This window comes from Vipera ursinii, assembly GCF_947247035.1.
Source record: "Vipera ursinii genome assembly, chromosome: 6".
Lineage (NCBI taxonomy): Eukaryota > Metazoa > Chordata > Lepidosauria > Squamata > Viperidae > Vipera > Vipera ursinii.
Window position 1 is genome coordinate 56,557,588 of NC_139515.1, and position 125,865 is coordinate 56,683,452.

Here is a 125,865-nt window from a genome sequence, read left to right on the forward strand (position 1 = left end):
ATATGTTGGTACTTATTCAGTTCATTTTTTGCAAAGACCAAAGATCTATATCGATTCAGCAATGGATCTGAACAATATGCATTGTTTTACTTTCTATTTTGCATAGTGATAATTCAATCTCATATCAATGTTCTGGCAGAGCAGATGTATTCCCTATAACAATGCTGTCTAGCAGGTCCCCCAAAACATGCCTTCTTTTTATGACACCTGCCCTGTGAATTAGCCTCCATCCTGAAATATGGGTGGCTCCTACTCTATTGGCCTTTTGCAAGGCCATGAAGATCTGGCTTTTCCACCAGGCATTGATGGTGAGATGTTAGTTGTATGAGGGGAGTGTCTAATGGTTTATGTTTTTACTGAGCCTTGATGTGGTTTTAGTTAATATTTGCTTTAATTCTTTGTTTTTAATTTGTTTGCCTCCCAGAGTTTAACCCTAAGAGGATTAAAATAAAAATGTATAAATAAAAACTTTTAACAGTAATCATACCAAGGCATTGTTCTCTGCTTTATATCATTTGTATCATTCAACAAAGCCACAGTCAAGAACCACTTAAAAAGCTGTAAGTTTCACAGAAGTATGGTCTGAAATTATAATAACATATACATCTAAGAGTTAACTTTAAATATCAATGAATTAGCAGAGTGGGGGAAAGCTAGCTTAGAACAATTCTTATGTGTGGAAAAAGCAAGCTATATTCTCATTAAAAAGATTAGTAGATTGCCAAATATTCACTAAGTTAGGTTTGGACAAGTATTCTATCAATACCATGAATCCAGGAATATCATTTGGATTGTAAAATGTTTCCATAAAAATGTTAGTATGTAAAATTGCTACTTTATATAAACCTCATCAAAATCTTTCAGTAAAAATTTTACCTTTGACAAGACCGAGTCTCTTCCGAAAAAACATTTTCAATGTTTTCATTCCCATCCTCTCTTCTAAATGAATGTCCATTGTGTTGAGAAATAAACTTGAGAAGTTGTATAATAATAGTTTATTTATTTCATTTCTCTGAAGCTTTTATTTTTCTCTGTGGTTCGATGGTTTATAATCTTTGCCCGTGGGAAATGTCTTATCTCATGAAGAAGAGCTAGCCAAATAAATTGGACCAACATAATGCACAGAATTGTTATACACAAAATGAAGATAGGGAGGGCTAGCATGGGATCGGGCTACTTGCAGGATATGCCTGAGGATATCTGCCCATTCCACGAGCTCAGACAGGATGGGCAAACTCCAGGTCTCTTCCCTTAAATTAGGTTACCTAGCGGGACCTAGGAAGTGCACCTTTCCTGTAGCTGCCCCTGCCCTGCGGAGCATCCTTCCGCAAGAAACCTGGCAAGCCCCCACCCTCATCCCTTCTGAAAGAACTGTTTCTTTCTTCCCACAAAGGCTGAAGTAGGATGTGGTTGGAGCCCAATAAGATGGTGCGTGGATGTATGGGAGAGTGCTGCCCCAGGTGCCGTGGTTGTTTTTTTTTTGTTGATCCCATTTATATCCCGCCCTTCTCCGAAGACTCAGGGCGGCTTACAATTTAAAGCACAAATCAATGTGCTTAGCAATAGCCTTCATTCTATGTATATGTCTGCTTATTAGGGCTTTCAACCCCCCCCCAGTGGCATTATTACAAAGTCAGCTTATTGCCCCCAACAATCTGGGTCCTCATTTTACCTACCTGGGAAGGATGGAAGGCTGAGTCAACCTTGAGCCTGGTGGGATGCGAACCTGCACTAATTGTAGGCAGCTGGTGTTACTTAAGGAGGCATTAGCCCACTGCTCCACTAAGGCTCTTTTTGTTGAGTTTTATATTGATGGTTTGGATTTTTACTGTTTGATGTGCCACAAAGGGTTGTTTCAAAATAGGTGGCTATAGATGTCAAATAAAAAAGTCACATTTCTACTTAAGAGAATTACCTACCAGCCCACACAGGTCAGAATATCAGTCTTGCACTGCACGATTACAAAAGCGGACTACTGAATAATTCAAGCATTAGACCAATCTCAAAATTTAGAACAATCCATAGTTATTAAAGATACAATTGATTATCAATGTTCTCTTAAACTTCACACACTATCATATAGCAGAATAATTCTTCCCTTAGATTACTGAGCATTTTGCCCATGGTTAGAGTGTACGTGACCTCAAGTGCTTCAGCTGTAGATGTGTACAGACCTTCAATTGTTGTTTGTATCTGTATTCTCAAGCTTTTCTGGGTGTCACTCAGCTTAGCTCATCCTGGGACTTATCCTCCTCCACCTTTTGCAAATTCTTTAGCTCAGGCTATATGCCCATTTTCTTAGAGGCTTCAGTATTCAGTTATGTGTTAATCACCTTCTAGGCAGCTTGAAGTCGTATTTTCAGCCTTCTAACTGACCCCATTTTTTCATACAGTTCAGTACAGTTCAGTTTGCTTGCAGCTTTGACTTCAATTAGCACCCTTCTCCCTCATGCAAATTTTTCCTATTCATTCTCCATTCATGCTCTAAAATGTTTATATTTTAAGCTATCAGTGAATACAGGTTACAGTAATAATATAAATGAATAATTAAAGGTAAAGGTTCCCCTGCACATGCGTGCTAGTCGTTTCCGACTCTAGGGGTCAGTGCTCATCTCTGTTTCAAAGCTGGAGAGCCAGCGCTTGACTAGACGCCAAAGGCGCACGAAATGCTGTTACCTTCCCACCGTAGTGGTCCCTATTTTTCTACTTGCATTTTTACTTGCTTTAGAACTGCTAGGTTGGCAGAAGCTGGGATGAGTAACAGGCGCTCACTCTGTTATGCGGCACTTGGGATTCAACCCACCAAACTGCCGACCTTCTGATGGACAAGCTCAGCGTCCTAACCCACTGAGCCACCACGTCCCTAAATGAATAATTATGTTTGCAAAAATTAGAAAAATAAAACAAAGTAGAACTATAAAGCTAGAGAACACATCCCATCTAGTGGTGAGGATGTATTAATGTACCATTATTTGCATGGTAATTGTAAGAAACCCTCTGTGAAGAAACAGGGCTGTGCTTTGCATTAAGACACATTTATTTAACTATGGTTTTACTGAAGTATCTTAACTGATCCAGTTGCCTCAGAATACACATTATGGCACTGGTGGAACAGGACATCAGACAGCAGTTTTGCCTTCTGTTCAGTGTAAGTTTTCTTTAAAGCAGTTGCATCTCATGAGCTGCATCTACAGCTAAGAAAAAAATGAATCAGAGCTATACAAATCCCAAGTTATAGCTTGCTGTATCCTTATTGCAACACATCCCAAATTCTTGCATCTGATCTGTACTGTCTTACTGGATATAGATTGAAAGTTCTCCAAAATTTGATATCACACCCTATTTGAGGACATAGACTTCAAATTTATCAGGGAACTACATAGATGGAAAGACCTTTGAATGAAGTATGTATTTGTATGCATTTGTTGGCCTCAGTTGCTTCTCTGATTATTATTTCTATTGTTCCATTCTCCCATTGTTTTTAAATTCTGTGGATTATTTTATTATGTTATTTTATATTGTATTTTATTTTAATTCATTATTCCAGATATCTTCAAATTATAGGTGATCCACTGTCACTCTTGCTAATTGGACAACCATAGTAATCTGCTGATTCTAACATTAACAGGAATAGCCTCAAAGCCATGATATGACACAGTGGTTAGAAACCACAGTGTGATGACTTTGTTGGTCATTGCTGTCCATAGCTTGTTTATGCTGCGGCTCAGTGGGTTAGGACGCTGAGATTGTCGATTGGAATGTTGGCAGTTTGGCGGGTCGAATCCCGAGTGCCGCGTAACAGAGTGAGCGCCTGTTACTCGTCCCAGCTTCTGCCAACCTAGCAGTTTGAAAGCACGTAAAAATGCAAGTAGAAAAATAGGGACACTACGGTGGGAAGGTAACAGCGTTCCGTGCGCCTTTGGCGTCTAGTCATGCTGGCCACATGACCACAGAGACGTCCTTGGACAAGCACTGGCTCTTCGGCTTTGAAACGGAGATGAGCACTGGCCCCTAGAGTCGGAAACGACTAGCACGCATGTGCGGGGGAACCTTTACCTTTACCTTATACTATAGTTCTTGCACAACATGGAAGGAAGCAGATTCTGTACATGAAAAGGATGAGACTATTGGATTATCTGTCAGATGCTCCTCCATATGGCATAGAAGTCAGTTTTGGGTTCAATGATTTTTCCAAAGAAATTGCCTGCTCAACTCAACAAGTTATTTTAAAATATAGTAAATGCTTCAAAAAGCCACAATAAACATTAATTAGTTAATAACTTGATGAGTGCACTGGTTACTAGTGAATTTACAGACAAAACGTATATAGATAGTACTCGACTTACAACAGTTCATTTAATGACCAAAGTTACAACAGCACTGAAAAAGTGACTTTGACCATTTTTCACACTTACGACCATTGCAGCATCCCCATGGTCCTGTGATCAAAATTCAAATGCTTGGCAACTGGTTCATACTTATGATGGCTACAGTGTCCCAGGGTCCTGTGATCACCTTTTGCAACCTTTGGACAAGCAAAGTCAATGGGGAAGCCAGATTCACTTAACAACTGTGTTGCTAACTTAACAAGTGCAATCATTTACTTAGCCACTATTGCAAGAAAGGTTGTGAAATTTGGCAAACTCACTTAACAAATGTTTCACTGAGCAACATAAATGTTGGGCTCAATTGTGGTTGTAACTTGAGGACTACCTGTATATATGTATGTATGTGTGGCTACAGAGATACAGATATAGATAGATATAGATACCTTTTTCCTGTTTATGTGTGTGTTTGTATGTGTGTTAAACCTCTGTTGCCAGGGCCAGGATATTTATCTCCAATTATCATAGCTCATCTAACAAAAACAGGCAGAGATTGGCATATTCTGAATTATATCAGTTAATGGTTTTTTTCATTTCTATTGTTCTGCTTTCCTGAAGTTGTACAAACCTCAAACATACTTCTATGATTGCAAAGTTAGGTATTATTTCCAGAATAGCCACTGCCATCTAGCATTTGATAGGTGGATCATCAATAATTCTTATCTCAAGTCCCCTGATTTAATTTCAATATCACTTTTTATCTATTTTTTTTTAATTGCAGCGATTAAAATTTTTCATATTTGCATGAGAAAATATGAGTAAAGATGTAACAAAAGCTTGTGTTCCTTTTTTGAGACTTGGAGTACAATCAGCAAAATGAGGCCCTTTGCCTTTTTGGTACAGTTGTTTCCTAATTATCAGCTTATCCTGACCCCAGTTTAAATATTTAATATGAATATTTAATTGAAATTAATTCTCTTTTTTAGTTTTATTTATTTCCAGACTTGACAACCATTATTATTAGTAGTAGTGACAGCTATTTAAAAGTTGACAATCTTGCATTTTTAATAGATTTACCTAGGGTATTAATAATAAATGGTATAATTTCTGCACTTTGCTTCTCTGCCCTTTTGGCCTATCTACTGTTATGTTACAGTTATTTACTATTTAAATTTAAATTTACTATTAAAATTAAGATTTTTTTAAAAAAAGTCTCTAAGCCCCTTTTTGTGCTACCATCTTGACTGAAGATAAATTCTTAGGAATGCGAAAGTGTGCATTCAAAAATCCTTTAGTTGGTGTAATGCAGATATTGCCATAGAAAGGTCGAGGCACCCTTCACTTATCCATACTCTGTGTTGCTTGCTTCGGATTCACTGAGTGGATTATATGCTTCCATGTGGTCAGTGCACTACATTTTAATTTAGCATGTGAGCATAAACTTGCAATTTGAAAGACTTAAAGTTGCAGAAATATTTTCATAGCTTATCTTCTTCATTTCTACACACCCCATAACATATTGCTTAAACTTTCAGATACTACCTAAATAATAAAGGGAACATTGCAAAATTAGTAAAGAGCTCCGCTGTCATCTGTTTCACTTTTTTGCTCATTAAATATCCAATTTGTTTACTTGATGTGCTAGAATTTTTTTTCTAAGTAAAATGACAACTTCTTGATAGTCTGAGGACCTCTAGTGGACAATACTAGAATGATGAAACAATTGGGAAGAATTCTAGAAGTCGTATTTTGCATGCTTTCCTTATTTCTTTTAACAGAAGTTACATGTTGTTGGTCATGTGAAGGCTAGTACACCAAAGCTCTTTATTAAGAAGTCTATCTTCACCTGCAATTCTTACTTTTACTGTTGCAATTATTATTCATAATAATAAAAATAATATATAGAAACACCCTGACATTGCTTAGTAAAAACAAGTAGTAGTTCATGAGCCACTCTTTCTGCTCTCTTCTCTTATCCCTATTTAAAAGTAGATGTAGGAAAAGTTACGTTTTCTAACAACTGCATAGTACATGTGATACCTGTCTTATGACCACAATTGAGCCCCAAATTTCTGTTGTTAAGTGAGACAGTTGTTAAGTGAGTTTTAACCCACTTTACAACCTTTCTTGCCACAGTTGTTGCAGTTGTTAAGTTAGTACCACAGTTTTTAAGTAAATATGTCTTACTCATTGACTGCTTGTCAGAAGGTCACAAAAGATGATCACATGACCCCAGGTCACTGAAACAGTCAAAAATACATGCCAGTTGCCAAGCATCTGAATTTTGATCATGTGACGATGGGGATGCTGCAATGGTCTTAAGTGTAAAAAATGCTCGTAAGCCATTTTTTTCAGTGCGGTTGTAACTTTGAATGGTCACTAAATGAACTGTTGTAAGTTGGACAATCTATAGACTTTGAATTGTTGAATTCCTTGCAGTTCCAGTATAGCCACTGAGGAAAAATGCTCGGAGCTGTAATTTAGCAACCCTTTGAGGCCTTATCTAATCCCACCTTGAAGAATACAGTTATCTAAGAAAATAAAATGAAATACAGTAAAACAAATTTAAATAATTTAAACATGATTTATTTGAATGAAGAGAAACTGGAACCCTTTTCTGCCCCAAAGCATCTACTTTGTAAGCAGAGCAGCCCTTTGAGAGGCCTCTTCTGAACAAAGCAACATGTCTGACCATTTGGCCAGAGTCATCAACATTCTCTTTAGGAATTCTACACTGAAGTTATTTCAGTAAATTCCAGGTTTACACCCTATATAATGAATCCACTTTATATTATTTGTACATTTTCTAGGTATTGATGTTTTGCAAACTACCTAGGAGATTTTAAAAAGCAGGTATTTTAATATTGTAATAATTTAATAAACAAAGATCGATCTCATTTTATCTTCCCATATAATGTTTTATTACAAATCAGTCAATTTGATAGGATAGGAAAAGACACTTGCTTTCTTTCAAGTTGTTCCTACCAATTTAGCCAGAATGATGCAATAATCTTTCTGTACAAAACACACTATGAGTCATTCTGTATTGACCTCTGTGATGGCCACTGGAAAAATATAATTACTACCACGTGTTATTCTGATGAATAGTATGTCCAATGGAGCTCTGTTCTGCTGAGTCTAGCATTGAAATAAGAGCATCATAAATTATGTGTACACATTACAGAACTGAACCTTTATAATACCTGAAAAGTACTTATTACTGGTGTCAAAACAGTGTTGCACCTGCAGCATTTTAAAAAATAAATTATCAGCAGTTTTGCTACTTCAAAGACTCCTTGTATTAACTTTGAGAGTGCCATGTAAAAATCAGTGTGAATGTTGCATTAACTTTGCTGGGATGCAGACTAGAATTTCCATAAATAAATTATTTGGTGTCAGGAATGTAAGGTTAATGTTTTGATTCATTACAATTTTACTAACAATGGCAATTTAATAACTGATCTTAAAATATGAGAGAAAATGAAAAGTCTTTAGTAGAGACTGATCTGTCCCCTCAGATAAGAATGATAATGTAGCGTGGTTAAGCATGCAGCTCATCAGGGAAAGGTGAACCAAGGATATATATTAAGAACAAGTATTCAGCATACATGTCAGTCTAGGTGAGCACTTTTTATTACAGATTGCTTTGTCTTAGCAACTAATAGGTTTAGTTCAGCTTCAAAGAAAATAAGCATACTACTGAGGAAAAGATTCAGGGCTTTTATTAAATGAAACAGAATAGTAACAGTCCCTTGATGTGCTTTTATATCGATCAGAATAATAATAATAAGGAATGTAATATTATAAATTATATAACTCAAATATATCTATTATAAACCTAAGCAATGTTTGCTGCATGATTTCTGTAAGTTCATTCTGCTATTTATCAATAACTTGTTCGCTAGTGTTGCATGAAACCCCTAATGTTTTACATTTAGAAATTTTGGCTACTATACCCAATGAGTTCTTCTTTTCCCCCAAAACTGGTAAAAGGTAAGTAGGAATATTTCAGGACTAAGATCCCTGGAGTCAGTTAAATTTCCTCTTGAGTGGAGGAGCAAAGGGGCAAAAGGACAAGATGCAAGTAGTGAAGATTTTCTTCCCTCTGATTGTTATTGTACGCTCCATGTGTGTATTTCTGCTCATGGAAGTTCCATATGCAGATCATTGTTTATTTTATTTTTATTCTATCGTTCCTCTTCCATATTTGAGGCAATATGTTTGATTGAACCATGCCATCTTATCTATATAACAATTCTGTGAGAGAGTAAATTGTAAAAGGTGACCTACAGTATTGAACTAATTGGACAAGAAGGGAATGCTGGTTCTCTAAGCCAAGTATAAAGGTTGATTTTCCTTGGTTTGTCTCTTACACTGGCTTTCCAGGCTCTAATTCAAGATCAGTCATTCTCAGGTGGCTTGCTCTGATAGCAACAGGCTGCTCCTTGAGGGAAAAGGAATCATACCAATTAATATGATTGTACGGAGAACCAAAGGAGGAACTATGGAATAAATATTTTTTTTATTTAGAAAATTAGACTATTGGACAATTGCTTTAAAAAAGAAGTAATATAGTATCCTCCATGAATGCCCATTGTAGATATGCACAGCGACAGTGTACATGAGAAGGATATGTTTTGGTATTTTTTATTATATTAAATGTATCTAAGTGGACTTGGATATTTTTCATCCCTTTTCTATTCCACAGCAGAATGCATGTCTGTGTGGAGTGTTGAAACATCTGTGACCTATTTATTCACCCAAAATGAAGAAGATGTATTGGGGAGGGTGGGGAAAGAAAATTAATCTTGTTGACTTGCTTCCAAAATTTTCTGGGATTATTTTTTTTCTGTGCAGTTCATTAGACAGGCACTTCTTCATGCCCCAGGTTTTTTTTAAAGCTTTCCAGGGTTTTGTTTTTTTAATTAAAGCAAACTACACCAAACAAACATGTACTATGTTTTGCTAAGTCCCAGTTTGGGGCTGAAATATTCATAGTTACTTTTCCCCAATTCTTGGAGGAAAAGAGTACTCCCTGGATACAGCTGCCCAAACAGTTGAGATAGGCTCAAAACAGACAGCACCACTTAGCCAGCTTTAGCTGAACATAGCTGATCCAAGTAAGATAAAAATTAGATGCTGCTTCTGTTTTCTCACAAGAGAGCAACATATCCAAATAGTGGGTTTCAGATGTGAGTTGCAGAAGACTATAGCTTTATCCAGTGGCATCCATAGGTTGGTCAAGAGTGTCAAACTAACAAGGATAAGCAGAAGATCAAATGTCTGCCCCCTTTTAAAATACATCACACATATGCAAAAGAGAATGAGCTTTTGATCATTTGGTCATGCCCACAGTTGGCACATACTGTTGACCACACACCCCACATGGATGTTTCAGCCTTTATGTTAACATAATAAAAGTGAAACATTTCCTTCATGCTCATGGCAATGTCTGTTTTGATGTATAATAACACAGAAGTTTAAAAGAATACTAGATAAGATTGAGGTCTGATGTTTGGCCAATGAAAAATCTCCTTTACCAAAAAATACACAAATAAGCATTTATGATTAGAAATCTCATTATTTAGTTAGGAACCACTCTAGGAAAATATTTTACTGTATTTGAAAGTAAGCATGTATGATTACGTCAGATGTGATTGGAATGGTTGACTGAAATGAATAATCATAGTTCCAAGTATATTAACCTTGCCCAAGGTATAATACAGAGTTTCAGGGATCTGTGGAATCTTCTGTCATAAAATTGCTTGAAATAGTAGCCATGTAGGGATGAGTACTTTTTTCCAAGTACATATGCTAACAATATTGAAATATTGCAGTTTATACACAGCCACATGGGATACACTTGCTACTGCTTAGCTCATTCAGCATTCTATTTAGGACAGTATCATTATTCATATCATTATATTGTAGAAGGCTATAATATTACTAGGATTCTGAAAAGCCTTCTGTAAATATTGTAACAGAGCTGTTAATAATAGTCATATATGTTGCCATTTTTATTTTTTATTTTTCCAGTGGGATTTTTTTCTTATTTGAATAATAATAATAATAATAATAATAATAATAATAATAATAATAATAATAATAATAATAATAATAATAATTTGAAACTGTTTCACATTTAATATGTGAGTGCAGCAAAATCATGCAAACTAATTATAAAGCTAGACATGACCAAGTTGCTAAACTAATCCACTGGGCATTATGTGGAAAATAAGACTTGCCTGTGTCTGAAAAGTCATGGGAACATAGGGTGAAAAAGTTGTCAAGAATGAGAGGGTGAAGATCTTGTGGGACTTCCGAATACAGATAGATTGCCATTTGGAACATAACACCCCAGATATTGCAGTCGTAGAGAACCAAAGCGTACAGTTGATTGATATCACTGAACTGGAAAAAATTACGAAATACCGTGACCTGGCCATCGAAACTGTGTGATTATGGATGAAACATGTAACAGTGATACCCATTGTCATTGGGGCACTGGGAACTACGTCCAAAAACTTTGCAAAATACATCAAGAAATTGCAGCTTCCTGCAATAACTCCAGCAAAGCTACAAAAAACTGCACTCCTCAGAACATCTTACATTTTAAGCAATACCTGTTTGATACCTAGGATGCTGGCAGCAACCCATGTCAACCATTAGTGCCAGTCAATTTGAATGTTCAGTTGACTGAGGTTCATGTTTAATAAATAAATGTTTAATAATAATAATAATAATAATAATGATGATGATGATGATGATGATGATGATGATGATGATGATGTTGGAAGGGACCTTGGAGGTCATCTAGTCCAACCCTCTGCTCAGGCAGGAAACCCTATACCATTTCAGACAAATGGCTATCCAGTCTCTTCTTAAAAATTTCCAGTGTTGCATTCAGCACTTCTGGAGGCAGGTTGTTCCACTGGTTAATTGTTCTAACTGTCAGGAAGTTTCTCCTTAGTTCTAGGTTGCTTCTCTCCTTTATTAATTTCTATCCATTGCTTCTTGTCCTGCCTTCAGGCGCTTTGGAGAATAGTTTGACTCCCTCTTCTTTGTGGCAGCCCCTGAGATATTGGAACATTGCTATCATGTCCCCCCTTGTCCTTCTCTTCATTAAACTACACATACCCAATTCCAGCAACGTTCCTTATATGTTTTAGCCTCCAGTCCCCTAATCATCTTTGTTGCTTGAGCTTGTACTTTGATATTTTCTTTTAAAGCTGTAAATGGAAACTCTGAATGCTGAATTCACTACATGGAAACTCCGTAGTGACCAGCTTGCAGAGAAATCTTGTTTCTAATCCACAGCATCACCATTTTTCTTTTTGCATAAGAAAAAAAATGGATACAGTAATACTATGCTGAATTTACACTTTATGCTAAATCAGAGTATACTGCAGGTTGTTCAGTTTTGGCTTAGTGTGTTATGTGACCTTACTAATTGTGATTTTATAAACCATGGTAAATCTAGGCTGGATTTATTGTTTACATTTGTGTTTATTCTGTCTATAAAAATGGTCTAAGGGGGAATTTTATATTGGGAATATTGCTTAAGGATTACATTTCTTTCCTAATTGTCCTTTATATATCTATGCAGCTGAAGCAGCTAAAAGCCTGCTATTTCTGTTTCCCCTAGGTAGAAATGAGCATTCCGAAGAACTTTACAAAAATGAATCCACCCTAGTGTCAGTTTCAGAATAGCACCAGCAGAAGCAGCGGCATGTGGAAGAGAATCAGCCCGTGCGTTAGCTAACATGCTGGAGGAAGAACACCTTCCAGTTGTTTCAACAGTGAGGGGGGTCTTGGCTTAGAATGTGGGCCCTCTGTACATTGCCACTTTCAGAAGCAGAGGGGAACTTGCGGAGAAGACTTCAACCAAGCAGATGCACAAGGAATCAGATCTGCTGCAAAATGGGAGCTATTCAGAAAGCAGAACTGCAAACATCACTGAAAGATTTGACTATATTATGTACCCCTGTCAATAACACCATCGAGAAAGGCAGCAGAATGGGCTCTCTTCCTGAATACGGTAAAACATCTCTTACTAATATATATATATATATATCATTAGCAGTGTATAAAAATATGGGATCATTATGGTATCTTACTCTGTATACAACAAAGTATTAGGTGTCCAGTTGCCTTGCTTCTGTAGGAGGAAGAAGCATTATGGAAACTCACCTTGCTTTTTATTTACTCAGTCCAAAGGCTATATGGATATATTCATATGAAACATGGTATTACTATATAGCCAGTCACATTTTAACCTAGGGACGCGGTGGCTCAGTGGGTTAGGACGCTGAGCTTGTCGATCAGAAGATCGGCAGTTTGGCGGGTCAAATCCCGAGTGCCGCGTAACAGAGTGAGCGCCTGTTACTCGTCCCAGCTTCTGCCAACCTAGCAGTTCGAAAGCACGTAAAAATGCAAGTAGAAAAATAGGGACCACTACGGTGGGAAGGTAACAGCATTCCGTGCGCCTTTGGCGTCTAGTCATGCCGGCCACATGACCACGGAGACGTCCTTGGACAAGCGCTGGCTCTTCGGCTTTGAAACGGAGATGAGCACCGGCCCCTAGAGTCGGAAACGACTAGCATGCACGTGCGGGGGAACCTTTACCTTTATTTTAACCTAGCATGTTTATGCACCCAGTTTACTGTGAGTTCACTGTGTAGAGCAACCACAGAAAATTAGGTTAAAATAGGAAATTAAATGACGTTAACTATGAGGTAAGTGTGTTGTTGCCATTGAATGTCTAAGATAGACCCACTTTTGTTGGTGAAGAGAAAATGCTTCATTGTACTTTTAAAGACAGTTTTTATAGAATTTTGGTTTCAGATGCAGTGAAATGCTAGAACTGAATGTGAGCATTCCAGAAAGAATAATTTAGGCTGAATTTTTATACATATTAACACAGTAGTTTTAGATGGAATTGAATTTATTTCAGAGTAAATACAGGTAGGCACATTTTGCAAATATGAATTTGGGGCTCATACTGCTATTTTGGTCTCTCTACTAGTACTGTTAAAGGTTAATCTTAAAATTCAGAGCAAACATCTATCATATTTTATCTACTGCTGTTTAAAACTTTGGGGTATCACCTGAACTTTCATTTGCAAAGAAGGCATACTTTTTTAAAAAGTCAAAACCATTAATTTAGAAACATTAGTGCCACTAATAAACTAAACATACCATCCATTTGGAAGAATTGAGAAGTATGTATGTATACTGCATAGTAAAGGAAGAGTAGCTTTTTCACAAATCAAGGTTTTATTAATTGTTTTTTTCTGGCATATAAATGTTGGCACACTATTTTATAAGTGCTAGATTAATGAGATGCTATTTAAGATGAGATTCTCATCAGTAGAAAAACAAATAGTTAATAATCATTAAAAGCAAATAGAGACTAATTATAGCAAAAGTTGAGTTTGATCCCTACATTTTAAAGTATTTTCCTTTCACAAATGGATTTCTGAACAAATTACTCAGTAATATAATTAATTACAGAAATGGTTGAAATGCATTAGTCCAAATCAGAACCTTCATTCCAAAGCAAATACCATACATATCCACAAGCATACTATCTAAGTTGGATTGTCATCATAATTCCATTATTTAAAGGGGAAAGTACTCATGTAAGCATACAAATGGTCATAAGGATGGCCAAGGATCCAAAACAGTCTTTTTAAAGAGCTGTTATAGAGTAGAGTAGCCCACTATGCTGAGATTAACTATATTAACTACAGAAAAAATATATATTTGCATATACATATTTCCATTAGCATACATGCATTTCAACCAATAGGTTTGTCCATCTTTGTCCTTTTTTTGGTCATGCATTTCCTCTTTATTGTAGTGTCTAAATGTCCAGTCCAAAGAGGATTTGTAGCAAAGCTTAAGACTCAAATACTCACAAAGTTTTAGTTACAATCATTGTATTGTATCTATATGCATATTTATGTGTGTGTGTGTGTTTATGTATATATGAATACATTCTCCTGCATTTTTATTTTAGATAATAATATTTCTCATGGCAGCAGCAGTCTTTCTGTTGGAACCAGCTACCATAGTTGCATCAGCCAAATTACAGTAGGTAAGAAACTGAATACACTTTGTTTTCCCTTTAGTTTATAAAAAAATTAATGTTGACACTTGTGATTCCACTAATTTACAGTAGATATTGTAACAACTTTATGCACAAGTTTTGCAACAAAATTATATCTATTTATAGTCTATAAAAATTGTATAAAGAACATAAATAGGTAAATGAATTTGAAGAGCTGCTATACTGTAATTTTTCTTCCAAAGCTTGGATTTGATTTCCCATATTAAGCCTAAAACAGTTGCAATTCTTATAGTTAAGATTTGTTATGAGAGGGTGACTGTAGTTCAAGGAAAATCATTAATCAGCTGAATTAGATCTTTTGGGTTTAGATAGGAACCAGATACATAATATATTACAATTCAGGTTGATTATGAGATCAATAGTTCTGACTGATGATGAGTTTTATGTAGATCAGCAATGGGTAACTCCTACCTAATTCAGACCATGTTGTCCATTGTGGTGATTCAGAAATCCTTTCTCATAATTCAGTGATTTAATATCAAGTTTAAGATCTTTGGCACCATTGGTCAAATGTCTTATATGACCAATACCTGTAAATAGGAATCAGCCAAACACTGAGGCATGCTTGCTTTGTCTAGAAAACCAGCAAAAGACTGTTAATTGATAAAGAAAATGCAAACATTCCAGTGTGATATAAAAAGACCCTTAAGAAAGAAAAGATGGGTGGTTTAGGTGGTTGGGACAAACAGTAGGAAGCTAACAAACATTTCTTTTAATTAACTAGTTCGAAGAAGAACTTCTAGAAGAACCTGAGGCAGAAGGTTGCTTTATATGGTGAATATTTGCAACAATAAAGCTTGGGGGAGAATTTAATCAAGACTCTATAAATACGCATATTTAATCTCAAATCTTTAAGAACTGGATGCTTATATCATCTTAGCCTATTTTCTCTTTTATCAGGAGTTTTATTCTGTTCGTTTTACAACTTTAATGATAACTGCTCCTGCCTGTGTTTGCACTATAGTTAGTCCTCAACTTATGACTATAGTTGAAGCTGGAATTCTGGTCTTAAGTTGTGTTGGTCATTAAGTGAGTCACCATGTGATTGTGCCCAACTTTATTATCTTGTCTGTTGTGCTCCTTAAGCAAATGTGGCAGTTGTAAAGTGAACACAGTGGTTGTTAAGAAAATCCACCTTCAACAATGGGTGTTTTTTTTGCTGGAAATTAAAAGTAAATGCCAGTTTATGGCATAAAAAACCCATCTTAAATCACAGTCATGTGACCCCAGGATGTTACAAACAAACATAAATGTGGGCTGGTTGCTCAGCATCCAAAATGTAATCAAATGACTGCGGGAGGGACCTGGTTGTCAAAACTTCAAATCTCGGTTGTAAGTAGCTCTGTGGCGGTCTGTTGGAACATTGAATGGTCACTAGGAAACCAGTTATAAGTTGAGGACCATCTATATAGGAGCCAAATAAGCAAGTTTCTATATACTGCTAAAGATTTATTTTAGTGACAATGTCATGATTAGATTGTTAGAACTATTGAAAAAAAATATTTACACGTTCGAAAAGAAATTCCAAAACCTAATCTTCAGGGTTGTAGGAAACAAGATTCTATTGTTTCTTAGACTCTGTACACATATTTGCATAACTTGGTCATAAGTTTATACATTCTGCTTTGTATAACTGGTTTCAAACGGAATTATTGTAAACATGACTGGCTTTAAAAAAAAATTAGTTACTAGGCACACTTATAAAGATGCTCCAGGCTGGATTTAATCTTGTATGCAGACTTAGGTTCACTTAGCAAGAATATATCTCACTTTCTTTTACCCTGGAGCAAATCTGGAAGTGAACATAGAAAAGGGGACATATTCACTATGCACGTTCTAAGGACAAATAAACAATTTTAAATAAGACCAAATAGTTATTTTATTAGAGCCAGTTTGGTCTTGTGGTTAAGCAGGAGACCAGGAGTTCTAAAGTTGCTTTAACCATGAAAGCCAGCTGGGTGACCTTGGCCCAGGCACTTTCTCTCAGTCCAACTCACTTCACGGGCCTGTTGTGGGGAAAATAGGAAAAGGAAGGAATATTAGATATGTTTGTCACCTTGACTTATTTGTAAAAATAATAAAGGCTATAAATCTCCAAATGTCTTTTGAAACAGCAGAGAGTGGTGAATTCTTCCCTATCCCCAAATCTGTTAGTCTTTCAAAGATAATATTCTGTCAAAAGGCCTGTCTATCCAGTAAGGCTCTTCTAATATTAGTGCCTACTTTGCTTGTTTTCAGGTTTTGATGCTTCTGGTCATTTCTCAGTTGGACTTTCTCATTGGAAAAATCCCTGCTCTCAAGCTTTCCATCCTCTGCCTTTGCCTTTCTATGAAGAGGCTGGCACATGTCGGTATTATGTCCCACAGACCAACTTATCTGCTCCTTTGTCCTGCCCATCTTCACTTTCTGTCACTCCATTGCCTTCTTGCAGTGACAGCAGCAGTCAGGATTCGCTTAATGAAAACCTCACAGGTAAAAGGATTTGGGGAAAGGAATCATAGCTTTTGTGTTGAAATTGGGGTTCGTGGTTTAAAGTATATAGAATAAGTATATAATCTGATGCCTCATGTATGAACTTTAAAATTTTGAGCATAGTTTCCTAGGTCTCTCCAAAAATAGAGAGAATTGTTATATTACGGAAGAAAATTATTAAATAACCAGATATAATTAGTGATATTTAATTGCACTCAATTTGAATTAAATCAAACTTACCTTTTCTCCTATCCCATCCGTTGTTTAGAGCACCATTGCTAACATGCTTCTAAAGGACAAGCAAGGTCCTTGACCCACAAAAGATTGCAGATCATTGATCAGAGCCACTTCCTAAATTGTATCCTGCATGAAAATTGGCCAGTAAATTGTAGGGTAATCATTATTGGAAAATGAGTTTTGCAAGGAATGGACAATGGTTAAGTTCATTTTGAGGCATTGTCAATATCAAAGAGAAAGGAAAAGCAAGGGGAATAATAGAGAATGAAAGTCATCAAGCAGGAAGCGCTTCATGATTTGGATACAAAAGCAAAGCAGGCCAGATTAGTCTGTGATCAAGGCAGTGCATAATGGAGAAAAGGGATAAAAATATTTTTCTAGACACTTTTCTCTCTTGGAATTCTGCTATCAGCATTTAGTTGTTGGGATTTGCAACAAACTTTTTTTAAGATAAGGAAATGAAATTTGTAAGTATTGCAGAGTGCTCTTATACTGGTACATGTGTCTAAAGAAAAAGTATATTATAAAATGTGAAAATACAGCCCACTGAAGTAGAAGAATAACTGATTCTAAACAGACACTTGTTTATACCAAGCTTCTTTTATTCATGAATTTTCATTTAAAGAAACAATTATCCTAAACCAAAAGGAACCAGATGTTGGAAAACTCCCAGCCAGGCAAGCAGGGGAGATTAAGTGGGGAAGTAGCCTTGAGACCTTGTGTGGCCAAAAGAAGCATAAGCCTGACCCCCCTGGTATTTTCTGTCTTTAAGGGCAAAAAGGGATGCAAAACTATGGACAGATTTCATCTTACCAAATAAGTTTTCTGAAGGTGCTAAGATTTGTTGAGTCATGTTCTGAGTTTGATGATTATAGTATTCAATCTGTTAGCTTATTATTTCTTATTAGAACAACTAATGAAAACATGAAATGGCTAGATAACTATGGTAAATGTAAAAATTCCAAAATAAATGTTTTAATTTTGAATAAATGGCTGAACATTTTCTTGTTCCATGCACAAGAATCCAAATTAAAATTTCTAAGACAGAAGACTGTTCACCTACACTTGAATACTTGCTGGAAAGGGGAGGTCATCACCTCTGTGGTCAAACGCCGCTTACTATTAGGTATTCTTTCTGAAATTAAATTAGAATCTACCTTCCTGTAATATAGATCCATTACTATATAAAGTCCACTTTGCAATGACAGAAAATCAGCCTTGAATTCTGGGTGACATCTTTTCAGTTGAAGAGCATTATTGCCAGAGTTATAAGAACATTAAGGTTAATATTCTTTCCTTTTCATATCTCATAGTGTAGGAATGAGTGCATCTTGTCCCTTTCATTTAGCTGGTACTTTTACAAATACTTACAAGTATTTAGTAGAGTTTATTATTCTCAACTGTAAAGGAGCAAAAATAACAGGCTTTCTCCTATGAACTTCATTAAAGGTAAAGGTAAAGGTTCCCCCGCACATGCGTGCTAGTCGTTTCCGACTCTAGGGGCCGGTGCTCATCTCCGTTTCAAAGCCGAAGAGCCAGCACTTGTCCAAGGACGTCTCCGTGGTCATGTGGCCGGCATGACTAGACGCCAAAGGCACACGGAACGCTGTTACCTTCCCACCGTAGTGGTCCCTATTTTTCTACTTGCATTTTTTACGTGCTTTCGAACTGCTAGGTTGGCAGAAGCTGGGACGAGTAACAGGCGCTCACTCTGTTACGCAGCACTTGGGATTCGACCCGCCAAACTGCCAACCTTCTGATCGACAGGCTCAGCATCCTAACCCACTGAGCCACTTCATTAGGGAAGAAAAAACAATATTGGAAGGAGGCCTACAATTCAAGGCTCTTTGCAACTTTTTCTCCCTCTTTGCCCAGTCCTAATGAGAAGCTTAACTGCAAAAAGTTTCTGGAATGTACCATCTTTGTTCTTACCAGCTAGTCCTCTTGTAAATCCCCTAGGTAGAAAAATCAATTGCTAGCACCGATCCAGTTTCCTTCAGTTTCAATTTCTTTCTTCTCCCAAACTACCATTTTTAATTTTCCTCCAATTCTCCCTTTTAGGGATTGTTTTTCAGACCTACTCTTTCTTCCTCCTTTTCAGATCTAGCTGCTAAATCATCAAGGTAATGCTGTAAAAAAAGCAATCATACATTGCCATTGCTGATTTTCTTTCCTGCATATTGTAGTTATCATATTTCCCCCATCTCTTTTCAAACTAAATATTTTTCAAGCACTATACCTAGGATATAACTCCTAGACCATTGATCATCTTCATTGCCCTTCCCTGACATTCATTTTTCATGCCATTAATAATAAAGGAAAAGAATCCATTTATTAAAAAAAGTACTAGAAATGCTACTTATCTATGCTCAGTCAGGACTTTTTCTATTTGTATTAGTTGCTGCACTGTACTAAAATAGCTTTCAAATGCAATTATTCAGTCTTCACCCAGCCAATATTTGGGCTCATTTTCTATATGTACTTATGGAACAAGCAGTTTTCACTTGATTTCAATAATATGAACAATATTAAGGAGAAAAACCATTAATGGATTCATTGATTTTCCTATTTTAACTTTCCTTTAATAACTTTTATACTGGTTTAGATCCTCAGATGCTTGTAGAATAGTTCTGTACCTGAATTGACCCCAGTAGGCCCGTCCAGTTCCTTATCCTATGATGAAGCTGATGCAAATCTAGAAAAACTTCATGGATTAAAAGGGATGCCTGTTCTGTTTACAAGCCTTTTGTAGGTTCTGTATAATCCATATAAACCATAAAACTGAGCTATATTATTTTCTTTTCTAATTTACTTCATATACAAATTAATTGATGCAATTTATCACTAAAATAGTATGAAATGATGATGTAGTTTATGACAGAACTATCTGGCCATTACAATGTTAATGCAAGAGAATTTCTAGAAGTCTGGTGTTCTGATAGATCAATCATCAACAGATATATACTTGATTATAAATTATTCAAAAAAAATCAAGCAAAGGCCAAGACAGAATAAAACATTCTGGGACACATCTTTCCTTTTTACATACCCAGAAAACAATACATATATAAGTGAAACCCAACACAACAGGCAGAAACAGTCTTAGATTAACCAATACAACTAATTGATTCTGGTAGATGAATCATGAACAAGTACCATATACTGCAATCCCTATCAAGATGGGTAGAACAATCTGTCACATAAAAGGCAACAAACCCCATTCTTGCCTATCAGAGCACTGACAATCTTAACTAGTTCTCAAGAAGAAAACCCAAGTTCAGCGAATACCAAGATCTCAATGTTTCAACCCTGAGCTTCTCTTTTCTGTTTTGAATATTTACAGTGTCAGCTACTACCTCCTAGCCCACCCCTACTCCAAACTGTTCCCTTTGCAATATCACAATACATAGCAATTAATGTCTAATGTCTCTCAGTCATCCAGGTCATAGTTATCCCAAAGATGCTTTTTCACAAGGCAACTGGACTTTCTTGTTTTTTCTATGAAGATGTTTCGCTTCTCATCCAAAAAGCTTCTTCAGCTTTTTTTCAGCTCAGAGCTGAAGAAGCTTCTTGAATGAGAAGTGAAATGTCTTCAAAGAAAAAGCAAGAAAGTCCAGGTGCCTTGTAAAAAATCACCTTTGGCACAGCAATTGATGTTGTCAAGATTTTTTCCCAGTGCTCTGAAGCTGTTGAATCTGAATGGGGAAGAATATGCTATCACTCATTTCAAGCAGAACTGAATGGCTATGAGTTTTAGTTCCAGGACTGGGAGGGCCTGCCCCTGATCTCTCATTTTTGGTGCACCTGCTAAACAGACCATTGCAATTATTCTATATGAGGTTACCTTTGAAGACCATCTGGAATGGAATGCAGTGATACAAGTCGATAAGACATTTTAACATAGTTTTGGTTACTATCACTCTTACAGGTCTTTTCAAATGCAATGAATCCCTTAGTGATTAACCTCAGGCACATCAACATTTCTGTGCTTGAGCACTGCACAAAATAATTTTATTTCCAATTTCTTAATTGCCAAATTATTACTAGTCTGAAAAAATCTGCCTCTTGCTTTAAAATGCATTTATGTAATTAAGACTGAGAAGGCAGCACATTTAAAGTAAGCATTGCATTAAACTTTTTAAAAGATTATTAGTCTATATAGTCTACTACAAAGGGATGAGTTTATACCAGAGATAATTACACACACACACACATCGCATATATATTGTATGGGATCTTTCTTAACTTGTTTCTGATCTATACTGCTCAAAAAATAAAGGGAACACTTAAACAACACAATGTACTGAATTTAATAGTAGGATGTCTTATCTTGTGTTCCCTTTATTTTTTTGAGCAGTATATATATGTGCAGATATAACAATCAATTATACATTTGCTCGTGATTTGCGTGGCATAAAAATTATTCTAAGATAAGAAACTCCAACATTATTTATAAAATGATATAGTGGCATTGAATCATTATTTTTTTCTATCACTGTTTCTATCAAGAGCCTGATAACACCATTTCCAACTAACAAATTTTCTTAAAAGGTACATGCTTTTGCGACATTTGCAATCATGTGCCAGGAATGCTCCTCTGCATTATATATAGAACAAACCTTCTATGATATAATTAAGGGAAATAAGTTTGATATCAGGACATAAAACAAGGATAAAGTAATATCACAGCATTTCAACCTCCCAGGACACTTAAAGCAGACCCCAAAGTGACTCGAAAAGTGGCACTTTAACAGTATCATTAAGTGAGAAACTGTTTATTAGTTTTATTCTTTTATAATATAAAATGTGAAAATACAAAAGCAAATTGTAGGAGGCAACAGTAAAAAAAAGAGAAAACTAAAAAGGTGTAAAGAAAGGGAGGGGAAGAAACAAAAGGCATTGATTTCCGACTCTCTGTTGTAGTAAAATCAGACATTACAATCAACTTTTTATATTTCTATAGTAGTATGCACTAGCCATTTCTGTATTGGCAAATCAGTCTAATCAGTAAAACTCAAAATCATAATATTTTTTCCACCTCAAGCACAAAATCCAGAAGCGGTTTCTAAGTAGAAACAAAAGTACTTATGTTGTTTTCTTTTATCAGCAGTCAATTTGATCATCTCTGCTAATTCCATCAGCTTTTGTAACAATTCATCCATGGTAGGAATCGAGGCATCCTTCCACTTTTGTGCATAGAGCAATCTTGCTGGCATCACCATATATAAAATCAGAGTTCCAATTTTTTCTCAGTTCTCTTTCCATTAGACCCAGAGGGAAAGTTTCTGGTTTAATCTTTATGTTCACTTTAAGAATTTTTTGCATTAATATATGAATCCTACTCCAATATTTCTTTGCCAAGTGAGAAACTGTTAAACTCTTTTACTAGCAATCTCAGAAGGTCTCAACAAACACAATAGATTGGAAGAGGTGCAGAAATTAGGTTTTATTAGATATTATGATGTTTGCATTCAGTATTTTTTCTAGGAGTGCTAATATGAAAACAAACACAAAACAAACACTGATTATAAATGTGGTTTAGAAAGGATTTATAGTACCAGTGGTGTCCATGCTGCCCATCCTGGTCTGCATTTTTTATTTTGTAATCTACTACTTATCAAAGTAAAAACATTGTCCTCATAGATTTGTATTTATGAAAGTTTCTGTAAGTTTTCAACACTGAAATAGGACTTCTACATTATGGGCATCTAAGAGAGCTAGCACATGGCATGGGTCCGGAGTACCTCGGGGACCACCTGCTGCCGGCGTCAACTTCCCTCCGCCCTGTGCGTTCCCACAGAGAGGGCCTCCTCAGGGTGCCTCCGGTCAGAGAATGTCGGCTGGTGGCCCCCAGGGGGAGGGCCTTCTCTGTGGGCGCTCCGGCTTTATGGAATCAGCTACCGGTCGAGCTCCGGATGGCACCTGACCTTTGCTCCTTCCGACGCAGTCTGAAGACCCATCTATTTGAACAAGCCGGCCTGGCCTGATGGGGATATGTTGGGGTTTTAATGGGGATTTTTATATTGTTATCGATTGTTTTAGCTGGGCTACTATTTAATTCTTTTTAATTTTTGTATCCTGTACTTTTTATATGTGCCCTGTTCACCGCCCTGAGTCCTTCGGGAGAAGGGCGGTATACAAATATAATAAAAGTAAACTAAACTAAACTATTAATCTAAATTTTTACCCTGAAATCTTGCAGTAATGCATATAAGTGATTTTTAAAAGTAGGATTATTACTTAAAGGCCAACACAAACAGCTAAATTGATTCTAGCAAAGGCCAAGAATATGTTTTTATATTTGCAGAATACAAACAGAATGTGCATGCACATTCATGTGTATTATGAATATTGATCTATCTTAGCTTTTCCTGCATGCATTTATTTATAAATTCTGCATATTTTAATTACTTTTGTATGTGAATGTGATGGAATATACACCTGAAGGAGCAGAGAGGGAGACTTTTGGCAACACAAGAGCTTTTCCTAGAGAGAGGTCCAAATTTAGAGATTGCAATGCCAGTCTGGAGGTGGGACAGGGGAAGAAGTTCAGTATAGACAAATCTAGAATCTCTCAGGATATACTGTATCTAGTAGCTTAGAAAGTTATTGCTTTTATTTGGCAAGGTTTTGTCCAGATGTAAGCAAACAATGGACTGAACTGAATTAGATTTTGCTGTGTCGTCTCTAGGCTTCAACCTGACAGTAAGAATAATTTCAGTTTTTTAACTGAAATATTACAAATATATTTTCTTGAGTGTCAGATCTCTGCAAAATTATTCCATTAGTCTTCAAAACTGATGAATCACTATTTTAGAAATTTGCACCTGCAGCAATATGGAAACTATTTTCCATGTGTCAAAACATTGCATTTTGGATTTAAATCCAGGTACTTTTGCTAATATTATTAAGTTTATTTTTAAGTGAGTGAAACATGCTACTATATTGTAAAGTTATTTGGAATCTGAAATTTTAATCTTTTACCCAACATTTGAGAAGCAAGATTCTAGTTATAGTTACATATATTTTTGAAAGTATCAGGTAAGAGAACTTTTTTTAAAAAAAGTTTTTAATGGTACCAATATATAGTACTTCCATCCCTGAGATTGACACAACACTTATACACTTTTCTTATTTCTCCAGTTAAAAAAAATTGCATTTAAATATGTAAGCCGTATTCTCACTTGTTTCCATGGCATACAAAATAAGAATGAAACCTAATCGAGGCTTTCTGGAGGAATTCAGTTGGAAATACATGCATACATATCATATCAGTTTGTTATGACGCTGGATCTCTGGTTGTGACGCGATTGCATAACTTTTATACAGTATTTGCACCGGATAAAAGAAAAACAATTCCTAATGTCCGTACTGTAAGACGTGTATTTATTTTCTGTAAGATATATAAGCCTGGTCATTCTGCTTTTCTTCCTGTAACACTTTTGTCCTCTCCGTGCGTGGCTTTGGGATGACTGAGGCGTGGGGGAGAAATAGTGCGGTTGACTCCAAATCATTCGGATCTTGGGGACTTCGGATCCCCTCCTCAAATACCAGGGTCAGCGGGCAGCTCGTAGCGAAACGCTTCCGGGAGCCCGGGAAAGCGGCGCCTCAGCAGTCTGCCGATCCCAGCCTGGGGAAAGGGTGCGCGGGGCTTGTTCGCCTCAGTGCCCGGCTGCCAGGGCTCCAATCCTGCTAGTTCTTGGCAACGGCTGACCGAGCAAGAAGCCTGAGGCTGGCGGGGTCGCTCCCGCCACTTTTTTCCCGCTCCTCTCCCCCTCCACAGAGGGGCGCGCCCCCCCACCCCCACATAGAGAAACGCACGCGCGCGCAAATAGGAAGGCAGCGGGGCAGAGCGAAGAATCCCCGCTGCGGAGCTTCCGTGTGTGTGTGTGTGTGTGTGTGTGTGTGTGTGTGTGTGTGTGTGTGTGTGTGTGTGTGTGTGTTTTTCCCGGCGAGGGAGGACCCAATTGCCTGCATTTAGCTGCAGTGCTCCAGGGGCTGCCCTGCGCCCCACGTTTGGCTGCTGCGGCACAGCGAATCGCCGCTTACAGGTTTGGTAGATCGTGGAAAGACTTCCCTGTGGCCGTGCGGTGTTTGTGTGTGTGCGCGCGCGCGTGTGTGTGCTGAGTCTCGCGTCTTGCCTCCTTCCCTTTGCCTACGTCCTCCAGATGACTATTTGCCGGAGCTTTGCTTGAATCGCGTCCCGTTTAGGATCGCCTTTCTAAAGGACGCCTCCCTTTCCTAAGCTGCTTTTCCTCAGCGGTTCCGATTCGTGTGGTAAGTGGCGGGTGTGCATAGAATGGTGGTGTATTTGCTGCAGTGCTGTCTCTGGCTCTGCCTCCCCTTCCTCCTCCTCGCTGCCACCCCTCCGGATCACTTAAGCCTCGCGCCCTGGCCCATTTAATTCGGGTGCTTGATGAAGTCAATGCAGTTTCCTTCTGATTTTGTTCCTCGGAAACCCCGCCGAAGTCCCTCGCCCGAAATCCCTTTTTGCCCTTGACGGCGGAGACATGGAACAAGCTCCGGTTTGCTGTGCTAGAACAATACAGAGAAATCCCGGGGAAAGAAAATGGTGTGTTTGGGGGTTGCTGCTGGTTCCTCTATGCCAGATTAGAGCCTATTCCACAGAGCAAAATAGCCTCGAGCTGCAAAGAAAAGGGAAGGAAAGCAACTCGCGTAATTCCAGGACATTAAGAAGCGGGGAGGGTGGGACAAATATGCACACACAGACAGACACACGCAAATACAAGGGTTCTCCTCGGCACTTGGTCTCTGCCATTAAAGATAGATCCTTAACGCGGTTGCAGTACTAAGTGCAAATATCTGAGAAAATTATCCGACGTTCTGTAATCGTGTGTGTGTGTGTCAAAGTCAGTGTTAGGAAGCAAAGGTATTTGATCCAATAGATTTTGTAGATTTGTAATCCCGTGGTTGTTTTGTTTTTAATCTGAAAAGTTGAAAATTGTTGCAGCTCTTCAAGAAGAAAGAAAAGGGTTACATAATGTAATTGTAATGGAGATTGTAATTGCTTTGACCCTACTTTGTCAGTTAGTACAACTTTAACTTGACTATGAGGGGTGCTTAGTAAAAAGCAGAACTGAATTATACAGGACAAAACAGCAGCTTTGTAGAATATTAAGTCCTTGCATTTTCCTTCTTACTTCCTGTTTAAAAAAATAAAAACTTGTACAAATTTTAATGTGAAATAATATATCACAATATTTTTTCACTATATTAAAACTTTCAGTGAGATCATTTTATCATAAACAATAATAAATCCTCAAAGTGCCACAAAATAAAAACCAGGACTTTTATTTCAGATATTATGAGTTTAATGTTCAGTACTTGGATCAAAGATATGTTGATAGGAATCCATGTGCTTCCTATCAAAAATGTTTGCTGTGTTTCATATCAATCATTTTTCCACCAGCATAATTGGCTCCAGGGCAATTGAGGGTCACATTGTACTAGCTGCTCAACAGAAGACCACAGCTGACAGCTTGGATAGCATGCATCACATCTTAGGAAATGAAATGCTTGCCCATATTTATCTATATTTGATTCCCTTCCTTCTCTGGAGGCTTGAAGGCAGAGTTGCAAGGTTTGGGTTGCAGACATTCAGACAATCACTAAATGGCATCAAAGGGACAGAAAACACCAACCTTTTGCTGCCATTTAGTGATCTCTTGGATTTGTGCTGTGGAGACTCAGTAACTACACTCTACTATATGGTAAAAGTAAATATTTCCCCTAGTCAGCATCAGTTTGTGATTACCATACTCATACTCCAGGTCATGTTCTTGGCTAAACTATAAAATGGGTTTGCCCTTGCCTTCTTCCAGATTTTTTTTGTTGTTCACACAGCCATGGGATGTCTTCATGATCTCCTATCAAAATAATAAATATTAAATCTGATTCTGTTTTGTGGGTTCAAGCAAGATTAGCTAGGTGCTGCCATCAGCTATAGACTGCAGCCCTATGCATTTGTGATTTGGTATCTATTAGTGGATTATAATGCAACAGCAGTGAGATAATGCATTTTACAATCATATGTGCTCCTGCTTGAGAGTAAACCTTCAGCTTAATGGTACTTTGAGTAAATGAACATGGAAAATAAAAGGAACAAAACAGACATCTCTGGAGACTTTTTAAGTACTGTGCAGAAATGTAATGCAGGTGATGTTGTTTGCAGAATAATGTTTATTTTCCTGCATATAATAGAAGTCCCTAATTCTGATGACTGTCACATGTAGGCCATTTTATCTGCCTAGAGAAATTACTGTGGTAATTATTATAGCTGTTTACATTCCACCTGATGCCAATGTCAGTGCGGCACTTTCCAAGCTATATGACGTCATCTCCAGGTAGCAACAAACTCATCCAGAGGGTGCTCTTGTCATGGCTGGGGACTTCAATCAAGCCTGTCTTAAGACAGTTCTCCCCAAGTTTGTGCAGTATGTGCAATTTTCCACCAGAGGGAAGAACACTAGACCGTTTGTACTCTAATCTGAAACAGGCATACAGAACACTCCCGCTCCCCCACCTGGGTACATCCGACCATCTCTCACTCCTGTTGTGCCCGAAGTATGTCCCTCTCAGGAAAAGAACTCAGTCACAAAAAGGGTTAAAATCTGGCCAGCGGGCGCTCTCAGTCAGTTGCAGGACTGCTTTGAAACCACTGACCGGAGTGAATTTGAAGATCAAGACCTGAATGTATATACAGATGCCATACTCTTATATCAAAGCATACACCGACAGCGTGACAACAGAAAAGTGCATTAGAGTTTACGGGAATTGCAAACCCTGGATGACTGCAGAGGTATGAACACTCCTGAGAGCCTGGGATTCTGCCTTTAAGGCAAGAGACAGGGACACATATAGAGGGGCCAGGGCAAATCTCAGAAGAGGCATTAGGATGGCGAAACAACAGTATAAACATAAGGTGGAGAAGCACCTAGCAGAAAACAACCTGAAGCAAGTGTGGCAGGGACTGCAGCACCTAACCAACCATAAGGGCAACACAAGGATCACGGTCTATACTGATTCCTCGTTGGCAGAGGAGCTGAATATCTTCTTTGCTCACTACGAGGTGAAAAAAACAGACCCCATAGCCTCTGCTGGCCGGCCTTCTGATTCTCAGCCACTCACCTTGTATGAACATCAAGTGAAAGCTGTATTGAATGCTGTGAATTCCTGCAAAGCTGCAGGCCCAGATGGGGTGCTGAGGATAGTGGTTAAGAATTATCAGGGGTAATTATCAGGGGTCCTGGCAAGGATTTTTAACATCTACTTGCAATCGGCCTGTGTACCATCATGCTTGAAAGCAGCTACCATTGTCCCAGTCCCGAAGAAAACAGCAATTGAGTGCCTGAATGACTACAGACCTGCTGCATTAACGTCTGTAGTGATGAAATGCTTCGAAAGACTGGTTCTCCAACATCTTAGGACATGCCTCCCACCGGACTTCGACAAACATCAGTTTGCCTACAGGGGGAACAGATCAACAGACAATGCCATAGCTACTGCTCTATATTCTGTAGCAAGCCACCTGGAGAAACCTGGAAGCTATGTCAGGATGCTTTTCATTGATTATAGCTCAGCTTTCAACACTATTCTGCCAAGCATCCTTATTGAAAAGCTGACTGACTTGAATTTTCCCCCCTCCATCTGCGATTGGATTAAAGACTTTCTAAGGGACCGGCTACAAACAGTGAGGGTTGGGTCTGTTTCACCCCCCCCTGAAGCTTTGCACGGGCTCGCCACAGGGCTGCATGCTTAGTCCCTATCTGTACTCACTGTACACATACAATTGTGTATCGTCTGACCCATCCACTGCGATCATTAAGTTCGCAGATGATACCACCATAGTGAGTCTTATTACAGGTGGAGATGAAACAGCGTACAGGGGGGAGGTACAAAAACTATTCCTATGGTGTTTAGAGCAGGACTTTTCAGCCAGTGGTACGGGTACCACCTGTGGTACATTGGTACGTGGCAGGTGGTACGCAACCATCCAAGAAAAGTAGCGGGGGAGGGGAATGAGCTGAACCGGTGGCAGCACCACACAAGCCTGAGCGAGAGACAGCTGGAGCTGCAGGGCTGTCAGGGCTCAGCGGAAGTGCCAGGATCAGCGCCTGGCTCCAGCTGGAGCTTGGCACTGATCCTGGTGCTTCTGAGTCCAAAAGAAGCGCCGATCAGCTAGAATGTTGCAGCATCTCCAGGGTCTTGTGATTTACATTCAGATGCTTGGCAACTGATTCATATTTATGACGGTCACAGTCTCCCAGGGTCATGTGAAGTGACCAAAACCTGCTGCAACCACCCAGCAGGGGGGGAAATAAAACCCAAACACCCCCACCCCACCCCCGCTGCCAATCCTCAACAGAAACACTCACAACAATGAAAACCTCGGACAGGAGGAAGAGCGCTTCATCACTTTTTTCCTTTTTTTTTTGGTCATCAAGGTTTTGACACCTTGCTAGGCGAGTGGTGGTACTCGGACGTTGCCATATCCTAAAAGTGGTACAATGGGTGAAAAGGTTGAAAAGCCCTGGTTTAGAGAACAACTTGCACCTGAACATCGGCAAGACGAAGGAGATGGTGCTAGACTTCCAGAGGAAAAGAGAGGAACCTGCCCCACTTTACATCAGAGGGAGCTGTGTGGAGAGAGTTTCCTCCTTTAAATTCCTGGGAGTCTACCTCTGTGAAGATCTTACCTAGAAAGGCAATACAACCCAGGTGGCCAGAAAGGCCCAACAGAGACTCCACTTCCTCAGGGTCTTGCAGAAGAACAAGGTAGAACAATGGCTAATGACCTTCTTTTACTGGTCTACTATAGAGAGCGTCCTCTCATACTGTATTGCAGTTTGGTATGCTGGCCTGACAGCCGCAGATAGGAAGATATTACAGAGGGTGGTGAGCACAGCACAAAACATCGTGGGCTGTCCCCTGACACCACTGGATGACATCACTAGGGCTCGCTGCCTTGGAAGAGTGAGGAAAATTCTCAGAGACGACTCACACCTTGGTTGGTACCTCTTTACTCTCCTACCATCGGGTAGGAGATACAGGAGTATAGCCAGCCGTACCAACAGGCTGCAGCTTCTATCCATGGGCTGTCAGACTCTTGAACGGGAAATAACTTTATGTATGATTGACTTGTGAGGCCGGTGTGTTGTGTCCTGCAGTGGTATTGTAGCTTTATTTTTATGTTGGAAATGTAAAAAGCAAAAAGACAATATCCTTTACAGAGTTTAATGTTGTCTTTGACAATGGCAGCCAAACACTTAGTCCAGTCCCTAAACTCAGGAAGACGACCATTCATGCTGATAACAGATACCAGATCTGTAGCAGAGCTCACTGAGAGATAAGCCTTCATAAAATATGAAAGCAAAAGCAAAAAATGGGGGTTACTATAATAGTATTATTTAAATATTTATTGGTATCAGGGCCTTTAATTGACAGATAGCTTCAGAGGAACCTACAGTAGGTTTTAGCTCTCGCAGCATGTAAGGTAGTACTTTGCTGCACAGCATGGTGTTAATTCTTTCTGCAAGTTGCCTAAAGACTGCACAGATTGCTGCTACAGAAATAATGAAAAGCGTATGTTTTACATTCAGTGAGCAAATTGAAGTCACTAAATAAATAGCATGATGTCAAGTTTTACTTTAAAAATCAATTGATATTGGTTCATAGTTTGGAATCAGAATTCTAAAGACTCTTATTCTGAGGAACAATCAATTGATCCTTGTGGGACTTGCTTTTAAGTGAACACGCTTAAAATGCCCTTGTAATAATTGTGGGATTTGTGTTGATGTTGTCTTCATAGATAAAGCTTTAGTTGTATTTTAGTATAAGCATTTTTGTGCACTTTAACAGCATTATGCATTTTCAAACTAAAATGTTTGCTTTTTTTAACTGACATGACATTATAAATAATCAGACTTCATATCCTAAGGCTCTGTCAGATCAGTCCAATTCAGCTTGACTCAACCGTACATCCAAAGTAAGATTTGGAAATGAAAGTTTTCATCTCCTGTTGACCATAATAATACATTCATTAAAGACTGGTGTTTATTTGAACCTAATGACATTTGATGCATGGGTATTTGGGTGACAGGCTTTTCCACATCTGGACTTATTTTTAAGAGAAAAAAATTCTAACTTGTGTCCAACTCTATATTTTTTGTATATTATATATTTCTTAATTGGGTCTGGTTTTCAGAGACTGCCCTGCAGTTTTCTTGGCAAGGTTTTTAAAAGTGGTTTGCCATTGGCTCCTACCAAGGGCTAAGAGAAAGTGACTGGCCCAAGGTCATCCAGCTGGCTTTGTGCCTTGGGTGTGATTAGACCTTCTTAGCTGTTCTGGATTGTATCCTGAAGTCTTGACCACTACACCAAACTGGCTTCTTTTATATTATGTTATGTTACGTTACATTTGTTATTTTACATTACACTACGTGCACAATTCTTAGGCTAGTGAGTATTTTGACCATATCATCATTTTTAATGTATATTTTCCACCTCCAAGCTGTATAAACTTGAATGTTTAGTGGACGTAAGCATATCAGGTGATGTGTATTTGTGTAATGAAGGAGGGTGTGGCTTAAGGAGATCAACAACCTATATGAAGGTATGCAAAATTATTAGGCAGTTTCTTTTCCTCAGGCAAAATAGGCCAAAAAAGAGATTTAACTGACTCTGAAAAGTCAAACATTACAAAAAGTCTTTCAGAGGGATGCAGCACTCTTGAAATTGCTAAGGTATTATACTTATTAATCACAGAACTATCAAATACTTTGTTGCAAATAGTCAACAGGGTTGCAAGAAACGTGTTGAGAAATAAAGACGCACATTAACCGCCAAAGATTTGAGAAGAATCCAAAGTGAAGCTACAGGAACCCATTGTCACCCATTGCTGTCATATTCCAAAACTGCAACCTACCTGGAGTGCCCAGAAGTACAAGGTGTTTAGCGCTCAGAGACATGGCCAAGGTAAGGAAGGCTGAAATGCGACCAATAAGACACATAAGTTGAAACGGCAAGACGTCCAAGAAATATCTCAAGACAGATTTTTCAAAGGTTTTATGGACTGATGAGAGTGATTCTTGATGGACCAGAGGGATGGACCCATGGCTGGATCAGTAATGGGCACAGAGCATCACTTCGACTCAGAGGCCAGCAAGGTGGAGGTGGGGTACTAGTATGGGCTGGTATTATTAAAGATGAGCTAGTTGGACCTTTTTGGGTTGAAGATGGATTAGAAAATCAACTTCCAGACCTACTGCCAGTTTTTAGAAGACACTTTCTTCAAGCAGTGGTACAGGAAGAAGTCTGCATCTTTCAGGAAGACTATGATTTTTATCCAGGACAATGCTCCATCACATGCATCAAAGTACTCCATTTAAAGATGGATTTAAAAATGAAAGAATAATGAAATGGCCCCCTTCTTCACCTGACTTAAACCCTACTGAGAACTTGTGGATCCTTCTTAAATGGGAGATTTACATTGAAGGAAAACAGTACACCTCTCTGAACAATGTCTGGGAGGCTGTGGTTACTGCTTCACAAAATGTTGATCATCAACAGATAAAGAAAGAGACTCCATGAATGGAAGGCTTATGACTGTTATTGAAAAGAAGGGTGGCTATATTGGCCAAAACATCACTTTTACTTTCTTAAATATTCAGGTTTGAGGTTTATTTTGGATTGACTGAGAGCACTTTAGTTGTTCAATAAGAAAATTAATCCTCCAAAATACAACTTGATTAATAATTGTGCCCACAGTGTATATTATGATGTGATATGATATATTATCAATACTAATGCTATAGTATACTATGCTATACTATATTATTTTCCCTTTATTGGAAGATACAGTAAAATTTAGCAAAGACTTTGCAGAAAATATTGCAATCCTGGTATTTCTTACGTTAAAGAGCATATATTGTGAGCTGACAAATTATAGAAGGAAATGTGGATAGGTGATTCAAAGCTGATCTTGGATGTGGAAAATAGAATTAACTCTAAGAGCACTTAATACTGAGTGCTATTATTTATATTAGTAGTGAAGACCAGCATGCTTAAATTAGTTGCAACTGAACACAAATGTAAGGCCAACTTTTAGATTGTAGACAAATAATTTTTTAAAACAGGAAGACCGGAATCCGAAATCTAATTGAACTTGTGATAAGTTTATGAAATAATCTTTTTACAATTAAGTGGCATGACTGATACAGCTGTTGTTGTTCACAAAAGATATCAGCATGAAAAACTCCTTTTTGAATTCACAAAGAGTGCTGGATTTTTCAAAGCAATAAATTTATAAGGAAAAGTGCAGCAAAATACAATATTTATTTTCTTGGTTAGTATTGCAACAGTATTGAGGATGAAAAATAGACGAGGAACTTAAGCCCATGCCTATGAAATAAGAAAAAGATAGCAGTTATAAGAGGATTTTTTCACCCTAGGCCAGGAGTAGGCAACCTCGGCTTTTAATGACTCATGGACTTTAATTCTCAGAATTCCTGAGTCAGCTATGCTGACTCAAGAATTCTGGAATTTGAAGTCTTTGAGTCATAAAAGAGCCGAGGTTGCCTACCCCTGCCCTAGGCTATGTATATTTTGAACCATTCTACAAAGATCTTTTTGAGGACAAGTTGAGTGCATGATCTCACTTAAGGAGTGGAAAATATAACCCAAAAAGATAGCTAATCAAAACAAGAAACCATCTTGCCAATTTTAGGCATATATTTTCTTTGCATTATTAGGACACAGCATTGTGACTTGTGGAAAAATACTATAGACGTGGGAGTATCAGGATCCTTCTGTTTATCCTGAAAAGCTTGCTCCATTTTATCTCATTCACAGTACACGTGATTCCCTACATCAGAATTACAGCTCTGTCTCTGGAATTATCAAATGTTTTCGTCAGTTCTGATAGAGTCCAGTATGCCGAAAAGATATATCGATATACTAAATGAACAACAAAATACTAAAAATGTTATTTTCTAGCAGAAGAAATTCATCTGCAGAATTTGATGCTTTTGTCAAAGTATTGATAGCAGTATTTGTATAACACAAACGCCATTCCTTTCATACATTTTTATGAAGCCGCATATACACAATATATGTGTAGACCATGTATTTTAATAGATCAATGCAGCTTCTGTGATATACTTCCCCCAAGTGCAAACACCTCTCCTTACTAACAAGGACCATATTCCTCAGTATTGGCCTAGAGCAGGGCTTTTCGACCGATGGTACGTGTACCACTGGTGGTATGTCAGCACTTGGCAGGTGGTATGAGTATGATGGGTTGAAAAGCACTGTAAAAAAAGTGTTAAAGTATAAAAGTGGATGAGGTGAAGCAGCAGCAGCGCTGCACAGGCATGTTGGAAAGTCAGATGAAGCTGCACGATGGGTTGCCTGGGTCCTGCTGAGAGCCCAGGATCAGCACACAAAGCTCCAATTGATTGGGGGTGGCAGACAGCCCCATGGAGTCTTCAGACAGAGATTCAGCTGGAGCTGTGCGAAACATTGCCTGCTGAGAGCTCAGGATCAGCGGGCGCAGTTATAGCTGATCGGCACTTCCAGTGCACCCAGAAGATAAAAGGAGATGGGGAAGAAAGAGGAGAGGCTGTAAAAGGAGCAGGTTTTGGCGGGAGAGAGAGACAACAGGCAAGGGGGAAGAGAAGGGGATGGCGAAAGAGAGATGGAGAAGCATAGTCTTGAGGAGAGCAGTCAGCTGGAGATGCACCGAAGAGAAATGGGGGGGGGAGAGGAGAGGATATAAAAGAAGGGAGGAAAGAAGAGAGGATACAAAGAAGGAGTAGAGAAGAGAGGATATAAAAGTGGGGAGACGAGAGGATATAAAGGGGAAGAGGAGGATATAAAGGAGAGAAGAGAGGATATAAAAGGGAGAGAAGAGGATATAAAAGAAGGGAGGAGAGAAGATAGAAGGGGAGAGAAGAGACGATATAGGGGGAGAGAAGAGGATGTTAGATGTTTTGTGCCAGCCATGGCAGTTACCCAAAAAGGTCATCAGATGGGAGGCTTCTTTGCTTCCACTGATGAGTCAGGGGTCCCAGGCCCCTGCAGCCCCATTGGCGAGAGAGTTTTATGGTTAGGGAGGGGCTGAGACCCCCCATAAATACCTCTGCTCAAGGGGCTGCTCTTTGTTCTTGTTCAGCTTCTGCTTCTTGTTCTGTTCCAGTTATGCTATGCTAGCTTTCTATCTAATCTATCGTTAAATAAAGCTTCATATGATTGCATCTCTGCGTGATGCCTTTTCACTTGGAAGCACCTTAACGATCCATCGACCTCGTGAGACCATCTCACAGAGGATATAAAGGGGAGAGGAGAGGATATAAAAGGGGGAGAGAAAAGATATAAAGGGGAGAGAAGAGGATATAAAGGGGAAGAGGATATAAAAGGAGGGGAGAGAAGAGGATATAAGGGGGACAGAAGGATATAAAAAGGGGAGGAGGATATAAAGAGGAGAGGAGAAGATGTAAAGGAGAGAGGACATAAAGGGAAAGAAGAGGATATAAAGGGGGGAGAGAAGAGATATAAAGGGGGAGAGAAGAGGATAGAAAAGAGAGAGTAGAGGATAGAAAAGGAGGGGGTGAGAAATTTGTTAAATGAGTTTTGCCTCATTTTATGACTTCTTGCCGCATTTGTTAAGTGAATTACTGCAGCTGTTAAATTAGTAACGTGGTTGTTCAGTGAATCTGGTTTTCCCGCTGACTTTGTCAGAAGGTTGCAAAAAGGGATCACATGACCCTGGGACAATGTGACCATCATAAATATGAATCGGTTGCCAGGCATCTGAATGTAAATCACATGACCCTAGGGCTGCTGCAACGGTCATAAGTGTGAAAAATGGTCATAAGTCACTTTTTCAGTGCCATTGCAACTTTGAACAGTCAATAAGCGAACTGTTGTAAGTCAAGGACTACCTGTTCTTTATCACTTTTTCCCATTTTTTTTCTTTGGTCATCAAGTTTTTGACACCTTGCTAGGCGACTGGTGGTACTCCAATATTGCCATATTCTAAAAGTGGTACAATCGGTGAAAAGGTTGAAAAGCCCTGGCCTGGAGGATATAGTTTTGTATTTTAAAGACAACAAATTTACAAAGTTATTATTTTGATATTACAGTTAGCAGTTTTTTGCTTATATTCTATAATATGTTGTCCTCTGAAATTGTCCACAAAAAAGTACAAAACCTGGAAGATAGTTAAATTCTGACCTGCTGTTTTGTTTTGGAAATGTAGATTGGATAAAATTATAGCTGAAAATACTAGCATTGAATTTCTCAGTTCAATAGTTCCATAAGAAACTAGTAATAATTTAAAGGTTGGAAGTGCAGATTTCTAAACAAATCTCAAAATAGGCCTTTGAGGATATGGTCAGTCATTTTCTCTTTCTGCCCTAGAGTTAAAAAAAAAACTTACTCTTCATGTTCTCAGTTGTTCAGTAATTATATGTGGCGTGGCTGATGGCTCATATTTTTATTTTAAACGTTCATTTACACATACACATAGTAAAATGATAGAATGTCAGAAGAAAGTAATCCATCTGTAATAAAATCTTATTTGGTTGAGATCTCAAGTTAGCCGTAGCCTCAAATTAATTCCCTCCAGAGTTTGACTTGAGGTAATTTGAAAGCTTAGATTCAATTCCAATATAATTATTTAAATCTCTGTGTCAGACAGTTTAAAGCAGGGGTGTCAAACTGCCGGCCTGTGGGCTGGATGCATCACGCCAAAAGCGTGCCCATCCCATTGCCGCACTGGGGGAAAAGTCATGATACGTCACGACACGTTCCATGACGTTGTGAGTTTGACACCCCTGGTTTAAAGCATTCATTCTTCAGTGTAGAATTTTGGTTCCTATAATGCAGTTTAATTTCTAATATACCTCCAAGAAATTTATCTAAATATTTATGAAAGAATTTTGAGTTTGGGATAGTTGGTAAATGGATTCTTTGGATTCACAATTCCCATTAAATCATAATCTGCCTTTCTGTTTATAAATTATGATAGTACATAGCACATTTTATGGCTAAACATGAGCCCATCTAAACATACCTTGACCCAAGCAAACTCCATTTCACTAAATTCAAAAATGTTTTCCAGTAGTGCGCCTTTGTCTACAAAGGGACTTTACATAAAATGAATATTCTTTATTCCAGGGCTAGTGTGCATTTTACCCGTCAAGAATATTATAAAACCTTTATTTCAATGATGTTTCATTAAAATGATGGGCCATCTGGAAATTATGGACAACAAAGGAGAAATTTTTTTAAAAGTATTGTTATTATAGAGCAGCAATGATAACTCTTTTGGGGTCTTGGGAATCAAACTACAAATTCTGCCATGCCTGAAAGATGCAAAAATCAAGGCTTGTGATACTTTGACAACATTTGGGAAATATGGTGATAGATTTTCAGTCACTTTGGGGGTGTGCTTTCTATTGGTTCAGATTTTTGTTTTGCCTTCCCAGAAGAAAAAAAAATGGGCCCAAAGATTTTGGCCCAAGTCATTCTGGGATTCTCTGTGGAGAGTTTGTGACTGCAGAAATTGATTCTGGTGGCCACATGCATCCCATTAGCTGCGTGTTGTTCATTCCTGCAATAGAGTTTTGAGAAAATATGTAATTATGCCATTTCTTTTCATTTGCAGGGATTGAAATACTGCCGGTCCATAATTATGTGAAGCCAATCAGCTCAAGTAATAATATTGGGGCTTCATCTAAGAAAGATGAAAAACAAAGCTTTGTGAAGGTTTTAGTTTAGATCATAGATGTAAGTTTTTATAATGCTAATTGAGATATACAATGAGAGGGAAGGATGCTATTTATTATCCAAATAATGAAACATAACAACTACTAAAAGACTGAATGGGCTTTCTCAATATGCATCAACAAGAAGAGTAGTCATCAGCAGAAAGAGAAAGTGAAGCTTTGTTCCCAGCAAGTGTGTGGATTCCAGACAGTTGGCTTACATTTCTTTGTGGAAGAAAAAAAATTGTTGGATGCCCAAGAGGAACTTAGTTTGGTATTGGGGATTGCAATTAAGTTTTAGCATTCATTAAAGCATACAGAATTAAGGTTTTGCAAATAGCCACTCTTCTTTGGCTGTATTCCCAAAGATTAAATCCATGCAAATGTATTCAGCCCGATGTGACACAAATGCAGTATGGAAATTAAGGGTGTAGCCAGCAATTCTAGCCTACCTCTTCAGTGAACATAGGTATTTTTCTGGGAAAAGAAATATTGTAGTATCAAAGTAATCAGGCCCTTACCATGTGCAGCAGCAGCAGCAATGTGGTTTTCTTTTGGTGGCCGGGGGGGGGGGTTGGAGACAGAAAGTCAGGAGATCAGCTCAAATATTTCTTATTATAGGCTTAGTGCTAAAAATTTTAAATAAGAGTACTTGTTTTGTAAAATATTGCTAGCAGCAAATATGTGCATTTTAATGTTTATTATTTGTGATCAGTATTGGCTCTTTTATTAGATTCTTTTGTCTCCCTGAATATTTTAAAGTATTTAAATTAAGGAAGATTGTAAATTTTATAGAAATGCAAATCTTTTTTAGTTTAAGGTGAAATTTTACCTCTGTATTGATAAAAAAGACACATGAAAATTTATTGCACTCAGAGTGAAATAAGTAGATTGTAGAGACCAGCAAGTTTAATGATATTATTTTTTTGTCAATCCACTAAATTGCTTTAAATTATGAATTCAGTGGAATCTATTACAGCTTCAAAGATGAACATGTATAAATCTAGGAAAACTGAAAGGTTTAAGTTTTGCAAAGTATTAATGTGATTATTTAATTGCCTCACTCTTTTTTATTATTGAAAGACCTGAGAGACCAGGTAAGAGACTGTTCATCATGAAGAAATCCTCTATGGTCATTAAGAGCCAACATCAACTTGAATTATAGGCAGTTTTCATTATTTGCACGTTTTTATTCACAGTTTCCTATATCTGTGTTTGTAAAGGATATCTTTGTAATGCCTGGCAAAAATGGCAGATAGGCTTTTGTAGACGTGTAAAATATATTTTTAATATATCTTTATTTACACTCTTATTATTTGTAATTATTCAGCTGAAATAAAACCCTGCAATTAGTGAGGGCTACTTTCTCAGTTCATAGACTGATAAAAACAGCTGAATTTTAGTTCTTTTTAACACAATATATTTTCTCCTGTTGATAAATTTGAACGTTTACTGCAACATGTTTTGACATTAAGGAATTAACTTTTAATATTTATTATCAGATACTTTCTATTTGGACAGACTGTTATATCAGTTACTAGATTTCACAAATCTGTCAGTGAAATGACACTGAAGTATTGTTAGACACAAAAATAGTCACAAATTGAAATTCACTCTGTTTGTGTTACAAATAGAAAAGAAGTTTATTAGACTTCACAACAAAGTCTAAAAAGTAACGGTTTGCAAAGCGTGGTGGATTCAGGAAGGCAAACAATGTAGCCAAACACTGAACCACACCCCCAAATTCCAAAATCACATATTATTATACATCCTATCGCGAGGCCCCATTCCCTCCCCCATGGCCCCATTGGCTTAGGCTTTGGAGGTTACAATCTATCAGAAGCGCTTAAACAGAATACATTATCTCTGCCCCTGTTTGCTTACATTATACTAATAAGATCCCTCCCCTACTATACTGTTTCTAGAGGAGAGATGTCTCCCACGTTCTACACCTGCCAGGGGTACTAGGCACAAGAAGGTACTTAAAAACAATTCCTAGATAGTGACTCACATTTGGGCCCCAAAGTAACTCCTGTTCTCCCCCTCCCTCCACTTGAGGCCTGTATTTTTCCCCATATTCTCAAAGCATCTACTCAAGCGATTATAAAATGATTATTATAAAATATAAAATATGATTACATGATAATACTAAAAGCATATATATTTTTATTTTTAAACTTCCTCACTACTTCCAGTTATTTTCCACAGTATTAAAACTTTAGTACTGTGGAAATGACCTCTCAGTAGATACTACACCTTTTCCTTTTTAAGTATGTTTATATCATAGAATCTGACATATATTATCTGAAAACTTAATTATCGTATACTGTTTTTGCATCCTGAGGGTAAGGAGGACAAAATTTGAATTCTTTTTAAGAAATCAAATCATAGAAGATCTATTGCATAGATTTAGTGTAGCCCATTAGCATCCTAAATACTTACTAATTTTAGTCCTTTGTACTGGTCTCTGTACAAAAAATTCCTTGAGGTTCTACTGTAATGTTAACTTATAATGTCACTTTTTCTTCTTTCTTCGTCTCTAGTGTAATTGGGGAAACAGTAAGCAATATTGCTTATGCAGTATCATTTCCAAATAATTACACAGCTGTTTTGATTAAGTGGATGATCGTATAAGTTTGGCATAAGTTTGGCTACTGCTAAGCTTGTAAGCCGCCCTGAGTCTTCGGAGAAGGGCGGGATATAAATGGAATTAAAATTAAAAAAAAAATAAAATAAATAAAAATAAATACAAAATGACTTATTTTGCATTCTTGGGTATAATTTCAGCTAATTCTAACTTTTGTTAAGTGATTTTGGAAAAAAAATTTTTTACAATTGGAGTACAAAAATAATACGTGTAGCTCTTCAATCCTGTTCAAGATTATTTGTAATTCCCACTAAACATATGAGACTTACTTGTGACCAAAAAGCACACAGAAGAGCTCTTTCAATAATAGTACGAGTTGACAGTTGCTTGTATGCATGTTATGGAAACTAAATTGTTTACTTATTTCATAAATGCAGATTCCCCCCCCCCTCCTCCCAAATATCTGATTGGAAATGCTTCAACTGAAATAAATCCTTAGAGGATGTATATTGCATATATTGCAATATAATAAAAATTAATGATACCAACTCTTGAATAAATTATGAAGAAAATCAACTGCTGATATAGAATGTTGGCATCATCCTGTACAATGACAATTTTGCAAATAGAATCTGTTTTTTACCTTTATGATTTATGGATCCAAGGTTCTTTTGCTGAATTGGCTGAATTTTAGCCAAAATCTAATTAGTTTCAAAGGTCTTAAGCTGAAATGCTATATACTGTATTGCTAATGAGATTACTGTTTTAATTTGTTGGCATTTACTATGAAGCAAATATAAAACCTTATTTCTGATATTCCAGTTTGCTTTTGATTGTGTTAAATTTTTAGTAGCTGAACATAAACAGTTCTATATTTAATACTGAAGGTTAATTCAGTAGCTTTTCATTTTAAGTACTGTAAAAATATTGGGGAAAGTTTATATGCGTTTATATGTCTACTTTCTTCTTGCTTAATCAGAGATGAAACATTTCTGGACAGTATCTAGATTCTAGAAACTAGGCTCCTTTACAGTGATTTATTTTGCTGAATTGGCTGAATTTTAGCCAAAATCTAATTAGTTTCAAAGGTCTTAAGCTGAAATGCTATATACTGTATTTTGACCATACCAAAAAATACATGCAACTTATTACTGCTAGTGAAGGTTTCTAGACGGGAGCTGAAAAAGCAACTTTGAAACAGCTGCCACTGAATATTTCAGACAAAGGCATTTCCTATAATTTCCCATCCTTTTCTTTTGTGTTTCTTTTTCCCAAAGCCTATTAATATTATTCAGAAGTCCTCAGTGCTAAATGCTGGATCTAGAGATAAAAGACTGACAAAATTATTTGTGAGGGAGGAGCTAAAAAACTTGATTTGGACACCAAATAAAAGGCAAAGTATTTCTTTTTAGGAAAGGTTACTTCTTTGCTTTGCTTTTATGTAGCAAAACTATTCTAGAGCTTACACTACAATTTTCATGAATTTTTCTCCTCAGAATAGCTATTATGATTATTATGATGATATGATTCTGTTGCACAACTGAAATTTGGTGGTGTGCTCAAACAGGACTCTACGGGCTACAAAACTAAACATAATTTAAGTAATATTTACATTTTAAGACATTTTTAGAAACTCTTACCTGAGTATAATTTTGACAAGATTTCAATATGTAAAAGAGGCAAAATCACAACATTTATGGACAACATTGCTGTGAGTGTAACATTTAGGCAGAATGGACAACTTCTATAAAATATAACAATATTCCCTGGGGATAGAAAAATAGAAAATCCTAGATTTATATACAAATTAGTTTATTAGTAGACTAAATAAGTGTACAGGAAAATAATAGTGCTTATAAGTTAACTCATAAATTAGAAAATATAAGTTGGAAATGCTGACAAATGCAAATTCAGATAATAAAACTTGGTTGTTGAAAATGGGAGAAATTGAGAAATTCTTTGAATGTATTTTGATTTAAAAATTCAGAGTATAACTGAGGTTGAATGCTCTCTACTCAGCCTCTAGAAACCTATGGTATATATTCATTTCCCTACTTTTTCAATCAATTTTATTTTTCAAGGCAGCTAACAATAAATGAATAGAGTCATGGGCTAATCCTGAGAGAGAATAGTCAAGATCTCTGGAATGGTAATGGAGTTTCCTGAGAAAGAAATCAAGTTATGGGTTTAAAGGTGGCTTGGTTGATAGCATACAAAATCCTTTCTTGGAAGAGGCTGTTCTTAAACTTTGAATTCATCTTAGATTCTTACCCATATAGAATCCCTGTTTAATGTAAAAAAGACATAAACTGTAATTTCTGATTAATTATTTTACACAAATACAGAATTATTAATTAAATTTAAGTCAGCAATATAGCAGTAATAAGAGAAACAATACGTACCCCTGAATATACTTTTAAGGACAATAAACTTGGTTACTATATAGCTCAGTTTTCCTAGTCAGTAACTGAACCCGTTTTTGTCTATACAAATTGCATGTAGTTAAACCATTTGTTTTTGTTTCAAAAAAGGAAAGCTCCTTGGGCTTACAAAGATTTTTTTCATGTTTAGAAGATGATAAAATAGCATGGCATTTAAAAATCTACACAGATGTTAAAGTTAGTATAGAAAAGCAAGATTTTAAGAATGTAAAGGGTGTCCTGTTGGATCAGGCCATAGGCCCGTATCCCTATCTGGTCCAGCATTTTGTGTTACACAAAGGACATTTGGATGCTTTGGGAAGCCTGGACTAAAGGACACTAAATTTCTTCCAATGTCAATGAGTATTTAAGACAGGTTATGTATAATGGCATGGGTCCGGATTACTTACCGGAGCACCTGCTGCCGGCGTCAACTTCCCTTCGTCCTGTGCGCTCCCACAGAGAGGGCCTCCTCAGGGTGCCGTCGGTCAGAGAGTGTCGGCTGGCGGCCCCCAGGGGGAGAGCATTCTCTGTGGGCGCGCCAGCCCTTTGGAATCAATTGCCGGTTGAGCTCCGGATGGCTCCTGACCTTCGCTCTTTCCGCCGTTCTCTGAAAACTTACTTATTTGAACAAGCCGGCCTGGTCTAATGGGTTTGGGGTATTTTTAATTTTTAATTTTTTATTGTTAGGGCTAGATTAATTTAATTTAATTTTTAATTTTTGTATGTTGTATTTTTATTGCCCTGTACACCGCCCTGAGTCCTTTGGGAGAAGGGCGGTATAGTAAGTAAGTAAGTAAGTAAGTAAGTAAGTAAGTAAGTAAGTAAATAAATAAATAATATAAATAAATAAATTTATTTATTTATTTATTTATTATTTATTTGTTTGTTTGTTTGTTTATTTAGAAGGTAGTAAAAAAGCTACGACCATTACTAGATATTTAATCTGGCCAGTATTCAGGTTTCTGCAGAGACCTGTCCAGACAGTCTCCCAAGAATTCAACACAATTGAATGGAAGAAAAAAAAGATTCATGTTTTATATATCTCTACCATATCTCCTATTACCCTTCTTTGTTTCAAACAAAAGAGCCTTGATTGCTATAATCTTTCTTCATAAGAGAACTGTTTCAGTTCTTTAAAAAAGTTTGTTGGTAATTTTTGAATCTTTTTTTTAGGTCTGTATATCTCTGTTGGTTACCATTCATCCCTAAAACAAGATCATCCGTGTAGAAATTTAAAAAACACTAACCCTTCCCCTGCATCTCCTTTATTCGTTGCCCATTTATTTCTCTTTTCTATCCTGTTTTCTTATTGATTGCCTGTTCACAGAAACACAAATCCTTTTATTCTATTACAGTTCAATTTGTTTAGGAGCCTTAAGAAGTCTTTGTTCAAGTTTTTTTTAAATGCCAAGGAGCATCTATCTGCTGGTCCTTATCTCAAAGACAAGCACTTGGATGCTAAGTTTCTGATTCCTCTATGGACCAAATGAGCCCAGGCCAAATACAGTATATGAAGCCAGCTGTTCTTTATTTATTCCATAGTAGTAGACAGCAATGTGAAGCTGTTTCTTTTTAAAGAAGTGACATTTTGTCATTGACAATTGAAATATTTTTTTTAAATACATATGTGTGTATGAAGATAAATAGAATATATAAATAGAATAAATATAAATTTCTAATAGTATCAATAAATTAGAATTTAATTTTATTCAGGAAGACATTTTCAAATGATTGAGAGGAAGAAACACACACACACACATACACACACACACACACACGCAGAGTAAATTTGATTTGATAACTATGGTCATAAATAGGGAGAGTGAATACACTGACATTATGATTTAGCTTTGAAGGTAAAAAGTTACAGAAAGTTATTAATGAAGTCCTTCTGCTCCTTTTCAGGATCTTTCCTCCAATGTAGATAAATTATTCCTCTACCATCTTTTAAAAGCACTAAGAGTGTAATCATAAGATATAAAATGATTTGCCTGTTATGATTCCCACAAGCTCTACAAAAGTGCCAGGTTCTTGTATCTTTAATATTTGCATAGATGTGAGAATTTTATAAGCTGCAAATAAACTCTTATTATTGTGCCAGTTTCCCATCCCCCTTTTTTCATACTGAAGAGAGCACATTACTTGGTAGTATTAGGAACTATTCATCTGGAAGTACCTTAAGAGCCTTCAGTAAGAGATGATACTTTAGTACAGTATATCTACTTAATATATTGCAACAATAATTCTTAAAACTGGGAAACATTCAGATTTAAATTATGAATCCAAATTAATATAAAGTTTACACATTTCTTTGAAACTTTTCATTTTAGATTCTACACCCAAATTTGTAATAGTTATTCAAAGTTTGCCTCCTATAAACTTTTATCTTTTCCTTTTTGGTAGGTAAAAGCTTATGTATTCATGGGGCTGAAAATTGTACGCAGGTCTACCACAGGAAAAGTACAGCAAGTAATTGGCTATTACAACATCCATCTGTGGTTAGGCATTCTTCATTTCCACAAGTCAGAAGGTCAATAAACATGGAAGCTTCCTCTTCTGGATTTATTACATCACCAATTTCTCATCACCCAGGTATTAAGTTCTGTTGTTTTCCTAAGTGCTTTACAAAAATTATCCCTGCTATGAAATACTGTATTTAGAATATCTATCAACTTCCATAGAATTTATCTCTAGATCAGTTAATAGATTTATGTTATTTAAAAAAATATATCTACAGTTATTTCCAATTGTCATAGTGATTGATAATGAGGGCCGGAACAGAGATGGTTGGAAGATCTTGGAGAAACTGAGATATTTCATTTTGTTTCTATGATACTCTATTATCACAGTCCAGTATTGTTATGCCCACTTTTTCTATTTAAAAAACCCATGCTAAAATAGCTATATTTCTTCTCTGAGTACAAACAAATTAGATAATTGTTACTTTATCTGTATATTATATGTGTAATATATAGATAAAATCACATTAATTTATGGACATAATTCCTTATTTCTTAGGCAACACATACTTCAAACATGCATCAAAAGGATTTTCACACCAGTGAGGACAACAGTAGCTGCTGGGAATCTTTTAAAAAATATTTCTGGTCTTTCTGGCCAGTCTGAATTTTTGAGCAGCAGAATAATTTATTTTTATTTTTTCTTTCAAGATCGCTTTCAAATTACTGATACTCAAAATATTCATAGGCATCCATTGTGCAGTTGTTAGAGAGTCTCCTCAATCTAATATTTTAAATCTATGTAGGAATAACTTAAATTATGCCCTCATAATTGCTATTGCTAAGCACATTTAATTTGTGCTTAGATTGTAAGCCGCCCTGAGTCTTTGGAGAAGGGCGGGATATAAATGGGATTAAAATAAACAAATAAATAAATAAATATAGGTTCAAATAAGTAAAGAACATTGTCTATCTTTCTTATATTACTTTGCTCTGTTATTATTGTCCAATTGACTGATGACTACCAAGTATGCAGAGCCAATCGAAGATGTAGCCAAGAGGCATAAAAACATTAACAGTATTTATAAGTTGCCATTTGGCCCAGAAAGGGCTCATAGTGTGATTTCATCTAAAGTTCCAAAATGATTAAAGACATTTAAGGACATGAATCCATCACAGAGGGCAATGAATTAGAACTATAAACTAGAATTAGAACTATAAATTTTAAAACTAAGTTTTAAAAATGGTTTTTAAGGATTAAAAGTATAGTTCTGGTATTTCAAAATAATTTTTTGAAGAGGACAGTGGTTCTAGCTTATGAAGCATGCGGTATTTTCTAGAAGTATGTTTTGCAATCATCCAACAAATATCTGAATCAAAATGATCTTTGTCCAAAATCAATTAAATCTAAATCTGAAACTTCCTGAAATCTCATTAGTAATCCTGTTTCCAATAACGGGTACCTACTGTACATATATTTCTAAACATTCCATTTATCAGCAGTTCCAAACCGGGAAGAGGAGGCTAGACATAAGAAAGTTTTGTTTCATAAAAAGTAGTTTCTAGTCATAATTATATGGAATGATAATAATTTCTTTCTTCCTGAAGTTTTTCCTGATATTTGTATGGAAATGCTGAATGTTTAGTTCTTTTACGACTGTTTACTCCCTATACATTACCTACTTAATCTTTGTATTATATTTTCTGTGATTTTGGCGCCAGTGGAGGAAATAAACGAACACCTCATAAATGCCATCACCCTTATCATTCTGACATGTTCTAAGTTATCTGTTAAATAGTGGCCTATGATTTGACCTTTTTCATGCATATAGTCTCACTCTCATCCCATCCTAAAATGTATAAGGGTTAGGGGGGGAAATACTCCCTTTATGCCAAACTTGAATTTCCCAGTACCCTTTTATACTGATTCTTTTGGCATTTTAACCAAATATATATTTGCCATGTTCAGTTTTTTTCTGACTCATAATAACTTGATAGACATAATTTCAGAAGGATTGTCTATCAGTAACTGCTTCTTTGAGCTCTTGTACATTCATGCTTGCGTCATCATTGATAATATTCTATCAATCTCTTTTCCAACTGCCTTGAATTTTTTCAAGAATCTTCTCCAATGACTCTCAATTCCCAGCACATTAGGCTCCCTAAATGTATATGTTTTAGCTTTATAATTAGTATTTCCATTGATTGGCCTGGTTTTACTTCATGTAATATTCAGTTATTCATTCTTCTTGGCCAACGTATTCTCAACTGTTTTCTACAGTATCACAATCCTTGGTGGAGCAGTGGGCTAATGCCTCCTTAAGTAACACCAGCTGCCTGCAATTAGTGCAGGTTCGCATCCCACCAGGCTCAAGGTTGACTCAGCCTTCCATCCTTCCGAGGTAGGTAAAATGAGGACCCAGATTGTTGGGGGCAATTAAGCTGACTTTGTAATAATGCCGCTTGGGGCCCCCCCCGAAAGCCCTAATAAGCAGGCATATACATAGAATGAAGGCTACTGCTAAGCTTGTAAGCCGCCCTGAGTCTTCGGAGAAGGGCGGGATATAAATGGAATTAAAATAAATAAATAAATAAATAAATAAATAAATAAATAAATAAATAAATAAATAAATAAATAAGTATTTTTTTAAAAAAATCAGCCTTTGGACAGTCCAGCATTCAGAGCTATACGTTACAACTGGAAAAACTGGGCTTCCTTTATTTTGTATGACATTTTCATAGCACTGCCTATAACATAAAGGATAAGGAGAAGGAGGGAAGCTCTCAAGCTCAATAGGTTTATTGAAAAGATCTTGAACATACTTAAACCTGAAGACACTAAAAGAAGGATCAACTTTGCCTGCTGATTTCATCCAACATTGACATATTTCATAATGTTATTATGAGGGAGGAGTTTTTGGTGCTCTGTTTTCTTGCCAACATTTCGTTACCCAAATTATTGCCTAGTTTGGATAATGAAACATCTGCAAGAAAAAAACCAAACTCAGAAAGTACCAAGAATCCCTCATTTCAACACTGGGGTACAAATATTCTTCTCTATCCCAATTATGATTTGAAACATCAAATTTGAAAGATATTTAGCTTAAAAATGTAGGCAGCATTCCCATTGCCCAAATCTTGCATATAAGTATTGGGAACTAAAGCCCTGAGGGAAACCCACCTCTTCAATTGCTAGGGGATATGCTGCTAGTATGAAGTGAAAATGCAAGAAACAGAAATGTTGCCATATTTAGCAAATGTGGCAAAATGTGCATTTTCAACTGTGTTGAAAGTTTGGCTGGGAATAAACATTGCTGTAAGAATGCTGGAAAGTCAAGTATGCAGTTATCAAAAAGCATATTTAGTTGGAACATCTAAATATGGAAAATATGTTAGTTTCAAAACATTTGGATTTACCATTTGGACTGTTCTAAATCTTGCTATAGTTTATCTCACTGAAAAAAGTACATTTCTTTGTTTGTAGCAATTAACTATTCCTCACCCTATGTCTACACCATATGCAAAACAGTAATAATACTATAGTATAACATTTCTAGGGACGCGGTGGCTCAGTGGGTTAGGACGCTGAGCTTGTCGATCAGATGGTCAGCAGTTTGGCGGGTCGAATCCCGAGTGCCGCGTAACAGAGTGAGCGCCTGTTACTCGTCCCAGCTTCTGCCAACCTAGCAGTTTGAAAGCACGTAAACATGCAAGTAGAAAAATAGGGACCACTATGGTGGGAAGGTAACAGCATTCCGTGCGCCTTTGGCGTCTAGTCATGCCGGCCACATGACCACGGAGACGTCCTCGGACAAGCGCTGGCTCTTTGGCTTTGAAACGGAGATGAGCACCGGCCCCTAGAGTTGGAAACAACTAGCATGCATGTGCGGGGGAACCTTTACCTTTACCTTTATAACATTTCTAAGCAAATAAGAATTATTAAAGGACAGCATGTTTTGAACACTCCCAACAAATAGAACTCCTCATAACAACTGCTAATAGCTAATAATAAAATATGAAAGTGACTGAATTACATCATTTTGTAAATGAGTCATATCAAAAGTTCTTTATTCATTTAAATTTTTCAGTAGCAACTAAATTGTTATCAAAAACTGTTTATGAACAATGAACAATATTTATTCCTTGCAGTGGAAATTATGCAAATATAATTTTCTTTATTATTTTTCAATATAAATTAATAGAACATAATTTATTTAGCAACTGCATTACAATTTTCTATAGAATTTTCCTTATCCATTCCTTTAGAAAGCCCTAATGTCTTAGGAAGATAACAAGCATAGTAACAATGAAAGTAATAGCTGTATCTCAACATATGTATCTGCTTGCACTTAATACTCAAAGATTAAATTTCAAGCAGCCAACATTGCCATAGCTGTTGATGTACATCTCTTTTATGATTTTACTGCAAACTGAGCTAATGGCTATTAGTGAATCTAGTATCAATAAGTTCAATATATCAGTTATGCAGTCTGTGAAATAATACTTCCTTTTGTTTCTTTTGAACCTCCTGCCAATCAATTTAATTGAATAAAATGATTTCTAGCATGATGAAGAAAAATATACATACTTTCTCTGTGTTTTTAATTTATAGAGGTCCAATATTTCTTTTGGTAAAATGAGACAGTTTTTGTTTTCTTCGTTGTTATAAATTATAATTTATTATACTTGAATGCTGGGGCCACATTTTGCTGCTATCCCTGGTAGCTATGCATATTTTTGCAACCTTAATCTGATAGACCTTATGTTTTTGGCTTGGCATTGTACTTCTAAGTACTGCTAGTGCAAGGGGGTGATGCTCCACTTTTGACTATATTAGTTTGTCTTAATTTCCCAGTGCACTTGTATATTTTATGCAAGTATTAGTACATTAGTAGAAATTGTATTTGGGGTACAGTTTATAAACCTAATTATACAGAATTTTGCAATCGCAAAATGAATTCTCATAATGCTTCATGGAACGTGGATCACTTAATGGGGAGAATATAAAATGCCAGTGCTAAAACTTTATTATGATTTATGTTTAAAATAAGAATTCTAAGCTTCTGAAAAGCTTCTCTGAATCTGGAGCCCTTAGACCTCCAGGTTCACTCCCCTAGTCTCAGTCTAAAGGCAGAAAGATAGAAGATTCAGGTGCCTGCAAGTGAACTCTTGACTCTTAAATGAGTGGCCTATCAGAATATGAAGAGTCTTACATCATAATTCTAAGCTTCTGACCTCCTTCAATAAGAGAGAGTGTGGAACTGGGAGGGAGAGGAAGTTAGAAGTTTTTTTTGTCATCAGGACGTCTTGGTTTAAAGTTCTCATAGAAACAAGGAGAACAAAATTCAGATTTTGTCTGATTAAACCTAAGATTCAGGCTCTGTGCCAAAAAAAAATCAGAAAACTAGAATCAGATAGATAGCATTGGCAAGGAAAGCAGAGAGCAGTTACATATTTGCAGCGTTGCCTTTACAACTATGTGTTCCCATTTTTTATCCTGTTATCTTTGTTTGATCAAACAAGTGTCAGTTTTGTATGTGGACCTCAGCCTCATGTAATATTGCAACTTACCTTTCTTTGTTGTCTTTCTTCTTTTGCTTGCTATTACTTAAGTGTTAAATTAGGACTAGAGTTTTACAACTTATAGTAGCGTGTGGAGATCCAGGGATGAATTTGGCAAGCTTAATAGTATGGCCATACTATTTTTTTGCCAACAGTATCCATGAATCTAAAGAGGCCAAAATGATCAGAGGCATATAATGTTGTCATCACAACATTAATCATTATGACACACTTGCAAAGTATTCATAGCAGCATTTGTGTGATGTCATCATTATGCTTGTGTCATCATATATCACCCTCCCACTCACGCCTTTGTCCAGCTCTTCTCTGCTACAAATATATATTAGGAATATATCAATCTTCAGTTTCCAGACTTTAGTAGGCAAGTTATTTATGACTTAACTTAGAGCCTGATTACATTTGGTACTGCCGTATATGTGCAGAAATAACTCTTTATAACATAAATTGTTAAAACTACATATGTGCAAAGACAATTTATCAGTAATTAATTTTGGAAAATGGATCATTTAGCCTCTGTTATGTTTTGTAAAATTTTGTTAAGCATTACAATTCTTACTGGTTCAAAATTATTTCTGTACTGTATAGTGCAATGCTACATTTTATATATATTTGGCAAACCAAGGCTAAACAGTATTCCCTAGCTGAAGGGATGTGCTTTTAAACTGCAGTTTAATTTGCAAATGCAGCTAGTCAAATATTTTGTCACTTTCTAAGTAGCCTGTGAGAACAAATGTCTATGGAGGGGTAAAGAGGGCAGATAACAATATGTATGTAATGGCTTCATACAAATTCCAACAAAATGTGTTATGACACAAGTTGATAATCATAATATTTATGTCATGACTTAATTTCACATGTTGTTTTGATTCATATATGCTTCTAGGAGTGAGAAATACATTGTAATTTGATTGTTTGTTGGGCTGATGTTTCCCTGCATTGTTATATACAGAAAAGTATACACACAACAATAGTAGTTGCTGCCATGGTATCTTTTCCATTCATTACTATTGCAGTCACTACTAAATTGTTGCAAACTCCATCCAATCTCTTCAATTTCTTTAGATAGAAGAGAGCAATATCATGGTTGTGAGCTGGAAACACAAATACCAATAAGGCCCGATGCTCAGAAGACACATGTGGACTTTTCAGAGATTTTTAATGCAATACAAGAAAGTAAGTTATTTTGTGAGTCTCAATTATATAATATGTGTTCATATATGTGATTTGAAAAATGAGCTAGAGTGCTTATAATTGAAGGTTGCTTCTTATATTTAAGTATGATGAAAAATGAATGTCTGGAAAGGACTGATAGAGGTAAGATACCAATATAGGTGACAGGCCTTCCACCTTATTTTCTAACATAAAAACATAAGCCAAATTGGAAACATATAAACGTGTGATGTTTGAGGGGGAAAATACATCTAATGAGTTTTAATAATTTTGTATAGTTGTCCTCTTTTACTGTTATACATCTTGCTGTTAAGTAAATTCCCAAGTACTTAACTTTTTTAACTATTAGAAGATTTGTTTTTCTTGCAAGTTGCGTTTTCTGTTTTTCTGTTAAGTTCTTTGTCAAAACTTTTGTCTTTTCTCTATTTATTATCAGGCCTGCTACCTCACCATATTGTTCTATTGTGGCCAACAATTTTGTGCTTGTTTCCAGAGGTTCTTCCAATATAAAGACCAAGTCATCCGCGAATGCCTGCAATTTATATTTTTCACCCTTTATCTCCAGTCCTTTAATCTCGGAGTCTTGTCTAATATTTCTGTTCAATACTTCCAAGGTTAATATAAATAGCAATGGGGATAAAGGACATCCTTGTCTTGTGCCCTTTTTAATTTTAAAGTTTTCTGTGTAATCTCCATTTACAATTATTCTAGCAGTCTGTTTATCATAAATTGCATGAATTGCATTCATAAAATTTTCCCCAAAATCCATTTCCACAAGTTGCTGAAACATAAATTGCCAAATTAAGTTATCAAATGCCTTTTGTGCATGAAGAAATATCAAAGCCATCTGTTTGTCTGGATGAGCTTCATAGTACTCTAAAACATCCAAGATGGTTCTTAAATTATTTTTAATCTGTCTTTTAGGCAGAAAGCCATTTTGATCTGTGTGTATAAATTCAATCAAGAATTTCTTAATTCTTTCTGCCATTATCGAGGCAAAAATTTTATAGTCTACATTTAGTAATGAAATTGGTCTGTAATTTTTTATATGTGCCAAATCTGTATCTTCTTTAGGTATTAAAGTGATATCAGCTTCAGTCCATGTCTTTGGTATTTAGGTTTTCAGGAGAATTTCATTACAAAGTTCTTTTAGGATCGGAGTAAGCACGTCTTGTAACGCAGTGTAGTATTCTGCAGGTAGTCCGTTTGGCCCCGGAGTCTTGTCCTTTTTTTTGCCTTTTTATAGCTTCTATAGTCTCCATCATTGATATTGGTTCGTTCAATATATTTCGGATATTCTGGGGAATTTTCAGTAAATCTGCTTTTATTAAATACTGCTCTATTTTTTCCTTAGAGACTTCCTTTGCCTTATAAAGAGTCTCGTAATATTCTTTCACAATTTTTTTCATTGCATCATTTTGAAACTGTATTTTTCCTTTTGTATCCTGGAGTTTCTTTATTATTTTCTTTTCTTTTTCCTTTCTCAATCTATATGCTAGCCATCTTCCTGGCAAGCATTTTCAAAAAAATTCTGTTTAACCCGTTTAATCTGTTGAGCCATTAATTCCATCTCAGCTAAGTTTAATTTGTTCTTTATTATATCGATTTGTTTCTTGAGTATTACTTTATCTGGATCTATTTGTAATTCTAATTCTAGTTTTCTAAGTTCCTCCCTCAACTTTAATTGTAGTTGTTTCTTTTCTTCGTTCTTAGCAATATAAGTTACGGCCAGGCCTCTAGAATATGCTTTGGCAGTGTCCCAAACATTTTGAAGTGATGTTTCTTCCTTGTTTATTTTAAAGAAAAATTCCATTTCCTTTATTGCTAGTTGTAGGAATTCCTTGTCCTTCAATATGGATTTGTTTAGAGACCATCTAGATTTCTTCTTAATTCCTTTCCAGATCATTTTTATTTTTAGTGGTCTGCCCAGTCATTGGTTTCAATTTCCACCTCTTGGACCATCAGTTTCAAGTCTAACGAAATCCATATCATATCAATTCTTGACCATGATTTGCGTCTATTTGAGTAAAATGTATATTGTAGTTTCTCTGGGTTTTTCTCTCGCCATATATCTAGAATGCTAAATTCTTCTATCATTTTTGAAAACGCTTTAGGTAGTAAATTTCCTCCTTTCCGTCCTTGTTTAGCACTTTTATAGTCCAAAGTTCTATCCACTATTGCATTAAAGTCTCCCATTATACAAAAGTTTTGGTAGTTTAAGTAATATTTTCTTATATAGTTCAAGGTAAAATTGTTCTTGTTTATCATTAGGTGCATATATTCCAATCATTAATATCTGCTTTTGGTCCATCATGATTTCAACCATTAGAATTCTCCCCTCATCATCTGCATAAATTTGTTTAGGCATCATCTTTTCTTTAATATAAAAGGCTACTCTTTTCTTTTGAGATGACGATGCAAAGTAGAGTTTGCCAATTTTTGGTTGTTCTAAAATTTTGATATGTTGCCTCTTAATATGGGTTTCTTGAAGACAAATTATGTCCATTTTTAATTTTTGTAAGCATGTAAAAATTTTCCTCCTTTTTGAGGGGGAGTTTAAGCCGTTGATGTTTATTGATAAGATCCCAATTTCCTCCATCTTTTTCAATTATGTCTATGTCTTAATCTTCTAGTCGATCTTATCTGTCTCTGATCTCTTGGTCTTGCGCCCTCTTCTGAATAGGAGTATGTAGTTTTGGTTTCTTTAGTCTCTTCTCTTACTCTGTGGTCGGTCTCACCTTCCACTTGCACTTCATCTTGTTTTTTGGGTTGCGAATCATCTCTCTCCAGAAAGGCTCTATGGCTAACAAAGAACTCCAATGCTTTAAGTGGTGTATCCAGTCTGTATCTTTTTGTATCCCAGTAGATTAAAATCCCTTCTGGAATCAACTATCTAAAGTTCACTCCTTTTTCAACGTTTCTTAGTTAGAAATTGGTAGTCTCTTTGAGCCTCTCTTATCCTTCTGGGGATTTGCTTAAGAACCACAATTTCTTTTTATTTATATTTCAGTGGTTCATCTCTTACTTTTCTCAGGATCTCGTTCCTTGTAGCTCTTTTTAAAAATCTGACATGCACTTCTCTGGGCACCTTGTTTCTTCTAGCATAGTTGGAGTTAATGCGAAATACCTGATCGATCTCCCCTTCAATTTGTTACTGCCCCCATCCTAATATGCCTGCCAGCAACTCTGTTATCAATTTTAAGAGGTCTTCTTCCTTGTCTTCTTGTATGCTTTGGAATCTTAAAAAGTATGATGCACCTCTTCTATGATCGCCAAAGAATCTTCGAGTTCTCCATTTATTTGCATCAGTTTTTGGTTTTCATCTTTCAGGTCTTCCAGTTTCTGGTCAACCTCCGTTGACTTATGTTCCATTTTTTGGATTCTTTGTTGATTTTCTCCAATCATCTTTTTGAAGGTTTCCAATTGGGAGTCTAGATTATGAATTTTTTGGTTCATTTTATCTAAGCCACTTTTCAACTCTTCATGATTTTTAGTTGCTGTAGCAGACAGGGCAGCGTTAGTGTCATAGATGGCTTGTAGAATTGCTTGGGTGTCCTTCTGTTGGGCATTGCTCTTCTCCTGTTGTAACATTGTAGTAATTGGTTTCTGATAGACTGGGCTTGCAGAGATTGAAGCAGGGGCAGAAGAGCCTTTTTTTCCAAGTTTGGATAAGTTAGAGGTACTCATCTTTGTCTTCCAGTTGTATGGTGTCTCTGCCAAATGGCCCAATTTTTTAATCCAATAGGCTCCTAGTGATTAGGAGAGGAGAACCATCAAAGTAGTAAAAAATAGTAGGAAATATAGGAATCCACAAAAATAAAGATCCCCCCCAAAAAATGAAAGGGGAGCTAAAAGAAAAAAAAAGAAAAAAAAAGAAAAAAAAGAGAGACCAAAAGGAGCAAAATAGGAGATATCTGGAAAAATAGTACGGCAAAAGAAAAAAGTTACCCCAAAAAGCATAAAAAATGAGAAAAGAAAAAGAAAAAAAATGAAGAAGGCACACAAAAGAGTAAAAGGAAAAAATAAAAGACAAAAAATCAAGCTAAAAATGATAGAAGTAGGTGGTGGGAGTAAATAAAATGTAATAAAAATAAGTAAAATTGTCAAAATTGCAATCAAGGAAATTATATTCAAAAACCAAATAATAAGAATTCCAAGCTTTTCTATATTTATAATTCAAAGGAGTCAAATATCTTCAAAGACAAAATGTTTAGGCAATAGTCTATCTTAAGAAAAGTAGAAACACACCAGACAGGCCAAAAGGACAACAGGGAGTCTTTTTTTTTTTTGAAACAAAGTTTCCGAGGACCTTCAAAGAATGTCTGGGTAAACAGCCAAGTTTCAAGCATAGATAACTCCTTTCGGGGGGGGGGGGTGTAGATGTAGTTTTCAGGTTTTCCCAGTAGATGGCATTAACTATCCATTCCCACCCTTTTTGTCACGAGAGAAGACAAACAGAAAAAAATATATGTATATAACTTTCGATTTTAAAAGGTTTGGAAAATATAAGTAAAAATAGAAAATAAAAAAGGTAAAAGAAAGGAAAAATAGAAGTTATAAATGGCTTTCAGCAAAACGCCCAGTTCTATAAAAACAAAAGCTTCCCAAACTTTTATGCCACAGACAGCCTTGTAATGAGGTGATGTTTTCACTTAGCCAGAAGCTTAAACCGCCGCTTGTAATTCAGGAGGGGGGGGATGAAAGGAAAAAATTCCACCACCCCCTCCCTGATAGTAAGGGCTTCGTTTTCAAGGGCTGGAAAAGTGCTCTCCACTAAAGATCTTAGCTTGTAGGGAGAGTAAAAGGAAATTTCTCACCCAGCTAAGCTGATTGCTCTTTCAATTGCCATTCTCTGTCTCCGCCAAACAGCTGTTAATGGCGGAATGCAAAATACGGTCTGCCTTTCTTCCTGCCGGTTCCAGGGGCTCTGTTGGGACCAGCGACCTGGCTGCCGCCTAGCCGCAGTCCTCAGACATTCACCCGTTGGGGGCCACCTCTACAGGGCGGCATTCAGTCCATTTGGACCCACCAGCTGGTAAAATTCGGACCCAGAGGGGAGAGAAATAATTCCCCGAGTTATTTGTTCAATTATCTATAGTGTACATTTTCTGTTTTCCCTTTTTCCTTTTAATTTTGTGTTTTGCTATATTTGTTTATTCCGCCAACCTAGCAGTTCGAAAGCACGTAAAAATGCAAGTAGAAAAATAGGGACCACTATGGTGGGAAGGTAACAGCGTTCCGTGTGCCTTTGGCGTCTAGTCATGCTGGCCACATGACCACGGAGACGTCCTTGGACAAGTGCTGGCTCTTTGGCTTTGAAACGGAGATGAGCACCGGCTCCTAGAGTTGGAAACGACTAACACACATGTGCGGGGGAACCTTTACCTTTACCTTTTTATATTTGTTTATGTTTATTGCTATTTGTTATTTTTATATAATTTCAAAAGAAGTATATGATATTTGATTTTTTCTGTTTATTTATTTATTTATTTATTTATTGCTACAACTATTGTTTAACAAAGCAAAAAATCCTTTACATTACAAAACTAGTCATTTTTAAAAGCAGAATAGTCCTCGGGACTAAATATTTACTGAATACTGGCACATGAATTCCAGTAGGTATAACTGTGAATGTGAATAAAAGGAGTAGACTTGACATTTATTTATTAGAATTATATTCCGTGTGTGTGTGTGTGTGTGTGTGTGTGTGTGTGTATTTTCTGTATACTGTATGTACATAAGATATATATTTTTATATATCTATAGTATACGTGTGTGACTACAATATATATATCTGTCTCTATACAAGACTAATTTTTCACTTTTCTAAAGTAATGGTGTTTGTACATATACAGTACATATACCCCAAGATAGCATTTTTACTGCAATAATTGCATACATATGAATAAATGTGAAGCAGATTAACTGGAGATGGGAATGAAAAGGTTTACAAATGTAGCAAACTCAATACAAATAATACAAACAAGATATTTATTATTTATTTGCTTACTTTTTGTTACTTTCATGAATGAAAAATAAATTGAAATATTATATCATTTAAACTGAGTCAATAGAAGGTATTTCTTAGCCAAATATAAAAGTTTGACAATATTTTGGGGTACAGTTTTAAAGCTTTTTTAAGAAAATAGATGTAGGTCTCATAGTACTTGGAAAATAATTAGATTATGTAGAGTGGATATAAAAATGAACAACAGATATTGGAATTCCAGTCAAATGTTAAGAAGCTAAACTAAACAGCTGCTAATATTTATCATGAATTTAAAAGCTGTACCTGTAGGTCAAAACACAGAGCATGTATGTATGAATCACTGCCACTTAGAAGATGCTCTGCTTGTTCATATAACATGATCTGTTATACTCTGGGAAATGGCCGAACCTGCAGTGTGTTTATGGTGCATCAGAACAAAGATAATACATGTAGTTTGAGAATGTCACCTTGGGAAATTTCAAGGTACCTCAATGATCTCGTTGCAGCCACACCAGAAGCAGTTTAGATGGTTAGCTTCCTTAGATATTGAATTATAACATCTATCCCACTACAATTATATGGCACCATATTATGGTGATTTTATCTCATATATAGTATTGTATACACAACACACACACACACACACACACACACACACACATAAAGATATTTGGTATAAAAGGTATATTTTTGCTGATTTTTCATTTAAACTTATATCTGTATATCAGTGATTGCATGACCTTTGTAGATACCATACGCTAAATAAATAAAAACTGTTATAATAGATACACATTACATAATTATTTTACATTATCCAATTATTGCAGAGGGCAACCTAAACTTGTTCCTTCTAGATGTTCTGAGCTCATCCATGCCGCATCATTCTTTTGCAGTTTTAAAAAGATTTCTAAAAATTTTGACTTTTTATTATTTAAAGGACTAATATTTTAATTCTTTGTCATTGCTTTTTAGTAGCTAAGGATGTCAATATTATCTTTGATGAATTAGAAGAAATAACAAATTCTTCCAAAGATGATGAGTCTTTGCTTCACCATAGAAACTTGACTAGTACTTCAGATGATACTAGCAAATTGGAATTGATTGAAGAGGTAAGACATTTCATAAAAATATTTTATGTAAGGGTTATTTCAGTGGCTCTGAGTTGATAATGCTGTACTTCTCAATTTACTTTCCAGATAGAGCTGTATACTCAATATATTATAAAATAACAGTGTTTTCATCATTCTTGTATCTTGCAGATTATGTGCTAAAATACACTCGCAGACTCTCCTAATAGCATATCTAATTCTTATGTTGAAAATAAACATTTGCAGAATGACAGAAAGTCAAACAAGCATATTAAAACAATATATGGGATGACAAATTATTTATTTAAAACTATTTATATGCAGCCTACTAAAAAAATAACAATTATGGAATAATCACCTCCAATCATGAAAACCATAACCTCCAGGGACAAAATAAAAACCAGCATTCATTTTATCTTCCAAAGACATGATTAAAAAATAAACTTTACTTATTTCTGAAACTTAAATATGGAGGGAGCCATTGTATTGTCCCCCTTCATGGATTACTGCCTTGTCGTGGCGAAGGGGCTTGTGTAATTCAATGAAGCTATGAGCTATGCCGTGCAGGGCCACCCAGGTCATAGCCGAGAGTTCTGACAAAACGTGATCCACTGGAGAAGGAAATGGCAACCTACTCCAGTATCTTTGCCATGAAAACCCTATGGACAGTACCAAAAGGCAAAACGATATGACGCTGGAAGATGAGCCCCTCAGGTCGGAAGGCGTCCAATATGCTACTGGGGAAGAGCAGAGGGCTAGTACTAGTAGCGCCAGAAAGAATGAAGCGACTGGGCCAAAGCCGAAAGGACGCTCAGCTGTGGATATGTCTGGTGGTGAAAGGAAAGTCCGATGCTGTAAAGATTTTTTCTCCATAGGAACCTGGAATGTAAGATCCATGAATCAAGGAAAGCTGGATGTGGTCAAACAAGAGATGACAAGACTGAACATCGACATCTTAGGTATCAGCGAACTAAAATGGACAGGAATGGGTGAATTTAATTCAGATTAACCTCAGGTATACTACTCTGGGCAAGAATCCCTCAGAAGAAATGGAGTAGCCTTCATAGTCAATAAAAGAGTAGGAAAAGCAATACTGGAATACAATCCTCAAAATGACAGAATGATCTCAGTTCGAATCCAAGGCAAACCATTCAATATCACAGTAGTCCAAGTCTATGCCCCAACCACCGGTGCTGAAGAGGATGAAATTGACCAGTTCTATGAAGCTCTACAGCACCTTATAGAACTAACACCAAAAAATGATGTTCTTATCATCATGGGGGATTGGAATGCTAAAGTAGGAAGCCAAAAGATAACCGGAATAACAGGCAAGTTTGGCCTTGGAATGCAAAATGAAGCAGGGCACAGGCAGATAGAATTCTGTCAAGAGAATACGATGGTCATAGCAAACACTCTTTTCCAACAACCCAAGAGACGGCTATACACATGGACATCACCAGACGGTCAACACAGAAATCAGATTGACTATATGCTCTGCAGCCAAAGATGGAGAAGCTCTATACAGTCAATAAAAACAAGACCAGGAGCTGACTGTGGCTCAGACCATGAGCTTCTCCTTGCAAAGTTTAGGCTTAAACTGAAGAAAGTAGGGAAAAGCACTAGGCCAGTCAGGTATGAATTAAATCATATCCCCGTTGAATATACAGTAGAGGTGACAAATAGATTTAAGGAATTAGATCTGATAGACAGAGTGCCTGAAGAACTATGGACAGAGGTTCGCGACATTGTACAACAGGTAGCAACCAAAACCATCCCAAAGAAAAAGAAATGTAAGAAAGCAAAATGGCTGTCTGAGGAAGCTTTGCAAATAGCTGAGGAAAGGAGGGAAGCAAAAGGCAAGGGAGAAAAAGAAAGATACGCCCAATTGAATGCAGAATTCCAGAGAATAGCTAGAAGAGATAAGAATGCCTTCTTAAATGAACAGTGCAAAGAAATAGAAGAAAACAATAGAATAGGGAGGACCAGAGATCTTTTCAAGAAAATTGGAGAGATGAAGGGAACGTTTAATGCAAAAATGGGCATGATAAAGGACCAAAATGGCAGGGACCTAACAGAGGCAGAAGAGATTGAGAAGAGGTGGCAAAATTACACAGAAGAACTATACAAGAATGAGCTTAACGTCCCTGATAATCACAATGAGGTGGTCACTGACCTCAAGCCAGACATCCTAGAATGTGAAGTGAAGTGGGCCTTAGAAAAGCTGAGCAACAACAAAGCTAGTGGAGGTGACAGTATTCCAGCTGAGCTATTCAAAATCTTAAAAGACAATGCAATAAAAGTGCTACACTCAATTTGCCAGCAAATTTGGAAGACTCAACAGTGGCCACAGGATTGGAAAAGATCAGTTTACATTCCAATTCCAAAGAAAGGCAGTGCCAAAGAATGTTCAAACTATCGCACCATTGCACTCATTTCTCATGCTAGTAAAGTCATGCTTAAAATCCTACAAGCTAGACTTCAGCAGTATGTGGATCGAGAACTACCAGAAGTACAGGCAGGATTTCGAAGAGGCAGAGGAACTAGAGATCAAATTGCCAACATACGCTGGATCATGGAGAAAGCTAGAGAGTTCCAGAAAAACATCTACTTCTGCTTCATTGACTATGCTAAAGCCTTTGATTGTACCAGACCATCTTATTTGTCTCTTGAGAAACCTATATGCGGGTCAAGAAGCAACAGTGAGAACTGGACACGGAACCACCGATTGGTTCAAAATTGGGAAAGGAGTCCGGCAAGGCTGTATACTGTCGCCCTGCCTATATAACTTATATGCAGAGCACATCATGAGAAAGGCAGGGTTAGATGAATCAAAATTTGGAATTAAGATTGCCGGAAGAAATATCAACAACCTAAGATACGCAGATGATACCACTCTAATGGCAGAAAGTGAAGAAGAACTAAAGAGCCTCTTGTTGCGGGTGAAGAAGGAGAGTGCAAAACTTGGGTTGAAACTTAACATTAAGAAACCAAGATCATGGCATCTGGCCCTCTCAATTCCTGGCAAATAGATGGGGAAGAAATGGAGGTAGTGACAGATTTTATTTTCCTGGGCTCCAAGATCACTGCAGATGGGGACTGTAGCCAAGAAATTAAAAGATGCTTGCTCCTCAGGAGGAAAGCCATGGCAAATCTAGACAGCACACTAAAAAGCAGAGACATCACCCTGTCAACAAAAGTGCGTGTAGTCAAGGCTATGGTCTTCCCAGTTGCAATGTATGGCAGTGAAAGTTGGACCATAAGAAAGGCTGAGCGCCAAAGAATTGAGGCCTTTGAACTATGGTGCTGGAGAAGACTCCTGCGAGTCCCTTGGACTGCAAGGCGATCAAACCGGTCAGTCCTAGAGGAGATCAATCCTGACTGCTCTTTAGAAGGCCAGATCCTGAAGCTAAAACTCAAATACTTTGGTCACCTAATGAGAAGGAAGGACTCACTGGAGAAGAGCCTAATGCTGGGAAAGATCGAGGGCAATAGAAGAAGGGGACGACAGAAAATGAGGTGGCTGGATGGAGTCACTGAAGCAGTAGGCGTGAGCTTAAATGGACTCCAGAAGATGGTAGAGGACAGGAAGGCCTGGAGGAACGTTGTCCATAGGGTCGCGATGGGTCAGACACGACTTCGCAGCTAACAACAACAACATTGTATTGTCATGGAAAAAGAATTCCAAGGATTACAGAGGAACTTGCCTCTGTGTTACCATCTCCTAATGTATCCATGAACAATTAATAAATGTTCCTAAATAGAATATACCACTTGGAAGATTCTACTCAGAGGAAGGAATCCCATGCAGATCAATGGCCAAAAACATAAAAAAGCTTCGTAGGTAATGACTAGCACTTCAAAATGTATCTGGGAGTCTACTTCCAAAGCTAGGCCGTAGTATTTTGGACCAGTTGCAGTTCCCAAATAAGGCAGCCTTTCCTTTCAAAAGCAGCCCCCAGTAAAGCACATTACAAATGTGTGATGATGAGGGTATGAGTGACAGTTACAAGGCCACCTTGTTTCAGATACAGTTGTTTCAAGCATTCCAAGTATTTCCATATAGATCATAGTTTCTGCCTTCGATTGCAGCAAGAGTCATAATTCCTAAAGAATCCATAGATCCTGGATCACCTTCTTTTGGAAGAGTGCAACTCATCAGTAGTTAAATATTGAATTATAATGGATCCAAATTATTTTTTAAAAAAAATATCTGTCAGAGAAACCACTAGGACAGATAATATGAAATTTTGAAAACATATAAAATGCAGAGTCAGAAAACAGTTGTAATAGAAGAGCAACTATCTGGTGATCATCACTACATATGAATTATAGGGAAAATTCTTATGTGGTTTAATAAATCTTATTTCAGTGTTATGTTTTGTTATGCTATGCTATACTAAGCTAAGCTAAGCTACTTTACATTATGTTACATTACGTTACATTATATTATGTTATGAATATTTATATGTTCTGTAGTAGTTTTCAGATATTTTGTTCTGAAATCCTTTTCTTACCAAAACTGTTAAAGTCGCTAGTTGTGTTGTTGGGTTTTTTTATTTGACAACTGTACTGACTGCCTTTACAGGGTATTCCAGAAAAAAATAAATCCGGTGGACTATACTTCAGAGATGGAAAATGTCACATTGACTATATCTTGGTGTACAGAAAATCTAACTTACAAGCAGAGAAAAGAGAAGTATTTGAAAGAAATATTAGAGCAGAAGGACTTCAGATGGAGAAAGAGGTAGGGGAGCTGGAAGCAAGAGTATTTCATTGCAATTTATAATTTATAGCCGATTTCAAGAGGGTTACTAAAATGTCCATTGACCTACATAGTTGATTAAACACAATCTAGTGATTTAGGCAATGACCTGATTCATCTCAGTCTAATTCAGTGGCTTCCTGATTTGATTTAAAATTTGATCCAAAATGAGGTCAGAAAAGCTACATCTTTGAAACTGAATATAATAACATGACATAAAATCTGATGTGCAACAGAAACAAAGCAAAATAGTTATATTGTATATTACCATATTTTCCGGCGTATAAGACGACTTTTTAACCCATGAAAATATTCTCAAAAGTTGGGGGGGTCGTCTTATACGCCGGGTCGTCTTATACGCCGGGAAAAAAAACAAATCAGTCGAGCGTCCCCGTTCTTGCAAAGCCGGGCCGCCCCGCACAACCGAGCTATCTCCGGCGCGGCTCCGGGACACGGCTGGGTGGGAGCGTCGGGCGGCTCTCCCCACGTGAAGGCGGCGCTGCCCGTCGGCTCTTGGCCCGAGGGGAGGGCCTCGCGCCCGCCGGACTCACATGTCACCAGCACCGCTCTCCCCTCCACGGGGATGCGCTTCCGCCGGGCGGTGCTGGCTGAGATGAGCCAGCAGGCAGCCGCCGTGAGCGCGGCGCTGAGGGGCAGCGGCAGGACGGCCCAGCGCCTGCAGGACAGCCAGCAGCCCCATGCGCAGCAGCAGCCGCCGGCTCAGCAACAGGTCCGAGCGCAGGAGCCGCACCGCCAGGCTGCCCAGGAAAAGCAGCCACACCGAGAGGCTGCACGCCCAGTCCAGCTCCATGAGGGGCAGGGCGGGAAGCCGGCCGGGAAGAGGTACCGGGAGCCCGGGCCGAGCGCGCCTCGGCCGACGGTGAGAGGGAAGCGGCACATGAAAAAGAGGCTGCGGGTGGAGCTGCCCCGCCCTGCGCCGAATGGGAGAAGTTCAAGGCCTGGGGGGAAGCAGGAGGGGCGCCGGCCGTGGCGGGGTGGCGGCTGCCCTCCGGTGCCTGCCGCCCGGGAAACGCTGTGCCTCGGGGGCCGGCAGAAGCGCGGGATTAGTGGGAGGGCCGGCGGGGCCAGTCGGGCCTTCGCCTCCTCTGCGACGGACAGGGAGGGCAGGGCATGTAAGTATTTTCCGGCGTATAAGACAAAAAACCTTGAAAAACTTCTTAAAAGTAGGGGGTCATCTTATACGCCGGAAAATACGGTATATTGATCAGCCTTTGTAAATTTTCTCAAAATCATACTTTATGTTTTAAGATGAAAGCTGTTGTGAGCTTGGATTAGAGGACCTCTGAGGTCTCTTCCAGCCTTATGATTCTATATTTGTACCACATCATTTTCTACATCACTTTTATAGTCCAGGTTTTTTTTTAAATTCCAGATCCACATTGAAATCAGTCTCAATTTCTGTTTATCCAATAAAATCTTTTGTTCTTCTATATTCTCTGCTATAATATTAAACAATCTTGAAAGTAACTTCTGAGTGCATTGTTCCCAAAGAGCCTTACTTTTTTTTTATAATCTAATAGTGTTTCTCCATTGTAATAAAGGGTCCATCCTCATTCAAGAGTAATCCTTTGCTCTTTGGGTTCCCTATAGCCCGCCTACCATTCTCTTGTTTATTTTCCAGTCAACAAAATTTTCCCATAGAAGGGTTTCTTACAATTAATTTCAAAGACTTATTGTCTTATATATTTTTACACACACACCCAGACAAAGTCCCTCTAGCCCCTTAATTTTCCAAAATCAATATTTTTGTCCCCCTTTTCCTGTTTTCCAGAAATTAAAACTTCTAATTTTTAAAAAGTCTGAATCTCTCTTTAAAGATTGCTCTGAAACTACAAACCATGCTGTACACAAACAACCTGCCTTAGATTATTGCCTTCTTGGAAAGGGACTAATTCCTCATCTGTATTCCATCAAAACCTCTAAAATATGCTGACCACACTATGTGTGGTCTTCATAAATAGAATATGAATTAAAACACATTAGAAAGAAGTGTAGTTAGTGCTTGATTCTTTTTCTGGCCAGAGCTTGCATGAATTTAATGTACGGTACTATAAAAAGCACATTAACGCAAAACTAATACATATGTTGATCAGGTAGGTAATATGCACTTTGTTTTGAGTCAATGAACACTAACTTTATGGTTTCATGTTTTGCTTTGTAACAAATTTGTGTAAGGCTTATGGCTATGCACTTAATAAACCTAAATATTCCTATAACTGCATGATAAATAGATAATTCAATAGTAAATCTTATCAGTTGAAAAGCAACATAATATATGTGATTTAAAGCCAACACATTAGGTTTTTACTGTAGTTTCAATCAGTTCTTCTTCTTCCAGTTAAGAGACTTGGAGCAAATGCAAAGGAGGCCAGTGTGCCTAAGAGTTAGTGGACCCGATGTTTTATGAAGCACCTTTGAAAGATGTTTCATACAAACTTCCATCATAGACATTTTAATATGTAATTTCAATAGTGTTCTGCAATCAAGTTAATGAAAGTATTGTGAATTCACAAGTGGGAAATCATAATATTTTTATTATGCTATAACTGATTTACTAGCATCACAAGCTCTCCAGTATTTTATAACTTGCAACTCTAAGTAGCAGAAAGGCAGTTCTGAATGGGATTTTCATACATTTCATTAATGAGTCTGTGAATGAAACACTTTAAGTAGATTCGTCCTGGGTCTTAAATGATGATTCATATTTTGTGGCCTTCTACACTCTTAACTATTTAACCATTTATGTTAAGAAAATATTTGAGAGTAATTTTTCAGATATTCTGTGATTTTTAAACAATATATAAAAAAATCATTCAGTTTATTTTGAGGGATACTTTCAAAATATTCTGCTTAATTTTTCTAGGGTCATCATATCCCTACTTTCTAAATGGTTTCTGCACGAAAACAGACCTTTTCCTTGTTCACAAGTGCTTCAGAATAATTTATTCTATTAGTAACAGCTAAAATGGTATTACGAGAAAAAAGCACCAGCAGAATTAGGAGATTTCCAAGGTTTGCAGAGATTTTAAAATAAGAAATTACATTTTTTAAAATTTTTTAGGAATTTAACTTATTATCTCTTATCTGTTGCAGTCATCTTTATCAAACAGTGATATCATCTTTGTGAAGTTGCATGCCCCTTGGGAAGTCCTGGGAAAATTTGCAGAACATATGAATGTAAGAATGCCTTTCAGGTAGGTTTAATTACAATTGTGGAGAATTTAACATGAACATGAAGTTGAAGTGATTATGATTCAGTTGAAATAATTATGGTTCAGCTGTAATTTTGATTCAGTTTTGACTTTGACTTAATATGATATATTCTGCAGTGCCGCTAGTTTCATAGGGCATTCTGTTCTTTAGCCCCTTCATTGCTAGAGTCCAAATCACGCCCTGCTGTTTTTTAAAGGGACTTCTTTGCAATCAGTGAAAGGAAACAAACATCCAAGTGCCAGTCTGTCAGAACCATCTGGCATATTTAGTGGCTGTGATCAGCTATGATGTATGTTTATTTTATTTATTTATTTTAATCCCATTACCATTTATATCCCGTCCTTCTCCGAAGACTCAGGGCGGCTTACAATCTAAGCACAAATTAAATGTGCTTAGCAATAGCCTTCATTCTATGTATATGCCTGCTTATTAGGGCTTTCGCCCCCCCCCCAAGCGGCATTATTACAAAGTCAGCTTATTGCCCCCAACAATCTGGGTCCTCATTTTACCTACCTCGGAAGGATGGAAGGCTGAGTCAACCTTGAGCCTGGTGGGATGCGAACCTGCACTAATTGCAGGCAGCTGGTGTTACTTAAGGAGGCATTACCCCACTGCTCCACCAAGGCTCTATGTTGCACTATTAGAAACGAAGTTCACCTAAACATTCAAGAATTCAGGTGGAAAAAATTAAATATTTATTGTTATTTTGGAAAATAATTGTTAAAATGTGATAATAATACTCAATTAACTCAATATATCATTATGACCATTTTGGTATATTTAATTATATTTTTTTCTAAAATTGAATATGTTACAAGAATTGTAATTGACCAAAATTGATTCCTACATCATATTGTTAAAAGATACATTTGGCATATATTACATTAACATAAAGCGGCTAATAGTAACATTACACATAACTTAATTCATCTGTCACCTCTATAGATTTATATGAGTGTTCTAAAAGAAATTTGATTAATCTAAATTTTATAAAGGATACTCTACATAAATAAAAAATAAATTCTTACAATGTAAAGATTTCGGATCTAATTAGATTCTAAATAGGTATTAATATGCAGAGCTAATTGCAAAGACATGATTTTTAAAATTTAACTCCTGTAAGCGTATGATGTTGGAATTAAAACTGTAATGATTTCAGCATTGACTGAATTTTCATTGTAAGTTGTAAACTTAATTCTAAAAATGTTTGGGTAATAAAGTGTGGATGTCTATAAGTTTAATGCTGACCAAAATGCTTTTTGGCTAGCATTCTGTTTGCAGCATTCTTTAACAAAAAGGGAAATGATCTGAAAAGAATCCAGAATATGCTTTGGAAAATTTATGAAAAGAATATGAAGGTGATGTCCATTTGCTATTGCTTTTTCTCCTCTGGATACCTAGCAGTATACTTGATACTCACTTGATAATTCAGTTGCTGAATGATGGTGCATATATTCATGAATATGGGCCTATAGGGTCCCTATGGGTCACTTAAGTTCCCTTAGTTCTACCAAGTTCCCCAAATGATAAGATCTTTATCATACAACACTAGATTAAAAAAGCCAATGTGTTGAAACTGAACTGGCCCAACAAATATGAGACCACTCTGCTCAATCTTGTCCTTCATTTGATTTGGTTTTGCATAATGGTTTTTAATTTTTTAATTTTTTTTAAAATTTTATTATATTTATATACCGCCCTTTCCCGAAGGACTCAGGGTGGTTTACAGGGTGATTAAAACAAAAAATACAAAAGTTAAAAACAGATTAAAAAAAATTATATCCGTCCCTGAACAAATAAAACCCCGGTTAAAATTAAAATTAAAATTAAAATGTGCATAGGATCTACTGAAGTAGCTATCATCTCTGGAATTTTTAAATATATTTTATATTTTATTTTTTCCCATGTTGTTAACAATGCATTTCTTATATAATGATTCTGCAAATATTTATGATCTCTATTTTTCCCATACCATAAGAAAATGTGCCACCATAATTGTAAATCATGGCCCTCCAGATATAACAACCTTTCGTTTTTAAGAATTATCCATTCCTTTACCGATGTTAATACAGATGCTTGATAATATAGAACCCACTCTAGTAGGCCAAATCCTCCATTTTCCTTGGCATCTTGTAGCAATTTCCACCCTTATTATAGCTTTGTTCCCTTTCCAAATAAATTAAATTAATGAGTTCAAATCTTCAAAAAAAATTCTCCAATTTTATAGGTATTGTTTCAAATAGAAATAAAATTTTCGGTTGTAAATTCATTTTCACTCTGGCAATTCTTCCTAATATTGACAATTGCAAATTTTTCCATTTTTCCAAATCCAGTTTTATTTGAATTAATAATTTTGTGTAGTTATCTTCTTTTATTGTTGAACATCTTGTCGTTAACTGTATCCCCAGATATTTAACCTTTTTAACTATCTGCAATTCTGTCTTTTCCAATATTTGGTTTTTTTGCTTATCTGTAAGGTTTTTAACTATTGCTTTAGCTTTTTCTCTATTTATTTTCAGTCCTGCGATCTCTCCATACTCTCTTTCCCAATAGTTTAGGAATCATTTCCAAGGGTTCTTCTAAAATAAACATCAAATCATCTGCAAATGCTTGTAGTTTGTATGTTTCACCTTTTATTTCTAGCCCTTTAATTTCTATATCTTTTCTAATATTTCTATTTAAAACTTTCAAAATGAAAATAAATAACAGTGGAGATAGTAGGCAACCTTGCCCTGTGCCTTTCCTTATCTCAAAATTCTCCATATAGTCTCCATTCACAATCACTTTCGCTGTTTGTTTATTGTATATCGTTTTTTTATCATATTTATAAAATTCTGTCCAAAGTCCATTATTTGTAATTGTTGAATCATAAATTGCCAGGAAACATTATCAAATGCCTTTTGGGCATCTAGAAATACTAAAGCCATTTGTTTTCCTGGATGATACCTCCACTCATTTTTAGTGACTGCATTTTGTTCCAACTACCATGTCCTTAATCAAAATGGAAGCTAAGTGAACATGTGACAGAGAGGGAGAGAGAGACTCCAGCATGTATTGTTCAGATACACAAAATTTAGTTGCAAATGCACACATTGTTGAAAAATGAATTTTGTTATACCGTTTGTTATCATCATATTTGTGATCACAGTCACATGAATGAGATACTTGTTTAATGAGAAGTGGCTGCGTATATACGGTGTGCATATGTATACATGCATGCATGCTCACATATATGTACAGATAGAAAAATCAGCACTGAAATAAAAAAACTATATTGCCACATTGTAGATCTCTAACTCCTGTAGTTTCAGAACTATTACTAGTAATAATGCAAGAGACACAACTTGTATGAGATGGTTGCTGGTTCGTAACAGAAATGTTTTTAAAGACTTTTTTTTCCTGAGTGATTTTTCCAGTGGACTTTATGTTTGTTTTTAATAAATGTACCAGTGCACGGTTTCGTCATCTTTCAGCTATAACTCCAGCATGCATCCAAGGCAACAAACATTTACCCACTTGATAGGATGATCCTGTCTCTGCAAGGCAGTTAATCGAAATTAAGTGCAGTTAATCGAAATTAAGTGTTGGCCTAGAATAAATTAAAGCACAATGAGCAAACCAGACAGCAATGTTTGAGTTGAAAGAAGCGGGCAATAAGGCTTTGAAAGGGGAGCAAGAAGACATACCCAGAGGTTGCACTTGGAGGTGGGGGTGGGGAGGGAATATAAAACAATGTCCTTGATTTTTGCCCTCAACATGGTTGCTGGCCATATGGTCACTGGGCAAGGTGGCAATATAATAAGCCCCTACTATGTTGCTTTTTGCCCTTGGGTTAACTTCAGCCCATAACATCAGTTGTGTTACTTCGTCTTCAGCACACAAAAAATTACACCTAATGCTAATCTGAATTAGTAGCATGGTCCCATGAATCTCTTACATCACATTCGTAATGGAAGATGCACAAGCCATTCTAATCAACATAATCTCATACTCACATCACAGATACAGAAAATATAAAAACTGGTAGGGAAAACACGTACTAAATTCCTCAGTATCATACTATTGTGCATGAATATAATCTTTTCAAAACTGCATCCCTAGCATCAATGTCACCTGATCATGTACTGCATGTATAACTGTAACAGTTTTCTTTTGTATTCTCATATTTAAAGCATTTTAATATCAATATAAAAGCTTAGCATTTTATTTCATTTCAGGTTCCCTGATTCATTGAACAAAAAATGCTTCAAGATGCATGACTTAATTGGAAAAAAGAAAATAATGAACATACATGCATGTATACACACATACAGAGAAAGTGTGAGAAAGAGATTAAGGATGCTTTTAATCGTTCTGATTGTTAATCTCTTTTTAGTTTCTTCTTCCACCTCTTACAGGATTCTGTCTTCAATCTCCTTTCCTTCCTTGCTAGTTCATACTGTAACTGACGATGGGTTTTCTTCTCGACTGGCTTCATTTTTGCTGTTCTTCCAGGAGAAAATTCTATTACCTGCATCGGCGCTACAAGATCCTGAACAAGTTAGTGGGTTTTGTTTTATTTATTGGGAGTTCAGTTTAATCAAAAAGTTAAATCACAGAAGAAAAATCTAAACTGTTATGGTTTCTATAAAAGCAGTAATTACAAAGATACTTTTTAATTGAGCTATTACAGGCATTATCACTCATTCCTCAAATATGATGATAATATATGTATACCACTTGATTAACTTAAAGATCTATAACAAGGTCTATGAAGGCTTCCCAGCTGCTGTATAATCTCAGGTAAGGGATGGATTCTTTATGAAGTGATAGGAAGGAGTTATGTTCATGCTCCTGCATGCATTAAAGTGACTTTTTGGTGTCAAATCCAAAGTAACTGCACCAATCAAATGGCAATTTTCCTTGGTATATTCCTTCGAAGAGAAATGGTATATGACCGTGGTGGCAAACCTATGGCATACATGCCACAGGTGGCACGTGGAGCCGTCCCTGTGGGTACACGTGCCATCGCCCCAGAGGGAGGCGGGGCCAGGCTGCTCCCGTCTGCCTCTCCACGTGCGCCTGCGCTCTTGCTCTCTCTCTGCACTGGGAGTCAGCTGCAAGAGCTTAGCGGATCCTGGCTGGCTGGTGGAAGCAGCTACCAGGAAGAGTCCAGGTAAGCCTCTGGAGTGATTTCGCCCCCCCCCCCAGCTGATCCAGGCAGCAGAAGCATTTTCTAAGCCTCTGGAGCTGGGATCCATGGTTGCGGGGCAATTTTGCAGTGTGCCAGCAGCCCGATCTAGGCTCCAGAGGCCTGGAAAAGGCCTCTGCTGCGTAGATCTAGGGCTACAGGGCGATTTCGCATTCTCCCCCCCACGGTTGTTACGGGCGGCAGAAGCATTTTTCAGGCCTCTGGAGCCAGGATCAGGCTGCTGGCATGCCGCAAAATTGCCCTGCAACCATGGATCCTGACTCCAGGAGCTTGGAAAAGGCCTGAGGGGGAGGCCAGAGGGGAGCGAGAGCTGTGGCTCCCTGGCTTCTCCACCTGAGGACGCGTGCAGGGAGAGGCGCCGCCCGGCTTGGTAAGCTGCAGTCTCCCACAGAAGGAGCAGAAGGATGGAGGAGGAGGGCTGGCTGGGGATGGGTGTAAGGCTGCCCATGGGGGTGAAATTTGACCAGCCCCAGTCTGGAGGGGGGAGGCCAAGGGAGCCCAAAGGGAGGCATCCCGGCTGGCCAGTAACAGGCTGGAGATCATGGGACGAGCAGTAGGTGGGATAGGTGCTTCTGATGTCCACGGGGGAAGAAGCTGTGAGGAGGCTCCATGCCCAGTCCCGAGGCAGCAGCCCTATGTGTGTCTCCATGTGCCCCTGCCCTGCCAGGCAAGTGGAGCCATGACATCTGCAGCAGAAGAGCGCAGGCGGGCAGCGGAAGGCACAAGGAGCCCCGATCCCAGCACAGCCCCTCCCCACTCGTCCTCCCCCCCCTCGGAAGAGCTGCGGTGCTCAGGAGCCTCCCCCCATGCTCCCCACCCACTGAGCAAGATGCCCTCCTGCCCACTGCCCCACCCACCAGAGCAACATAGAGCTGGCCACGCCTACCCTGGCGATACATAAGTGGGTTTTGGGTTGCAGTTTGGGCGCTCAGTCTCTAAAAGGTTTGCCACCACTGGTATATGACATTCATGAAATTAGCATTTTAATTATTCTTTAGAATAAATAAATAAATAAATAAATAAATAAATAAATAAATAAATAAATAAATAAATAAATAAATAAATAGAAATTAAAGCCTGGAAGGGTAAGGGATTTGATTGATTGATTGATTGATTGATTGATTATATGCCAGAAGTCAGTGTCAACTCTTAGCAGCTTAGATTTTCTCCATGATGAGCTGCCCCTTACATGGTCTTTCAGGTATTCCAATTGTGCACTCAACACTACTGTAACTGAGTTTATCCACCTTGCCACTCATTAGTCTCTTCTCTTTCCTTCCTCCTCTCCCAAGAGCCTTAGAACCTTCTCCTGGAAGCTAGGTTTCAGCATAATGTATTCAAAGTAGGATAATTTGAACTTTGTCATTTCTGCCTAAAATGAGAACTCTGGGTTCATCTGTTTCATAATCCATTTATTTGTTTTCTTGGCTGTGCATGGTATTCTGAAGTCTTCTCCAATACTAAAGTTCGAAAGAGTCAACACAGGTATTTCTTGACTCACAACCATATCTGGGACAGGAATTTCCATCACAAAGTGATGTGGTCTTTAAGTGAACGTTCATATGACTGCACCTATTTTATGACCTTTTTGCCATGGACATTAAGCAAATCACATAGTTGTTAAGGAATCATGTGGTTGTTAGGCAAATCTATCTTCCCTCATTGCTTGTTGGAACCCAGTTGGGAAAATTGAAAATAGTGAGCACATGACCCCAGGACACTGCAGGTGTTACAAACACATGCTGTTGCCATGCAGCGAAACTGTAATCATGTGACTGCAGGACTGGTCATTAGTCACTTTTCAATGCCATCATAACTCCGAACAGTTGCTAAGTAAATGGTCATAAGGCAAGGAGTATCTGTACTTTTTGTATCCTACTTTTTCAAAGTCCAACTTTCACTTTGATGGCATATCGCTAGGAATACAATTGCTTGCTCTGCTCAGATCTTTGTAGGTAGAGAGTGATTTTAGGAGTAATTAACTTTTTCTTCCACTTGGTTCCTAAGATAAAATGCAGCTGTTGTATCTGCTTTTCACTTTTAGCAAAAAAAAACAACACCTCCCATTGTGCATCTTAAATTTGTTGCTTTGTTCCTTCCCCTGAGAAGCCAAACTTTTATGATTAAAAGCATAATAGATAAAAGCAGTATAAAATTTTGAAAGAAATAAATAATCCGTTAAAGAATTGTACCTCGCAGAGTCACTGAATATATGATCAGCCCAAACAAGATATAGATTTGTTTGTAAAGTAAATTATGATGGATGTAAATATATTTCAGAGTATTTTCCAAATAATAATATAAAATATCCTACAAAACAATGATAAGTAAGAATATAGATAGGACAATTCAGCTAGGAATAGATTTTCAGACAATCACACAAGTATTTTTTTTTTGTTTTGTTTTGTTTTGACCTTTCACTAGACCAGGGGTCGGCAACCTCGGCTCTTTTATGACTCGTGGACTTCAACTCCCAGAATTCCTGAGCCAGCATAGCATAGCTGGCTCAGGAATTCTGGGAGTTGAAGTCCACGAGTCATAAAAGAGCCGAGGTTGCCGACCCCTGCACTAGACCATAATGCCACTGATATTAGTGCCATTATTTTTCAGTACAGTGTAACAAGAAAACAAATACTAACAGTAGCTATTTATTTATTTATTTTCTACGGTCATCCTTCTCAACTGAGTAACACTGGGTGTCTGTGTGTGTGTGTGTGTGTGTGTGTGTGTGTGTGTGTGTGTGTGTGTATGTGTATGCTGAGATAATTAATCAGTTAACGGTAAAGCCAAGAAATGAGGCCCTTAACACATTCAGAGCCCGGGTACACAGTCAGGTTTTTAAAACCTTACAGAAGGTCAACAGGGCTGGAGAATATTTGAGTGAGCAAGATCTACCAAAGAAAAGGCCCATCTTCTGATCCCTGTCAGCCAACACTCTGGTGGAATCTTCTGGACCAAATTGAATAGGTAGATACTCTTGGAGAAAGATGGTCTTTCGGGTAACCTGATCCCAGGCCACGTAGCTCATGTTGCCTATGTATGCTATTTGTACAGTTGCAAACATTATATAGTAACTGACTAGGCTCCTGATAACTCTTTTGCTTTTATTAAAAAACAAAGTCAGAGTTTTGGGATTGGGAATGGAAGACCAGTACACATGACACATTCTGACAGTTAATACGTTTTGCAGCATACTCAAATAAGCATTAAAGTCTCTTTGAAGTGAATAAAACTCAGCACTTGGTTCCTATATTGATACATCCAGGAAGTTTTCTTGGTAGTGATTTGGGATTGTTTTCTTCCACATTTTTTTCCTCCCTAGACTAGCCTATTATTCTCAATTACTTATCCAAATATTTACCAGACATTGCCCTGATTAGCTTTTCATAATCTCCTAGCTTGACCAAAACAAGTACTATTGAAACAAACTAAGATAGCAATGTTTTTTAAAAGCTCTCTTTGTGACAAATGAGTAGGTAGAAAATGGTAGCAAAACCATTTCCCTAAAGTTCTCTTGCCAAAATCTTTCATAATGAGTCTAGGAAGTTTTTGTTGTATTTTATGTAGTTTTTTTAGATAAGATTAAATTTTTAATCAAAGAGTTAAAGCTTTTGAAAATTAAATTGTTAATAAATGGTCTATATTGAAATTTTGTGCTAAAATTTAGTGGAAAAATTATCCTGAGATTATTGCCAAAGCATCTTTTCCTGTTTGCTACAAACTTTAAAGCTCTTAGCTTTTTGAACTGAGAAACTTAAAAGGAAGAGAAATCTAAATGCTTCATTCCTTTGCTTTTCCGTCTCAAAATCTTTATCAAAGCAAAGATGTGATTATAAGAGATGTATCTTATGAATCCTCCATGTTATCTATTGTGAAGCAAGCTAGATTGACCGTTATTTTATATATATATTGTATACACACATAGTTATAGGCTGTTTAGTCATGGCAGAGTTATTTGCCCATAGTTAATTGTGATTAATGTCTGGAAAATTATTGCATTTAATATCCTCTGTATCCATAAAAATGTTTATGTATAGAAAATGCTTATTTCCACTGAAATATATTGGTATCGTTAAGTTTGCCTTCCCTTTCATCTCTTGCAGAATAGAGAAAGAATTAAGCAGGTTTCGAGGATGGTTACCTAGAAAGCCAATGAGTTTGGACAAGAAAAGGATGCCAGATTTGGAAGAAAATAACTGCTACACAGCTCCATTTAGTCAACAAAGGATTCATCAGTGAGTTTTATAAAAAGGCAAATGTGAAAAGGGAAATATTTACATTTAAGTGAAAATGGGACCTTGTACTGCTTGATAATTTTTCAAATGCTGAATTCTGAATAATCCTTAACATACTAAAAAAAGTCCACATCCTGTAATATTTGCTGGGTGCATACTAGCTAAATAAAAACACCAGGTTAGCAATGTATTTGGTTCTGTTTGTTTCATTACTCGTTGATCCAACTTCTCCATATGAAATATACCCTATGACCTTTGAATACGTCTGGCTGGGAAGGACTTTTGAGCTGTGTTCAGGGAGGTAGAACATTTTGAACACTTTGAACATTGTGGATTACAACCTTGCCTGATTGACAATTTTTGGATGCCTGAGACAAAGGATCACTATATAATATTGTTTTTGGGACTGGATCTGTACTCTGGAACCTATTGGATTATAAAGGCTACATATAAAGACCAGAAAACTAGAGGAAACTTTGTTCTACTTTTACTGAGACTGGTGATACTAGAGGATCTCCAGGAATGATGCCTCAAGAAAAAACAAACACCTTTCAGAAGGAAATATACTCTATGCTACAACTAATTCACCAAACAATTGTTGCATACAAAGAGGACATAAAAAGAAACCATAATGAGACTAAAAATAATTTAGATAATATAAATGAGCAAATCTCCAAATTAAATCTACAACTGTTGTAGAAAGTTCCCAGACAATGACTACAAAGTATGAACAAATAAATCAGAAATCAGAAGATGAAGCAGAGGAAATAGACCTAGAAATGGAAGAGATAAAAGAAGGGAAATATACCGTAAACTACCATATACAAATAAAATACTGCAACAATGAAACGAACAATGAAAATGCAAAAGACCCTTTCCCCTTAAGTCTGCAAATTACACCTTATGACAAGGAAGAAGATTTTTTTTAAAAATGGAACATAGAGCTGTCGGGAAATGTTACAACTTGGGAGACAAAAATAAAAAGAGAAATTGAGGGAGAAGAAAAGTGGGAGTTGCTTAAGGAATATAAATGGGTGGAATTCCCCCTCAAAAATACCCTAAATTATCTTCCTCATGCCAAACAACTTTCACAAAAATAGAAAATTCCTGGGCGATTTAATTTACCTTGGAAAGCTACTTGGCAAAGAAAGAAAGAAAGAGTTAGATTTAAAAAATTGAAGATTTGACTTATTAGATGGGGCATTACATGTTTAAATACTTGTTTGAATATGATTAAAAGAACAGATAGCCCTTAGATATAATTAGACTTTTATAATGAAAAGATATGATTTAGAATTAAAATAGTATTTTTTCTTATGGGAAATATGAAAATAGGAGGATTGGTATGAATATTTTTTTTTGCTATATAAATGTAATTAATATGGAGAAAATCATAACTGACAAAGATACTTCAAATATTGATGGGAAATCAAACTTTAACAAGAGCACAAAAACAGGATATTGATTTATGAATTATTATTATTTGTATAATATTAGTAAACATGATGAAGATGTTTATATCTAACTTGTACACATCAATAGTACCAAGAATTGTACTGTAATGAACGGAAAATGGAAAAAATATGGGGAAGAAAGGAGGATCAGGGAAAATATATTGGATTGTGCAGTACTGAATAGATTTATACTGAAGAAGTTAATGTTAAATATGTGAACCCAGACATGTTTTTTACTTAGCACTATAGATTGTAATTCTTAAAAATTAATAAAACAATTTTTTAAAAAAAATAAATAGAATATATCCTATGCAGCATAAAATATAACATTAATACATCAATTATGCAATAAAGACCAAAATATCAAAATAAAAGGCTGAGATAGCTGATCTACTTAAATGCTTACAATCATCTGCATATAGTTCATAATTCTAATCTGTATTTTACAAAGCATCTTATATAAAAAATTAAGCGATAACAAATGCATTTATTGATTTCCATTACAAGTATGAAAGGAACAAATAGCTTTCTGACATAAAGAGGTCCTTAACTAATATGTGTGTAAATGTTTTAGATCGCTAACAAAGAATTAAAGGGAGACTGATATGCATTTCAAACTTATTTGTTTTCATCAGTCAGCCATACCCTTCTGAGATTCGAACCTGGGCTGATTGCACATTTGGCAGTTGTTTTAAATTCTAGGCCACAAGCTCTCTCACTTTGTTAGCTGAGAAGCAAGGGAGATATGTGTTAAATGCTTGTTAACTATTTAGATTACCTTGCTAGGCCCCAAACATGGGACAAATCTTTATTTCCTGTTTCAGCCTAACCCAGGGGTCGGCAACCCGAAAAAGGAAAAGAGCCACAGGGAACCGGTTCCATCACACATAAAAAAAAGTGGGAGCCGCGTGCGTGCATCCATGCATGCGCATGCGCAAAATGGGTTTTTCATGCGCAGACGCGCGCGTTTGCCTTTTTTTTATGTGTGATGGAACCGGTTCCCGGTTGCACGACGGCGACGGCCCATCTGCAAAGCTGCCGCTTTCGGCAGCCTGCAAACGTGCCACGGCAGTTTTCGCAAGAAGCGGCGCCGCTACCCATTCCGAGAGGTGCGCGCGCACCTCTCCGAACGACTGTAGGTGCGCGCGCACCTCCCCAAACCTCCCCAAACGTCGGCAGGTCTTTGTACCTCCGCGCAAACGGGCAGCGGCCCCGCTTCTTGGGAAAGCTGCCGCGGCCCATCTGCAAAGCTGCTGAAAGCGGCAGCTTTGCAGACGGGCCGCGGCAGCTTTTGCAAGAAGCGGCGCCGCTACCCATTCCGAGAGGTGCGCACGCACCTCTCCGAACGACCGTAGGTGCGCGCGCACCTCCCCAAACCTCCCCAAACCTCCCCAAACGTCGGCAGGTCTCCGGATGGCGGCGGCTTGGGAGAGGTGCGCGCACACTCTCCAAACCGCCGCCATCCCGTTTGCACAGCTGCCGTGTTCGTCAATGTTTGATGAACGCGGCAGGTCTCCGGACGAGACAGCGGCGGCTTGGAGAGGTGCGCGCGCACCTCCGCCCTTCGGAAAGGTGCGCACGCACCTCTCGGAACGGGCGGTGCCACTCTCCATTTGGAGAGGTGCGCACGCACCACTGCCCGTTCGAAGAGGTGCGCGCGCACCGGGCGTCTGGGAGCCGCAGGTTGCCGACCCGTGGCCTAACCGAAGGCCATCGACAGGCAGTAGTCACAACAGTGACAGCTCATATTTGTGTAAATTTTTTAGATTGCTAACAAAGAATTAAAGGGAGACTGATATGCATTTCAAACTTATTTGTTTTCAGTCAGCCATACCATATATATAATTTTGAAGTCTTATATAAATAAATTTTGAAGTCTTATCTTTGGAAATGTCATGTTGAATTCTACAATGACTGTTACCACCACAATAGGAAAAGAAAATGAAAACTTAGTTAAGCATTTTTGGTCCATATAGTTAGTACATGGGTAATATTTTTTAAAGTGGCTATTTTTATTTGATATAATGCCATACATCTTAGTGTTCTGAAAGAATTACTGCAAAGTAAAGCAGGCTCAACCTATTTTTGCATGTCTTCCAATAGATAAAAATTTGTTGCCTAATTTTTATTACAGGCGATCATTACATTTGATCCAAATCTGTGATTTTTAATCTACAATATTTCCGAGCTAGATAAATCAAAATTAATCTGCTGACTTAATTGCCAGCTGCAATCAAAGTTATTCTTTATCTGATAGTGTGCTGCACATCCTATATTCTGCTCTATGTCACATCAAGAGTACTTTCAGATATCTAAATCACTTCTATTGATTTCTTAGTCTACCATATAACAAATGACAATATAGTATTTCTAGTATTCAATATTTTTAAAAAGGAATGTGTCCAAAAAAGTGAATAAAATGAAATTCTGTAATCCCAAGTTACATTATCCAGTTTGCCTCCCATAATTCTGTGTAGGTTTCTCTTATCTTCTGCTAGCAGCTAGGCATTTCAGTTGTTTCCACGTCTTGCAGGTGCATTTGGTTATATACTAACTGGTGTGAGGGTTTATTGACTCTGAATGTTTCTAATCAGAGCATTTGGATTTGAAGGCAAAAAGGTATTTCGGTGTGTATAGGATATAATTCCTTAAAGCAACCGCAGCTTTTCCTATATTTTGGAACACCTTTTTGCCTTAGTATTCTAAGCATTGCATAATCTTAATGTTGACTTGTCATATCTGGTAAGGAATGACATACTTTTTCACTCAAGTTTGGTATTGATTTAAGATTCAGTGGCCAATTTGGTTAACAGAATTGTCAAGGGGACTCATCATTTGCTTCATCCAGAAATAAATTGGTATGATCCTTTCATTTTATAAAAAATATCACTGAAGCTGATTTACCTCTTTGTAACTATATATCCTACAAACTCTAATAAGCAACAGCTTTTATTTACAATATTTTTAAAAAAAAATGCGGTTGATTAGAACTTTTATACAGGACACATTTATTTACTGTATATTTTTTATATTTTACTGTTGGTATGTCAGAAATATTAGTGAAACCTTTTCAGTTGTCAGAAACAATAATTGCATTTCCTTGCTTGTATTTTCAAAACAGCTTTATCGTTCACAATAAGGACACATTTTTTAACAATGCTACAAGAAGTAGGATTGTTCATCATATTTTACAAAGGATGAAATATGAAGAAGGAAAAAATAAAGTCGGTAAGTGTGGGATTTCTGCAACTCTTACTCCATTTCAACCTTTGCTGTTACATAGAATAGAGCAGGGCTTTTCAACCAGTGGTACGGGTACCACCTGTGGTACACTGGCACCTGGCAGGTGGTACACGACCATCCTAGAAAAGTGGTAGCGGGAGGGGAATGAGCTGAACCGGTGGTAGCACCGCACAAGCCTGAGCGAAAGATGGCTGGAGCTGCAGGGCTGTCAGGGCTCAGCGGAATTGCCAGGATCAGTGCCAGGCTCCAGATGGAGCTTGGCACTGATCCTGGCGCTTCTGAGCCCAGAAGAAGCACCAATCAACTGGAATGTTGCAGCATCTCCAAGGTCTTGTGATTTACATTCAGATGCTTGGCAACTGATTCATATTTATGACAGTCACAGTGTCCCAGGGTCATGTGAAGTGACCAAAACCTGTTGCAACCACCTAGCAGGCGGGGGGAATAAAAACCAAACACCCCCACCTCACCCCCACTGCCAATCCTCAACAGAAATGCTCACAACAATGAAAACCTCGGACAGGAGGAAGAGCGCCACCAGGCAGGCGGGCAGGTGTCTTGCTTGGCTGTGGCTTGGAGGGCACTTTTTTCAGTGCCATTGTACCTTTGAACAGTCACTAAGCAAACTGTTGTAAGTCAAGGGTTACCTGTACTTCATCACTTTTTTCCTCTTTTTTTTTTTTGGTCATCAAGTTTTTGACACCTTGCTAGGCGACTGGTGGTACTTGGATGTTGCCATATCCTAAAAATGGTGCAATGGGTGAAAAGGTTGAAAAGCCCTGGAATAGAGTTAAGAGAAGCTGCAGTACAGGTAGTCCTCGACTTACAACAGTTCATTTAGTGACTGTTCAAAGTTAAAACAATACTGAAAAACTTTTGACTTATGACCGTTTTTCACAGTTACAACCTTTTAGCCTCCCCATGATCATGTGATCAAAATCCAGTTCATATTTATGACCATTGCTGTGTCTCAAGGTCATGTGATCTTCTTTTGCAACAATCTGACATACAAAGTCAATGGGGAAACCAGATTCCTTTAACAACAATTTTACTAATTTATCAACTGCAGTGATTCTCTTAACAACTGTGGCCAGAATGGTCATAAAATTGGGCAAAACTCACTTAACCAATGTCTTAACAACAGAAATTTGGGGTCAGTTGTGGTCATGGGTAGAAGACAACCAATACTAATATATTTTTTGATAAAATTATTAGCTACCAAAATTGTTCCTTCTTGTATCTTTTAATTCAATAGTAACTTTCAGTAAAATACTAAAGTGTGTGTAGTATTTGTAACTTGTATCTTCTCATATTTACACCTACTACCCACTCTTTGAATACAATCATATTAGATTGATTAACTGATTCAATTTAAGCACATCTAGATTAACGCTAAATATAATATATTATACTGTATTCATTCCAGCCTTTTCTGTTATATATTAAATATTTCTATTTCTAGGTCTCAATCGGTTGCTTACTAATGGTTCCTATGAAGCTGCATTTCCTCTTCATGAGGTATTCCTTCTATTTTATTTTTCTTAATCCAATTACTTCCCACCATTATTGTTGGTCCATTAATTCTGATTTTCACTATATTAAGGGGAGAATCCATCTAGGTTCTCTCATTTGGACAAATGAAACAAAATAGAATTTCAGATTTTTTTTAGAAAGATAAGCCTTTGAATTCACAACAAATAATGATCAAAAAAGTCAGACTAATTTAAAGGTTTTGATGTATAAATTCATATTTAAGAAAATATGTCTGAAGATGAGGTTCATAAAAGGTGGCTTACAGCTTTTTAAGTCAAAAACAATGAATGATAGAATGAAAGACTATAAATTCAGGACCATCAGTGGAAATTTCAGGGGAGCGTTCCCATAGGAACGCAAACCTTTGTAATCAAATCGTGAATTTACAAATATATATTCTTCAAGTGCTTTTTCTCCTGATGAAATTAAAGACTTCTCAATAAGTTATTCTAATACTTGCCTAACTGACATTACGGAAGAAATAACTCCAGCAAGTACAAGATTTATAATCAATGATAACAACAATCAATAACTCAATATACAACCATTCCCAATCATCGGGCCTTCTACATTTTTGTCTAGAAGACAGCTGTTCTGTGTGAACCTAGCTTAATTTTGTATACAGGTAGTCCTCGACATACAATAGTTCATTTTGTGACCATGCAAAGTTACAGCAGCACTGAAAAAGTGACTTATGACCATTTTTCACACTTATGACCATTGCAACATCCCCATAGTCATCATCAAAATTCAGAAGCTTGTCAACTGACTCATTTGTGACAGTTGCAGTGTCCCAGGTGATGTGATCACCCTTTGTGATTTTCTGACAAGCAAAGTCAGTGAAATTCAGATTCATTTAACAACCATGTTAATAACAACTGCAGTGATTCACTTAACATCTGTGGCAAGAAATGTCAAAATGGGGCAAAATTCACTTAACAAATGACTCGCTTAGAAACATAATTTTTGGGCTCAATTATGATCATAAGTCAAAGACTACCTGTAATTGTTGGACAAAATTACATATTTTAAGACAAATGAAAGTTTGGAAGAAGGTTTCTACACATAGGTAATAACTAGTATTTTTTCTTTTTGATTAACTTTATATGTATAGCTTTACTACAAAATATCAAATTCAGTCTTTCATTTTTAACACTGCACTTATTTTTACACTGAATTAAGACCTCTATTCTTACAAAGTAATCTTCAAAAATTGTGGTTGCTTCTTTGAAATATGGGGTCTACTCAGATATATGAGCCATTGTGTTCAGTAAGACTTATTCTCAGAAAATTTTATATAGATTTATAGCTTCCTTCTTAATTTTCTAACATAGAATAGAGCACCAGCTAATCCTAATTTGAATGATAACAGAATTTTGGTGATAAATAATGCTAAATCTATATTTATGAATTTAATGCTCTAAAATATTATTATTCATTGATATTTATGAATATCTATTAACTAATTATTTATTTACTTGTATTTTAGGGTAGTTACAAAAGTAAAAATTCCATAAAAAGTCATGGGGCAGAAAACCACAGGCATCTACTTTATGAATGCTGGGCCTCATGGAGAGCTTGGTATAAATACCAACCTTTGGATCTTATACGGTAAATTTTCTTTAAAAAGTCATTTGTATTGGAAATGTATAGGTAACCTAAAATACTGAAATATATTTTGTGGTTTTATTTGAGGCAATTGGTTTGTTGCCTCATTTGAGTTTTTGATATTCACACATGTATTTGAAATTTTCAAGAACTCTTGTGAGTTCCAGGAGACTACTAATCTGCCCTGTTACCTTTTCATTGATGAGGTTTACCAGATCATACTTAAGTTGCATTGTTGGTGAACTGAAAAATATGTCTATTGCTGCTTTCTCTGGGAAAGAAACAAGTGTTATATCTGCATATTGACATCATATCAAAGATGGTGTAACATATCATTACACATTTTTCTGATTTTTTTATTATTTTAATCCCATTTATATCCTGCCCTTCTCCGAAGACTCAGGGCGGCTTACAATTTAAAGCACAAATCAATGTGCTTAGCAATTTATCAAAGTTAACATGGTAAACTCCCTTTTGAAAGGCCTCCTCTGACAGATGTTCTTGTGAGAACCGTGGCACTCAGAGAGGAATATGAGAACTGATTCCTGAAAGCCTTTAGCACATACTATATTAGTGGAATGAAGAATTTCAAACAGTTTAAAGTGGGTGTACAGCAGAAGCACAGGAAGCGATGCATGTTCAATTAAATATACAGAATGCATATTTATATGGAATGGATATCTTTTTCCAGCCATTTAGAGGAAGTTTTACTTCCTTCCCTTTGTACACTTATTTGCTAAATGGTTAAAGTGATCTTTGTACTGCTAGATAATTCTACCAGGGCTAACCAGGTAAAAAAACAACCTAAGATGACTTTGCCCATGTCCACTGCATCCAGCTCTGCAGAGGCTTATTTTGAGATTCTCAAGGTTCCTACCTCTGGGATCTAGTTAAGTTTCTGAAATCACAGTCATAAAACTGGCAAATTCTGACAATGGCAAGTAGTAGGGTGCAATAACACTATAAAATCAATCTGGAGCAATACTGAGATTCAAAGGGGCCTCTGTACCCATAGAAACCTTGTGTTAAATCATAATAGTAAAGTTGGAAGGGACCTTGGAGGTCATCCAGTCCAACCCCCTGCTCAGGCAGGAAACCCTATACAATTTCAGACAAATGGCTGTCCAGTCTCTTCTTAAAAACTTCCAGTGTTGGGGCATTCACAGCTTCTGGAGGCAGGTTGTTCCACTGGTTAATTGTTCTAACTGTCAGGAAGTTCTGTGTTGCTTCTCTCCTTGATTAGTTTCTATTTGTTGCTTCTTGTCCTGCCTTCGGGCGCTTTGGAAAATAGCTTGACTCCCTCTTCTTTGTGGCAGCCCCTGAGATATTAGAACACTGCTATCATGTCACCCCTAATCTTTCTCTTCATTAAACTAGACATACCCAATTTCAGCAGCCGTTCCTTATATGTTTTAGCCTCCAGTCCCCTAATCATCTTTGTTGCTCTTCTCTGTACTCTTTCCAGAGTCTCAACATCTTTTTTACATCGTGGTGAGCAAAACTGGATGCAGTATTCCAAGTGTGCCCTTACCAAGGCATGGTAAAGTGGTATTAATACTTCATGTGATCTTGATTCTATCCCTTTGTTAATGCAGCCTAGCACTGTGTTGGCTTTTTTGGCAGCTGCAGCACACTGCTGGCTCATATTTAAGTGATTGTCCACTAGGACTCTGAGATCCCTCTCACAGGTACTGCTACTGAGCAAGGTACCCCCTATATATTTTTTCCCTTTGTGTAAAGAAAGATGCAAAAAACGAATTAAATAGTTCTGTTTTCTCCCTGTTGCTTGTCACCTTCTTGCCACTTTCACTCACTAATGGACCAATGATTTCCTTTACTTTTTTTTGTTTTTTACATGTTGAAAGAAGCTTTTTTGTTATTTTTGACTTTGGTCACAAGCCTTAGTTCATTTTGAGCCTTAGCTTTCCTCACTTCGTCTTTGCAGGCTCGGGCTATTTGCTGATATCCTGACTTAGTTATGTGCCCCTCTTTCCACTTTCTATACTTGTCCTTTCTATACTTGTCCTTTTTATCTTTCAATTTATCAGAGAGTTCTTTATGCAGCCATGCTGGTTTCTTTTGAGAGCTGTTATTTTTCCTCTTTGTTGGCATTGTGGTAGGCTGGGCTTTTATTATCTCACTTTTCAAAATTTCCCAAGCTTCTTGAGTTCTTTTCCCCTTGAGGATTCTCATCCATGGAATCCCAAGCTCTCTCTTAAGTTTATTGAAATTAGCTCTCTTAAAGTCCAAGACTCTAGTTGGGCTGTATTCTATTGCTTGTGCTTCCATAATGTTGAATTCCAATATTGCATGATCACTTCCTCCCATGGTTCCTGTGGCTTCAACACCTTCTATCATTTCATCTCTGTTAGTGAGAATTAGATCCAAAATGGTTAATCCCCCAGTTCCCTTCTCTACTTTTTGGGTGACAAAGTTGTCTGCTAGGTTTGTCAGGAATCTGTTTGATCTTCCACTTGTGCAGAGTTTGTCTCCCAGTTGATGTCAGGGTAGTTAAAGTCCCCCATTACTATTGTGATGTGCTTCCTACATACCTTGGTTAGCTGACTAGCAAAAAGTTCATCTATTTCCTCTCTTTGGTTGGGTGGCCTATAATATATACCTATGGCAATGTCATTTTTTTCTCCCTTTTATATTGACCCAAATGCATTCAAGTTTAGTTTTCATCATTGTTGTGCTCTATTTCTGTAGAGATGTAGTTATTTCTTACATAGAGAGCAACTCCACCTCTTTTATTTGGTCCGTTTCTTTTGAATAATTTAAATCCCTCTAGCTGTGTGTTCCATTTGTGGGTTTCATCCCACCATGTTTTCGTGATGGCGACAATATCATATCGGCCCTCATTAACCTGAATTTCTAGTTCACCCTGTTTAGTGCTCATACTCTGTGCATTGGTGTATAGACATTTGAGTCCTTTATGACTGACCCTGTGCTTACTTTCTACATGATCTGTGTGGTGCCTGAGTTCCCCTATTGTCTTACCACCTATTTGGTTAGTGCACTTTGTGTGGCACTCACTATTAGAAGCTTGATTTTGCTTGACAGCAAAGTTGATATTCTTGTCCACACACACATCTATGTTACATGCACTGATGGCCCTATAGTTTTTAGATTGCCGGGGACAGAAATGTTCTGTATCAATTAACTCAATGTCCCCGCTGTTTAGTTTAAATATTCCTCCAGAAAGTCTGTGAATTTATAGCCGAGCAACTCCGTCCCTTTCTTTGATGGATGTAAACCATCTCTTTTGTACATTTTTCATTGGACCAGCTACAGACATTGTGACTAATATATCCAAAGCCTTCCCATTTACACCACTCCTTTAGCCACATACTGAATTGTGCTATACGCTGGCCTTTTCCATTTTGCTCCTTATACACTGGTAAAACCTCTGAAAAAGTAAGCCTACAGCCTATTCTGCTAAGTTCCTGCCCCAAGCTCTGGAAATCATTCTGCACAGAGAGTACATCTTTTTGAGACAGATCGTTAGTGCCCATATGTACAATAGCCTCCACATCACAGTCCTTGTTAGCATTCTTGATTATTTTAGAACTATGCTTCTTGTCCCTACCGGCAGTAGCACCTGGAAGACACCTGAGCTCTTTCAAAACCTCTGTGTCATTTCCTAAACTTACATCCCTTATAATTGAATCACCAACCAGAAGGTGGCTACTCTTTTTGGATGCCTTTCTTTTCTTGCATGACTGATGTGTAATACCTGATTCGCACTTCTCCCTGTCGAAAACAAGTTCTTCATCTTGGACCACAATCCCCTGCTTATTTGAGTTATCATCACAAATACTTTTACCTGTCTCCTTAATGTCCCTATTAAGGTCAGCAATGGCACTGTATCTGTTGTGGAGGGACACAGCCAAAGCTTTGTGTTTATGGTTCACAGCTCTCACCCTGCCAGATGCCATGGTTGTCCACACTGCCCTTCTCCTGCAGGATTTTTGTGGTAGATAGCGCAGAGGCTCAGTAGAATAGAAGGACTGAACTGGATACCTAATTTCTGCCTGAAGAGCATGGATTACAGACCCTAGATAAATTATGATCAATTTTGCTATGTAAATTAGTTATAAAGTTCCTGAATGAAAAACTGAGAAGCAGTGTTGCAAAAATTCTCATGGAAATTGAAATTATCTCATGAAACTAATTTGTTCTTTGTTTTTCATACTTTTGGGCATAGACTGGCAAAATTCAGTCTCTCAAAATTAATAGCAGACATCTCTAACAAAGTTAAATGAACAAAGAGGCAGGACTACTGATCTAATTGTGTATAAGGAATGATCTGAATATTCTTTCACTAGTGATAATTAGTTTTTGAAACAAGTGTTAATATGACATTCAATAATGCTTACTTATTTGCATGAATATATGCATCCACATCAATAAAACAACAATATTTTTTAAAAAACTACAGGTGAAAGAATGTCATATATGTGATCTTACTCATATACGGGAAGTCCATACATTTCTTGATCATTTTATATTAAGAAACACTAATAAATTCTACTTCAGAAATGTTAATAAAATTGCTTGCTTTTGTGTTTTTGAATAGACGCTATTTTGGTGAGAAAATTGGTTTATATTTTGCCTGGCTAGGCTGGTATACAGGAATGCTTTTTCCAGCAGCCTTCATTGGACTGTTTGTCTTTTTATATGGAGTAGCCACACTGAACTACTGCCAAGTCAGGTGAAGTCAACATTATATATATTCCTGTGCTTATTTCCAAAATAATTATATTGGGTTTTTTTTAAATTAAATTACTACATCATAGCTACTTTTTATTTTGGCACAAAAGGTGGTAGACAATGTGCTTATGAATAGTCTGGAGGGTGGCAGCATTGCTAAAGGTCTTGCCATTCTAAGAGATATGTTTATTTTTCTCTTTATATGATTTATTTTAATAAACTGTACTTACCTCACTTCCTCTTTCAAACCTATCATATATTGCTGTTCTGTTCCTGCAATATGGACATTTCTACATTTTTTTCTTGATATACAAATGAATCTTAAATTATTTTCAATTAGCAACCATGCAGTATTTTGCATCTGCTGACAGACCTTGCTATCCTTATATCATAAAAATCCTATTATTCGTTTAACAGGCCATAATCTAATCCAATACTGTACGTGTACAGTAATCACTGAATCATTTGGCCATTCCAACACTGATTTAATGCAAATGAAGGTTAATATACTTGTCCCAGGATAACATTGCAGGATCCAATCTGGGTTGGTCACCAGGACCAGAGATTTTCTCTTCCAAGCTTTCCGACTCATGCTGGAGCCCATCCTCAGAGAACCTCTTTCTAGAAGTTTCCTGAAGATGGGCTCCAGCATGAGTCCAAAAGCTCAGAAGACAAAACCTCTGGTTCTGGTGACCGACAGATGTTGGATATTGATTTATTGATTTAACTTCATGAGTTTGATCATAGATTCCATATGTTCTATTAAAAAATAGCTATTTTGGTTCCAAATTTTAAATCTTAATATGATTAAGAAAATTAATCAGATTTTTTTTCTCTCCCTTCTCTGCTCATATCTTACTCTCTGCCTATGTCTCTTTATCCTACTTCTATCTTCCCATATTCTCTACCAGATGCTTTAATTGATTTAGTTTGTTCCTTTATCAGCCAAAATGATTATCAGTCAAAATGAGGCAAATATTTCTAGAATATTCTGTAAATATTCTGTAAATGGTTAATTCCTTGTCAGTCAACAATCATAATGCATTACACAGTATAGTTTGATTCATTTGTTTCATTGTCTTGATTTATTTATTCTGTATGCAAGTTTCTTTGGTAAAATAAGGGTTTTGTCCTGCTCTGACTTGTAATGATGTATACCTTTGTAACTAACTATGACCTTCCAAAGTGCCAATTGTACTGGGATGGAACACTAAAGGTTATTATATAGGCTAATGTAGTCTAAACGTTCTAAATAAGGAAACAGTTAACTATCCCAGGAGAATTCATTACAATAATTTCAATGAGACAAACAAAAAAATCTAAAGAATGATTGGAAAGCAAATTTAACATCAGTGCTTCTTGTCACAGCAAAGAAGGCAGGAAATTTAAAGATACAGCAAGCACACATACCCAGAAAATGTTTCTCCCTTTATTCCTGTCTGCAGCATAAGGAAGCATCTCAGGTTTCTACAAAATAAATATATATTTAAGGAAACTAGTCAGTGAGAGAACATATGCACAGATGGAAATTGGTACATAAATGTGGAAAAAATCGTACACATGTTGAATGTAATGACCTGAACTATTGACTGATGTGTCTTTAAACTAATTTAAGCCCAAAAGAAAACATTCTATTATTATAGAAAAAAACCCACCTTTTCTTTCTAACTCCACTTGTCTAAATAATGGGAGGGGTTTTTTAAGTAAAACAAATTAATTAGAACTTGGGATAGTAATCATTAGCTCTTCTCTTTTGCAGTAAAGAAGTCTGCCAGGCTACAGAGATTATTATGTGTCCAATTTGTGATAAATACTGTCCCTTCATGAGGTTATCAGATAGCTGTGTTTATGCGAAGGTACAAATAAATGCTGCTTTTCTTTTTCTACTAATAGTTTTATCTATCTGTGTGTGTGTGTGTGTGTGTGTATGTATGTAGGGTTTGTGTGTGTGTATCTGTATTTTAAATAATCTAAAGATATTGCATTAAAAAAAGATATTTAACTCTGTGGAGTTGAATGCAACACCTTTAAAGAGCTTGCTTCTTAAGATATTAAAGTATTAAGCATACCTAGTTTTTTTAAAAGGATTTGCTGATAAATACAGTGAGTGAGGAGTAAGGAGATTAAAGGAAGCTTTTAATGTTTATAGCTCACTATATTATATTAAAGGTTATATAAAATTATTACTGTTTTATATTGCCTTTATTATTGAAAATGATGAGCCTCTTGACGGGGATAGGGATTCTGTTTATATTTTTACTTGTGAGGTTTTGAAGGCAATTGGTTGAACAGGGACTAGGAGTTGTGCTGCACTTAAATAATTTGGAAAATATGTTTCACAGTTTGTGACAGTTTAAATGCAACACTTTGCATTTGCCCCATGATCCTGGGAACGAAACAGTTACTTTAAAGAGTTTCAGACAAATGCTACATTTGAGTCCTCATGTGTTTTTAACTACATTGTCCTAGAAAATAGCCCTTGATTTAATCTTATTAGCAAAGCTCCTCTTCTGTTCCTATGAGAACCTCACAAGTAGAATCTAGTGAAAATATTTTAGAACTATTAAAAATTATATAAAAATTCCTTCCAATAAAAGTAACATTTAGCTTTAAACTTCAGTAAGGTATTTACTTACCATTCTTTGGAGAAGTTCACTTACCAGTACGTAGAAAATGTAGAAGATGATCAGGCTGAGCCCGAGAGAGGGGTCAAACGCATCATCAGTCATGAGTCCCTTTGTGCCCACAAGAGATCTAAGTCCAGCCCACCTTGAATTTCTTCTACTTTTATCTCCTGCTAATTTCCCTTGGCCATTAGTAGTTCAGACTCTTATAGAGAGCTCAAGCTTACAATAAAACTTTATACCCATTTGAACTGTCTGGATTTCCTGATTTTCCTGGCGCTAGACAGAAAACCCTCTAAGACATGCTTACGGCTTTACCATTAATGATAAATTTGCACTTTAAAGGATTTCCTAAGTAGAATAGATAGAAATAAAAATTGATATAGATAAGACTTTGCCTAGTTTACAAATCATAAAACAATGTGAATTAAGAAAAATTAAATGAATTTAAGTTCAAATTATTTTTCTCCAGGTAACACATCTTTTTGACAATGGGGCAACTGTTTTTTTTGCTGTTTTCATGGCAGTATGGGGTAAGTGATGATTAGGAAACAATATCAATGTAATTGTGTTTAAAATAACTAAATGGAGGATATGCTTAACTTCAGCAGACTTTGTTCAATGACATGAAATTCTTAGGGTATTTCTACGCCTCTGCTCTGTCCTTTAAAAATGAATGTTTCTATTTTCATCCGCCCTCATCTTTGCAAGCTCAATAGGAACAGTATAGGACAGCAAGACATTTATCTTATTGTTTAAAAGAAATTAAAATAAAAGTGTTTCCCACAGGAAGGCTTCTTTATAATTAATTCCAAAATCTTATTTCAAAAATTTCCATACCTTTAGTTTCTCTGTAGCTTTCTAAAACCAAAGATTTAATTACCCTTTTGCTGTTTATTCCATGAAAAAATAAAGTCCTTAAATTTGTATTTAAAACTTCATTTGCTATTTGGATTGAAGGAAACTTACCTGGGTTCCTCAAACTCAAACATCCAAACACCCCTAATAGCTGAAAAACAGTTAATAAGAAATTTCTAAAAGTGATTAGAAAAGGAAGTCTGCAAATTCAGTAAACATTCAAAGGCAGTGACCTCAGTTTAAGCAAGTTGGCTTTTGCTCATCTCCCAGAGCACTAAATCTATCGGAAACCACTGTCTTTAACTCTTCTCCAAAAAGAAACTGTCAGGAGCACTTGCGGATAATCTCAAATTCTCTTCTTGTGCGGAGCAGAATTATTTATCCTATCTATTTGTTTATAAAATTTATAAGCCACCCATCTTACCTCAAAGTAACTCTGGGCTGCTTACAATCATAAAAAAATAAAAATTATGTAAACTAAAAACATAAATAAGCTTATATAAAATCCAGAACTTCCTGGGGAGGGGGAGGGGTGGAGGGGAGGGGGGATCTATTGTTAATCGATCAACCACCTCCACTGTGATATTCCCCCATTGAAGCTCCAAGCTAACTGGCAGAGTCAGGTCTTTAGGCTCTTTCAGAATATCAGGAGGATCACGGCTGACCACATAGATCTATGAAGAATTGATCTACTCACTGGTTCTTCATTCCACCACCATCAGCTTTTCATGAAGCTTTTCACCATATAGATTAGAAAGTCAGATTAGAAAGATATGATCTTTTCTGATTCTATCCTAATGCAGATTGGCAGCAATGAACAGAATGCATTATCAACTGTCGTTCTCCACCAAAATTGTTGCATTAAGACATGTTAGAAATATGTATCCAAGAATAGATTTAAATAAAGCACCATATATTAAGAGGAAACATGAATTACAATCTATAGGATTTTTCTCCCATACTTTTTAGGCGCAGAACAAAATTGACAGAACACAAAATAATATGTGGAAATGTGTTACACCAACACTGACCAAATTTCGACTGATTTGTATATTCCTATTTATGTATTCCTTATATTGTATCAAATACAATAGAATTTCATGCTTTATTTTCAGGACCCTTTCAACTTGAATCTCTGCCAAAGAATTTCTAGGTAACACAATAGGATTAAATTATATACAGTATTCCACGAATCCTTTTTTCCCATTCTTTTCAATCAAACAAAATGTTGAGAAGAAATTAGAGCCCTGGTGGCGCAGTGGTTAGAATACTGTATTGCAGGATCATTCTGCTGACTGCCAGCAGTTAGATTTTCACCCGGCTCAAGGTTGACTCAGCCTCCCATCCTTCCGAGGTCAGTAAAATGAGGACCCAGATTGTTGGAGGCAATATGCTGACTGTAAACGGTTTAGAGAGGGCTGTAAAGCACTCTGAACAGGTATATAAACGTAAGTGTTATTGCTATTATGTGAAGGGGTTTAGAACTGTATCTGTCTATATATAGGTCTGTGCTGTTGGCAGAATAACTGTCTGAACAGCACCATATTTGGTGTGAGAATAGTAGCTAGCAAAAAAAGATTGACTTTGACCTAGATCTGGTCAGGCCTGCAGAGAAAAAATAATCAGAAAAAAGGCAGACATTTTCTTCAGTGAAGATATTTCCTTTCTGAAATATGAAGGATTATCACCACTAGCCATACCTACAGAGTAAATTGGATGAAATAGCTTCCTATGTTGTTCATTTCCTACATTTCCTAAGAATAGGGGACATTAAAATTCTAGTGCTGAGAAACTAATAAAGCGTTCCTCTTTCTGTGATTTTTCCATTACACACTACACCAGAGACTTGCCATTTTGTATTTAGTTAAGGATTAAACATTTCCACAATGTAGTAACCATATTTATAAGAGGAATTGATATACTGTATATACATTTTCTATAGGGACGCGGTGGCTCAGTGGGTTAGGACGCTGAGCTTGTCGATCGGAAGGTCGGCAGTTTGGCAGGTCGAATCCCGAGTGCCGCGTAACAGAGTGAGCGCCTGTTACTCGTCCCAGCTTCTGCCAACCTAGCAGTTCGAAAGCACGTAAAAATGCAAGTAGAAAAATAGGGACCACTCCGGTGGGAAGGTAACAGCGTTCCGTGCGCCTTTGGCGTCTAGTCATGCCGGCCACATGACCACGGAGACGTCCTCGGACAAGCGCTGGCTCTTCGGCTTTGAAACGGAGATGAGCACCGGCCCCTAGAGTCGGAAACGACTAGCACGCATGTGCGGGGGAACCTTTACCTTTTTATATACATTTTCTGGTTGCAGAGGGGGAATGTTGTAAATTCTCATTCAGTAATATTACTGGATATATTTTTCCTTCTGTTTTTCTGCTGTAGCCACTGTTTTTTTGGAATTTTGGAAAAGAAGACGAGCAGTAATTGCTTATGACTGGGACTTAATTGACTGGGAAGAAGAGGAGGTTCGTATGGATAATATGTCACAATTTTACTTAATATTAATGTACTATTAACAGTTTCAGTTATAATATAAACAGAAAATATGGAAGCTGATTGCCTGCCACATAGAAATTAGAGTTTGTTTCCCAGTATCTCTTTTGGTTCTAGTCTATGTAATTTTAGCTGAGTCACTGTCATTGCAGAAGACACAAATCAGTCAACAGTCTGACCAATATGAAACAGTGAACAGAAAATGATGGATGGCTGTAAAAAAAAGGCCAAGCAATGTTAAGAAATCTTATATCCATTTCTTGCAGAGAAGAAACTCATTTAACAGTTTAGTCATCAACTATTCTATAGCAAATTTGGAATAAACATTGCGGCTATGCATAGGCCTTTCTCTTAGCTCCTTTCATGATAGCTTTAGCACTTCGCTCCATTAATTACTAATATTATTCTCAATTCTCAAAAATGAATTGATTCAATAATATATTTGTAGCAAAACATAATTTTAGTTGCAAATATTAATATAACAGTGTAAATTCTCTCACTGTCAGCAGTTCATATATTTTTTCCAAGAAAATAAGGACCTAACTACATAATATGTCAGTTGTTTGGTTTTTAGATAAATGAAGGGATGTGCAAAATTAAATTATGTGTTCATTTCAAATTCTTTTAGTATAATAAGCATGCATAAAAGAAATTCTGAACCCTTTAGTCCCCACGTAAGAACCGGGTCAGCACTCTGCTTGTAGCAGTAATTGCCAATATGTTAATTTGCTCAGAGGCAATACCAAACCTTAGTGTTATTCTTAGGCCATCTAAGACAGAGGTGTCAAACTTGCAACGTCACGTGACGTGTCGCGACGTATCACCACTTTTTTGCCATTGCTGGCATTGGGGTGGGTGCAGTTTTGCTATGATGTATCCGGCCCATGGGCTGGCAGGTTGACACCCCTGATCTAAGGTAATCGCCATTATCAAATCAAGCAAAGCAGCACCTCTGAATCAGCTCCCATTATAAACGCAGCTTTGAGTAAAAAAGGTCTCAGATGCCACTGAAAGAAGTAAGTGCAATTAATGAGATCAAGCAGGTCAGACAGCTGAGGACAGCTCATAATGGGTCCTTCTGTGATTTAAGGTTCTCTGTTGCTGCCCAACTACATTAGTGCTTTGGCATTGCTGCAAGATACTTAGTTAAAATATCATAATTAACCTTCTGTTGTTAAGTTTTGATAGTGAAAGGCAACAAGAAGGAGGACATAGTAATTTTCCTGAAGTTTAAAGAATTTTACTGTACTGTAATGTCAAAAACTAAAGGAATCATTTAACTTTGTAAAGATATCTGCTACCTCTCTCTGAAGGATTACAATAGTACTTTACTCATTTCTTAGCAATCCTTTTAAATATTTTTAACATCTCACTCTACTGGCTTGACTAGATGTAATGTAATGTATTAATAAAAGCTTCATAAAATTAATTCATAAAAGCTTCATAAAAACTTGAGCTCTCTACACAATTATATCTAATTCTTTTTTTAAAAAAAGTTGTATTTTATTCTTTAGGAAGAAATACGCCCCCAGTTTGAAGCCAAGTACTCCAAGAAAGAGAGAATGAATCCTATATCTGGAAAATCAGAGCCTTATCAAGCGTTTGCAGATAAATGCAGTAGAATGATTGTTTCTGCATCTGGAATATTTTTTATGGTTTGAAAAATTTAATTCATTTTGTTTTTCCTGAAAACTAGATTTTTAAAATATCAGCAAAATGGAGTGTATATATTTTAAAGTAACAGTAAGCCATCTTGACTTTTCTAGTTTTTTTCCTGTTTTAAAATCATTTGTATTATAGAGTTGTCTTATGTTCTAGAAATATAAAGGAATTTAATATTCAGTAATATTATCGAAACATTTACTTGCTATCAGGTTTAATAAAAATGAAATATAGGAGTTATCAATTTAATGAATGAAAATAAAACATAATTCTAGCATGTTTTTTTTAAAAGCTCTGCCTAGGGAAATCTAGCAAAGGAAAGTGTTGTTATCTAATATTAGTGCAGATTAATTCATGTTATTGTGTGATATGTTTACCCTCCAAGCATACACAATATAGATTCTATATTTTTAAAAAAATTAAAGACTACTCCACAATTCAAGCTAATATTGAATGCAAAATCAGATCTACTTTTTCTTAGAGTAGAATTATGTATTCTGTGAACTGACCATCAGCTTAACACTTATATCAGACATGTCAAACTTGCAACGTCACGTGACATCACACAACATATTGGGACAGTTTTGCCATTGCCGGCAATGGGGTGGGCGCAACTTCCGTGTGACGTGTCCGGTCAGCGGGCCAGCAGTTTGACATCCCTGACTTATATAAATGAGTGTTGGCTGGGATGAGGGGCAGGGTGGGACAAATGAAAACACATGGGTAATGACATAATCACATAATGATTATGGTTTTGTGTCAAGGTATCTAATACAAATAATAACAGCATTCACGCCATGGCATTATCACACTTCATGTCATCTTAGTTTCCTGCAGATACCACTGCAGGACAATTGCTTGCATAAGGTGATTATAGTGGTTGTGGTACAGAGGTCTCCTCTTGAATGTGCTTATGTGAAGTGGAAGAAAACCTTATGCCTATAATAGCTTTAGATTTCCAAACAATAAACTATTGTTTTATAGTTTTTATTTTGACTATTATTTATATGAGCTTAACTTTAATTATGTTATAAAAATAATTGATAGCCTGAAAATGATTCTTTAGCATTTGACTCAAGGTTAATTAAATGTTTAATTAGTTTAAAACTTATTATTTGTTGAAAAGTATTTTTCAGATATTGAAAATGTGTTTCAAACAGCTGAACTTCATTTTATAGGGGTCATTAAGTATTAAAATAAATGCAACCAGCATTTATTTTATAATACAGGGAATTGAATGTTACTGTGTGGTTGCTGTTGTATAAGAACAAAGTGCATTTCAAAATTCAAGGGATTATTAAAGCAGTTATTAGGTGCTTTCATTTGGCTTTCATTTGCTTCTTATCAATTTAGAAGTGAAGCTCAGCAAATTTTTATCTCCTTTATTTTCAATAATATCTAACAAATAAGTGCTTCAATATCTATGGATCCCAAAGCATTCCATAATTATTCTATGCTGAGACTACTCCAGAAATTGGATATACATATTTATGGTAATAGCCATTGCTTCCTTCTCTCAATTCTCATCTGAGACTGGCTTTTTTTTTTACTGTTACAGATCAGTGTTAATTGACTTTTCTGAGAGGAACAGTTCATCACAATAGGTTCTGTTCTTGTAATAAAATCTCACTTCAGTAGAGCAATTAAGTAAATTTCTTTATCTGTTTTAATCAGAGCAGCAATTAAGAAACTATTAGTTTAATTGCTTTTCTGAACCTCAGCCTAACTGAATCCTTTAGAGGAAAACTAGAGAAAACTGCCAGCCCTTGGATATGATGCCAGGTTGAATAACTTCACTGAGAAGTGAAAACTTACAGAATATAAAGTCCTCCAAGCATGAAATTTTACCTTCTGAAAATTAAATTGCATAATTGACCCTGTTAGTCTGACACTTGCGTCCTTGAATATTATTTCTTGTCAATACACTAATAATAGGAAGAGACCACATTAAAATGAGGAAGGAAATCAGGGACAAATGTCCCCTGCCTCATTTTTTTTAAGAAAATCAAAGTACATTTATAAATGACTTAATTGGATTTAGTGTTTAATTGTTAAGAGCTAATGTCCTGGTTGTAAGCTATACTGTATATTTTTTCTATCACTCCTTTCTCAATCCTTTAGATCTGTGTGGTGATCGCTGCTGTTTTTGGCATTGTTATTTATCGTGTTGTGACTGTCAGCACTTTTGCTGCCTTTAAATGGGCTTTAATCAAGAATAACTCTCAGGTTGCAACAACTGGGACTGCAGTGTGCATCAACTTTTGCATCATCATGCTGCTGAATGTTGTAAGGAAGCTTTCACACCTTGATTAATTTCAATCTGTGTTTAGGTTGTTTCTTAGTTGTAATCAGAATTCTGTAATAAGAAATAGCCTCCTCAAAATTATAGCACAACTTGTAGTATATGTTAATAAGTACAAAACATAAATAATTCAAGTCTCAAATATACCTTTCTCAAAGCACTGTCTCAGTTGATTTTAAATATAGATTTGTACAACTGCAAACCAATATTGAATATCCAAACTCAGTGGGATTCAAAATGCTCTAAGTAGCCCTCTAGGCATTTTTAAAAGAAAAGTCAGTAAGATTTTGCCTCTAAAGCTGTCATTATCACTGCTAGAATAGAGAAACAAGGAATGAAGGTAGTAAGCACATAATGTTCATCAAATCTGATTTATATATTAGTTTAAAATTATGTGCTTTTTCATTTTTTGCAGTTGCATGAAAAGGTTGCTCTTTTTCTGACAAATTTAGGTAAGTAATGAAAATGAAGTAATGATCATCATGCATCTTCATTTATTGCATAAATGGAGCTAATAGTATTCTGTATTATTTGTTTCCCTGTAAGTATGCATATGTATTTGTATGTGTGCATGTTTCCATCAAATTGACTTACTTTTCTCTATGCCAGTTTTCCCGTTCACCTAGTCGTCCATCCTACAGAGCAAGAATGCAAAGAAATAAGATACTTGTATAGTATATAATTTCTTGTTAGCAAAAGAGGTAACTGTATAATACAGTTTCATATGTATTAATTTTTTTGCACAAAACCTCTACTCACATTTTTAGAATGGATTGTAACTGACCTTTCTTGTCCTACACAGCATAAAATGGACTGTGGAAGCTAATTCTAAACTTTATTCTAAATCTATTTAAGAGCCATCGGAATGAGACAGACTTTGTAAAAAGTTGGAGTTGTTTTTGCTATTTCAAAAAGAGGTCTTTGATTCCAGATTGAAATTTCCCCTTTACTACATTAAACAATACACATGCTGCTTTATTTCTCAGAGTTCGTTTACAACCAAGTATGTATATGGCATGCCTTGCCTACTGTAACTAGGTGCTTGAATTTTTCAATTAGTATCTTTAAGATGTTTTAATGTTGTTTTTTCAGGCACTATTAATATGCAATAGGAAGGAAAGTTTCTCCAAACTAACTCCCTTTGAAACTTATTGTCCAGCATTTTATAATGTGTTCTGTCAGACTTTGGTACAAGAGGACCAAGTGCAAAAGATACCATATGGGACCAGACATTCTTTCTGTAAAACAGTGTTATTTTTTAGAACTCTGTTATAAGTAATCTGAGTAGAATGTTTATAATCTTAGTAGTCTTGCAAATGAAGGTAAATCTACATGTCCCAGGACAGTGTTGCCGGATGCAATCAGATTTACCACCAACTTATCAGATACTTAGGAGCCAAAGAAACAAAAATCAATGACTTCCTACCCAGCCATCAACACCCTAATTAAAAGCTATACACAATCGAGCACCTTATAAATAAAACATGTAGAATAGCCTAGTGCACATATTCTGGAGAGAGAGAGGTTATCTAATGATGGGCTGCAGCACAAGCCCAGAAGCTTAGAAGAATAAGCCTTTGGTCCCAATGACTGTCTCACGTAGGATCCTTAGTAGTTTTTCTTACTGTATCTATTTGTACTAGCTCCTATTCTAAAATTAGATCACATGGCCAAGTATGTGAAAGTCCTACTAGACATCAGTTCCTCCCACATCATCATATTTTCTCTCCTTAAAATAACAGAAATTTTAAAATTGGCCTCTTTGGGTCCTAAATACAATTGAGCTGTTGAGAATACTACATGAATCCATTGACTCACATCCCATTTCATGTCCATTGAGTAATGAGTTCATGTATGTTTGGCACTTTTAAAGGCCTGGAATGGTTTGAAGTCCAGATCTATCTCTGTTCGGTTATAAGCATCTCCAACTGGAAAACTGAAAGCAAGAAGCTTTCTCTACAGAGAGCAGGCAGAACCTGTGAGTTCCTGCTGGTGGATACTGTCTGCCTGCACTACCTATACTACTTATCCTGCAGGGTTTCTCAACCATGGAAATGTTAAGTTGTGTGAGTTCAATATTAAGAATTCCCTAGTCAGCCTTGCTGGCTGGAGAATTCTGGAAGTCCACACATCTTAACATTGCTAAAGTTGAGAAGTAATTTCTCAGAAACTAGGACTTTCCCTGAATATGGGCTGTATTATAAGCAAGATCTGTAACTATGTTTACCGGGACATTTCTAGCCTTGTAGGGTGCATGCAATTTCTCCAACTCCAGCATTCAAATTTCAGTAAATATCTTGATTACAATTTCCATTTTTTTTAATTACAGAGCAGCCTCGTACTGAATCTGAGTGGGAAAACAGCTTCACTTTAAAAATGTTTCTTTTCCAGTTTGTTAATCTGAACAGCTCTACCTTTTATATAGCATTTTTCCTTGGAAGGTAAGATTAATTAATAGGCTATTTGCCTCTTTGTAAAATTGTTGTTTATTTCAAATTAATGTTAAGTAAAAGGGACGCGGTGGCTCAGTGGGTTAGGATGCTGAGCTTGTCGATCAGAAGGTCGGCAGTTTGGTGGGTCGAATCCTGAGTGCCGCATAACAGAGTGAGCGCCTGTTACTCGTCCCAGCTTCTGCCAACCTAGCAGTTCGAAAGCACGTAAAAATGCAAGTAAAAAAATAGGGACCGCTCCGGTGGGAAGGTAACAGCGTTCCATGCGCCTTTGGCATCTAGTCATGCCGGCCACATGACCACGGAGACGTCCTCGGACAAGCGCTGGCTTTGAAACGGAGATGAGCACCAGCCCCTAGAGTCGGAAACGACTAGCACGCACGTGCAGGGGAACCTTTAGCTTTATCTTTTTATGCCTTAAGTAGTAGAATACAGGATGTCCCTCAAAGTTCCCACATATAGGTTAACTGTGATTACTAAAGGAACTTTTAGTGAGTCACATAGTTTAATATGTTCTGTATCTTTATGTATAATATCACATACATACAAACCTGCTATTCCCTTGTGGGTAAGCACTGTTACTGCAGCTGTAGAAAACCAGTAAGAAAGAGTAATGAAAGGTAGAACATAGGGGAAATATTACCACCCCATTCACTATATCTCTCCACAAATTCTATCTTTCTTTCACTATGTCCATATATTCTCATATATTGCCTTCTATTCAACAGCGTGATGAGCAGCATATAAATTTAATATTATATTAAATATTATATAATCATAATCATATATTATATGATTATCTTGACCCGTACCAATCGGGTTTCAGGCCCGGGTACAGCATGGAGACTGCATTGGTCGCGCTGATGAATGATTTCTGGTGGGCTCGGGACAGGGGTTGTTCCTCTGTCCTAGTCCTATTAGATCTCTCAGTGGCTTTTGATACCATCGACTATGGTATCCTGCTGCGACGTCTCAGGGGGTTGGGAGTGGGGGGCACTGTTTTGTGGTGGTTCTCCTCCTACCTCTTGGGCCATTCGCAGTCGTTGTTGACAGGAGGGCAGAGGTCCGCCCCAAGGTCTCTCGTTTGTGGAGTTCCTCAGGGGTCGGTCCTCTCTCCCCTCCTGTTCAATATCTATATAAACCTGCTGGGTAAGATCATTCGTGGTTTTGGGGTGGGGTATCATCAGTATGCCGATGATATCCAACTTTTTCTTTCCACCCCAAACCAACTCAGTGATGCCCTCGACGTGATGTCCCATTGCCTGGAGGTGGTTCGGGTTTGGATGGGGAGAAACAGGCTCCGACTCAATCCTGCCAAGACTGAGTGGCTGTGCATACAGGCATATCGAGTGAACCATTCTATTCCATCTTTAATGATGGGGGGTGAGGTGTTAGCCCCCGTCGATAGGGCTTGCAACTTGGGTGTCCTCCTGGAATCGCGGCTCAGCCTTGAAGATCATATAGGAGCCGTGACCATGGGGGCTTTTGCCCAGGTTCGCCTGGTGCGCCAGTTGCGGCCCTATCTGGACCGAGATGCCTTGCGCACAGTCACTCATGCGCTCGTGACCTCCCGGTTAGACTACTGCAATGCTCTCTACATGGGGCTGCCCTTGAGGACCACTCGGAGGCTTCAACTGGTGCAGAATGCAGCCGCGCGAGTTGTGATGGGGGCTTCCCGATACTCCCATATAACACCTCTGCTCCGCGAGCTGCATTGGCTTCCGGTTACCCTCCGGGTGAGATTCAAAGTGCTGGTGATGACCTATAAAGCTCTAAATGGCTTGGGTCTGGGATATCTGAGGGAACACCTGCTGCCAGCATCAAGTTCCCTTCGTCCTGTGCGCTCCCACAGGGAGGGCCTTCTCAGGGATTGCCGGCGGGCAACACCCAAGGAGAGGGCCTTCTCTGTGGGCGCACCTGCCCTCTGGAACCAGTTACCCGTAGAGCTTAGGACTGCCCCTGATTTTCTTTCGTTCCGCCGGGACCTGAAGACCTGGCTCTTTGAGCTTTCCGGCCAGGACTGAGGATTTTTTAAATTTTTTAACTTATTGTAGTTGGGTTTTTAATTAGAGTTATAGGGGTTTTAGATTTTAATTTAACGAAAATTTAATCTATTTTAATTGTTATTAATTTTTGTATTGTAATGTTGTTTTAATTGCCTTGTGAACCACCCTGGGTCCTATGGGAGAAGGGCGGTATATAAGTTTAATTAATAATAATAATAATAATAATAATAATAATAATAATAATAATAATAATAATAATAATAATAAAAAATTACATACCGTTTTTGTATTCCACAATATCACCCATTTTTCAGTATTCAGTCCACATTCATAAAGCATCATCTTCCCATCGTCCTGTGCGCCCCCACAGGAAGGGCCTTCTCAGGGTACCACCGGTTAATGAATGCCGGCGGGTTATTCCCAGGGGAAAGGCGTTCTCTGTGGGTGCGCCTGCCCTATGGAACCAACTACCCACAGAACTTAGGACTGCCCCCGACCTTCGCTCATTTTGCCGGGACCTGAAAACTTGGCTCTTCGATCTGTTTGGTCCAGACTGTGTGGTTGTTAATTTAACTGGGTTTTAGATTTACTCTTGGGTCTTGTATTTAATTTAATTGTTTTAATTGTTTTTAATTTTTTGTATTCATGGTTTTAACTTATTTATTTATTTATTTATTATGGGACTTATATGCCGCCCTATCTCCCAGAGGACTCAGGGCGGCTAACAACAATAAAAAACCAACAGTACAAAAGTTAAGAAAAAATTAAATAACAGCCCCAAATATTAATTACACAGTTAAAATTAAAACTTTTAAAAACCCATCATCAATCCAGGTCAGCCTGATGGAAAAAGAACGTCTTGAGGTCGCGGCGAAAGGACCAGAAGTCCGGGGCCATCCGAAGCTCAAGGGGGAGTTGATTCCAAAGGGCTGGCGCTCCCACAGAGAAGGCCCTCCCCCTGGGGGGTCGCCAGCCGACATTGTCTGGCCGACGGCACCCTGAGGAGGCCCTCTCTGTGTGAGCGCACTGGGCGATGGGAAGTCGTCCCCGGCAGCAGACGGTCCTGCAGATATCCCGGGCCTGTAAACCGCCCTGTAAACCGCCCCGAGTCCTACGGGAATAGGGCGGTATACAAATCCAATAAAATAAATAAAAATAAATAAATCTATTCATTCTTGATACTATCTGTTCTAAATTTACCATATATATCTTCATTAAATCTTTCCCACTGCGTTGATCTTCCTTTCAAATTTCTCCTCATACATTCAACTCACCAACTTTCTTACAATGAAATAGATGAAAGTATATTATAAGCAGCCATTTTCACTTCTTTTAATAAATGTACATTCCCTGCATACATGTCATGTATTGCCAGCATTTGTAAAACTTAAATCTCTCCATCCATTTTTCCATCTTTAATAAATACTAGCAACCTATAACCCCTTGGGCTATCATTTCAGAGATATTTCCTTACCAGATTCCTCAGTGCCTTCAACAATGGCAGACCTTCTAATGCACTGCCTTCAATGGAAAAGTTGGGATACATTCATTTCATACTGATAATAGCCCATGTTGAGCTGGATAGCATAGTCAAGCATCAGCACAGGGATTTTTTTAATGACATTTTCTAATGTTGTAAGTGTTTTAAGGTAATTTTATGTCATAATGCATTTTATAAAATTTGCCAGATTTTAATTCCACATGAATCATGGGTCCCAGATTTTGGACTCATTCTGTAAGTTAGTCCATCTGAGGTTTATATTCATCTACACTCTATACCACATTCCCACAGCACCCACCTCCCTATAGTCTGTACCACACCTACCTGCCTCCCCATTCATGTGGCTGCCTCTGATAACCTCTCACACAGTGTAGTGCTCTCCCAAAGTGGTCTCCCACTTGACCTTAGCTCTCACCTGCTATCCTGCTTGCCTGAATTCCAATTTTACCACATGATGGTCACGTGAAGTCTATTCTTAATGAGCCATGTGGTTCTTGAGTTATGGCAGCAACTGGGATTGCAGGGATTGTGATTGCTAAGCAATGTGGTCATGTGATATTGCACTTTTCATTTGCATCATTTAATGATGGAAGTTCCAGTCCCAATTGCCATCATAACCCAAGAACTACCTGTATTTGGAACAATACGTCACAAGCATAACTAGCCCAGTTTTATTCCAAGTGTGCTGAGGCTATTTTATGCAAGTTTAAATGCTATATTGCAATGCAGTGTATTGACAGTCCATCAGAATATTACACAATGTGGATAAAAAGAGGTATATAGATGTGCTAGTGGACCACTGCTTAAGTATGAGTTGGCAGTGTACTGCAACTATGAAAAGGCTTTTGTCTTTTAATACACTAACACACTAATCATTTGGAAGGTTCCACTTTTTAAATAAAATGTTTTGAGGATGTTTACAAACACCTGAAAACTATTAAATTTATCATTTGTTTGCAATATTAGCATGTGCTTTATCATGAATATTTTGATATGGCTAAGCTGAAATGGTTATCTATGAATCAAAACCAAGAACAAAATTATTGTTAGCCCACATCTTATTTTTATAGATAGAAAAAATAACCTTTATGTTACATCTAGATTCTTACGTAAACCTCAAAAATATTTTTAGAAAACAATTGGTACATTGTACATTGATGCAAATTTAATGCCTTTTTCCATGGAAAAATACAATTGTGCCTCTTTGATATTTTCCTCTTACATTCCTATTGTTTTGATCAAAAACATACCTGCATGATGACCTCTCCCATATTGAAGGTTTACAGGTCACCCTGGTGCCTACCTCAGACTGATAAACAGATGGAGACTAGAAGAAGTAAGTGCTTTATGTTAATATTGAAGCATATTGAAGAAAGTTTCAACATATACATTCTTAAGTTTGAACTACGTTATGCAGAAGGATCTGGAAGGATCTCATAATGTATAGTATCTAAAATATATCTAATGTACTAAAAATAATGTATGAAGAAATTAACAGTGCAATTTATTGGAAGTAATTGCTATTGAGTTAATGTGGCCTACTACAATATAAATGCATATAGAATTGTAAAAGGATGCATTGCATTTTAAATCCAATTACACAGTTGTTCAGAAAATAGTCCAATTTAACTTATAGGTATTATGCAGTTAGAGGAAGATCTGCACTATTATAATTTGCTATAATTTGTTTTTTATTATGTTCTTCATTTTTTATTTTGTGCATCATCTAGAGCCTCTGGAATGAGATGGTTTTATCAGGCAGGCAGGCAGGCAAACAGATCAGTAGGTAGGTGAATACTAAGCAGGATGTCCAAATATGCTTGCATTTTAAATCTAAAGTTAAATTCAGAAAACTACAAGTTTTGCTATTAACTAACATGGGAAAATCACAAATAACTATAATGCTTTTAATTGTCCTCTTGGAGTTAAGTTTCTTTAGCTCTTTTGATATGTGTGTCTGTGTGCATGTGCACGCATGCATGCGTGCATTGGGATACATGTTTCAGAATAATTGTTGCATTATTGCATAGTAAAGTTGCAATTCAATATAGAGACGGCTGCCTTAAGATAATTGCTATGTAATTTCTACTAAAACTATGATAATTGTACATACTATATGGTATAGAAACATATACTAGATGTTCTTGCAAGAGGAACACTGAGAATATGCACAGAGTTTTTGTTCAAATATTTAATTTGTGACCCTATGTTCTTTTATCTTGAACTGTTTTTGCATAGACATCTCCATCTCCTTCCAAGTTTTTTTCTATAGCAGCTGACAAGGCAAAAAGTTTACTGTACCCATTTGACTGATTACTACTGTTCATGCTTTGTCTGGCTTTGTGTTGTCCATGCTAGTAGGCAGATGTCAGTAAAGTTTAGGTTTTGAACACTCCCAGACTGACCGGTCTGTAGACCTCATTGCCCATTCTTCAGAAATCATTTTCCTAGCAGGTGAAAATGTGTGCCTGCACAGCTAATCATTAATAAGTCTGGGAAGTTTTTCAAACTTTACAGCCAATCAGTCATACAGATTAAAAACTGATTTCCTTGATTCCCCACTTCAATCCTCATAGCTTCTATTTATTAATGCCAATGTAAGACATCATCTAAAACTGGTATTCCCAGGGTCCAAAGCTCATATACTAGCCTCTCTGGCTCAAAAAAACCACACAAAACCCTCTATGAGTTATGAATCTCCCAACCTAGCACATGCACTTATTCACAAATTTAAATAGCAATATGTAAATTTTTCCTCCATAAATACCTTGGTCCAGTTTTGAACAGCAAGGTACAAGCAAAGAACATATTTAAGTACCCTTTTCTTAGTTTACTGAAAGTATTTGAAAGATGTATTTAATAAGGATGTAGTAAGGATACATACAAGGCTGAGTCCTGTGAAATGTGTATTGCCGGCTTCCTCAATATGAATTCTGGGATTTCCTTCCAATAATTCCCGGTCAGCATGGCTTAAACTTCCCTTTGTTCACTTGCTGCTTGCTTCTTCTGCAGTGCCACCCTAGTGGATGCCTTATTGATCTCTGTATGCAGATGGGTATTATAATGGTGCTAAAGCAGACTTGGAACAACTTCATGGAATTAGGCTACCCGTACGTATGTGCTTTTTAAAAATATACATATTAATGCTTGCTTATTGTAACATGTATAGAATACAGAAGCCGTGCTGACAGATACCTCCTGGGCAATGTAACCTATTCATTTGGAGATAATATTCTATTTATTCTGAAGAGATGTCAGATCCTTTATATCAGTGGTCCCCAACCTTTGCGGCTTGGTGGCCTGGCTGAGGTGGGGGAAAGGGGAACCGGGCCACGTAAGTGGTGGGCCAGTGCATGCCGCTCAACTCACACGAGTGGCGCGCCAATGTGCATGCACATGCAGCTTGACTCACGTATGTGCACCAGCCCGCCACTCTTATGAGTCAAGCAACACATGCGCCAGCCCACTACTCACACAGCCCGGTTGCAAATAGGCCACAGCCTGGTAATTGACCATAGCCGAGATTTGGGGACCCCTGCTTTATATAAATTGGAATAGTAATAATGAAAGGTTTCTGTATTACTAAATTAATTGTTATAACTGTATCATCACCCTGGAGTTTGAAAATCATCTTCTCTTTTTCATTCCTTAATACCGGTATATAGGCCAAACACCTTCTTGGTTTATTTGCATGTTCAAAGTTCTTTTGTTTAAGGGTGTTCAATTTATTCTGTAATTATCTAAACACATAGATAATAAGTTTGATTTAGAATGTTTATCTTTGAGGGTGATTTCTTTAATTCTTCTTTACTTTTAATTTCCTGTAAGATCTCCCAGATTTTTCCTGGTCTTTCTTTTTCAGTTTGCTTGCATTCCATACTCTTTTTATGTCTGTACCTTTGTTTATGTTTTTGTCAAACAATTCTGTTAACTTCTCTTTGACATCTTTACTGTCCAATCTTTCTGTAATAAAGTTTCATTAAGTGTCCATCTAAAGTTTGCTGATTTCTTTGTTAAAGTCAATTCAACTGGATTGTGATCAAGCAAAGTCTTTGAGGCCAGAGTAACTAATTTTTTTGAAATTCTTATGTCTATTTTGAAAATGATTGGTGAAAAATAGGTATATTCTCTAGAATTACAATTTTTTATCTCTAGATATTGACTAATGTTAAATTGTCTGCAAGAAGGACTTTGGCAATTTTCCTTGGGTAGTTTTGATTATTTTTTCAGATGCTCTATCGAATTGTGGAAACACCATAGCATTCCAGTTGCCTATCAGACACCAACTTTGGTACGGTAGAGTTAACATTAAGTCCATCACATGTTTGTAGAAAGTATTTCGATTGATTAGTGCATAAATTCCCAGCACACAGGTTTTTTGGCCATCTAGTTCCGTTTCTACCCTTTACATATCTATCATCCTGATCAGTTGTTATTAATTGTGGTTTTAATCGGGTTGATACATAGAGCTAAATTCATCTAATTTTTTGTAAAATAAATATTTTACTTTTTTTTCTAATATGTGTTTCCTAAAGACAAATTATATCCTTTTTTTAGATAGTGATTTTTTTTCCTGTGTGGGGGGAGTTGGCTCCATTTATATTCCAGATTAAGCATCTTATTACATAGTTGATGAACTGTTTTTGAAAGGTCCATGTCCATAGCCCTCAACTCATCATTTCTTCTTATTTCTTGCTAGTTATATACTTGTCTCTCAATTTGTTTCGGTCTTTTCTTCTTAATGCCTTTCTGGGTCTCTTGTAATTCATTTTTCTATTTTTCTATAAATTCTCTGGCCTTTTGCACAGTATTTAGTCTAAATCTCTTTTATTAAAGGGTAAAATCTATATCTTCTAATTTTTCCCAACAATATGAGTAGTTTTAATATTTCAGTCAGGAAAGAGTAGTCTTTTCACTTACATAGATTCTGATAGGAATGTCGTTCAAAATAATTACCTCTACATTGTTGAGCTTCAATTTGGATTTGAAATGACATTGGAGGATTTGTTCTCTTGTTACTTTCTTTAAAAAAAGTGCACCAACTCATCTCTTGGAGACTTTCTTATTGTCATGTAACAAGAGTTAATTCTATATATTTTGTCACATATGGAAAAATTTTGGAAATCTACTTGCCAAGCAAAGAAATCAGCCAGGGCTTGGGTCATCTTTTCCTGGATGTTTTCATCTGGGTCCTCCGGGTGTTAGCTCTAAGTCTTAAATTTTGATGAAGTTCTAACAGTGACAAGTTATAAAGCGCTCTCAAATTCTGTGCCCACAACGTGGATATGTTCTTATTCCATCCAGAGGAATTTTCAGCATCTGACTTGCTGAGAAGAGATTCAGCTTCAGACATTCATTGCTAGGTCCACCACATTGGAACATTTTTGGCAATCAGATTAGTATAGTGATTATTCCAATTTTTATTTTATACTTTAAGATGCGTATTTTAATTATGTTTCTGTTATGTGGCTATTTTTATTGGTATTGTGTGAAAATGAGTACCTCTATAAAAAACAAGTATATGGCAAAACTGTAAATGTTGAAATTTAAGTCATCTGTAAAGTATGTAAAAAATAATATTCACTTCTGCAGGATAATTCAGAACTGGTGGAGCAGACGAAAACTGCGGCAGGAGTATGGTTCACAGCAAAAAACAACTTTACCACAATGGGAAAAAGACTATAACTTGCTGCCTTTAAATGCCTATGGACTCTTTGATGAATACCTCGAAATGAGTATGAACAATTCTTTCTTTGTTGCCTGATTCTGGTGGTCCGATATAATAATATTGTGCTTTTTTAAAAATAACATCTTCCAAGATAGTGTTGCATCCATTCTTGTAAGGTTATAAAATTATTTTCAGAGAGATAACCATTTTGCAGCAAAAACATATCTCGTGCCACTGTGATTTAAATTTTGAGGCATCATAGATCTATAAGCGTAAATGAAATTAGATTAACCAGGCATGTTGACTCTAATAGCAGATACTATGCTTTCTAACATTTCAAACTATAGCAGAGACAAAGAGGAGGTACTGAAAGGAGAAACTGGTTTGATCTAGAAGCTTAAATAGATGATTCCAATCTTTATGGGAAGAAATTTACTCTTATGACTCTGCCATTGTTAGTATTTAATGTTGTGGGTTGCTAAAGAAATGTTAATTTCTGTATAGAAATCATAAGCTTTGTATTCATGCCTTATTCTGCCTTTAGTTTTTAATTACTGTACACTTGGTCATGTATAGTATATATAAAATATACGTACATATTGGTTAAATATGATGTTCCTTCTCACATTTTCCTTCTTAGTCCTTCAGTTTGGATTCACAACCATATTTGTAGCAGCTTTTCCACTTGCTCCATTTCTGGCTTTACTGAACAATATCATTGAAATACGCCTGGATGCATATAAATTTGTCACCCAGTGGAGACGGCCATTAGCTTCCAGAGCAAAAGACATTGGTAAACAGAATTTTTAATGGGTGTAAAGTATTGGTGTGATAGCAAATTGAAGTTGAAATTTGTAATCTTAAGATCTGGTCACTGAGAAAAGTTTAATATAGGACTAGGGCAGTGATGGCGAACCTTTTAGAGACCAAGTGCCCAAACTGCAACTCAAAACCCACTTATGTATCTTCGGGTGCTTGGTGGGCGTGGCCCATTGTATGGGTGTGGCCTATTGGGTGGGTGTGGATGCGTTGGTAACGGCAGATTGGGTGGGACTAAAAAGTTCAATCAATCAATTCCAACTTTGCAAGATCTTTTTTTTCCTGCAAGAAGTTGAAATTGATTGATTGAACTTTTTTTTTGCACATGGCAACGGAAGCCTAAAGCGAAAAGGTTTTATAAAACCCAGCTGAAGGCCTAGGACTGGGGCAATGGTGTGCATGCCCACAGAGAGGGCTCTGCGTGGCAGCTGTGGCACACATGCCATAGGTTTGCCATCATGGGTCTAGGGTAATATTTTCAGACAATTAAAATGTGAATCTTCTTCATAACAACTCTGTGGCATTAAAAAAGCCAAGGCACAGATGCTCACAGGATACAGCCTATCGTGCAGCTATCAAGTATCAGGTAGCTTATACCACAAGGTATTTCATACTTGGGAGAGACCATTTTTAATAAGCCTGCTATCTTGGGCCTTGCCTTTTCCAATTCTCCCATACTTGTAGCACTGAATTGTAGCTATGTGGAAAACGTTTGAGGCAAAAAAAAAACCAAGGGTAATTTCCAGTTATTTCTATTTAAACCAAAACAAGTATTTAGTCCATGTCTGGAATAGATAGTGTGTACCAGGCCACAACTTAGGGGGGGAGCCAGATGAGGATATAGTAGTGTCAAAATGAAGGTGGCCAAAGAAAGGTGTTGGAAACATAAGGAGATTGATTGAACCGATTGTTAATTCCCTTCATGCCACATTCAACTAATTTGCCTATATCTGAACTTTTTGAAGACTCTTCTCTCCCTGCTTCCCTTTAGTTTCTATCAATGTCCTTTACTTCAAACCTTGTTATAAAGGAAGATAGTGTGAAGATCAGCAGGTGGGCTAATGCACAGCCCATGAGGACAAAGAAAAAAGCTTGGTTCAGATTTAATTTTGGCTGAAACTCAAAACAATGTTGAATTTCAGTTCTGTTGAGCCATATCACTTCCAGAATATCCAACAGAACTTCCAAGACAATGTGTACATGTCCATTTTACAAAACACATTTTTGTTTACAAGCTTCTCCTTAAATAGTAGAGTTGTGCTACTATATTTATAGATCATAAGTACAGTCCAATGATGGAATATCATGATACACCAAGGTGGATCCTGTAAATCAGATTTCCTTTGGTGCTTTCCAGATTTGTTGAATTGTAAATGTCAGACTCGGGGTGGCAGGCTTTTTATTTTAATACATTTGTAGGCACCATAGGAGAATAGCCAACATAGTCTATGGTAGCAAAACATCAAGAGGAATTTGAGGACACCTTTTCCAAACTTAATAAAATTTATCAATTGGAAAAAGTACTACCACACTCTGATTTTTTAATTCATTTGGAAAAATATCTAATGGGGAAATCTTTGATATTTACTTATCTCGGAGCAAGTGGTATTTTGTGGGAATAGGTCTGGTAGACCTATCTAGAACTGGACCATAAGCAATGTTGATTAAAGTAGTGTGTAAATGCTACAATTTAATAATTTCAGAAGTTGAAACTGACATGGCTATTCTTTTTTTTTTGTTAGGAATCTGGTATGGAATTCTTGAAGGCATTGGAATTCTTTCTGTCATCACAAATGCATTTGTTATTGCTGTGACTTCCGATTTTATCCCACGGCTTGTTTATGCTTACAAATATGGACCATGTGCAGGTCAAGGAGAGGCTGGACAAAAGTAATTTTTTTAGAAATATCCCACAAAATAATCCAAATGTCTATTGCAGTTTCAATTTTAGAACCTCATAGCAACTTATCTAAGACTTCACTGTTTTTCATAGGTAGGACTATGAACTTTTTAATGAGATATTTACAGAGAAATATCATTGATTAGGCTTTTTTCTTTGTATCCAAATTATTCTGCTTTGACTCTACTGCAAAAATATAAAATAATTTTGAAGGAGATTAAATCTCCAATACAGCCAGCTTTTATTAGCTATTTATGAGAAAGTAATGAAGGCAGGCCACAAAACAACCTTTTAGAAAGAACAAGTATTCTAATGCTAATAATTGAACAAATAACTTTGGTTTAAGATTATTGAACATGTGATTGTCATATTAAAGTTAACTGTACTTTTCAAAATCACAAATAACACCACTACATAAAACAATATATTACTCTGTGATACCAATAAGATCTATTATTTCTATTTTGATATTTCTTTGCTATGAAATAAACCTTATAGGCTTTTTGAAAGACCATAGATGGCATAATCTATATGTCTGAATTCAAATAAGCTAGGCAGTATTTGTTTCATTAACCATTTAGTTGTGTTATATTTTGCATTCCTGCTATACAGAATGCTATTTTGGAAATTGGAATTTTCTTATGAGTGGATATATTTGGATGTTATTGCGGCTTTGTCACAGAAGGCTAAAAGACAAAGTTACAATTTTGGATATGCATTTCTGCTCATTCATTAATGAGTCAAGGATTTGGTACTTAATTACAGACAGGAGGGAAAGCCAATATTCTCTTGCTATAATTTCTATAAAATTATTTCCTGTAAAGCTGAGTGTGAAGAACTGAGATTGATTATCCTTTCTAGCAATGTATAGCTGCATTGATTTTTCTGAGGAAAAACATTTTGAAACTGCATTATATGAATTTTTTTCACCTTAAGCTGCTGGTAGTGAGAACAGTGAGAACTGAAAGAAGCATAGCAGATTAAACAACACATTTTATAAGAAAGTCAATAAAGTTATTTGTTTATTTAATCCATCACAGTGACCAGTAGAAAGTGCTTCAACTCCATTCCAGTTGTAGCTGTCAGCCGATCCCTGGCAGAAGATTGCCATGTTTTTTCAAAGATGCTCTTTTTATGATGGGCTCTTCAGAGTTTGAGTTGTTTGTATCATCCCATTTCAGTGCAAAAAAGGGCTTTACTGGGGTGGAATGGCAATATTTTTAAAAAATATCTTGGAACCAATGAAGTCTCATGTAGCTAATGATGTGATCATATGCTATATCTGAGGGCAAATGAATGTAATTCTAAGACAAGGCAAATCTACAATATTGTTATTTGCCTTTAATGACATTTCATTGTTATATGTTATTTTTTCCCCCTAGGATTAGTAAACTGATTTGAAGTTTAAAAAATTCATACCTGTGTCGAGCCAATTGAAGTTGAAAATACAAAAAAAAATCAGCATGAGTGAAGTACATATTTAGCATATTCACAAATAAATATTTAACTCAGATCTATTACAATATTTTAAAAATAAAAAGTATTATTTAGGAAGAATATAGTTACATAAAAATGGTTGGATCCATACTGCATTCGGTGTATCCTATTCACGTCATCCCATTCATTTCAACTGAAATCAATATCATCTAAATTAGCCTTGATTAAGATTCCATTGAGTCCAGTGTATATTCTGTAATTTTGGTTTTGTTAAGTTTGTTCTTCATTCCAATCTTTTCCTTATAGCCCTTTAGCTCACTTAGTATTAAAAATAACTTAAAACTGGTCAGTGACATTACTCCATTACTAACTAGTACTCCATGTCCAGTTCTCCATTGACTGGGATTTCTTTTTAAATAATTTTATATAACATGTGATTGCAGAAAAAATATTTAAATTGAGAATCAGTATTTTATTCTTGAAGTTATGAAACAGAAAAAACCCCAAGCTCTTAGAAAACCGAACAATTTTGTGTTTTTTACTGGATAATAAAAATCTCAATGTATATTTATCTCAACTTACAAATAACCTGACTATTGCTTTAGAAGAGATGTTTACTCATATTTTCCCAAATGTAAATGATGAGAAGGTTAGCAGATAGTTTCTGTATTATTTTCATGAATCCAGAATTAGGACCAACAGCTCTTCCTAGGATGTTCATTGTTAGCAAATGATCTGAGTAATATGGACCTGAGTTTTCATGAGTACTTATTATAGAATCTGGTGTAAGAAGGCTGTGTTCTGAGTAAAATCATTCTTCCTTTCTAGATGTATGGTTGGCTATGTTAATGCAAGTTTATCACTATTTCTGGTGTCCGATTTTGAACATCGTTCAGAACTATTATCAAATGGAAGTGAGCTTTCTGATGTATCTTTAAAATATTGCAGGTAAAGAAACATGTGAAAATGCTGTCATGTTTATTAGAAATTTTTACTGCTTTACCATTATTATTTTTATTCAAAAAGTATACATTTTCAAAAAAAATTAACACTGACCTACAGCAATAGTAGCAACAAAAAGCCATTTTCAGAAATAGAAAACTTTAAATGCTTGTCTTAAAAAAAGTTCTTTATGCCGTGTGAAATCAAATCAGGATTTTCCTGAGTTATTCTTTTTTTACATTTTTTTTTTAACAAAACAAAACAAAACCCCTCCCACCCCCCTCCCCTCTTCCCAACCCTCCCCAACACCTCCCTCCCCCTCCCCCCTCCCCGACTTCCCAGAGCTAAATACAAGGTATAAAAGTAAAAACAATCATAATCTACCATATGCAAACAACAATAAACTATTAAATCTATCGCACTTTAACTCTTATAAAATAACTACAAGCACTATAAATATTTCCTGAGTTATTCTTAGGTCTGTGTCACAACTTCTATCAGTAATATGGGGTGGTAAAATACTAATTCATCCAATGCAGTACATATGAATCAAATTACTAAAATGCTGAATGGATACCATTTTATTATAGAAAAAGCTAGAACATTATCCACTGACATCCACAGGGAGGGACAAACAAGCAAGATGGTGATTATGGTATGATTGAAGCCCTACCACTTTGTATATGATTCAGTATCATGCATATTGGTCTTTATCGTGCTATAACCACCATCTAGCCTGTTCTGACATCCTCCCATAGACACTAGAGGTATTAGTAGCTATGTAGACCATTACTATCTGCATTTAGATTTTAGATTTAGATTTATTGAGATTTTTATACCGCCCTTCTCCCAAAGGGACTCAGGGCGGTTCACAGGGCATAAATATAAACAACAACACAGGGCATAAATATAAACAAACATTTAAGATGTGAATTGTCCTCAGATTATGACCATTCATTGACTGTTCAAAATTCAGACAGGTCCTCAGAATTCCGGTTGTTGCAATGTCCTGCTGATCACATAACCACAATTTCCAACCTTCCCTGCTGGCTTCCCACAAGCAAAGATAATAGGGAAGTCAGTAGGAAGTCAGAATGTCCACCTTACCAGGTAGATCAGACAAGAAACATATGCTATTTCTAGCTTATGTTTTATTGTAAAGGTACATTAACAGAATCCTACAAGTGTGAAAGTACAATTCTCCCTCCATCACCTTAAGGAAGGTCCTTCCTGAGCCTCTTTCTCTATCCACTATGCAGCTGTGGGCTATGCTGTCTCTTCTCTAGGTAGGATCATTTCGCCCATTCTCTCAAAGATATTCTACCATACTATTACACTCAAACTGAGAAATCCCCCACTTAGCAATCCATGGGTTCTTCATTTAATAATGACAACTGGGACTGTCAGAATTGCTATCACTAAATGGCATGATCATGTGATATTGCACTTTACAACCACATTGCTTAGTAATGGAGTTCTCACTTCCAATTGTCATTATAACGTAGGAATATCATTAGACGTTAAATTTGTTATCAAAATATAACAGTATTAGACATGTGCTTGAATTTTAACACCAAAAGACAAGAAGAGCGAGATATAGATAGAAGGGGTAGAAACACAAGAAATAGGTAGGATCCCAAACAGTTGGTTAAAAACCAGCTATTTATGTAGATAAATGTGGTGGTAATCTGTGACATAAACCATTGATAACCATGACTGATCTGACTATTCTCACTAGTTTGGTAGGTGTCCCCTTTCTCGCTCATCATTCCATGTGTCCCTCACAAACATATGTACTAAATGGAATAGGGTGACAATAACAGATAGGATTGGCATGCCATTCTTCTTGAAATTATTACCTATACAGTTATCTACACCTGCCATACTGTTCTTTTTAATGGCAAGCAACATTATGCAACATAAATGGTTTAAATCATCTTGTTGTTAAGGTCATCTAGAAGCTCAGTATATTGGGAATTTCCATAATTCTTTCACAGCCTTTATTTTCAGTTATTAATGGGATCAATGGTGAACAAAGGCTTCAAAGAATATAGTACCGTATTTTCCGGCATATAAGACGACTCGGCGTATAAGACGACCCCCGACTTTTGAGAAGATTTTCAAGATTTTTCGTCTTATACGCCGGAAAATACTTACATGCCAGTTGCCAAGTGTCCGACACAAGCCCGATTCATGCCCGTCTGATGCAGATGGTGCAAAGCCTCCCTTTTGAAGCCCAAAGGGGCTTTTCCTTCCACCCACCCATTTGAGAGCACATTTGCAGATGGAGCAGCTGCGCGTCTGGAACCAAGCCCCGCCCAGGAGGCAGTCAGCCAGGTGGGCTCGGAAGACGCGCTGGAGAGCTGGGCTTGGGGCGGCCATGCCAAGGCCGGCTGGCGAGGGCCGCTGCGTGGTCTGCGGGCGAGAGGGGCGCCAGGCCTGCCGGAAGTCCCCGGAAGTTGCTGGAATGGGCTGGCAGGCATGCTCTTCCCCGGCCTGCCGGAAGTCCCCGGAAGTTCCTGGAACGGCCTGGCGGGCGGGCGCTCCCTCCCCGACCCGCCGGGGAGCGTCTCCCAAAGAGCAGCCTCTGGTGGCCGGGAGTCCGTCGGCCTGGTCGCTGGCAAGCTGGCCCGCAGCTGGGGCCAGGGCCCAGGAACCGGTAGCCGGGTGCGGGTGGGGGGAAGGAAAGCCGGGTGCGGGCTTCTGCGGCTGGTTGCGAGGCCGGATGCGGGCGTCTGCCGGATCGCCGGTGAGTGGTCTCAAGGCCCCGCTGAATGTCGGGCCTGCCAGGCCCGAAATGCCGCCCCCTCTACCCACGGTCCTCCTGCAGGGGTAGAAGACAACTGCCGGGAGAGAGCGGGTAGCAGGGCGCGCTCTGCTTATGCTCAGATGCCGCTTGGGTGAGGGTGAGGGGCTTCCTGCCGCTCCCAGGGTCTGGCATTTGCAAGGGGGAGGGGAAGGGGCTTAGAGGCTCTTGGGGGTGGGAAGGGAGAGTCACGTTGGAGGGGGGACTGGACTAAGGAGGCTTGAAGTTGCTTTGCACGAACGGGGACGCTCGATTGATTTATGTACTATTTTCCGGCGTATAAGACGACTGGGCATATAAGACGACCCCCCAACTTTTGAGATTTTCATGGGTTAAAAAGTCGTCTTATACGCCAGAAAATACGGTAATATACATTCAGTAGATGTCTTGCATTTTAATAGATAAAATTTATCCTTTTTTTGCTTCTCCTTTCAGGTACAGAGACTATCGTGATCCCCCTCATTCTCCAGTGCCCTATGGCTACACACTACAATTCTGGCATGTCTTAGCTGCACGGTTGGCATTTATTATCGTTTTTGAGGTAAATTTCAGTTTTGCAGCCTTCCAAATGTAAAACTTAAAAATGATTGAACTGCCACTGTAATGGTCGAGTGTCAAGGTATAAAATGCTGATCCTATTAACACTGGGTAGGCTGACCCTGTATAATAAATTCTGGTCTCCTATTAGTGGCTTGTGCTCAATTTCTTTCTCTTTGAATATCTATTGAAAGGTTGCCAAAATAGTGTTTTCAGAACACTATTCATATAAATTCACAGTATAAGATCTTCCTGTGTGAATCTATTAATTCAAAATAACCGTTGTTTGTATGTAGGATGGCTCACAGAAGCATTTTGTCTAATTCTGTGACATTTTAGGTTAGCATTTTTGTAACAACATAGTTGAAATATTTAAACCAATTTCACTGCCCAAAAGTTTCAAAGTAACTAAAAGAAATTCAGCTAAACCCCCTGCATTACTCTATAGAGCAGGGGGCTCCAACCTTCGGTCTGTGGACCAGCACAAACAAAGCCCCATCCACGGGATGCAGGCCACACGTGAAACCATGCCCCCTCTGGTCCATGAAGAAACCTCTCTCCATGGAACTGGTACCTAGTGTCCAAAAGGTTGGGGGCCGGTATAGAGTTATATTATCATATGATATAATGGATGCACAGATAATTCACTAAATTTAAATACATTAAAATTTAAATAATACTAAAATATTTTTTAAAATTCTTAAATGTATCTTGATTGTTTCCTCCTCCTATCTATTTCTTTATTGTAGTGAACTGAATAAATTGACCACTAGTAAGTACAGTTAGCAATTAACATTGCCATTTGAGTACTATAAGGAATAGATAGTTCTTGGTTTCTTTGGGATGTGAGGATGTTAAGTGATTCTTTTAAAAAGTAAATACAGAAATATCATAAATGTGCATGGAGACATAATTGTATTTTTCCCATTATGTTTATTAATAATAAAGATTACTGTATAAGTGTTCAGGTTTGTATGGAAGTGAATTCACTTGCTTTTAAAACTTTCTTTACAGCATCTTGTGTTTTGCATAAAACACTTGATTTCCTATTTAATCCCAGATCTTCCCAAAGATCTAAGGGATCGTATGAGAAGAGAAAAATATCTGATTCAGGAAATGATGTATGAAGCTGAACTTGAGCGCCTTCAGAAGGAACAAAAGGAGAAGAAGAAAAATGGAAAATCTTACCACAAGGAATGGCCATAACTGATGGAATGAGCATTTCTAAACATACATGTAAAGTAATTTCCCCAGTATGTAATTTTTCAAATAAATCAAAAGTTCAGATGAGTATTTTGAGGACATTGAACAGGGGTACTGAACACAAATCAGTAACATTTTCCATGGTTAGTGTATTTTTATTAAAGGATACAGTATAGCAGTTATAACCTGCTATGGATAGGATTTAGCAATATATTTTTCAGAGCTGTGCAAAGCATTTGTACAAGACAGTTGAAGTACTGTTCCTTGAAGCATTAAAATGGCTCTATTCTGCAAAAAGGCACACTAAAGTAATCCTTTTTTTTTAAGAAAATGCCTCATTTAGCAACTATCCATAATTACAATGGGAAAAATAACTTTACGACCAATCCTTGCATTTATGACGTTTGCAGATCTGTAAAGCAAAGGAATGCTGAAATAAGATAAGCAACATTCCTGTTTCACTTAACTGCTTTGCTTAATGACCGATTGGCTGGTGTCAATTGTGACTGCTAAACAAGGACTATCTGTACTTGGAAAGCTTTTTATTGGCTGCCTGTCCACCATGTGTGCATGCCCAGACCACACTTCATTGGATATACAGGCACATACACGATTAGCCATTTAAAATCTTTGAAACAGTAGTTGTGCTTCTTCCAGAGGAAGTGGGTTCTTTAATATTTCAAGAATGGATATTCACCACCATCCTTCATGTGGCTCCAGTATACTTTATAGATATTAGCATCTCTCTTCTCTTTCTTTGACATATATGTCATCTTTCTACCAATATATTTTGGGTTTGGAAATATGACCAACCCGCCCTGTTTGCTGTCTATGCATGGAAACTCCTCTTAGAAAGGAAGAGGGTTCTGGCATGCCATGCTCAATAGTATCTGATACCTACCTGCAAGATGCTTACTTGCAATCTGACTATGTCCCCTAGGCTGCCAAAAAAAAAAAAACCTAGAAGAAGAAACTAGAGAAATACACTGCATTTTTTCCTTTTTGTATTTCCTTAAGAACCCTGTCTTCAGGAAAGGGGAAGTGATGCAACGTCAATTCATGGACAATTTTAAAAGAACAAATGGGGCAAAACATTTCAAGAAGTTTATTATTTGAAATAATGAGGCAGCCTGCATATGATTACTTTTGAATCTTAAAAAAAAAGTCTAAGACACAAACCAACAAATAAACCTAACGTATGCACCCTGGATCATTTTTCAGCCTCATTGCTCTTTTCTGTGTTATGTTTCATCTGACATTTTTGAGTTTGGAAATAGAAATAAATATATAACATTATCACTGATTAATGTAATATATATATATATATATATATATATATATATATATATATATATATATATATATACAAAGCATATTATAGTAGCATTTTTACTGTTATGTACATTAGATATGCAATTTTTTAAAAAATATGCTATATATAATTCATGAATATGTATATATTGTTTATTTGTAAATAGCAAAAAATAAAAACGATCAATTTTACACTTATAGAATATCATAATAAAACTATATTTAGCATTCCTGCAGTTAATAATAAACTTTAAAACATATTATGAACTAAATTCTCGCTTTTGTTTATTTTTCAAAGAATAAAAAACATTTTATGAAAGTCGGTTATGATTTTGTCTTTTAAAACATATTATTCAATTAAATCCCCATTGTATTAAGAAATTGCTTGCTCCCAAAATTAGAATAATTACCAGGTTTATATTCTCTGGCACCTTAAAAAATTCCCCGAGTGAGCACAAAACCACAGAGTTCTCCTATCATCTAGTGGTCATTCCAGCATGTCTTTCCAGTCTGAATCTGCCAGGCTATTATTCTTAGTGTTGTTTCTCTTTTGGTGATTTTTTTTTAAAAAATTAATTGCAATAATCATTTTCAGATTTATGCTACTTTATATTTTTCCTATTAATTTCCTTGTTTATGTTCTATTTATAAGAATGGTATGTGTTGTTTAAAAGGGACGCGGTGGCTCGTGGGTTAGGACGCTGAGCTTGTCATTCAGAAGGTCGGCAGTTTGGTGGGTCGAATCCCGAGTGCCGCGTAACAGAGTGAGCGCCTGTTACTCGTCCCAGCTTCTGCCAACCTAGCAGTTCGAAAGCGCGTAAAAATGCAAGTAGAAAAATAGGGACCACTACGGTGGGAAGGTAACAGCGTTCCGTGCGCCTTTGGCATCTAGTCATGCCGGCCACATGACCACGGAGACGTCCTCGGACAAGCGCTGGCTCTTCGACTTTGAAACGGAGATGAGCACCGGCCCCTAGAGTTGGAAATGACTAGCACGCATGTGCAGGGGAACCTTTACCTTTTTTTTAATGTGTTGTTTACTATTCCTTTTCTAAATCATATTTTATTGATTATATAGTTTTATGATTTTGCTATGCAGGTTGACTGAAAAGAGATCCAGTCTTCAGTCTGACTTTAGGCTTTATTTAGTTGAAAACATCTCTACTGGGATTCACCCCTTTCTAGTCCCAAGCAGTAAACCAGCTTGAAGAAGCTTTCTCCCGGGTGATTAGTCCATCTCAAAGTAAGATAGTTAATTATGAGTTGCTACTTGGAAGGGCTCGTGACATTTCCTGTATCGTTCTATGGCTTTTCCCTGCTTAAAAAGAATTAGTACTAAATATCATTTTTTTGAAATTATCACTTCAAGTTGTTGGTAGTTCGTGCATCAATACCTTATTTAGAATTTGCAAGATGGCTGCCAAAGAATGAGAATATCAAGGGAGATTCCAGGCTAGCAAAAGACCCTTAATAAAGTTTATTCAGAAATTGTACTGAAATACACCCATAGCACCAGGGGATCATTCCTCAATCTGCCTTGCTGAGTCCAAGTGTCAAGGACAGCATCCAGAAGTAGGAAGTTGGGATTACCAGGCAGATCTTACAGATTTTCCTCATTCCCCTGTCCTTTGGAATGCTCACCCCCAGTGCTGACACAATTAACAAGAAGGAAATCATTTGTGTTTACATTTATTGGAAAGAAACAAATTACAAGTAAGGTGTGTAATATGGAATTCACATGAAAAGAAAGTGGTAAGGCTGGTTGTTTGCCTAGTATACACTCAGGAGGCAAAACCCATCAGCTATTAACTTATTAAGGTCAAGCCAGGGATCTTGCTAATTTCAGGCAGCAGTGCCAGCTGTAGGAAATAACTAATTAAAAGCTAGTTAACTTGCCATTAGCATTTATTAGGGAAGTGTTGCGCTGAAGAAAAAAGCTGCTCAGGAAGGGGGGGAATAGCTCAGACACAGGATACAAGTTCTCTGAAACGGAGAGAAACTATACAAATCTAATGGAGAAGGGTGAGTGGGATCTCTGATGCCTACACACTGAAGACACTAATCCAATGTAACCAGTCCTGCAAAAGGCCCATTTGCCCTCCAACTACATCTTTATTACTTCTGTTTTCCACTGGTCTAATTGTTTTCAGTACAATAGTGGAATATTACAAAGTGCCTCTTGTTATTATTAATACTCCAAAATATTGAGGGCTTTCTCAAAAAGTGGAAAGGAGTCCTAAGTAAGTATTAACTTGTTAGAAATGAAAAACATCAAAATGTTACTGTTTTCATTTTTGGTATTTCAAGAGAAATGGGCATCAAAAACTGCAAAATCAGAATTAGATGGACCAGGGAGAGAATGTTTTCAAACTTTTTTCCAGGCTGAGGAACCTGTTAGTTAAATATATAAACAAATCCCAAAAACTTTAATCAAGAGGAAGAGCTTCATCTGATGTCCCATATTTTCTGCTGTACCTTGGGGAAATTGTTATGGCCACTCCTGATAAACTTTATTTCTTCTTAATTTCTCACTAAATAGTGGAAAACTGTTCCAGGAACAGTTTTAAAAACCTTAAGCTAGACATGCCAAGTATCAGATTTACACTGAACTTTTGATTATTAATAAGGATGGTTGAAGGGCATGCATAACTGATCAATTTTCAACCAAGGAGGCACTAATCTAAAAAATTCTTTCGTGCATGTGGGCAGAATGGTAAAAATTGTAATTTCAACATACTAGTTGAAATTGCAACATCCTTTAATAGCCTTTCATCAAAAATAAAACCTCCATCGTATAATTCTGCTATATAATAGTCAGTGGGATGCCTTTTATGCATTGTAAATTACAAAGCTTTTTGGAAAAGAAATGAAAAACAGAAAAATGATACAAAATACCCATATGGACAAGGACAATTTCTTTTTGTGATTTATATTGTGTGAATATTTTGTTACTTAACAATATTTACTCTAAAAATTTAGGTTCAAAATTTAGAATTTATTATTTGTAAAGCATTAAAAAGCAAATAAAACAAATTTAAGGTTCTTCAATAAATAATGGAGTGTTATATATTAAACTTTTATAATGTTTTGCAGTTCTATAAAATTTAACCATAAAAACATGCTTAAGCTTTGATATCGGGTAATAACATAACCAAAATAATTTCAATAATTATTGAAAAATAAAGATTTTTCCAATTCAAATATCACTGAGTAAAAACCAAAGAGTGCTATATGCTCTACTATATTCCATGGGTTTCATTTACAGAACTTATTTTATAGAAATGCTCTTCTTTTCTGTTTTGTCTTCTGAATCAGCCTTCTTCAGGAGCAACCTGTTTTGCTGACTGCAAATGTAATGCAAATTAAAAACAACATAAGCATTACTAAATAGACATTGTACCAAAGCCACATTCTTATTTATTTACCAATTTGATTTATGTGGCCACCCATCTTACAAACTAAGACTGAGTAGCTAATACAGTACTAAAACCAAAAACAAAACTAACGGGGAAAAATAGCAGGAAACAGATAAAAAGTAAAGAGCCTTGGTGGAGCAGTGGGCTAATGCCTCCTTAAGTAACACCAGCTGCCTGCAATTAGTGCAGGTTCGAGTCCCACCAGGCTCAAGGTTGACTCAGCCTTCCATCCTTCCCAGGTAGGTAAAATGAGGACCCAGATTGTTGGGGGCAATTAAGCTGACTTTGTAATAATGCCGCTTGGGATGTGTGTGAAAGCCCTAATAAGCAGGCATACACATAGAATGAAGGCTACTGCTAAGCTTGTAAGCCGCCCTGAGTCTTCGGAGAAGGGCGGGATATAAATGGAATTAAAATAAAAAAAATAAAAAAAACTGAGAGCAACCCATTTGTTCAACTTCCATCACTGCAATGAAGCTCAATACTCAGAGGAAAAGTCCATTTTTCAAGGACTTACAGAAGTCCAATAAGGTTCTAGCCTTTAAAGTATCATGATAGCATTAAAAAGGGAATATGTAGCATTTCAAATTTGATTCCACATGCCTCAAGGTATGTAAAAACAGAAATGTAGTACTTTTCTGAAACTTTTTAAAGCAAGTACTATGCTTTTCTTGAGCAAACGCTGAACTCTGCAGGCACCCTG

The 125,865-nt window shown here is 37.0% G+C and overlaps 1 protein-coding gene across 1 annotated transcript; it reads left to right on the top strand.

The window, feature by feature from the left end:
- Window positions 1–12,245: 12,245 nt before the first annotated feature.
- On the top strand, window positions 12,246–120,438 carry ANO4 (anoctamin 4; the record flags this gene model as incomplete). The annotated part of the gene is made up of 28 exons (XM_083365360.1): window positions 12,246–12,363; window positions 16,696–16,929; window positions 45,366–45,554; window positions 52,067–52,177; window positions 59,136–59,272; window positions 63,837–63,995; window positions 67,128–67,228; window positions 71,742–71,786; window positions 76,542–76,673; window positions 81,249–81,355; window positions 82,833–82,888; window positions 84,393–84,514; window positions 89,091–89,225; window positions 90,984–91,080; window positions 92,321–92,381; window positions 95,092–95,174; window positions 96,717–96,857; window positions 98,986–99,150; window positions 99,582–99,618; window positions 101,496–101,607; window positions 106,402–106,459; window positions 108,136–108,233; window positions 110,716–110,858; window positions 111,432–111,584; window positions 113,353–113,500; window positions 115,776–115,895; window positions 119,131–119,236; window positions 120,247–120,438. 28 exons carry the CDS (start codon window positions 12,246–12,248, stop codon window positions 120,436–120,438), a joined length of 3,360 nt encoding a protein of 1,119 aa, XP_083221486.1.
- Between the last annotated feature and the right edge of the window lie 5,427 nt (window positions 120,439–125,865).